The sequence below is a fragment of the Mustela erminea genome, chromosome 10 (assembly GCF_009829155.1).
Source record: "Mustela erminea isolate mMusErm1 chromosome 10, mMusErm1.Pri, whole genome shotgun sequence".
Classification (NCBI taxonomy): Eukaryota; Metazoa; Chordata; class Mammalia; order Carnivora; family Mustelidae; genus Mustela; species Mustela erminea.
Window position 1 is genome coordinate 13,064,392 of NC_045623.1, and position 132,764 is coordinate 13,197,155.

Below are 132,764 nucleotides of genomic sequence, written 5' to 3' on the forward strand. Positions count from 1 at the left end.
GGGAGCCCTACATTAATTACAGGAAGAATTGTTGATTATAGACCCCAAAAGAAGAATCAACAGGAAAGAATCATCAGTTACAGGTTCCAACAAGGAAGGGCATGCACTGCATCTCATTCAAAAAATCAAGTATCCCAGCAACCTAATTAATGAGAAAGTATCATCACCCTGAACTCTTGCTTTCCTTCAATGGACATTCATTCAAACCAACCCCTCCCAACCTTTTTCTCCATAAAATAAGGCTCCTCTCTTTTGTTTGCTGGACTTTCCTATGGTTTTGCCATAGCTTGTGTGTCTCAAATTGCAATTCTCCCTTATTCCCAAATAAACCCATTTTGCTGGTAAAAAAACTAAGTTTAGTCTTAAGGTTAACAAACAGCTTTCCATACCATTATTTTTAACAGAGACTATGAGGCTACAGCTAAAATGATCATATTTTACAAACTGAAAATTTTCTTAACTTTATAATCTAAGGAGGAAAGGACTTCTGTGAGAAGATACATAAAATCTGGACTTACCCTGAAAATTTAGGACACATATGGTTGCCACAACTGAAACACATGGGCAAATGCATGGACATGTAATTACCTTAATACTCTTGAAAGAGTAATTATTTTAGGCCTTTCCTCTCTTAAATGTTAAAAGGTAAGGTTTAAATCAGGGGAAGGGCCAAGCTGGCTACTTTTTCAGTTCTGGGTGGTTTTTAGAAGCAGTTTGAGAATCTACAGTGGGATCCATACGGAGCCATGGGAGTGAGAGAGTTTCTGTTACTTTTTTCCTCTTGCTTTTTAATCATTAAAAATTCTTCAAGAGGTTATTTGCCGAGTACAGACCAACCCTGCTGAAAGTTGTTGCCAGCTTTTCCTAGACCTAAATGACCAACTGTTGAACATAGTATCTTCTGACTCTCTAAATATCAAAGACGAATATGCAAGATATTCTGAGGTGAAGTCACGTCCATGCTCTTGAAGGAGGCCAGCAAAGGTGGACAAAGACGTCTGCTTTAAGGGTGAAGGCCATAGTCCACTCTCAAATGTTTCTATTGTTTCAGCCTAGTGAACTTTTACCCACAAAAGTCTTTCTTTGAACAGTCTGATCAAAAACAAGGTCTTTAATTTTTCTTGTTGTTTGTTTACTTACAGCCAAACCTTTAGACAGAAGGCCAACTCTCAGTGGTCAGTTTCCAACAGGTTAACTTTGGCCTCCCTCAAGAGATTTTTAAAAATTCCACAATTTTCTGACAGATATGTGAATGATGCCAGTATGCTTAACTTTATCTGCTCTTCCCAAGTGTTTCCTCCCTCCCAGGGCACACCTGAGGGGAGTGGTATGGATTTAAGAGAACAACTTTAATGGACAATCTCTGTCCAGTCCTGTAAGGAGGAGTACAGTTGGTTAAGAGATGACCCATAGATCTGGGTTGGCATGGTTAGGTCTGCAGGTAGGAGAGAGAGGATAAGGAACATTAGTGCAGCCATATTAAGTGTTCTTGTTTTCAACCCTCCTTGTGTATCTCCCATGCATGTTTATCTACTGACTTTTCACATACGACAAAGAGTAAAGTTACAAGGGAAAAGCAATTGTGGACTTAAAAGTCTCAATTTTGTGCTTTAGGAATGTTACCCTCTGGGACTCCTGGGTGGTTCTGTCAGTAAAGTGTCTGCCTTTGGCTCAGGTCATGATCCCAGTGTCCTGGGATGAGCCCCACATCAGGCTCCTTGCTCAGCAGGGAGCCTGCTTCTCCCTCTGCCTGCCCCCTCCCTGCTCATGCTCTCTCTCTCTGACAAATAAATAAAAATCTAAAGAGAAAAAAAGAAAAGAAGCAGAATGTTACCCTCTTCGACTTCCCTGAGCAAATGAGTAACATTCAGATGTATATTTTGTCCAACTATTTCAGTACTTGAAGAACTGTAAGAAAATAATAAGCATTTTTTTTTTAAACAAAATGGATAATAGAACAAAGAGAAGAGTCTTTGTAAAACTGTGTTTGAAAACAGTCATTTAAACTTCCAATTCCTGGGCAACCTCCTCCAGTCCCCTCCCTCCTTGGAGTTTTGTTCTGTCATGTTGCTATCCCCCAATAAACCTTGCTTTTCTGCCCTCCAACCCCCCCCCCCCAAAAAACCCCAACTTCAAACTGCTAGTTAAGTATGCAGATTAATTGACTGATTCTTGCAATGCCACACTTACAGGTAGGTAATGTTTCTAAAATTCTCAAGTATTTGGAATATAGTCCAGGGACTAGATCTCACTGAGTAAACAGCCATCAAAAAGTACATGCATTTTGTTTCTTCAGGAGTTTAAGTGCCCTCACACAGGCATTCAATTGTGTATAAAATAAAGAGATCAAGTACACTGACCAGAGATTCTGAGAGCAGACAGCAGAGTCCATTCAGATGATGTAGAAGACAGAGCAACTTACTAGAGCTGTTTAGCCCAGAAAATAACTCTGGGCGTTATTAACAATGATGATAAAATAGCTACCATTTACTGAGTGTTTATCATAGTCTATTGGGCACTATTCTATGTAGTAGGTACTTATTATCCCCAATTTACAGGTGAGAAAACTTAGACATGGATTAAATAACTTGATGTGCTACAATGGACAGAGGTAAGTTCAAAGCTACCCATGTCAAACTTCAAAACTTAAGTCCTACTTATTTTATTTTACTGGTCTATATTCCAATCCCAACTCTTTCTTAATATATTTTCAAAGGAAGACATCTATATTCCATATCATCTGATAAAAAACACAGGGAACTATGTATTTTAAGACATTTAAAATCTTTTTTTAAAGACTTTATTTATTTATTTGACAAAGAGAGAGAGCACAAACAGGGAGAGCAGCAGAGGGAGAGGGAGAAGCAGGCTCCCTGACGAGCGGGGAGCCCAATGTGGGACTCTATCCCAGGACCCTGGGATTATGACCTAAGCAGAAGGCAGAGGCTTAACCATCTGAGCCACCCAGGCGCCCAAGACATTTAAAATCTAATACATATAAATTTGTTGGTATTTAAAGAGTAAACCTTTAAGTATCTGCAAAACTCAGGGCACCTGGGTGGCTCAGGTGTCAGTTACACATCTGCCTTGGGCTTAGATCATGATCCCAGGGTCCCTGCTCCTCGGGGAGTCAGCTTCTCCCTCTGCCCTTCCCCCTGCTCATTATCTCAATTTCTCTCTGAAATAAATAAAATCTTTAAAAAAATAAGTAAATAAATATTTGGAAAATTCATTTATATGGAAAACAAATGACAATGCCCTCGTTAATTCATGTGTTGATTCGATGAAGGCTTGTTTGTGTATCTTTTATATGTGTTTCAACAAGACTTAAACGATTTTCTTTAACCAAAATTCCTTCAGCTCTGTGATGAATTTGCCGTGGTTTGCATGGGACTTTTTATACTTTTAGCAACCTAAATCCCACACTCCAAGAAACCCCTCAGTCCTGGGAAAATCAGGACAGTTGGTGGCTCTAGCTTTACAACACATAAGGGTGCTTTAAAGTTGCTTTTGGATGATGGTGCTGAGTATTAATAGGATCTTTATCCTTTATCCTGTTAGAGAGGCTTACATCCTCTCTTAGGGAGGGAGAAGTAGTTCAGTTTCTGTTTCTGTAGGAGCACCTCAAGTGATGGGGAAACTTTCCTGAAACCTCATTTCATTTTTAACTTTTGTGTCAAAATTTTATACACTTCTCTTGCATTCTGAACTAAAAGCTATCTCAATGAAGCTTCTACCCACTTTTCTTATCCCATTCGTTGCTACCATATGAAATGAACTGAATCTTTTCCCTGTGTGATTGCACTTTAAATATTTATTTATTTATTTATTTATTTATTTATTATTTTTAGACTTTATTTATTTATTTATTTGACAGAGAGAGAGAGAAAGCATAAGCAGAGCAAACAGGAGAGAGAGAAATAGTCTCCCCCACAGAGCAGGGAGCCTGATGTGGGGCTGGATTCCAGGACCCTGGGATCATGACCTGAGCCAAAAGTAGAGGCTTAACCAACTGAGCCACCAGGTACCCCCTGACCCAAGCATTTTTTAAAAGTTTTTATTTATTTATTTTAATAGTCTCTATACCAACTATGGGGCTTGAACCCACAACTCAAGAGTCACATGCTGTTCTGACTGGGTCAGCCCAGATGCCTGCCCCCCAAGCATTTTTCTTCTAACATCTGTTAAGCTATATTGTTTATATTCTGTACATGCAGTTATTTTTTTCTAGCTTGAAGTACAGGATCTTACATTTAGCTCTGTTAAACTTAATTTTTAATTGTCCTCCTTTAAAAAAAAACCCCCACTCATTCTCAGCTTTGTTTGATGAGCATATTTTCATGTAAATGACAGAACTGTTAAAAAGACAAGGCCTTCATTGGCCAACTTTCTTTATGTTTGTATCAGTCTGCTAACTAGTTACAATAATTCAATCCATTTGTAGCTAATCCAGTTTACAAATAATAATACATAATTCTTACTTCATCCTGTACAAAACCAATGTGATAGGATAGAGAAGTCAGCCATGATAGAAAATGCCTTTTGTGACAAAGAGATATTTGCTACTTCTGTGGAATTGCTCTCTTAGCCACAGGCTTTAGGCCAAAGATAGCCGTGTCCCACTGTAATTCTCCGTCTCACTTACTGGGCTTGGCTCTGAATAAGTTTTGGTTATTAAGGAAGATCAAATCTTCTCTTAAAGAACAAAGATTTGGGGTGCCTGGATGGCTCTGTCAGTCAAGCATCTGACTCTGGATTTCGGCTTGGGTCATGATCTCAGGGTCGTAAGACTGACCCAAACGCTAGGTTCTATGCTGGGCGTGGAGCCTGCTTAAGATTATCTCTCTCTCAGGGCACCTGAGTGGCTCAGTGGGTTAAAGCCTCTGCCTTCGGCTCAGGTCATGATCCCAGGGTCTTGGGATCGAGCCCCACATCGGGCTCTCTGCTCAGCAAGGAAATCTGCTTCCCTTTCTCTCTCTCTCTGCCTGCCTCTCTGCCTACCTGTGATCTCTCTGTCAAATAAATAAACAAAATCTTAAAAAAAAAAAAATTCTCTCTCTCCCTTTCCCTCAGCTTACCCATACCTCATTAAAAAAAAAAAAAAAAAAGAAAAGAACAGAGTTCAGAAGAGGAGTCCTGAATGGGCTTAAGAATAAATATACAGTCTTCCAAATTTATTCCTTTGAAGGAGACAATACTTTTTGGAAGTTCAAGGTTTGCTGTATTTATTAAATCAACAGAGACAGTTTAAGCTAATAGTTAAAGGCATTAGCTTTGGCCTGGTTCAACTCCTAATTCTAGCACTTGCCAACTGTTTTGCTTTGGGTAAATATATTAATGTTCAGCAGTGTGCCTAGCATTGAGTGAGAGCTCTAAAGACAAGAGTAACTGCTATTTATTAAGCAACATTTTATGTTAGGTATTACGTAGGAGCCTAGTATTCATACAGCGCATAACATGCTGCCTCATTGTCTCCTAAAAATTCCATGAAGTAGACACTTCTGTTATGCCCAAATCACAGATGAGAAAATTGAGGCACAGAAAGATTTTGCTATTTGTTTAAGTTAAAAGTGAAAGAAAGGATATACACCAAGTCTATCTGACTTCAGACCAGGATCCGAAACAATTCTATCATGCTAGTCACTGAATGTAGACAAAACCTGGATAACTTGGCAATCTGAATAGTAAGGATACTGACCACTGGCCAGTCAGGGAGTTTCCAGGAACCTCAAAAGGTCCTCCATGGTATGGTCTTATCTTTCATCAGAGTGAGGTTCTGGTCCTCAGCCCTATAGGCTTAGAAATCCAATCTGTTAATACACAGATTGTGAATTCTTCTCCCAAAGCATTCATGTTCCCAGACCCTGGTATTCTAATCCAGAACACCAGTGTACTCATAATGAAAATTATGAATATAAATAGAAAGAAATATAATAGCTAAGGCCCAAAACATTCATGTCCTGGGGCGCCTGGCTGGCTCCATCCCTAGAGCATGTAACTCTTGATCTTAGGGTAGTGAGTTGAAGCCCCATGTTGGGATAACTTAAAAAAAAAAAAAATTCATATCCTGTGACCAACACTTGGGAATCAGATTTTAAGAGCAGGCTGCTTATGGAGCATGGAACTAGAAATAAGGATGTCTGTTTTATGTGTGAATGATTGACAGAAAAAAATCCACCCAACTCCAAAGCAGCAATTTACCTGCTTCCAAAACTGAACAGATCATTGTAACCTTTTACCTAAAAACACTTGGATAAACATCACCAGGATTTGCCTCCTAGATCGTCTTTCTAAGTTTTCAGGGCCGACCCGTGCTGACTCTATGTTCTTTCTTGAATTTAGGTTAATTTTTTTCAGGTTACAGCATAATTTTTTTTTGCTAAGATTCTGAACAGCTATGCTTTGATGCATGATGCATTGATTTGAAGGTTTAAATCTAAAAGGGCAGCTTCATTTGGTGGGAAGTCCTCTCACTGAGGCCACAAAGTACTCATAGCAGCAATAAAAGACAGACCCCTTCGATGGAAGCTGCATTCTCCTCTATGGAACTTTTGCTGGCTGGCTCTCCAGCTTCAGAAACAGAGACTGTTGTCAGCAATTTTCACCCACCTACTACAATCTCAAAGGTAACACTGTTTCCGTAACTAGTGAAAGAAACGGGCTGGTTGAAGATTTACATGGCTCTGTCGATGGCCTGGCTATGCCAACTTTGAGGGAATTCAGTGTACAGGGTGTGAAATGATTTTCTTCTTGGCTCTTTGCTGCAGGTCCAGGCAGCTAAGGCAACAGCAGCCGTTGTTTCTCTCAAGCAGAGCTTCCAGAATGCCTAGGAGTCTCCTGCTGATAACAGTATGGAATGCCTGGAACCAAACAGGTTGGAAGCCCTACCAGCTACAACAGCCAAGACTTAAAAGAAGGGCAGTTACCCCAGAACCTTCGGGCTAAGGGTAACTTCAGAACCGCAAGGCAAGGAATGGATGCCTCACTGTGTATGCGTGCCACACAGCAGTCACGCACAGCCGATCATTAGGAAAAAATAGTGTGGACAAACTCCTCTCCTCTCCTTCCGCAGGTGAGGTGTATGTCTCTTTGGACTCAAAGCAAAGGCAGAGCACCGGGGTAGGAAGCAGGGAGCAGGGTGCAGGATTTGGGTGGGGTTGGGATTTTCCCAGCATTACTGGAAGGTACAAGAACTGAAGCCCTTGGGTTTCAGGGCCTACCATTCCTGGTTCCCTTCTATAGCATGTTAAGAATCCCAGGGAGCCCCAGAGTTTCCAGAGCCTGGACACAAAACACTGGATGGAGTTGATGACTCCACAGCCTCTTCCTGAAAAGCTTTCTAGATGATGCTGGGAGAGAGGAGTAGGGCTGATCAGGGAAGTCAAGATAGTTACTAAGTCTCTTCTCTGAAAGCCAACCAGGAAACTAGACTATCAAGTCTACTCACTCAAGATACCATGATTTCTTACCATAGCCCACCTCTCCCCAGTATTCATACATTAAAATGAAGTTCCCATCAGTGTTTAGGGGTTAACTGAGTAGGACGACTTGGCCCCTTTATGACTCCAGATTCTTGCAAGAAGTTTGTTTTCTGAACATTCTTCTCTGTGCACTCCCTTCTTGTCTTAATTGGCCCTACCCATTGAGGTAGATTCCACATCTTTCTCCTGTATCTTTGGATTGGCTCAAGCCTCTGACCCCTCCACTGCAGAGACTAAAAGCAGGGAGATGGCCAAAATAGGCAGTCAGGGAAGAACACAGACATTCCTATCGCATCTGCTCAGTCTCTCAGCAATCTTTGTGTCAGGGAGTCTCTCCAGTTTACAGGCTGGGGCCACAGAGAGTCTCCACTTTCTCACTCACTGTGTAACACATAAAGCAAGGTCTCTCAGAAGGCTGCCTGCTGAGTACCGAAAGTCAAGAGATGCTGTTGTTGAATGTGGGTGTTTCCCAGCAGCTCTGTTCTGGATGTAATTCCTCGGAGCTGCTCCCTAGCTCTGCGTGAGCTGGGTTCCAGATGACTCCCAGCATGACTCCTTCCCATTCTCTTGTTGTCACTGGCTGTCAGGAGAATTGCTGTTCGTGGCTGCCACAGGTAACTCCTACGATAGTTGCTGTTGGTGTTGTGATTTTTAATACTTAGAGAGCTGGCGCACACAGCTGAAAGACTTCCACAAAGCCAGGCAACAGGCTGCCACTTTAGCAAGGCTTGCTTGAGGGATCGATTCAAAGGCATCTGTTGAACACTGGCAAGTGCAGTGCACCACCTGATGATGTGAAGGGGAGCAGAGATGAATGAGGAAGGGCTTTTCTCCTCAAAGAAGACCACACTATAACAGAGACAGGTGTACCCAGAAATCACTGCAATAAAAGGCGAGCATGTAAGGACAAGTCACTGTTGTACTCTCCACACCTGGAAAAGTTAAAGGTGAGAACTCTCACCTACCAGGCCACTAGCCTTATGCCTATTGATCGGCTGAGGGAGTCTGAATCTCTTATGGCCTCAGAAGCCAACACCAAGATGAACTGTAACATGTTAGACAGCATAAGAAAATATTTTGTAATGACCTATGTGCATGTAACAGGAGCTCAGTGTGTTAACACTTTCCCTTAAAGGGATCTCTTTTAATTTCATGAAGTGGGTTGACTGCCATTCACTTCTCCTTAATAGCAAGAGAAACAGAAGTTGAACTTCTCTTCCCTGTTCCTCAGGGCAACTAACAAGAGAACAAACAGGGTTCAGTACCAGGAATAAAGTTGACTCATACTCTTAGGCTTTCTCTCCTTTTAGAACACATTGATTGAAGACTTGGAATGGGATAACATTCATTCGCATAGAGAAACAGATGAGGTCGCCAAGGGAGGGTAGGGAGGGGACAGGGAAAATGAGGTGAAGGAATAGGGACAGTGGCTGTTGCACTACCTTTGACAAAGTCTCTTCACCTCAGAAGAAAAGACTGTTTCAGGAAGACTGTATTCTAGGCAGAATGATGAGGATACGTAGAAATCATATATATATATCCTGGCCCACCACCCTAAGAGAAGAGAGTAACTCTTGTGGCAATATGAATAAATATATTTTTGTGGCATAATACCAGTCTAAGGTCCCCAGATCTATAAACTTAAAACCAGACCAAAAGAGTAGGCATACTTGACTGGTTCAGTCAGTACAGCATGTGACTCTTGACCTGAGAGTAATGAGCTCAAGTCCCATGTTGGGCATAGAGTTTATGCAGAAAAAAACCAAAAAGAGTCTATGCTCTAACATATAGGATTAGTAGCAGAGAGGAGGTGAAGCTTTCCCAAGGCAAAAATCTCAAAGGTGCCACTGAGCAACCTCAGGTCAAAAGGTAAGAATCTAAAATCCAGGAGGCATCCCCCAGTACACATAAGATTTGTAGGGGACAGAGTGCGTGAGTGGCTCAGTTGGTTAAATGTCCAACTCTTGATTTTGGCTCAAGTTATGATCTCAGAGTTGTGAGATGGAGCCTGCTTAAGATTCTCTCCCTCTGCCTCCCCTCTGCACATGCTCTCTGTCATGCTCTAAAAGAAAGAAAGAAAGAAAGAAAAAAAGAAAAAGAGAAAGAAAGATTTGTAGGGGACAAGGACACCAGATCTTTTCCATAAATGTACTTCAAAACAGTGACACAAAAAAGAACAGGACATGAGGAGTTCCTACACTGGGTTCTTAGCTTTCTAGATAGAAGGGGCAGAAATCGTGCCTCATCTTGCAGTGAATTCTTTGCCATTTTTTTCCCTGCATTTCCCTGCAAAGGATTGCCTTTGCTCTCCCTCCTACTGCTCATAACCGTCACATAGCCTTTACTTGGTATTTAAATGTTCATGATTGTTTTATATATACTGTAAACTACCTGAGGGCAGTGATCATATCTTTATACCTTCGATGACAACTAGCTCAGGGCCTGTTCTCAGTAGGTCATTAAGAACTGTTGTTTGATTTGATGTTATAGGAGAATTGGGGTCAACAGCTGCAAGGGCTGGAATCCATAGGTTTCTGGCCAAGAATTTCCATGAGGCAAGGCAACTTTTGGCAATTACAAGGGCATTCCAGTGAAGTGAAGAGGAGTGTCAGATTTTGCAATAGTTCTGCAAATAAGATAGATTTTCTGGAGTGGTTGGGTTCATGGAAAAACATGTGCTGAATGGCAAAAAGTTATCTGGGTTCTCACCTTTATAGCAATCATAGCAAGATATAATCTCCGCTAGATTCAAATAGGAAAGGGTGACATTAATAAGTTTTCTTAGCAATACATAGCATTATGTCAGGTATTGTACATAGAGTTTTAAAATTTTTTTTAAGATTTTATTTATTCATTTGACAGAGATCACAAGTAGGCAGAGAGGCAGGCAGATAGAGAGGAAGGGAAGCAGGCTCCTCGCTGAGCAGAGAGCCCAACGCGGGGCTCGATCCCAGGACCCTGAGATCATGACCTGAGCTGAAGGCAGAGGCTTAACCCACTGAGCCACCCAGGCGCCCTTAGAGAGTATTTTTTTAATACTATTACTGACCTCAAGATTAAAATCCTGGGGTGTCTGGGTGGCTCAGTCATTAGGCATCTGCCTTTGGCTTGGGTCATGATCTCAAGGTCCTGGGATCGAGCCCTCCATCGGGCTCCCTGCTCTGTGGAAAGCCTGCTTCTCCCTTTCCCACTCCCCCTACTTGTGTTTCCTCTCTTGCTGTCTCTGTCAAATAAATAAATAAAATCTTTTCTTAAAAAAAGAAATTATTAAAATCCTAATGGGAATTCAACATATGCATTCCCAAACTAGTCAGAGAATAATATGAGTATTACAGTGAATTACAAATTAAACATTATAGCATTGCTGTTGGAGGTGTCCTAGAGAAGATAGTCTTGAGATGGGTCTTGGAAGTTCCCTAATTTTTGTAGGTCTTTGCTCCTTTGTGTCTTCACAAAGTTCTCTATCTTGTGGATATTTGAAACATACAAAAGTTTATTGCTAAAGCACCCTCCTCTGTCTCATCTCCCCCATTAGGATTTCAAGATAGCATTTCACATAGATGGTGTAGCAATGTGTTTTGTTCATATCCTCTGGCCTTTGAGCGTGAATCTATCATCCTAACCTGTAGATTAAGCTTTGCTCCGGTTCAAGTATCCCAATTCTTCCTGCTAGAAGAACATGAAGGGAATGGATCATTAGTTCAAAGAGTCAGTCTCAAAGGTAATCGGGTTTTGGGGAGATTCCTACCTTCTATCTCTATTCCTCAGTACTAAATTTCTTGCTAGTAACTTTCCTTCCCCAAAATAGAGTTACAGCCCCACAAACTATCTCCTTGTCACTGGGGCCTCTGGTTTCTATGGCCATGTTTTCTGGATGTCAACCTTCCATGCACCTGAATCTGAAAATTGCCTAATGCCTGTTTAGATCCACACCCTGGATCTGATTCATTTTGGAATTTTTACCATCAATTAAAAACTTTCTGTATGGCCCTCTGGGGCTAGTTTTGGCACCAGAGTCACAAAGATGGTACGCTGGTAGCCCAAGGGTCTCTTATTTCAAATGTTTCTGGGCTACAAAGCAGAAACAAGTGAGAGGCTACAGCTGTGCAAAGGGCTCTTGGTCGCCTACTAGTTTTTGATCCAAAGATTTCAGCTTTAAAGTATGAGGCAATGAAAGGGGTATTTTATTAATATAGCAAGCATTACATGGATTAGACACCAAGGCGACTGTCAAGACACTACATGCCTTAACATTCACGCCAGATCAAATGAAATAAGGATGCAAAGTACCCAGCACAGTCCCTGGCACTCCCTCCCTTGGCATGTGGATTTCACAGTTTACAACCTGCTTTTGTTTACATTAAATCCCCCCTAAAACCTCGTGAACTAGTTATTGCTCCCAGAGCAGTACCTTGACCCCCAAAGTGGCACATTTGAAAAATTGCAGGGCTGAGAGTCAGACTCAGGTCTTCAGACCCCAAAGCCTGTTTTGTTTGCCCTGCACCCAGCCTCTTCTTACTGCACTGTGCTAGACTAAAGGTTGTGAAGGCCTGGATCAGAGTGCTAATAATGAGGTGGAGATCAAAGAATGATCTATGAGCTCCTGCATAGCTGATACTAGGAATATAGATATGATATAAAGATATTCTATATCTTTATTTGTAAAGAAAAAACCTCAAATCCAGTATTTTAGTTATTCCAAGATACATGTATTTTCACTTTTTAACATCTCAGAAAAAAAAATTTTTTTTTAAAAGATTTATTTATTTATTTATATGACAGACAGAGATCACAAGTAGGCAGAGAGGCAGGCAGAGAGAGTGGAGGAAGCAGGCTCCCCGCTGAGCAGGGAGCCCGATGCGGGGCTCTATCCCAGGACACTGAGTTCATGACCTGAGCAGAGGGCAGAGGCTTTAACCCACTGAGCCACCCAGGCACCCCAGAAAAAAGATTTTATTTGAGGGGTACCTGGGTGGCTCAGTGGGTTAAAGCCTCTGCCTTCAGCTCAGGTCACGATCCCAGGGTTCTGGGATTGAGCCCCACATCGGGCTCTCTGCTCAGGAGCCTGCTTCCCCCTCTCTCTGTCTCTGCCTGCCTCTCTGCCCACTTGTGATCTGTCTGTCAAATAAATAAATTAAAAAAAAAAAAGATTTTATTTGAGAGCGAGCGAAAGGGAGAAAGATTATTGGCGGGGAAGAAGCAGACCCACTACTGAGTGGAGACCCCAATGAGGGGCTAGATCCTAGGACCCTGAAATCCTGACCTGAGCTACAGGCAGAAGTTTAACTGACTGAGCCACCCAGACACCCCTAACATCTCTGTAATTGAGGCAACTGACGGTTTTCAGCTGTTTCTGCTGCTTAGCACTTTTGAAGTCGTTTTTGTCTGCTTACCTACAAACTTGGTTGTTACTCCTGGTGGAATGACTGGACAACTGAAACCCAAGGACACTTCAGTCAATCACTGAAGCAACATTTGCACAAGAAATACGAATCCTTGTTGGCTGAAAACCTTACACTGACACCTTCCTGTAAGTACAACAGTGTCAACATCAAAATTTGCAGAATCGATGTCAGAAGGCTAGAAGAAAATCTCAAAAGAAAAGGGAGCCCTGCCTCAGCACTGCTGCACTGCCACTGCTAGCCAGCTATCTATCTATCAATCTATCTATTTATAGGCAGCGCAAGTAGGGCAAGGGCAGAGGGAGAGAAAGAGAGAGACAGAATCTCAAGCAGACTCTGAACTGAGCCAGAACCAAGAGTCAGACATTTACCGGACTGAGCCACCAGGCACCCCTGCAAACTCCTTTTTGATGGCACGAGGGTAATGCTGTACTGAAAAACACAGTACATCAACTTTTCAGAATTGAAAAGTGATTCAGAAGACAGACTCTGAATATGAAGACATTTTGGGCTACCTTAGCTGAATTGTTTCCCTTCAATGCAAAGCTTTTATATATGATAAAAAAATGTTTAAATAAATCTAAAAAAGCCCTTTAATGAGGGCTGAGTGATAAGAAAGTATTGTGCCACAGGTTAATTTGTTTCATTAGTTTTTTTCTCAGTGGAATAAAAAATAATGGTGAACCCTACAATCTGTGGTGTCTTAGATTCAATGAGAATGGTCATATTATATTTGTATAAGTGCTTCATGGCTTACCTATTAACTCATTTTGGTCATCATAATAACCTTGTAGTATCAAGAGCAGAGTATTAGCCCCAGTTTTATCTATGGGAAAAATAAGACAGATGAAATAACCTACTCAAACAGCCACAGAATCAGCATAAGGGTTCACCCTAATTCAGACCTCTAGAATAAGCCAAAAATCCTTTTTTCCCCTCTAAAATTACAAGGTTGATATCAATCTTAAAAAAAAAAAAAAGCAGCTTTGATGAGAATGAATACAGTAGTTCAGGATAAATACTGAATATATCTCCCTTTTGGCAAGGAAAGTGAATTGTTTAACAATAATAAATCACTATTACAAACAGCCTAGTAATGCGCCTAGCACATAAAACATGTTAAATAAGTAATACGGGTTGTGTTACTCAGGATAGTTAAATGCTGGCCGTCCCAGAGGTCAAACCCTGAATCCTTAGTGGCTTAACCAATGAAAGTTTCTATCTCATGCATGTCCTATCTCTAGCACAGGGTGGCAGGCGGTGAAGGCCGTGTGCGGTTCCACTCCACTCAGTAGCCAACGGGACTCAGATTCTCCCGTCATATAGCTATACCATGTGCAGTATGTAACCTCCAAGCTTGTGACAGGGTAAAAAGGGTTAGGGGAGGCATATCAGCTTATAACTTGTTCAGTCTGAAAGTGATACAAATCACTTCGTTCACAGGTCATCAGCCAGAAGTAATCACAGGACCCCAACCTACCTGAAGGGAGGCTAGGAAAAGCAGAGCAGCAACGGAATATTTGCTAACTACTGTCCATACCACAATAGTCCTATAATTATTTCTTGAGAGCAATAATCTGTTTTATTTACTGATATTCCCAAATATCTAGAATCGTGTCTGGCTTGCAGTGTTCACTACCAATTATTAAATGAGTAAGTCAGTGAATAAATGGAATCTGAAGCTGTTTTTCCTCATTTCAACTACGAATCTGAAAAGCTTTCAGAAAAAATGAAGATATTCAAGTTCAGGTTAACATTTCAGAAACACCTAGTGTTGATAAGAAGACATTTTGATAAGAATTTATTTGAAGTTGGCAAACTCATTCTCAAATGTAATTACAAATATTATAAGAAATCTTTTCTCTGGGAGCTTAATGATTCTTTAAATTGACTAAAATATGAGGAAATACAACACTCGACTCTAAAAGCCAGTTTGGATGGTTAGTTTCATTTAAAAAATGAACACAGACTGCAATCTTCCTAGAAATGATCGCTTAGGGAGTTGGGAACAATTTGCCATCATGATAAGAATTCAGATTGTGGTGATATGAGAAGGCAAACAGCAGTCAGGCATGGGGAAAGCACAATAAGTAGCTGCCTTTTGGCTCTAATTCAACACCCCTTCTTAACATTACCTGCCGCCCTTTTGGCTCTAATTCAACACACCCGTTCCTAACGTTATCTGCATGATAGGACAGCACAAAAAGTTCAATATTTGGTTTTCACAAAGGAGTCTCAAAGTTATTATAAGATGTAATTCATAATTTATTTAACAAATGTTTATTAAGCACCAAATATGTGCATGCACAATGCTTGGTGCGGGAGATTCAGGTGCAAAAGACTGATACTGAGTCCTACCCCAATGGGACTTTGAGTCTAATAGGGAAAACAGCCACTGAACTATTGTAATAAGCATGACATAGGTTGCAAAAGGGTAAGTCACAGATGCTATGGAGTGAACTGGAAAATTTCTTCGTTTTCAGCAGTACCAACAGGAAGAAAGTAGGGTCTAAGGCAAGATCTCAAGAAACCGATGTTTCGATTTCAATCCAGGGCAGAAGGAGAATTTGGCATGGAAAAGCGAAGGAAAGAATTCCAGATGGAGGGAATAGCTTCTCTTCACAACCCCACTAGGAAATCTCAATAGGATTACATGCTTAATCACATAACCAGAGAAGTGGTAGAAGAAAGTGACTTGTTCAAAGGATGCTGTTTAACAAGCCCCTTAGTTAGGACCTTAAGTCATATCCTTTACCTTACAGAGCATGGCACACAATTGTCTCTCTAAGGCAGATTCTTTCCTGACCCAAACATAGCTGACTGAGCCAGTCACTCCCATAGTCCGTCAGGTACATCAATCAGCAATGAACCTGACTGATGTAACAGATATAAATTTTCAGCCTGTTTCACAGCACACAGGATAAGAACTAAAGAGCCCTAAATGGCTTTTATGCAGGAAGAGGGTGGGGTATAGCGGCAGAGGGGGAAGCTTCCTCAGTGAGAGCCAAGCGCTAAAAGCAGCTGCGTGTGACATTTCCATCAACAGCCCTCCCTCCCTCATTGTGTATGAGACACACATCAGATGTTCTGGTTTATGATTTCAGCTTCAGAGTACATACCCTTCGAGGTCCAAGCTCATGTATCTCTTCCTGGCATGGTGCCTGCTCATTAACTGGACTCGAAAGTTCATCTGTGACGGACAACCAAATGCTCAGACTATGGGGATACCTTCCTCCTACCCTCAAGGAGGCCTGGAATCTCATGGTGCCCAGCCTCTGTACTTGCTAGAAAGTGACAAAGCACAGGCTACCAAAAAGAGTCTGTCCAGATGCCAGGACCATATCAGAACACAAGGTCACTTATAGCTGCTGTCTTCCCCTGTTTCTGTAAGCCCAGAGGACATCCATTCTCTTTCCTTTGGAGAACACAGTAGAGGCTAACTCTTGGAAGTCCCAGGTAAGTGCCACTTTATCCATTAGGTAGACCAGACCTTAGGAGAGCAAATGTCTTTGCCTTTCATTTTGTGTTTCCGTCCCCAGAGAAATTAAGGTAGAAAAATCTGTTATTTACAGGGGAGGTAACAGGAAAACCCTTATTAGCTTTGATTCTTTGATTCAAGAGCAGTTTCTAAAATGACGGAGATGTCAAGAAATGGTAAGTTTGCATACCAATTAATCTCCCAAAATGTAAAAGTTTCTGATATTCTGATCACTTAAAAATGTATTACTATTAAGAGATTACTACCTGAGATTTCTACTAAGTGTTGGTGTTGAAATCTGTTACTTGTTCTAAAAATGCTGGGTCATGTAATCTCCGATTACTTTCCCAAATATCTCATACAATTATGAAAACCACTGTAAAACAAATTTCAGAGGGTTTTCTTTTTAAAGAACAAAATCACAATAATAACAGTAATCTGTTCTAATCTAAATGACAGCAGTCTCTGAGCATCAAGGCTGCTTGTTTTATCACAGGGTGGCCACATTTGCAAGACTTTTTGTCAGAAATCTTTTCATAACCAGACATTAGGCCCAATTTGGAGTGATTTGAAAGACAAATTGGCTTGGGAAGAAGCATGCTAAACTTAGTAGTGAGTGAGTCCACATTATTCTTCAACTGCCACAAGTAATAATGCCTGAAGTAGTAATAAACTTCTTACTTTAGGGCAAAGTAACTTGTGGGAAATTAATTCATTTAGTCTATATTCAAAGAAAATCTATATTCATTGTACTGAGTAAGACATGATTGCTGACTTTTAATATATAATTTAGTAGAGACTATTATATACTAGACTGTATGCTCCAAGTCAGGTTTGGGGTCTGTTTCAAGTACCACTTTATATTCAAGTATAGCGGTGTCTGTCTCATGACAGGTACTCAATAAATATTGGTTGGATGTACAAATGTATGACAAGATATGTACATGATGTTCCTTTTCGAATATAAGTGTATACTATATTCTTTGACAAACACATTGTATGTGTTGTATGGGCTATTCTGAAGAAAAGTACAAAGTGTGTATTTTTTTTTCTTGGCAAATGTTAATTCGAAAATAGGAAGAAAAGCTATGCTACCATGTTATTTGACATATCCTTTCTCCTAATGTTTTTTCTCTTTATCCTAAAGTTTTTCCTTTTCTTTTTTTCAGACTTAAAAGACCATAGTTGACAAATACTGCTTTATAATACATAAGTAGAAAGGAAGAAAGATGAGATAAAGATTTTAGGAATAAGAAAATCCAACTATTGTTTGGATTCTAAACACTATCTTTGTGGTCTTGGGTAAGTTTGGACTTAACTTTTTCATCTTTAAAATAGAGGGAGTTGAGTTAAATTATTTCTAAAACATCCTCCAGTTTGAATTTTCTGTGATTTCATCTGACAAGCAAACTCTCCCTTTTGTCATCCTTGTTGTATGCGGAATGCTCAATTTTTTCAAGTTTGGTTTCTTTTTTTTAAATCACTTACCACAGATGCTTAAAATAAAAAGCTCTCTATATAGAATGTCTGCCTTTTTCTTTTCCCGAAGTAGTCATGGCACCACTTGAAGACTATAAAATATATCCAAATAAAGATAAAAAGAAAATAAATACTTCTCTATAACCCACTACTGACTTATAATCTTTTATTACTTCAGTGCCCATATTTTAATGCATATTTATTTATTTAAAAAATAAAATTGTGATCACTTTGTACTTAGTTTTTTAAAAATTAATATATAATTCAATATTTGTTTCAGGGGTACAGGTCTGTGAATCATCAGTCTTACACAATTCACAGCACTCACCATAGCAAATACCCTCCCCAGTGTCCATCACCCAGCCACCCTAATCCTCCCACCCTCCCTTAGTGTTTGGAAACCTGCTTTACCAATAATATCATAAAGATTTCCTCACATTCTTCTAAAGCATAATTTTTCTTCATGCTGCATTTGTAATCAACTATTAAATACTACAATTTAACTCATCTATTATCGTTAGACATCTAGGTTATTTCTAATCTGTGCTATAAATAACATTGAACAAATTTGTATAAGAATAAGTGGTTATTTCCTAAGAACAATTTTTCATAACTAGAGATATTCCTACTAGAAATTTATGAGTGCTGATTTTTCCAGACATCCTGGAGGTTGTAAAACACGTTTTATAATTTAAAGAAATCTTTGTGGGGCACCTGGATGACTCAGTAGTTTGGGTGTGTGCCTTCAGCTTGGGTCATGATCCCTAGGTTCTGGGATCAAGCTCCCTGTCATCAGGCTCCCTGCTCGCAGGGAGCCTGCTTTTCCCTCTCCCCTACCTACTGCTCCCCGCTTGTGCTCTCACTCTCTCCGTCAGGTAAATAAATAAAATCTTTAAATACTACTACTAATAGTAATAATAAAGAAATCTTTGGCACTATACCATGTGAAAAACCCTTGAGGTCGCAGGCTTTATAATTCAGTATCCATTATTTGAACGTCAATATCCATATCTAATTATTACTGAACATTTTTGTTCTGTTTTGGTCATTTGCATTTCTTTCTGTTGTTCTTGTTGTCTACTTCCATTACTTTATTCATTTTTCGACTTGTTCACTTTTTTGGGAGACACTTCAAGTTCCTCATTATTTTCGATGTTGCCCTGCAGATTCAGGGAGATTCAAAGTTGTTTTTGGAGATCATAATCGCACTATAATTTTTTTTTTTTTAAAGATTTTATTTATTTATTTGACAGAGAGAAATCACAAGTAGATGGAGAGGCAGGCAGAGAGAGAGAGAGAGAGAGGGAAGCAGGCTCCCTGCTGAGCAGAGAGCCCAATGTGGGACTCGATCCCAGGACCCCGAGATCATGACCTGAGCCAAAGGCAGTGGCTTAACCCACTGAGCCACCCAGGCGCCCAATCGCACTATAATTAAGGTCCCAGACCAAAACTTCAATTAATGTCCTTTCTTTTTCTTTCTTTCTTTTTTTTTAAAGGTTTTTATTTTATTTATTTGAGAGACAGTGAGAGAGAGCATGAGAGGAGAAGGTCAGAGGGAGAAGCAGACTCCCCATGGAGCTGGGAGCCTGATGTGGGACTTGAACCCTCGACTCCAGGATCACGACCTGAGCCGAAGGCAGCTGTTTAACCAGCTGTACCACCCAGTTGCCCTCTTCTTTTTTTTTCTTTTTACAGTTCTCCTCCTGCCTACCCACAAATCATTTTATGATTTTGTTTTGCTTTTTATTTTTTTAAGATTTTATTTATTTATTTGACAGAGATCCCAAGTAGGCAGAGAGGCAAGCAGAGAGAGAGGAGGAAGCAGGCTCCCCTCAGAGCAGACAGCCGGATGTGAGGCTCGATCCCACAACCCTGGGATAATGACCTGAGCCGAAGGCAGAGGCTTTAACCCATGGAGCCACCAGGCGCCCCTTGTTTTGCTTTTTAAATCCCACAGCACTTAGTCATTTTAGGGCGCTATTCTGGAGCACCTTCTCCAACAACATTTTAATAATGAAGTATTTTGAATAAAATACTAAGACTCATTACTTTTATGCACTGAAACATCAAATCTTAAAACACTGGCAGGGCAATACTGAATAAACTGGCAGAAAGTTAGCATTCTGCAGGTGTTCAATTTTAAATGTGCAACTTATTACAAAATATGTATCAAAATTATGGCAGCAAAGCAAAAGATTTACATTCATCACATTGGGTTGGGGGACTAGCTAGATAAATAAACAGGCAAACACCTTGGAAGTGGCTACCTTCACCACAACATTAAGAAAAACACAGAACAATGGCCTTCAGTGGCTGTAACAATTGTGGTACTCTTTAAAGAGGCTTTAGAAGAAATACTAAGCTAGAGACACAGGAAAGACACAGAACCCCCTTGCTGGGCTGACATACTGGCTGAGCAGGTTACTGTAGATAGCTGATCATTCAAAAGAACAACATGTAACTCATTGGCCAGGTTCAGAATAACAAAGCACATCTTCATGCAACTTGTCCCTTTACCATTTTCTGAGCCTGCATCTATACTTTTCTCAATATACGTTATTCTTTTTAAATTTCTCATGTTTTGGGTTATTTCATGTGTATAACTATTTTCAGAATTTGGTTTTTTTTTAGAAAAGACAAATCTTTGTGATAAATTTGATTTGTTACAAACACCGTTTTTAATGATTTTAAGGATATCACTTTAAGGTTTTTTGGGGGACATCCTGTTTTTTAACAATTTAATATTGAAATGTGTTGGTTGTGATACTGAAATTAATCTAATGTACCAAAAGACAATAAATCTCAGAATCTGTTAAGCGAAAAAAGAGGGACAGAACAGTATATGCCGTATACCATTATATATATATATATATTTTAAAAGTGTCTATTTTTATATACATAGAATATATGCAGGCTACAAAGTAACAAAATGCTACTATTAATACTGGCTTACTCTGAGGTGTGGTGAATGGCTAGGTAACAGGGGTACAAGATTTCTTTTTCACTATATATTCCTTGTACCTTAAAAATTTTATTCCATATACAGGAATTAACAATTTAAAAATAGAATTTAATAAGTGGTGCCTGGGTGGCTTAGTGGGTTGGGTGTCTGCCTTCAGCTCAGGTCATTGTCCCAGGGAGCTGGGATCAAGCCCTGCATCTGGCTCCAGCCCCGCATTGGACTCCCTGCTCAGGGGGAAGCCTGCTTCTCCCTCTCCCACTCCCCCTGCTTGTGTTCTCTCTTTCGCTGTTTCTCTCTCTGTCAAATAAAATCTTTAAAAATAAAATAATAAAAATAGAATGATAAAAATCCTATTACACATAATAGGTATTCAATAAACATGGAATAAAAAATAAATGAATGAATTGAGTAAAATGAATCTTAATGAATCTGAAACTTGCACTAAACTTAAACTTGCATTAAAGCCTTGCAGTGGTATTTGCCCAAACAGTAGCAAACTTTAAGGTTGTAAACGGTCAATATCTTTAAATCTTCAGAAATGACAGAATTGTGACATAGCCAAGAAAAGAGCTTTGGTTGATAGAAGAACAGCATTTTTATAAGTGGTTCTAGGTTAGTCCTTTAGAAATTCCTAAGTAAGTAAAACCAGATTATCCTCCATCCCCCAAATCTGTGAAAGAATTACCAGTCATGGGCAAAAACACCTCTTATGGTCTAGAAGAAAAGCACCAATTCTACTGCTAATGTCAGGTCCCAAACTAGTCTAGTGGCAGTTTTATCAACCTTCCTCTCACTGCTAAACAGTGAAATTTCATAATTGCATGAGATTAAATGGTATTTATCTATATTTTGGGGTGGGGAGAAGGGGATTATGGAGAGGGAGAATCTTTTCTTTTTTTTTTTTTTAAAGATTTTATTTATTTATTTGAGAGAGAGAGAGATCACAAGTAGGCAGAGGCAGACAGAGACAGGAGGAGCAGGCTCCCTGCTGAGCAGAGCTCAATCCCAGGACCCTGAGACCATGACCTGAGTTGAAGACAGGGCCTAACCTACTGAGCCACCCAGGTGCCCCTTGGAGAGGGAAAAATCTTAAGCAGGCTCCATGCCCAGCACAGAGACTGACACGGGGGCCAATCCCATGACCCCAAGACCAAGGCCTGAGCCAAAATCAAGTTGGAGACTTAACCGACTGAGCCACCCAGGTACCCTTACTAAATGACTTTTTTTTTTCTTTATTTATTTGAGATGGAGAGAGAGGAAGAAGCCGACTTCCAACTGAGTAGGGAGCCCAACATGGAGCCTAGATCCCAGGACGCTGGATCATGACCCAAGCCAAAGGCAGATGCTCAGCAAACTAAGCCACCCAGGCACCCCTAAATGGCTTTGTAAAACAGAAATGAAGGCTGAATTGGGCAAAAAGCTGTTGTCATTTTGTTATATCTCTAAATGGAACCAATTCGTTACTTTTTTTTTTTTTTAAGATTTTATTTATTTATTTGACAGACAGAGATCACAAGTAGGCAGAGAGGCAGGTAGAGAGAGAGGGGGAAGCAGGCTCCCTGCAGAGCGGAGAGCCTGATGCGGGGCTCGAGCCCAGGACTCTGGGATCATGACCTGAGCGGAAGGCAGAGGCTTTAACCCACTGAGCCACCCAGGCGCCCCTTCCGTTACTCTTTATTACAAGGAAGTTTCCTATACAGATAGTCCCCAACTTAGGATGATTCGACTTAGAATTTTTTGATTTCACCATGGTATAAAAGTGATACGTTCAGTAGAAACTGTACTTTGAGTTTTGATTTTTCCCACGGCCAGTGATATGCATGCAGTATGTGTCTCTTTTGTGATGCTGGGCAGGCGGAGTGAGCTGCAGCTCCATGTGATCACATGGTAGCCATGTGATCACAAAGGTAAACAACCCGACACTTACAATCATTCTGTACCTGCAGAGCCATTCTGTTTCTCACTTTCAGTACAGTATTCAATAAACTGCCTGAGATATGCAACACTTTATTACAAAACAGACTTGTGCTAGATGATTTTGTTCAACTATAGGCTAATATAAGCGTTCTGAGCACTTTTAAGGTAAGTTAGGAGTATTAAATGCATTTTTAAAAAAAGATTTTATTTATTTATTTGACGGAGAGAGGTATCACAAGTAGGCGGAGAGGCAGACACAGAGAGGGGGAAGCAGGCTCCCTGCCCAGCAGAGAGCCCAATGCGGGACTCGATTCCAGGACCCTGAGATCATGACCTGAGCCGAAGGCAGAGGCTTAACCCACTGAGCCGCCCAGGCACCCCGATTTATAATATTTTCAACTTACAATAGGTTTATTGGGATGTAACCTCATCATAAGTCCAGGCAGAACTGTGTCTCCCTACATTTGCAGAGGAAGCTGGTTCTGGTATTTTTCTGAAAAATAGTAAAAGGGAGGGCAAACAGACTTCAAATGAATAGATTTACTGTATCATCTATATCAGTGAAAATAACCAAGAGTTTATACTAAGTGAAAAGTTACTTGAGGCTTTGTTTACTATCTTATGTCCTAAGAGAAGCAAACCAGCAACCTATCACACTGCACAGTTAGGTCAAGCCTTAGGAACAAGCAAGCATGGATCTAAAAAATGACAGTTTATTGGAATCAAAATAATAAGGGGATGACACTGGAATTCTAGTTATTCTTTTTGAGGAGATGAAAGCAGAATTGTGGAATTCACTATAGTACACAGATTCTTAAAGAGTTTTGCCAAAAACTGAAGACAACTGGGTAAAAGTAGTTTTATGTTGAGCAGTTCTATGTAAAATGCTTACAACAGTGTCTGGCACAGGAGATTTGCTATGTAAATGTTAAATGCTATTTATTACCATTCTTATTATGACACTCACCACTTCAAAATAGCTGAAAGTTTTTATCAGCCATATTGTACCTTTATATAAAGTAATCTGTTGGATACCAAGAGGAGAAACCGTCCCTGTTTGTAAGAAGTTTATAGTGATTCATTTTGAAGGAGAATAGAAAGTTAAATCGTTAAAGAAAAAAATATTTAGTTTCTTTGAGGCAGCATCTTTTTTTTTTTTTTTTTTTTTTTTTTTTTTGAGGCAGCATCTTTTGATAGTTTAGCTAGTGTCCTGCATCAAAGGCTGAGAAAAGTTCACAGCTCCTTCATTCCAAACAAGTTAAAAACAGAGACCACTAATATTTAAAATAAAGTGAAACAAGTGTATTGCTTTTCAACAAATCTGGTGTCATAAAATCTATCTAAACCAAACTCCCCCTACATCTTGAATACAAGAATCAAAATTCTCAGGGAAGTAAGGCACTTGAGTGGGAGTCTATATAATTTTTTTTTTTTTTTCCTCCTGACAAGGGTAGAATGCCAAGAGGAAAAGGCCAGGAGGAAGACTGCCTAGAGACCTGGGTATGTGGAACTGTCCTTAGCCTTCATGTATGTATACCTCCACTTCTGAACACCTTTATTTTTGGATACCTTCCAGTCTATGAAAAGGGGAAGAAAAGACAAGAAAATTAAGAAAAAAAATAAAGGGGTGGGGAAGAGGAATAAAAGGAACTGTTCTACAGCTGTACTGGATAATCAAAAGGTGGGAAATGTTCTTCAGTGAATTAAAACTGTCTTACAATCTCTCTGAAAAGGAGAGGGCAAAAATCTTTTTGAAAAGAAAGCCTAATTTCTGGTAGAGATTGTCCTGGAAAGGTTAACTTTCCAAAGTGACAGGAAGGCGCACCAAACTCCAACACGTAATTTAAACTTCCTTCCGACATACAATAGAAAATCTACCCTTGAGACATTAGGCCTTTCTAATCTACCTTAAAATATACCCTGTCTCTCACTTCCCCCCAGCTTTCTCTTCTCAGGTGGAAATTAAGGAGAAATTTAACTTGCTTTGCTAACCTGAGGAAAAGTTTTCTACATGGAGAATGTATAAATTAGATCACAACATGTTTATATGGCTCTCTGATTCTGTTGAGATTATTTCTGAATTCTGCAACTTTTGCATTCTTAAGAGTGGACAATACATGGACTTTGGAATACCTGAATTTTAAAATACAAAGACCACATACATGTTTGCCTGAGGTCTTTAATACTTCAAAGGATCCACTAAGGGCTCCTCCCATGGATTGGTAACTTAGGAATATGTTTAAAAAAAGAGAGATCTAGGTCTTCCAGAGGGGAAAGAGCAAGACATGGAGTTTAATTCTCAAACCAATGCTTTTCCCAAAATAATCACATACCCCCATAGAGGAAATAGGAAATGAAACATTACATTCAATTTGGATTTGGAGATGGCCTTCCTAAGCAATTTATTCAAGTACAAACAATAATTATGTAGAAAGAACCTGGTTATAAATAAAATTATGAAACCTTATTAATTCACATTTATCAGTGGGGATCCTAAATTGCATTACGAAGAGTCTGAATTATACAACAGAATTATTAAAACTGCTCCTTTGTTAGTCTATTTGCCTCTCTTTCATCCCCAGGTTGTCAGGTACATGGTTTACTACGTAGAAGGATGAAGTGTTTCTAGGAAGAAGAAATAGCATATACAAACACTGAATGGTCAGGGTTAGGACTTTGAAACAACCCTGCATTTTCCACCTCTTATTATCCTCCTCATCACTATCTTCCCTATGACCTGAGGATTCTGAACAAAATAAAATGAAAACAGCCTCGCTTTAGCATAGGCTAAGTTAAGCAGACCTAGGTTTAAATCTCACCTCTAAAGTACTTATAAGCTAAAAATATTTCAGCGACATACCTATAAGTTTTAGAAGATGGGATTTCCCTAGGTTCTTGGTAGAAAAACCTTGGTTTAGGAGCATGGTTTGCAATGAATGAAGAGTTCTTGGATTCTCGGAATTCATCTCTATCTCATTCCACTGGATTCTGTAAGTGGGCTTGGTTGCCAACATAGCCTGAATCATGTACTCCCATGTTATGGTTGAAGCACATCTCAGCTGTTTCATGCATAATGTGTTCTCATACCTGGGTTGGTCAAAGGAATGACCAACAGCGGTTATACAAAATGGAGTTAGAAGGCTTCCAGATTAACTTCACTTTTCACTGGAAACAGGAGCAAAAAATTGTTTTCTAGCCTGTTTGGGTCTGATGGAACATGAGACAAAGGACAGGGTTTGTATGCAGCTTCTACTTGGATGGCTACCCCAATGAGTGTTACCTGTTTGTAATCTATGTCTTTGTGCCGCTTGTTAACTTCCTTTGGCATTTAACTTTTCCAGATTCTGGTTCCCACTGATGTGGCTATGGTAAGTATACATAAGACAAAATAATGAGGTGTGTATGCATGGTGGGGATGAGGGAGTGGTAAAAACAATGACTGTCTCAAAATTGTGTATTCTGAGCTTGGTGAGATTTACTCCACTTCTGGCCCTAAAGTACTGAGTAGACTAGCAGTCCTGGAGGCTGATAGGATAGTACAAAGGGTATTCCCCTATTATAAGATTTTCCAGTTTCTTTCTTGCTACAAGATTGGTGGTGGTAAACAGGGAAGGTGTATTTGTATACCTAGAAGACTTAAAGAGGGCTCTGCCAAAGCAGGATAGTTAGAGTCTCAGACTAAGACCATGAGTTTGAAGACACTAGAAAGAAAAGAACCTGTCTATAAGCAGTTGCTTGGAATCTGAAGCTGAAGGCTGTCCATTGCAGAGGATGTAGCTGTTTCAGTCACTGTGGCCAGGGTGACCAAAATGGGCCTGAAATAAAAAAATTGTAAATTGTGGAAGAAGTAGTCAGGAAGTCTACCGGGTCTCTAAACTGTAAATCCTGATCTGCCAAAGGTGACATTAAAAGAAGAATGTCTTTAAACAAACAAACAAAAAAAGAATCTTCACAGAGGGAGGAGACTGCCAAATGTTACTACGACTCCTGTTGTGACATTAAACTCTTCCTTGGGGAAATAACATAAATTATCACTGACACTATGAGGAAGACTAGGGGGTGGGTAGCACTTCACTTAAAAAAAAAAACCAACAACAAAAAACCACCAAAAAACTTTATTTATTTATTTTAGAGAGTAGATGGCCGAGGGGGGTGGGGCAAAGGGAGAGAATCTTCAGACTTCCCGTCAGTGCAGATGCCAAGGTGGGCTGGATCTCACAACCCTGAAATCACGACCTGAGCTAAAACCCAGAGTCAAATGCTTAACCAACTGAGCCACCCAGGTATCCTCCCCTTTTACCTGCTTCTTAAACAGCTTCACAGAATCCAAGCTGGAACAAACCAGCTGCTGCAATATGTATTTGGCACCCCGCCCTAACTGCGTGTCCATTCCTCATTTTCTAACCCCCACACAATTTTCTGTCCTTGTTTTTCCACTTTATGCTGATTAGAAACAAAGTATTAGGAGTTTAAAGAATTCTGCTTTCTTTTGTATTACTGAATAACGTATGATGTAGAAATGTCAAGCAAACATGTCCTGTAGTTAGTGCTATAAAGGGTTCATGAAGCGCATTTGAAACATCTGAAATACTGAGGTCTAGAAGGGTACGGACTCACTTTTACTATACTGCTCTACTCCTTTTATCTTATACTGGGCTGCTTACCTTTTCCTAGTCCTTGAAGATTCTCTGGTTCAAATCTGTGATTCAGATTAAACTTGACTAAAATTCAGGGAAAAGCAGAATGCTGCACCAAAAACAGACTTACAAAACAGAGTATTTACCTTCCCTTTTGGGTCTCCAGGAAAGCCTCTTGGCCTGGCTCCTACTAGGCAGCTCTGTGGCAAAGGCCATTTCCTTCATATCAGTAAGGAGGGCCCTCAACATTTTTTAACTCCTCTAAGTTCAAACCCTGAAAAGCTAAACCCACAAGTGCCACTTTCTACCTATTCTATGTTCCAAGTTTTTTGGTGTGAGGACCTTCTTCCTCTATGAATGACTGATAATGAGAATCTCTTATTTAAGGAAAACTCTCCACCCTACCCAACAGAGTATAACCTTATTCTATGGCCATAAAAATAATCCTATCAGAGTACAAGAGGCATAACATCTAAATTCATGGTTTATAGGAAAGGTAAGCTGGAGGGAGGGAGGAGGCTTCACTCTTTTAACACACAGCTCAGAAGGGGGATTGGTAGCCCCTGGTCTCACTTGGGTACAGGTGTCACCGATATTGTACGGCATGAGGCACTGTGGCAGATTACAGCTCTCAGAGGTCACCACAGACTGAGTTCATGCTTTATTTAAGGCCTATCTTGTTCACCAGTGCAGTAGCATCAAGGTCCAGTTAGAACACCCAGGTCTGGCTACCCAGGCAGGTGGATACATAAAGCCAGTCATTATGATCTAAGAGGCCTCCTTCACTGCATGCACCACTCTTCTGAGTCACATCAGGCCTGAGGTACAGCTGTTCAGGAGTTCCAACTGCCAGCTGCTGCTGTGGAGTAGGGGCCATAAGGTCCAAGTTCTGACAACGAAAGATCTCACAGCATGGAATATGGGCGCCAGGACACCCAGAACTTCCTGGAATACAGGTGATCTTAACATTAAGCTTTAAAAAACATGTCCCAATATTTCCATCCCCAACTTAGTGCCTAGAAGTGCCTTATGAACACAAGAAGTGAGCACAACTCTCCCAAATTCAGATAAGCAGGGAGTAGTTCTTCCCTACAGTGCATTTTCTGGTTTCGAAGGCAGATTTTGTGGCCAACAGCTTTTGTCAGGATTGTTTAGCCCTACAAGGGATATAAAGAAACTAGAACAGGATTTTCTCAAGTCAAGATGGCCTTCAAACTCTAGGGATTAACTCCTATGGTATTAATAGTTATAAATGACAATTTCTGCTCATGTATTTTTGGTGAGAACGAAATGAAGAATACTTCCTGATGATTCCAGAAAATATTGATTATGTGACCTTAAGTTACTTAACCTTTGTATCTGTATCTGTCTGTAAAATGGGATTACAACAGTACTTAGTTTATAGCATTTTTACGTGGAGAACACGAGTTAATATGCGTAAAGTGCTTAGATCAATGCCTGGCATATAGTAAGCACTTCGTAAGTCCTAGCTATCATCAATTTATCATTATTATTATTTCCAATGCCCCCCCCATCTGCCTAGAATACCAAAGATGGGCAAGTAAGGAGGAAGGAAGGAGGGAGAAAAAGTAAAAGGAAGGAGCTTAGGGTTAGCCAGGGTCAAGGAGGTAGGTCTGGAAAATATGTAGGACCATGCCTAGAAGGAATGCTTGCCAGTAAAGATCCTAAATAATGATATAGGTTACATAGGGCAGAGGCCAAAACTGTCTCTGTGCTGGCAGAAATAAGCAGGACATAAGCTTTTTCAGACCAGGAATGGAGTGATGATATGGGAACTGTACTGCCATATACAAATAGAGCCTTAGGCAATTTGCTTGAAACAAACTGAATTAGAGGATAAACAGGTCAAAAGGAATACTCTTGGTACTTTTTACTCACATGGATTGTTTTGCAACCTTTAAAGTCTTTAAGTCTCTTAAGACTTTAAAGTCTTTAAGTATTAGCATGAGTTTATCATAATTTTTTAGGTGTTCCCCCAAATTTGCAGGCTTTTTAATCTCAACTTCAGACAATTATTAAAAAAAATATAAATGTCCTTTACTATCAAAGCCATTGCAAATATTAAAAAATGTAGTAAACAATTAGTACACATAATTAGTACATGTGTAATTACAATTAGTACACGTGTAATTACAATTAGCATATGTGTACTAGTAAACGTAGGACAGTATGATTCCTGGAAAAACACATATTTTTTCACAAAAAAATTCTCGAAGACTTAAATAAGTAGAAAAGCAAATCTCTGGCCACCAAAACTACCACACATACAAAAAGTCAGCAGATGGATATAATCATTTTTGACCAATTTGGCATATTAAGTAAATTACTATTGGGAGTATTTTTGTTTTCTACTAAATTGCTGAGGCTCTCTTCATATGCAGCAGTTTGCTTTGACTGTTTTAACCAAATCATCTCTTGCCAGCAAAGAGCCAAAGAAGCTAACTGATTAGGATGCCAAACTGCAGGCTGTTGAGATACGTGAAGGGTCAAAACAGGGCAAGAAGGGCCAAGGGAAGATGGGGAAAGCTCAGGACAAGGCCTGAAATACATCTCACCAACACTGAGTTAGTCTTCCTTCAAAGGGTATCAAATTCATCTTAGATCTAGACTTGGCCCTTAGGATGCAGCAGGACTACACTGATAAAGGACATAAAATATGAGATATTCTGAATGAAAGAGTTCATTATTATTATTTTTAAAGATTATATTTTTTTAAAGATTATTTCTTTGAGAAAGAGAGCGCACAATTGCACGAGTGAGAGAGGGAGAGAGAATCTCAAACAGATGCCGTGCTGAGCATAGAGGCTAATGCAGGGCTTGATTTCATGACCCGAGCCAAAATCAAGAGTCAGACATTTAACTGACTGCACCGCCCAGGCACCCGGGATTTTATTTTTAAGTAATCTCTATGTCCTACATGGGGCCCAAACTCACAACCCGGAGATCCAGAGTCACATGCCCCATGGACTGACTGAGCCAGCCGGGTGGCCCAAGAGTTCCCTACTTTAATTTTAGCATTGACATTATCTTCTTTATGCTAGGTATCTGCTTAGCAAACTCTTTTTTTCATACATGGTACAAAAGCAAATTTCATTTTCCATATTCCCCTTTGAGATATTACAAATTATAAATGGGGAAGTATTCTTAATCAATTAAGTATTACTGTGTTTTTAAAAAACCTCTTCTTGCTTTGTTTGGTGTTAGTGAAATGAGGATAACAGCATCTTCCACCATAGAAATGGTGGAATAATTAAGAGAATGTAAGTGAAATATTTGAATTCCAGAGCAAATACACTCTAATTTTATTGTTTTTCTTTTCTAGATAAAGCAACTGGGTAACTCACTCAGCTTAAATAATAACTAATCGTTACAAATTTTCAAACTTTTTGCATTTGTATTTCTCATCCCATTACTAATTTCTGAGGTTAAAACTCTTACTTTAGAATCTTTAGAAGTTTTGCTCACTTTACAAGCTTGCCAAGAGCAGATTACCCATGGATCATTCAGTCTATCAGCCTTTAAAACAGGAAAGTGAATTTGGGGAATTTCATGCTAAAGCCGAAAGCCACTAAAGAGCATCATGCCTTCTCTGGTTTTGAGATAATGATTTTGAAAGACTCCGTGGTGAAACGCTTTTATCTTAAAAAACCGCACTTAGGGAGCGCCTGGGTGGCTCAGTTCGCTGAGTGACCAACTCTTGATTTCGCCTCAGGTCATGATCTCAGGGTCCTGGGATCCAGCCTGTGCCCTCATTGCAGAATTGCTTGTCCCTCTTCCTCTGCTCCTCCCACTCCTTTAATCTTGCCGGTGCTCTTTCTTAAATAAATAAATAAAATCTTAAGGGCAAAAAAGGGACAGCCTTTCAAAAAAAAAAAACCCAAAAGACAAACAAATAACAACACACTTGGTACAGTAGAAAACCTAGGGCCTGGAGAGCTGGTTCTTCTGATCATACCATTTATTAGACAAGTGGCCTCAGAATAATTAGCTCCTCTGGGCCTTAATTTCCATTCTGTTAAACTTCCTCTCAGCTCTAAATTTCGGATCCTGTGCTTACTAGTTTATTTCTTCAGTGTTTCATGAATTAATCAGGAAAAAATCTGGAGAAAACCAAGACTTCTACCTGTATCATTTCATCAGTTTTGCCAGCTCACCCATCCTATTTCTTTTTTTTTTTTTTTTAAAGATTTTATTTATTTGACAGACAGAGATCACAAGTAGGCAGACAACTAGGCAGAGAGAGAGAGAGGAGGAAGCAGGCTCCCCGCAGAGCAGAGAGCCCGATGTGGGACTCGATCCCAGGACCCTGAGATCATGACCTGAGCCGAAGGCAGCGGCTTAACCCACTGAGCCACCCAGGTGCCCTCTTTTTTTTTTTTTTTTAAGATTTTATTTATTTTTATTTATTTATTTGACAGACAGAGATCACAAGTAGGCAGAGAGGCAGGCAGAGAGAGAAAAGAGGAGGAAGCAGGCTCCCTGCTGAGCAGAGAGCCCATCTGGGGGCAGGGGGGTCGACCCCAGGACCCTGGGATCATGACCTGAACCGAAGGCAGAGGCTTTAACCCACTGAGCCATCCAGGCACCCCACCCATCCTATTTCTACTTTTAGGCTGAGAACCTTTCTCTTGCTTTTGATCTTTCCCTCTTATGCACTTTATGAACAAATTATATTATTAATCACAAACACCTGTAGAGTGCTTTCCAAGATTTACCAACCCCTTCTGCAAATACTCTTACTTGATTATTATCTTAACAGCTCAGGCTGGTAGCTATTATATTCAGTTTACCTGGCCTGCCCAGAAGAGTTCAATGAATGAATTGTCCAAAGTGACACAGATAGTAAGTTAAGGAAACAAACCTTCCGATTCCAAAGTCTATACTCTTTCCACAACGCTACCGTTCCTAGTAGGAGCAGATCCAGATTTTGTGGAGCCTGAAGTTTATACAATTTTGGTGGGCATTTTCAAGAAAAGGAATACAAAATTACAATAAAGCACTAACATAATCCTGGGAACACACTGTAAGGGTTCCTCTTAGGGCCCTGGAAGGGGGTCTATTCAAGTGAAGTGCTTTTAGGATTAATCTTAAGGATTGAGTTTCATGGTTTTCCATGACTATACAATTATTTAATGCTCACTATATGCCAGACACTTAAGTAAAATACTATTTTTGTTATCATAAAAACCCTATGAGGTAGGTATTATCCTTGTTTTACAGAGCACAGAATGAGACTTGGAGAGCAAAATAATTTGCCTAAGGATAAAGAGCTTGTAAGTGCAAAGTATCAAAACTGGAACTGAGACATGGGTTGATATTATAAATCTATGGTACTTTGTTCCTATAAAGGCCTTTTTTCCAGGTTTCCTGGGAATCAACTTATTCTACCACTTCCTACTACATTTTACAGTTCTGGGCCTCATAGGCCCAAGTCTGAACTAGTGCCATTTTGCCTCCCCAAACCCGTTCTCCTATCATCTACCATGAATGCTGTTACCACCCTAACAATCCTAAAGCCCTGCTGGAATCCTCTGCATTTATTAAAGGTGAAAAGCAGTTACTACTCCTATGCACTGCCTGGCGACAGATTCTGGACAGCCTTCTGAGGTGTTGAACTATTATGGAAAACGTTCTTTTGTGTGAACCAGGCACAGTGGGTGAAGGGAAAGCACACTTACATCTCAGAGCCTGATGCCTCAATCCCCACTCCTCAATCACAGTTCTTCATTTGCAACACAAAACCTTAAGGCCAACCTCACAGGGCAGTGAGAATTAAGGGCAGAGGGGGCAGGGTTGGGGCCAACAGTAAGTGGTCCTCAAATGTTGGTTGATTTCTTCTGCCTCACTCAATCCCTCCAAAGAACTTGTAAACTCCTTGAAGGCAGGAGCCTTCATACATTTTTGGTATTTCCCAAAAGCCAACATAAGAGACACCTCATGATTATTCAACCTGATCACCTAAACTGATAGACTCCAGTGTCTGGTCTTGCTCAAGAACCTACAATGGCTGTGAGAACAAAATCAGGCTCTGGAGTCTGACTTTGGATGTTGCTCACTTTCTCTGTGACCTCTGCAAAGTTACTTAACCTCTCTGAACCTCCAGCCCCTTATTTGTGAAATGTTAAGAATAGTTACCTACCTCATAAGGCTATGATGGTAATTCAGGTGAACTGCTAAGTACATAATCAGTTCCTCAAAACTGCTGGCTGTATTTATATCCTGTCCCCAACATTCTGTGTCCACAAAAACTTGGCCTCTGCATTCTCATTTCTCCGTGTTTCCAACATACGCCCCTCCCCGGGGACCCGTCTCACCACACTCTGACCTGCTCTGCTTTCCCGACTTCGGCGTTTAACGCCCAGCCTTCATCAAATGCCGCAGGGGACGCTCTGTATTAAGAAAGTTGCATCCGTTCTCTCCCCAAAACCACCAAAAGTGCCCAGGAGGTCGGTTCTACTACGGTTGCCTTTTTAGAGAACAGGAAACAGGCCCTGAGGGTTTGAGTGACTTCCCTGAGTTCCCCGAACTCTGCTGAGGCCGCAGCCCGCGCTCTCTCCGCCCGCCCCTTCGGCCTCTTCCCGGGCCCGAGGTGGCCACGCGTCCATTCACACTCTGCCCAGTCCCTCCACTTCCAGTCGCTTTCCCGCTCCTCCCCGCGCCGGTCGCCCCCCACACCTGAGTCAGGCCCCCGGGGGTACGCCCCATCCGTCCTTGGCGGCTTTTCCCTTTTCTCTGCCAGAGACTGAGGGGGAGGCCGACACCGAAGTCCCGCACGCGTGTAGGTCACCGCGAACTCCTTGGACTGAAGACCCGAGGGCCAAGGTCCGCAGAGGAGAGCAGCAGCCCTATCGGACGCCGCAGAGGTGGGGGCGCGAGGCGCGGGTCCTGCCGGGCCGCCGGTCACGTGGCGGGGAGGGGGCGCCGGCGCGCGCCAGAGGAAGGGCTGGCGCGCGCGCTAGAGAGCGTGTGGAGGCGCGAGTCGCTGTTCGGGCGTATGTATGCGGGGGGAGGGGGCGGCGGCCGGGAGGGCCGACTCCGCCCCCTGTGCGCATGCTCGGGCCCCGGCGGATTATAAGGCAGCCCCGCGGGCCCGGCCCGACAAAGTGCTGGCGAGCTGCGACGTGACCTGCCGGCCGCGTGGGTGCCCGAGCGAGCGAACGAGGTAGCTGGCGAAGGACGCGACCTGAACCCTGGGCCCTGCGGGACTCCAGCCGTGTCACGTACACGCTTGGCGGCGCGAACCGCGCATAACGGTTAGTTGGGTAACGGCCCGCGGCGGCGCTGGGCGCGGACCCCGCGGTGCCTCTGCCGCCCTGGCGGGTGGGAGGGGGCCTCGGGACTGGGTCGCAGACCTGGGTCTCGGGGGAGGGAGGCGGCCCGGCGGGGGCACCGTGGCCGCGGGCAGCCGCGTAGCACCGGAACGCGGCGTTGGGGAAGGAGACCTTGAGGCGATGGGTACAGCGCCTTCCCTCGCCCGGAGGGGCTGCGGCCCCGTAGTCAGGTGCGGGCCACCGGCCTGGCCGGGGAGTTGGGTTTGGATGCCGGTGACCTTGGGGAAGTAGCTTTTCCCCTAGCGTTCAGGAGTCTCCTCAAGAGATGCTTTTGATTTGGAAAAGGGACGACGTGGGGCTGGCTCACGTGGTGCCTCCCCGCTCTCCTGGCCGCGTTCTGCTCGGAGGGAAGGGACGCGGGGCGGGAGTTATTTTGGACTCGTGGCATGCCCGCCCCAACCTCGGCCAGCCAATCCTTGCCCCACCTGGTGACTTGCGAGGGTGGTTTGGGGAGCCGCAGTCCCCGCAGCCAAGACGTGACTGCAGGGTTCGCGTGGACTTTGCGGAGGGAATAGTGCAGCTGGCCGACGCGGGGACTGGTGCTGACGGGGACTCTTTGTCATTCAACCTGTGGCTGCAGAATCTCGACTGGAGCGCCCTCGCGCTCCTGGTCTTGAAGGCGGCCCTGTTGGGAGGGATCTGAAGGATAGCGTTACACTTGGTCAGATGCACGCGTTTTGTTCCAAGTACATCCTTTTCTTCCACGTGCATTTTAGCATTTCATTTCTTTGTCACGACTTACTTGGTGTGACGAGCACTGGCCGAAACCACTTTGTAATTATTTTCAACCAAGAAACAAACGGATTTCTGCTTGAGCCGGTTTGCACCATTTGCTTACGAGCTAGACGCCTACTGATAACAGTAGAATGTTTACAGAGCTACTCTTTACCATAGCTAGTTTTGAAATGTTTTTTATTATTTCCTAAAAGTTATTCCGGTTTCGAAATAAAATGCGCACATATCAGTGCCTGATAAAACAAATGTGGGCTTAGTAACTAGTGGAATGTCGTGATAGGGTGAACTCAGTATTGTGTGCAAGTTTGGAAGAGTATGACTAGGAATTAGGCATTAATAAACAATGTCAGTGTCGTTTACCAGAACTGTGAGTGAATTAGAGACTGCGTATCTTCAGCTTTTTAGTATGGCGTTAAGTAGAGCCCATATGAGTCCAAGTCTTATGCTGTGGAGTACAACTTTGCCTTAAAATTGCCATAGGAAATATCAGGAATTCAAGATATCTAGGCTTTAATACAGGTAATGGGTAAGTTTTATTTCAGAATTTAACATACTTGAGTAATTTAGGGTTTAGATAAATGCTGTTTTTTAATCGTATTGCAGTTTCTCTTATTAAATATGTAAGTCAATGGTCTGGAGAGATTTTGTGAGATTTTTATAGCTGAATAGATTTAAAGGTTTGGTTGTAAGCTTAACATAATAGGCTATAACATCCCTAAACAGATTTTTTAAAAAGGATAAAAAGGTCATAGGATGAAACCATTTGATAGTGTTTGAATAGTTTTACATGTCTTTTTGTCTTCTAAATATTAATGCATATAAATAACATTAATCCTGGAAAAGATCTTAATGACTCGCTAGTCAGATTCCCTTATTTTACAGATTAGGAAATTGAAATTGGAGAAGTTAAGTGACTTAACATCTTAGATGAAAACTTGTTGTTTGTGTGGGAATTAATGTCTTTTGACTCCTGTTAATCAGATCAGCACTCTTGAGCTTTCTGTAAAATTGTTAACATGGATGTAAATTATTTTATACTAAAAATAGATATTGGAGTAGCTTTTGCCCAATTTATGTCCTTCATTCCCATTGTGTTTTCAGTCCACTTTATAATGCATCCCTATGTCGGATTTAGGTCCTTGTAAATGCCTATATGGTCAGTCTGTTTTTGAGCAGATGAAGATGGAACTTGGATGTGAGAAAAACACACTAGAGAGTTGTGGGTATTTATGTATTCAGCAATTTGTTATTAGCTGCTAGGCACTAAGAGACTTAGGTTTCAGCAATAAACAGGTTCTGGCCCTGTTCCTCTTGGAGTTTGTAGTTTAACTGAAGACCAGATAGACTGGTAACAGTGGTTACTACAACTACTCTTTATAAAGAAATACTGAGTGTTATGATAGAGAAAGTACAGATTCCTGGGGAACGAAATGGTGTATTCTATACTTATGCAAAGACACCCAACCTAGTATAGAAGCAATCTGGGTAGGCTTCTGTGAGGAAATGCTACTTAACTTTTTAGACTTGATGGTTAGGAGCTAACTAAGCCAGGAAGTGATGGTGGAAAAAGCATTCCAGCAATGAATGCTGAAGCTCCAGAGTACAGGGTACGTTGGAAAAACTGCATGAATTTACCAAAGCTAAAGCATAAGAGGGAGAAGGGAAATTTGGGAGAGATGGAAGTTGGAGAGAGAGATAATATCAGATAATGGAAAGCCTTATAAGTCATTTTAAAGAATTAAGGAAGGTACTATCTTAAAAATTTAAGGAAGCACTCTTGCCTTGTAGCTAATCAAAAGCAGTTTAAGGGTTTGAAGTGGAGTTGAGGATCGTATTTTGCTTTTTAGGAACTTCATTCTGTATACAATGTGGGAAACAGGCTGAGGGAGGCTTTTGGGAGTGTGTGAGACCACAGTGATGGACAGTAGTGGGAGGACATGAGAGGGGGGAACACACAGATGTGGGAAACTAGGGCAGCCAGAGTTAAAAGTATCTCCAAGCTTTCTAGCTTGACCAAATACGATTTTGTTGGGTTTACTGGATAGGATTTGTTTCCATTTAACCAGTGGGGGCAATTAAGACATTGTATGATTAACCCAGGGCTGCTCAGGTTGTCAGTCTTGGAAATAAAACAAATCCATTCCTGTCCTCTTTGTAGTTCTGTTGGTGTTATTGATAGTGATTTTTTTTTCTTATTTATTCCCCTCTAAACAAACTTCTATCAAAAAATTTCAAACGCAGTTGAGAGCCAGTGTTTTATCTATCCCTTTTCTACTCCCCTACACCTGCTGGGTTATTCAGAAGCAAATCATATGTGTATAATTAATTTGTCTATGAATATTTAAGTATATCTCTAAAAGATAGGATTCCAGGAAATCATAACCACATACTGTTGTCTCATATGTAAAAATGAACATAACCAAATAACCAGGCAGTATTCAAATTTTCCTCAGTTGGCTTTTTTTGTTTTTTGTTTCTGTGTTTGTGTTTTTTTAAGTAAGCTCTACACCCAACACAGGGCTTGAGCTCAAGACCCCAAGATCAAGAGTCACTTGCTCTATTGACTGAGCCAGCCAGGCATTGTACCCCTAGGGTTTTTTGTTTGTTTGTTTGTTTTTTAATTTTTTAAGATCTAAATGTTTATTTGAGAGAGAGAAAGAAACCATGTAGAGAGGGGGCAGAGAGAGAAGTCAGGCAGACTTCATGCTGAGTGTGGACAATGGAGCCTGACTCGGACTCCGTCTTACTACCCTGATATGGTGACCTGAGCCAAAACCAAGAAAGAGTTGGGTGTTCAGGCAACTGTGCCACCCAGGCACCACTCCACTCCAGGTTGCTTTTAAGTAATTGGTTTGTTTGATTTGGAATCCAAACACAGTCACACATTACATTTGGTTGCTATATCTTTTAATCTGCAGTTTCCCCCTTTGTCATTTCTTTTCATTAATTTGCTGAAGGAACCGGCTTATTTTTCCTGGTTTCCCTTATTTTGGATTTTGTTGAATATGTCCCTCTGGAATAGTTTTAACATGTTTTAGTTCAGCATATCCCTGGCTTCCCTGTATTTCGTATAAATTAGTAGCTAGTTTGAAGACTTCAGGCATGCTTAGATCAGTTCAGGTTTGATTTCTGAGAGTAGGAACAGTGTGGAGGAGAGAACAGATAAAATTCACAGGTGATGATGTATATTTCCATCAGGAGGGCTTTGGTTATCACTGACTCTGCTAAATTAATGGTGTGGCTCCATTTCTTCACTAGTGGCTTGCAAATGGCCTTTCTCTCATATTCCTCTTTTTTTTTTTAGGTTTTTATTTATTTTGGGATGCCTAGGTGGCTCAGTCGGTTAAACATCCTTTGACTCAGGTTGTGATCCCAGGGTCATGGGATTAAGTTCCACATGTGGCTCCCTGCTCAGTGGAGAGAGCCTGTTTCTCATTCTGCCTGCTGCTCCTCCTGCTTGTTTTCTCTCTCTCAGATAAATAAAATCTTTTTATTTATTTATTTTTTTAAAGATTTTATTTATTTGACACAGAGAGAGGGAACACAAGCAGGGGGAGAAGGAGAGGCAGGCTTCCCGCAGAGCAGGGAGCCCGATACGGGGCTGATCCCAGGACTCTGGTATCAGGATCAGAGCCGAAGGCAGGGAAGGCAGGCGCTTAACTGACTGAGCCAACCAAGCACCCCTCTCTAACATTCCTTCCTAATTGATTAACTGGAATACCTCTGTAGAAAATAGGGTTTTTTCCCCCAGTTTTATTTTGAGATATAATTGACATTACTGTGTAAGTTTAAGATACATAGCATGATGGCTTGACTAACATATATTATGAAATGATTGCCACAAATAAGTTTAGTTATCCATCAGCTCATCAGATAAAAAGAGCAAAAAAAATTTTTTCCTTTCAAAGAGAACTCAGAATTTACTCTCTTAACCTTCCTATATATAATATAATAGTGTTAACTATAGTCATCATGTTTTACCTTAACATATCTAGTACTTATGACTGGGAGTTTGTTACCTTTTAACTACCTTCCTCTAAGTGGTTTTTGAATAGTAAGGGCAAGTTAAAGTTTGTGTGTGTTTTGTTTTTGTTTTTGTTTTTTTGACAGAGAGAGAGAGAGACAGAGAGAAGGGAACACAAGCAGGGGGAGGGGAAGGGGGAGAAGGAGGCTCCCTGCCTAGCAGGGAACCCAGGGAACCCAGTGGGGGACTCCATCCCAGGACCCTGGGATCATGACCTGAGCCGAAGGCAGATGGTTAATGACTGAGCCACCCAGGTGCCCCAAAGTTTGTGTGATTTAATAGAATATCATATGTATTGAGGCCTGTATGTATGTATTTTTAAAGATTTTATTTACTTATTTGACAGAGCACACAAGTTGAGTGAGTGACAGGCAGAGGGAGGGGGGAAGCAGGCTTCCCGCGGAGCGGAGCCATGAGCCTGACGTGGGGATGTGGTACTCCATCCCAGGGATCCTGACCTGAGCCTAAGGCAGATGCTTAACCCCGCTGAGCCACCCAAGTGCCCCTGGAGAAATGTATTTAAATGTATCAAGATATAGCCTCTTTAAAAGTTGGTATTTTGTTAAAATGTTTTTAGCACTCGATATGAGCATTTCAAATGGTTTTTAGTATTTGGAATATTTAGAATTTCTATTCTTACATTGATAGGGTCTCTTTTGGTCTTCTCTGCTCTTTCAGTTTATTTGTTCCCATAGCTTTTGTGGAATTTCTGGTAGAATCACTACCAAATCTAAATCTCAAGCTGTAACTGGAATATAGAATTAAAATTCCTTAAATATAGAGATTGATTACTCTTATCTGTGATCTGCTTTTGTAGTTATCTCTTGGGCATTTCATACTTAAAATGTTACCTGAGGTTCATTATTTCTGCCTGTTCTCAACTTCCCTTCATCCCCCAAACCTAGTCTTTTCTTCTGAGTACATTATTTCAGGTAGTTAGGCTTAAAACCTCTGAGTCATCTTAACACTTCCCTAGTGGGCCCCCTGCTCTCCCAAATGCAACTATGTGCCAGAGTTTCTCTTCTTATCTCTTGTGTCCATTCTCTCCCTCCACCAACCCCGCTTTTCATTTTATCATTACTCCCTAGTTTTGGCTGCTGCTATGATTTTTGCTGTGGCCTTGTACCTCTGATCATTGCCGTCCCCCTTCTCCAGTCTGTTCTATGGTGTTCTACCAGTTCCTTTTTTAAGATTTAATTTAATTTTATTTTTGTGTGTGTGTGTTCCAAAATTCATTGTTTATGCACCACACCCAGTACTCTATGCAGTACATGCTCTCCTTAATACCCACCACCAGCCTCACCCATGCCCACCCTTCTCCCCTCCAAAACCCTTAATTTGTTTCTCAGAGTCCACAGTCTCTCATGGTTTGTCTCCCCCTCCAGTTTCCCCCAGCTCACTTCTCTCTTTTTTTAATATTTTTAAAGATTTTATTTATTTATTTGACAGACAGAGATCACAAGTAGGCAGAAAGGCAGGCAGAGATAGAGGAAGGGAAGCAGGCTCCCTCCTGAGCAGAGAGCCTGATATGGGGCTTGATCCCAGGGCCCTGAGATCATGACCTGAGCTGAAGGCAGAGGCTTTAACCCACTGAGCCACCCAGGCGCCCCAAGTATTCATCCTTTTTGATGGAGGCATAATACTCCATAGTATATATGGACCACATCTTTATCCATTCGTCTGTTGAAGGGCATCTTGGTTTTGTCCACGGTTTGGCAACTATGGCCATTGCTGCTATGAACATTGGGGTACAGATAGCCCTTCACTACATCTGTATCTTTGGGGTAAATACCCAGTATTGCAATTGCAGGGTCATAGGGTAGCTCTATTTTTAGTTTCTTAAGGAATCTCCACACTGTTTTCCGAAGTGGCTGCACCAACTTGCATTCCCACCAACAGTGTAAGAGGGTTCCCCTTTCTCCACATCCTCTCCAACACTCGTTTTTTACTGTCTTGTTAATTTCGGCCATTCTAAGTGGTGTAAGGTGGTATCTCAGTGTGGTTTTGATTTGAATCTCCCTGATGGCTAATGATGATGAACATTTTTTCATGTATCTGTTAGCCATTTGTATGTCTTTCTTGAAGAAGTGTCTGCTCATGTCTTCTGCCCATTTTTTGATGTGATTATCTGTTTTTTGAGGGTTGAGTTTGAGGAGTTCTTTATATATTCTGGATATCAGACCATTTGTCTGTAGTGTCATTTGCATATGTCTTCTCCCATTCTCTGGGTTGCCTCTTTGTTTTGTTGGCTGTTTCCTTTGCTGTGCAGAAACTTTTGATCTTGATGAAGTCCCAAAAGTTCATTTTCGCTTTTGTTTCCTTTGCCTTTGGAGACGTGACTTGAAAAAAGTTGCTGTGGCCGATGTTGAAGAGGTTACTGCCTATGATCTCTAGGATTTTGATAGATTCCTGCCTCATGTTGAGGTCTTTTATCCATTTTGAGTGTATCTTTGTGTATGGTGTAAGAGAATGGTCGAGTTTCATTCTTCCATACATAGCTGTCCAATTTTCCCAGCACCATTTATTAAAGAGTGTGTCTTTTTTCCACTGTATATTTTTTCCTGCTTTTTTGAAGATTATTCGACCATAACTGATGTCCTACCAGTTCTGATCATGTCATTTCTATAATCAAAATTTTCTCATGGTTTTCTAATGCCTACCAAATTTAATACTTGTCTGGATGAAGTTTTCAGTATATGACTGCCAGGTTACCCTTCTGAGTTGTATGTTATTCTTCCTTTAACTTGCACTGACAAACTGAAATTTTTCTCCATGCTTTTTTCCCTGTAATTTTTTTTTTTCTCTTTGCCGGGTCATAGGATCCATTTTATAATGATCTATATGCCAAGTTTAGTATAGTTGAGATGTTTGAGCCCTTGTGTTTCCTATAAGGAAGTAATGAAACAGCAATGATGATTTTTTTTTTTTTTAAGATTTTACTTATTTATTTGCCTGGGGGTGTGGGGGGGCCGGGAGCAGGCTCCCTGTTGAGCAGAGAGCCCGATGCTTTGTGGGGCTTGCGGGGCTTGAGGGGCTCCATCCCAGGACCCTGAGATCATGACCTGAGTCGAAGGCAGAGGCTTTAACCCCCTGAGCCACCCAGGGGCCCCCCAGCAATGCTGATCTTAAGGAAATGATGCTTTCTCTTCTGGGGTCACAGTGCACACAGTGACAGCAGGAGTTCACATCTACCAAAAGGGAGACTGGCTCAGCTGTTGAGGAGTATAACTGACGACTTAGGCAGAAGAAGCAGGGTCCAGCTCTGTTGGTTTTCCGTACTACTACTACTATGGTACTAATCACAGCTGATAGTATTGTTAAATCTAATCTGATGTGATTACAGTGACTTAGCCTTCATATAAAGGAGAAGTTTCTCAAAATGTACAAGCATTGTAAGCTACATACTTGATCATTTGTTGAAAAATATTTCTCCCCTTTGATTTTGCTCTTACTGTGTAAATCACCAAAATTATTGAGTGAATGAAAGCTTGAAAATACTGCTCTAGTGTGTTAAACTGTGTTGGATAGCAACAGGGCTTTTTTTTTTTTTTTAAGTTTTTATTTTAAATCTAATACATTTAACAGTGTTATGAGTTTCAGATATACAATATAGTGATTGAACAGTTCTGTACATTACTCAGTGTTCATCATGATAACTGTACTTCTAACAGGGCTTTTCAGAGTTGCCTTATATAGTTTTGAGACTCAGAGGTTTTACTTTATTAACTCTCTCTTCTCTTCCCCTATCAGCGGTTTTTAATCTGGATCTGCAGATTGGTCTTCCATGGTCAATGGAATGCAGGGGGTCTCTGAACTTGCTGAAGAAAAAAAGTTATATCTTCTCATTATCTTCTACATAAAATCTAGTTATTCCGACTATGAATGTAGGCAACAAGCAATGAGTAGTTTTGCAGCACCTGTGACTTTGTCATCATTTTCATGATACAGTGGTTGCAGCCAACTTGAAATTGTTTAAACTCATCATTACTTTAAAGTTACTGTGATTATTAGACCAACTACTAGATCTTATCTAACTTGTTATTTTTAAAAGCACATGTCAATTAAAAATATATTTTGACAATTGTATGTTTGTAAATGATGTTTTAAAAACATCATTCTGACAAGAATAATGACAGGTTTTACCGAATTGTCAAAGGAATCTGTGGCACCAAAGAGGCTAAAAACCTCTGCTCCTAACTCCTCCTAACTCTTTTATATGTCTTTTCTGATATAGGAATGGTTGGTCAGAAGCTGTGATGGAATATAGCATATAAATCATGATATCACAGGTTTATGTAAATTGTTTGGCCATTGACTGTTGTGTACTAAATCATAAATTTTGACCACACAAATGATAGGGAACAAAATGTTTGTGTATTTTAAGGGCTAGTAAGATGATTTCTATAAATTTTGGCAGAATAGTTTTCCTTTGTATTCAGGAAGTATATGTTTATATAACTTAAAATTATGGTTTCCAAAATTCTTTGTTTTTTTTTTTATTTTTAAAAACTTTCAAAAGTAAGCTCTAGACTTGAACTCAAAAGTTCAAGATCGAGAGTTGTACACTCCCCTGACTGAGCTAACCATGTGCCCCCCAAATTCTCTTAAATGCCATAAGTTAAATGAAATAGATGGTGTCTTTATTTTTTTTATTTTTTATTTTTTTTAAAGATTTTATTTATTTTTGACAGAGAGAGATCACCAGCAGGCAGAGAGGCAGGCAGAGAGAGAGGAGGAAGCAGGCTCCCTGCTGAGCAGAGAGCCCAATGCGGGGCTCAATCCCAGGACCCTGAGATCATGACCTGAGCCGAAGGCAGTGGCTTAACCCACTGAGCCACCCAGGTGCCCCAGATGGTGTCTTTATTGACTTGGAGGACTTTCTTACAACTCTTTTGGATACAATCAGCAAAATACTTCACATTGCTTCCAATGTTATCTTTATCAGTTCACTCTATTAGATGCAGGCTTTTATTTTGCTCAGCTGAACGAATCCTTAATGGGGTTAGTGGAATTCAGGTTTGAAGTACCTGCTCTGGAGATTAGAAATACATATCCTTGGGGTGCCTGACTGGCTCATTGAGAAGAGTATGTGAGTCATGGGTGAATTTGAGCCCCATGTTGGGTGTAGAGATTACTTAAATAAAAATGAAAGAAAGACAAATCTTCTCTTTTTCTTTCTTTCTTTTTTCTTTCTTTCTCTTTTTTTTTTTTAAAGATTTTATTTATTTATTTTGAGAGAGAGGGAGTGTGTGAGAGAGCGCAAGCTGAATGGAGGGGAGGGACAGAGGGAGAGGGAGGAGCAGGCTCCCTGCAGGGCGCCTGATGTGGGACTTGATCTCAGCATCTGGTATCATAACCTGAGCTGAAGGCAGACAATCAGCTGAGCCACTAAGGTGCCCAAGACACGTCCTTTCTATTGTGACTGTGTAGTGATGTTTGTATTTGCTGCCATCTAGAATACTACTTGAGAAGTTAGTAGAGGGAAAACAGATGGTTTAACGATAACTATAGTTCCCAGGAAAATAAAAACACTCCTTTGAAAATTGAATATTTCTAATAAAGGAACTGATAATTATTTTAAAAGACAATATAGTCTTGTCAGCAATTAAGGCAGCTATTTAAGTTTTTTGTTTTTTTTTTTTTAAGATTTTATTTATTTATTTGAGAGAGAGAGAGCGTGCATGAGGGGGAAGGTTGGAGGGAGAAGCAGACTTCCTGCTGAGCAGGGAGTGCAGTGTGGGACTCCAGGATCATGACCTGAATGGAAAGGCAGTTGCCCAACCAGCTGAGCCACCTAGGCGCCCTGGTTGTTTTTGTTTTTTAAAGATTTTATATATTTGTCTGAGAGAAAGACAGGCAGGGGAGTGGCAGGCAGAGGGAGAGCAAGGAGCCCAATGTGGGACTCAATTCCAGGACTGGGATCGCAGCCTGAGCTGAAGGCAGATGCTTAACCGACTGAGCCAGCCAGGCATCCCATATTTAAGTTTAACCTAGTATATTTTGAGGTAATAATGCGGACTTATTTTTGCTACATCTTTAGCAGCTATGAATATCTTCTAAAAGTTTTCCATGTTTGCAATAGCCAAACTATGGAAAGAGCCCAGATGTCCATGGACAGATGAGTGGTTAAAGAAAATATGATATGTATACACAAAGGGAATATTAATTATTCAGCCATCAAAATAAAAGATATCTTGCAGTGACATGGATGGAACTAGAGGGTGTTATGCTAAGGGAAATAAGTCAGTCTGAGAAAAACAAATACCATATAATTTCATTCATGTGGAATTTAAGAAAACAGAAGAGCATAGAGGAAGGGAGGGAAAAATAACACAAGAGAGGGAATATAAGCAAGGGGAGTGTGAGAGGGAGAAGCAGGGAGCCCTATGCAGGCCTTGATCCCTGGACCCTGGGATCATGATCTGAGTTGAAGGGAGATTAAGAACTGAGCCACACACCCAGGCACCCAGAAGACTCTTAACCATAGGAAAGAAACTGAGGGTTGTTGGAGGGGAAGGTGGGATGGGGTAACAAGGTGATGGGCATTAAGGAGGGCATGTGATGTAATGAGCACTGGGTGTTATATAAAACTAATGAATTACTGAACTCTACCTATGAAATTGATAATATCCTATATGTTAATTAATTGACTTTAAATAAAATTAAATTTTAAAACTTCCCAGATAGGGACACCTGGGTGGCTCAGTTGGTTAAGCGGCTGCCTTTGGCTTGGGTCATGATCCCAGTGTCGTGGGATCGAGTCCTACATCAGGCTCCTTGCCGGGCGGGAAGCCTGCTTCTCCCTCTGCCTCTGCTGCCTCTCTGCCTGCCTGTGCTGCCTGCCTGCCTGTGCTCACTCTCTCTCTCTGGGAATAAATAAATAAAATCTTAAAACAAAAAACAAAAAAACTTCTCAGATATACATTGAAGAATGGTGGGTAATGATTTGACTCTAGACAATACTCAACTTTAATACTCTACTGTGGTTTGTCTGTTACTGATAAAACAAGAAAACAAAACAACTTAGTTTTTTGAGATAGGGTCAAAGGTAGCATAATAATGAAGTTCAGATTCATTGAAGGGATGTTTATTAAAGAATTACCATGTGTGGGGCGCCTGGGTGGCTCAGTGGGTTAAGGCCTCTGCCTTCGGCTCAGGTCGTGATCCCAGGAGCCCCAAGTCGGGCTCTCTGCTTGGCAGGGAGCCTGCTTCCTCCTCTCTCTCTGCCTGTCTGCCTCCTTGTGATCTCTGTCTGTCAAATAAATAAAATCTTTAAAAAAAAAAAAAGAAAGAAAAAAAAAAAGAATTACCATGTGTGGGGCACATGGGTGGCTCAGTGGGTTAAGCCTCTGCCTTGGCTCAGGTCATGATCTCAGGGTCCTGGGATCAAGTCCCAGCATGAGGCTCTCTGCTCAGCAGGGAGGTTGCTTCCCCCTCTCTCTCTGCCTGCCTGTCTGCCTAGTTGTGATTTCTCTCTGTGTCAAATAAATAAATAAAATCTTAAAAACAACAACAACAAAAGAATTACCATGTGTACAAGAAGTTACTAGAAAGGGATGAAGGAAAATATGGTTTGAGAACATTTAAAACGAGAATAAAGCTTGGAAATGAAATGTTAGCATATTACTACGTTGTCTCTGGTCCTCAAAACTTAAGCTATGTTTATGTGAAAGTAAGTATAATGTTAATTATTTGTCAGTGAACTCAGCCTTTTGCAAGAAAAAGAAAAGATTTCTTTATCTTTTAATGAATTGTAATCCACTTATGCTCCCCATTTGGGTTCAGAATCCTGGAAATGAAGTAAGATTCTAGTAGAAATACCACCTACTATATTCAAATACACATGTATATTCAAAGTAATAAATGACACAACCCTAACAGTACATATGTTTGTAATTTTAATCTAACCAGTACAGGGGTGCCTGGGTGGGCTCGGTGGGTTAAGCCTCTGCCTTGGGCTCAGGTCATGATCTCAGGGTCCTGGGATAGAGCCAGGCATCCCATTAGGCTCTCTGCTCACCAGGGAGCCTGCTCCTGCTCCCCTCTGCTTGCCTCTGGGCCTACTCGTGATCTCTGCCTGTCAAATAAAATAAATAAATAAATAAATTTTAAAAAAAATCTAACCAGTACGTTTTTTTAGATTCTTGAACAAGACAGGTCTTATATTAATAAATTGAAATGACCCATTTAGATCTTGATTTGATGAACATATTTTTGGGTTGCTGAAGAAAACCAGAACATACACAGGTATTCCAGAATATAACTTGAAATTGTGCCAAGCAGAACCTGCCATTGAAGGATAAAGTTTCCCAACTTCCCATGCTCTACTACTACTCAAATTCTTTATTTTATAAAATGTGAAATGGGTTTATATTTGGAAACTCTTGTCCAAGCAATAAATAAATTAGCATGTGAAAGGGAACAGGACTTGGCCTAAACATGGACATTAGCCAGTTTTTCAGTCTGTGAGAAACAGGCAAAAATGAAGCATTACAGAAGGCATGATCTGCTGGTGTAGTAATAACTTTGCAAGTGAGGCTGATTAAATTAAATTTTAGATGCCAGAAGTTGTCTTCAGTAATTTTTTTTCGTTATTTAAAAACAAACAAGGGGATCCTGGGTGGCTCAGTCAGTCAAATGTCCAACTCCTGATTTTGGCTTAGGTCATGATCTCAGAGTCCTGAGATCAAGCCTTTAAGATTTCTCTCTCCCTCTCTCCCCTACTCTCATGCCCATACTCTTCTTTAAAAAAATAAAATAAAAAATAAAAACAAAAAAGCTTTTCTGCCTCTTTGACTATATAGGGCACTAACTAGGTCCAGAAAGCATAACATCGTATTCCTGGAAGGTTTTGCCTGGTTGCATGTTTTTCTCTGCTTCTCAAAAACTGGGGAGATCAAATTCCTTGAAGTTCATCTAATGCTAACTTTTGGAGGTGGAAGTTAAATTTTTAAAAGTAGTAATAGCCTCTGTCCTTAATTCATGATCTAAAAGTACACACCTAAACTAATTAGGGAAATAGTTACTCAAAAAGAAAGAAATAGACATACAGTTTAGTATGTTAGAGTTTTCAGAATGCTACCTAAGATGTCATGGAGGAAGTTAACTCCATGTGACGTGATGTATTCAGAAAAACAGTAAAGATATTGGTGGGCTAGAGTAGATTTTTAGTATTAGATAAAATTAGAATTCTGGAAATTGTCAGTAAGTGAGAATTTCATTTTTATAAATTACTAAATGTTTTTATCACATCAACATGTGAATTTGGCATAAAACTGTACTCTTTTTGTCTTTGTTTCTGTTACGGTCTTTAAAGCAGTGCTGCCTCTTGAATTGTCTTTTTCTTCCTGGAGAATCATGGAGTTGACTTTCTCTTCCCTTTGCTCATTCACAACTGAGATTAGCTGAAGTGTGAATGCATCATGAATTCTAAATACATACTTCAAAAGTCCCTTACCAGGTGCTTGGGTGGCTCAGTCCTTAAGTGTCTGCTTTCTGCTCAGGTCATGATCCCAGGGTCTCCCACTCTCTGTGTTTGTGTTCCCTCTCTCGGCATGTGTCTCTGTCTGTCTCTCTCTCTCTGTCAAATAAATAAATAAAATCTTTAAAATAAAAAAAAAGTCCCTTACCTTTCCCTCCTCTACTTCCAACTCTTACATAGTAGCATTACCAGAATATCTCTTCTTTTTCCCTTTCCTTCTTTCCTCTCTGGTTTATGAGATTAAAAAAGCCTCAGTCTTTGCTAATAAGTGTGACAAGTGCTAATAATACAACAGTATGAAGGGAAAGGAAACTTTTAAGTATAAATTTAAATCGTGACTGATGTTAATAGAGAGTTGGTTCTACTAACTTCACTTAAAGCTTTGAAATAGCCATAGAAGTTACTTTCTCATTTCTGGACATCCTCATCTACCTCCTTATCCCCCCCAAGTAAGCCTCGCTATTAAAGAGAACTAAACTAATTTGATTTCATGGGTTTTGTCTTAGTTTATTATACTGTTCTTTCTTTCTTTCTTTTTTTTTAAGATTTTATTTATTTATTTGACAGAGAACGAGGGAGGGAATACAAGCAGGGAGACTGAGCAGGGAGCCCGAGGCAGGGCAGGATCCTGGCATCAGGACTAGAGTTCAAGGCAGACCCTTAACAACTGAGCCATCCAGGCACACCATTATACTGTTATTTTCTAATATTACAAATATACAATAATTTCTTTTTGGTGTAACTTTTAGGGGTAGCCTAGGTGGCTAACCATAGTGAAGTGGGAAAGTTCTCTTAAGTTAGGGGTTTGCAGTAAAAAGTAAAAATGAGTTGGCTGCTTGATTTGACTACGTGTCCAACTTTGGCCCAGAAATCTTAATTAATGCTGAGCCCTAAGTAATGCACAGATCTGTGATATTGAAGAGTTACCTGTTTTTTAATTCAGCTAATGTTATATAATCCATGAACTTTAAATGTAGAAAAAAATGAAGATGTCTGTTATTGTCTGTCTTAAACCTTAAACTTCCCAAAGTAGAAAGCCACACTGTTGAGAAATAATACTGTAGATCTGGACACATCCCGAAAAATATTTCTAATACTAAATGGAAAAAGCAGGCTATAAAAAAGCAGCATGAAATATAAGCCCATGTTTATATTACATATATGCTTGTGCATCACTATCCTAAAAAGAAGTTTAAGAGAATTTTCATCAGAATGTGAATAAGTGATATGAGGATGATAGAATGACAGGCAAGAATCTTCTTTTAAAGATTTACTTATTTATTTGAGAAAGAGAGCATGCAATTGGGTGAGAGGGGAGAAGGAGGGAGGGAGGGCGGGCCCTCATATCCTCAAGGGACTCCCCACTGAACACAGTTTGGTCCCTGAGATCATGACCTGAGCTGAAACCAAGAGTCAGCTGCTTAACAGACTAAGCCACCCAGGTGTCCCCAGGCGGACTTCATTTTCTATTTATATAGGTATATCTTTTAATTTCTCTGTAATGAGTATGTATAACTTGTATCTTTTATTACTTTGCTACTTTGTGGGTTGTTTTTTTTTTATCATGAATAAGGTGTGTTGGAACAAATCAAACAACACGGGTATATGGAAACCAGAAGATTATTATCTACCCTTCACAACCTGCAACCAATATAAAGTTGCAAATGCTTTACCTTTTTTTTCTTTCTTTCTTCCCTGAATCTAGACCCTTTGAGGGCAGGGACCATGTCTGTTTATTTACTGCTTTCGCTCCAAGCACTCAAATTTTATTAAATGAATGGCAGCAAAGTTTGGTGTATAACCTGATATAATTTTTTTAAATGATTATATAGTCCTGTTGTGTTTAAGCTTAAAAATCTGAATTGCAAAAACATTTATGAAATTTAGGACATAGGTAATTGATCCTCTTTGGATCTCATAATGCTAAAATCCTGCTTTTGTAATAATCTTTATTATTAACAAGGTATGCCCCTTTATTGGCATGAATAGAACTAACCCTTGTTCTTTGGGATTGCAGTGTTTGTTTATTTATTTAATTTATTTGTTAAAAGATTTTATTTATTTATTTAACAGAGATACACTGCGAGAGAAGGAACACAAGCAGGGGGAGTGGGAGAGAAAGAAGCAGGCTTCCCGCCAGAGCAGGGAGCCCGATGCTGGGCTTGATCCCAGGATCCTGAGATCATGACTTGAGCCAAAGGCAGATGCTTAATGACTGAGCCACTCAGGCACCCCATAAAGAAAGTTACACCACAGTTTGTGCTTGGGTAGTAGAAAGGAAGGATGAATTGCCCAAGGAATTCAGTATGGCACTTAGGAAATTGTTATATACAAGAATAAAGAATTAATCTGCTACTCTGAGGCTAGTCCTTCTGGAAGTACCTGGGTGGCTCAGTCAGTTAAGCAAGCAGCTAACTTTTGCTTTCAGCTCGGGTAATGGTCTCAGGGTCCTGAGATCAAGCTCCTCAGAAGTCCGCTTGAGATACTCTGCCTCTCCCTTTCCCTTTGCCCCTCCCTTAGCTCCCAGGCCTTCTCTCTCTCTCTCTGAAATAAATAAGTAAAATCTTTTTTAAAAAAAGATTTCAAGTTTTTATTTTAATGTAGTTAACATAACAGTGTTTTATTAGTTACAAGTGTACAGTATAATAATTCAGCACTTCCATACATCACTCTACTTACCACAAGTACACTCCTCGTTCCCCATAACCTGTTTCACCTATTCTCCTCCCACCCCCGCCCAGTAACCAACAGTTTATTCTAATTGTTTCTTGATTTGTCTCTCTGTCTCTCAGTTTTTAACCTTTGCTTGTTTCCTTAATTTTACAGACAAGTGAAATCATATGCTGTTTATTTTTCTCTGACTTACTTTATTAAGCATTATACTCTAGCTCCATCCATATCCTTTTAAATGGCAAGATTTCATTCTTTTTATGACTGTATGCCATTGTAGGTATATACATCACCTCTTTATCCATTCATCAATCGATGGACACTTGGACTGCTTCCATATCTTGGCTATTATAATTAATGCTGCAATTAACATAGGGGTACATGTATCCCTTTGAATTAGTGTTCTTGTCTTTTTTTGAGTAAATATCCAGAAATATGATTGTTGGATCATGAGGTAGTTCTGTTTTTAACTTTCTGAGGAACCTCCTTACTGTTTTCCACAGTGACTGCACCAGTTTGCATTCCCACCAACAGTGCATGAGGGCCCATTTTTTTCGCCATATCCTCACCATACCTGTTGTTTCTTGTGTTGTTAATTTTAGCCATTCTGAGAAGTGTGAGATGATACCTCATTGTAGTTTTAATTTGCATTTCCCTGATGAGTGTTGTTGAGCATCTTTTCATGTATCTGTTGGCCATCTATAGTTCTTCCTTGAGAAAATGTCTGTTCATGTCTTCTGCTCTTTTTTTGTTTTTTTTTAAAGATTTTATTTATTTGACAGAGAGAGATCACAAGTAGGCAGAGAGAGAGGAGGAAGCAGGCTCCCTGCCAAGCAGAGAGCCCAATGCGGGACTCGATCCGAGGACCCTGAGATCATGACCTGAGCCGAAGGCAGAGGCTTAACCCAGTGAGCCACCCAGGCGCCCTCTTCTGCTTATTTTTAATTGGATTATTTGGTTTTGCAGTTTTAAGTTTTTTAGGTTCTTTATAGATTTTGGATACTATCCCTTAATTGGATATGTCTTTTGCAGATATCTTTACCCATTCTGTAGGTTGCCTTTCAGTTTTGTTGATTGTTTCTTTTCACTGCACAGAAGCTTTTTATTTTGATGTTGTCCCAATAGTTTATTTTTGCTTTTGTTTCCCTTACGTCAGGAGACATATCTGGAAAGAAGTTGTTATGACCGATGTCAAAGAAGTTACTGCCTGTTTTGTCTCCTAAGATTTTTATGGTTTCAGGTCTCACATTTAGATTTTTAGATTTAGATCGGAGCCCTACATTGGGCTTTTTGCTTGGCAGGAAGCCTACTTCTCCCTCTCCACTGCCCTTCCCCCTGCTCATGCTCTCTCTCTCTCAAATGAATAAATAAAATCTTAAAAAAAAAAAGTTTTCCATATTAAAAAAAATTCTTTTTATAATAAACATTTTAACAATTTCAGAATTTTTTGTGTAATCTTGAGTTTTATAATAAATTATTAATGGGAGAGACTTTTTTTTAAAAGATTATTTATTTGAGAGAGGGAAAGAGAGCACACGTTCAGAGCAAGTGAGAAAGAACCTGAATAGGGGGGAGGCAAAGGGAGGAAGAAGCAAGGCTCCCCAACGAGCAGGGAGCCCGGTATGGCGCTCTATTCTAGGACCCTGGGATCATGACCGGAGTTGAAGGCAGACGCTTAATCAACTGAGCCACCCAGGTGCCCCAAAGGTTGAGATCTTTTTATTGGAATTAGTTTGATTATGCTTATAGTTTGCAAATCAGACTTTAAAAGTAAGTAGAAGTTTCTCTTTTCCTTATTTTAAAAATTCTTATTCTCAATTTAAAATGCATATTAATATATATCAGTATTATCTATTCTGTAAGTCTACAAGTAGATTGCTTACCTTTGAAAGAAATTGCACTGGTACAGGGAGAAGAGAGAAATAAAATACTAACATTAACCCTCAACAGAGAAACCAGAACCTGAATTGAAAATTTCTACACATATCGGGAACCATATTTCTTTCCCCTATCCACTTGCTTATAATTACGCTTATTCGGTTGAATGGATGCCAGAAATCATTGTCTTACAAGAATTAAAGAGCATTACAGATTCAGATTATTGAGTATGACATTGGCCGAGATTGACAAAAGAGGATTTAATAAGTAAATATGTGTATATTTACACACACACATATACACACACGTGCATATATGTATAGTCACTACCTTTAAGCTTGCATATTAGTTTGTTCATTTGCAGATAGGATCAATTTCATCAGTTCTCTGTAGTACTTATAAAACTTTAAATCCTCTACTTAATTTTTCAATTTTTTTTTCAAGATTTTATTTATTTATTTGACAGAGAGATCACAAGACGGCAGAGAGGCAGACAAAGTGAGGGGGAAAGCAGGCTCCCTGCTGAGTAGAGAGCCCGACTCGGGGTTTGATCCCAGGACCCTGAGACCATGACCTGAGCCGAAGGCAGGGGCTTAAACCACTTTAAAATATTTTATTTATTAAAAAAATATATTTTTTTAATTTATTTTTATTTTGAGAGAGAAGGAAAGAGCGAACAGGAGGAGGGGCAGAGGGAGAGGGAGAGAATCTCCTGCAAACTCCACACTGAGTGTAGAACCTGATGCGGAGCTTGATCTCTCGACTCCCAGATCATGACCTGAGCCACCCAGGCACCCCAGTCCTCTTTTTTTTTTTTTTTTTAAGATTTTATTTATTTATTCAACAGACAGAGATCACAGGTAGGCAGAGAGGCAGGCAGAGAGAGAGAGACGGGAGGAAGCAGGCTCCCCACGGAGCAGAGAGCCCGATGCGGGGCTCAATCCCAGGATCCTGGGATCATGACCTGAGCTGAAGGCAGAGGCTTTAACCCACTGAGCCACCCAAGCACCCCCCCCCCAGTCCTCTTTCTTAAAACAACTACAAGAAATTAGGATTGACATTTTAAAAATCTGGGTTGTTAGAGCAGCATCATAGAGTGTTGTAGAGCATTAAAGAACGTCAAGATAAATTTATTGGAGGTCTGCGTTATGTAGGCCCAGTCAAGCAGAAATAAGCAAAAGTTGGTTTTCATTTACTGTTAGTCTTGGGCATTCTGTAGTTTCTCATGGAATTTATTTTTTTTAGTTTTCATTTTTTTAAGTAGGCTCCATGCCCAGTATGGAGCCAACATGGAACTTGAGCTCACGATCCTCAGATCAAGACCTGAGTTGAGAATGAAGAGTTGATATTTAGGGACCCCTTGGTGGCTCAGTCAGTTAAGTATTGCCTCTTGATTTTTGACTTAGATCATGATGTCAGGGTCGTTAGATTGAGCCCATGTATTGTCAGAGAGGAATCTGCTTGAGATTCTCTGTTCCTCTGCCCCTTCCCCTCACCACGCACCTCTCTCCTACTCTCCTCCCTCTTTAAAATAAATAAATCTTAAAAAAATAAAAATGAGCCATGTGTTTAACCAACTGAGCCACCCAGGTGCCCCTGTTAGGCAGTTTGTAGTTGAAGTTGCAAATAGCCAAAATTTCCCCATGTTTGTCATTCATTGAATAGCTTGCCTGGCCTTATTGATGGTACAGCAAAAGTAGCTCTGTTACCATAATAGTGATATATTGGTATAAAAAGTGATATATATTGATTGCCAGGAAGCCTTGTAGGAAAACAAACCCATTTCATGAAATAAGCCAGGAATATTTACGATGCATGTCATTCAATGGTGGCACTAAATTCCATTCTCTGGAAGCCTTTCTCAGTACTGGGTCTTTATGTTCACATGTCTCTCTGTTATTGATAAATCTGTATTTCTGCCTTTTCAAAAAATTTTAGTCTTGAGGTTTCGCTCAACTGAGCAATAGGTAGTTGACTAGTATTTAAGGAAGATCATTCATAACACAGAAAAGTGTTATGCTTGAACAATCTGTACATAAGGCAGTGGGCAAGAGAGGTGGCTGAAGGGCTGGAAATTAAGGGTATTGGTTGTTTATGTTTGAGAAGCCCTTGTCCCTTACTTCTGACACACCCTTCAGTCTTACATTAGGTGGTGAAAGGCCCTTAGTTCAAACACCCTTAATTTCATCACATACCCTTTGACACATGATACATTACTTGAAATAGCAGCCCTTTTCTAGATGACAGAAGTAATAGAGTCAGTTACAGATGCTAGGTTTCATGTGTTTCATGGTGCTCTGGGTCCTGACAGGTATATATTGTGAGCTTTCTGTTGGGAAAAGCTTTGAACAGATTGGTGGTTTGGGTAGAAAATACTCTCCAAGGATACATATGGTATTTGGGACAACCAGAAAAATGTGAGGAGGGGGTTCCTGGGTGGTACATTCAGTTGACTCTTGGTTTCTTGGTACATTCAGACTGACTCTTGGTTGAGTGGTGAACTCAGGGTCATGAGATCAAACCCACCTCTACCATCTCAACACAAAATGTGCTTAAGACTCTGTCTTTCCCTCTCCTGCTAGCCTTCCCCCCGCCACCAAACACACGTGCACACGTGTTCTCTCTCTCCCTCTCTCAAATAAATCATTAAAAAAAAAAAATGTGAGGAGGATGACAGGGAATACCTAATAAGTCAAAGAACTCTTAAAGGAAAGGAAATTATTATTTTGTTTTATAATAGAATTACCACAATTGTTTTCTTTTCAACTGGCTAAATAAAAAGAACAAAGATTTGACATCCTTATTCAAAGTTATTTTAATAAGTGAGAGGACTTAAAATGAAAGATAATCCATGGGGCGCCTGGGTGGCTCAGTGGGTTAAGCTGCTGCCTTCGGCTCAGGTCATGATCTCAGGGTCCTGGGATCGAGTCCCACATCGGGCTCTCTGCTCAGGAGGGAGCCTGCTTCCCTCTCTCTCTCTCTCTGCCAGCCTCTCTACCTACCTGTGATCTCTCTCTGTCAAATAAATAAATAAAATCTTTAAAAAAAAAAAAAAAAAAAAGAAAGAAAGAGAATCCATTATGCATCATCTCCTACCATCCTTTCCTATGTACATATGCATCAGCTTTTTTGTGTAATTAAATACGTTCAGGTTATACATCATTATTTACTAAAGCACTTCAAAAATACGGCCTAGCAGAGAGATTCTGATTTAGTTGAATGCACCAAGATGAGATAAAATCTGAATAAACCAAAAACGAATAGGTATCAATTTAGTTATTTTTGCAATCAAATAGAGTTAGTTATTTGAAACAACAGCCATTCTCAGAGTGTGGTTTACGGGCTCCTCAAGGACAGCAAGATTCAAGGTTGGAATCCTTAGATTGCACATTGTAACTAATCATTAAGAGATGATAGTTTATTGAGTTTTGGTGTAGTATCAAGGTAAAATATCCACGGTTATCTGAAAAGACTATTAAAATACTCCCTTGTACAACTATGTATCTGCTTAAGGTTGCTTTAGACCAAAAACTTTGAGATCTGTTATATTTAAAAAAGGAATCTATTTTATATCTATGGGTAGGATAGGCTAACCATGTAAATAATAAAAAATCTGGAAAGTAATTAAACATTGCTATTTTTAGAGATTATAAATATGAGCTAAGTGAAAGTAAGATCTACAGTTACTTTTCCTGTATTATGAAGGACAAACCCAAAATCTTTCTTTAAGATAAACAATTAGCAAAATGTTAATTTTTCTTCAAGAGTAGTGTATTTAACTCTTTGTAATGCTGGTCAGATTGGCCTTCAGTGGTAAGGGAGATACAAACAGTTGGAAGTTTGCAGAGCCAGGTTTGTATTTTTCTAGGTTTTTTATATTGAGTTTGGTCAAAACCATTCATTTCAAACTGTTGAGTATTTGGCTACCTAACAATAGTATTCTTATATTTCTCCTTTTACCAGCACTTGCTTTATTTATTTATTTGCTTACTGTTCTGTTCACAGTCTTTTTTCTTTCTTTCTCTTCTGTTTCAAGTAGGAAAGAAGGTAAAAAAAAGATGAGATTTCCTAAACCTTGAATCTTGGGATTTACCTTGAGGCAGGTAGTTCTGTAAACCAGGAAACTGGACTAGAGCTGGTTGTAAAGAGTAGTAGCTTAACCACATTAACAGCAACAGCTTCAGTAAATCAGCCTTCTGGATTTTCTATGTGAATGTTTCCATGTGAATTTGAAACCTAAAACTAGTCTACACTTAGTAACAAATTCTTTTAAGATTATTGATTTTAGATACTTTCTGCCTCTTTTAAGTTCACAAACTGGCCATTGTCATTTTAGGAAATCAAAATGGCTTTGTTTTAAATGTCGATGGAGAAAGTGTAGGGAACATAATGAGTAGTACTATTTCCAAGGGTTTTTGTAACTCTTCTCTTCTGGAGTGGGGTCAGAACATGGTGGGTATGGGGCACAATTTCAGCTTTCCAGATTAGTTTACTTGCACAATTCCTGAGAGTCATGGGACTCTCAGAAGTGATAAAAAAAAAAAAATCAGAAGGTGATAGAGGAGAAATTGGGTGATTCTTGCACCATGGTCATCGCCAGGATGTTTCCCATTGTCCTTTACAAGGAAAACTGACAATGAACTTTCTCATCACCAAATCACTTTTTTTTTAATCTCTCCATCATTGTCAGGGAACTGCAAGAGAGTCATCAAATAATAGCTAAGCTAACAGGAAGGCTACTGTGCACACTGGAAGGATTAAAATCTTAAACTTTAATCCCTTTTAGCCTCTGGACTTGAGTACTTCTCAACAGGGCTCTGAATACTAATGTGGGGGAGCTTGCTTTCATAATTTTCTTGTATGAACCCTTTTGTTAGTAGCTGAGATGTGGTCTGTTAAAGGAAATAATATATTTAGATAATGATATTACACAGTTTTTTAAACCATGTGCCATCAGAATTTTTTAAGTTAATAAGGAGAGCCACATTGTGTTGAATCCGTATCTGTTTTTTTGAAGTGTTGTTTTCAAAATTTTGTATTCTCTTATACTTCTGGCTTCCTTCTGAATCTTTTTAAAGCTTTTCAAGTTTTAAATCTAATTTTGACACTATGGAGTAAGATATTACTAACTTGATGAGGCAAGTCTTAGTGACTAAAAATTGTAACTGCTTTAACCAACCGGGACAAATCATAGCTGGCAGCTAAGCTCAAAGTTTCATCACGTCCAGCACGTATTAGCTGTTCGAGTTAGAGCTTGATGCATTAAATAGTTCCGCTGTCTGTGTGGGTATCTCTCTATGTGTGTAAACAATCTGGGGCAGTGTTCTTTGAAAAATCTCAAGTGCTTTTCTCTTTTTTCATACTAAGATGAAGGAAAAACTCATAAAATTAATGCCTGGAGCAGTTCTGTTTAACATAATTTTAGAATCGAGACTGTTTCTTTTAGAACAAAGTAGTTACATAGCTTCCTGTATTCATTCCAATAGGAATTTTAGGAAGCTTCAACTTGTAAATAATTTAATCCCTGCTGAACCGTAGGTAGGTGAAATACCCTACCTTAAGTCTTTAAACTGGGTTATATTTTTAAGGGAATTATTCTTCAGATTTTCAGATTCAAAATACTCTGAACTAAAAATCATCTCTCCTGAAAATGGATGTCTGCGGTCTTTTCCTTCCTTTTTCAGTTTGTTTTCTTCAAAAGCCCTTAACCCCATTATGAAAGAAAGGTGTATCTCTCGCTTATCCTAATTCTGATTATGATTCATTGCCCCCATACTATCAAAATCTCTTGGGCTCCCCAAACAAGAGAAAATTGCAGAATGCATTGTCCCACAGAGTGTCCTATGACAGAAATCCAAAGAGGGGTTAGGTCAGAAATATTGGGGGAGGCAGGACTTTATTCCTTCAGGACAACAAACTCCTTTTTTTTTCTGTATTCTAAGTTAGAGTTAGATGTTAAAAGTGAGATGGTTACCACAAGGATGGTGTAAATACATTTATTTCAGACTTTGACAGAAATCTGGCCAATTAGACTAGATGGTATTTTCTATAAATTGGGCTAAAATTTTAGCACCAAAGTTGTGACAAATATGTTTAAAGCACATAGAATACAACATATAATATGCCAGAAGTTCTATTCCATGTAACTATTAAGCTTAATAACAAATTTTAGATGTAAAGTTAATATATAAGACAGATTTTTTCCCTTTTTTTTGTCTATACAAAATCCTGCACGTGGAAGTTACAGCAGCTTTATTCATAATTGCCACAACTCGGCAGCAACCAAGATTCCTTCAGAGGGTGAAAAGATAAACTGTGCTACATGTAGACAATGGAATATTATTATATAGCACCAAAAAGAAATATGCTATGAAGCCCTGAAAAGACCTAAAGTGAACTTAAATGCATATTACTAAGTGAAAGAAGCCAGTTTGAAAAGGTTGCATACTGTATGATTCCAACTCTGTGGCATTCTGGGAAAGGCAAAGCTATAGAGATGGTAAAAAGATCAGTGGTTGCCAGGGATTAAAGAGGAGGAAGGGATGAATATTGGAAGCACAAAGGATTTTTAGAGCCATGAAACTACTTATTAAATACTGTAATGGTGGATACATATCATTATAAACTGTCCAGATGTAGATTGTATAACATTAAGAGTAAACCTTAAGGCAAACTATGGAGTCTCGGGTAATGATATGTCATAATTAATGTACATACTGAGTAAAACAAGACTAGAGTTCCTAGGAAAAGAATATTATTTTAGGATGGTGACACTGTTTTCACATAGAGAACAAGTTTGAGATCCTCAGATAGGCCAAGTGCCTGAAATCAGGATAAGCCTGCAGTTCTGGCTGTGCAAAGAGTATTCTTTGACAATGGAGAATTATGCTTCAGGAGCTTAAGACCTATCTGCAACTCAGTGAGGTTGCGACTATCTCAGAAATGTCTCCACACACTGTTTGGACTTCTATAAAGGAAATGGATGGTATGTTCTGTTTCTCCAGGCACTTCACCTTTTCATCAGCCATGTTTGTTCCACCAATGAGCAAGAATAGGTTGAAAATTATGTTATGACACAATTTCATCCATCCTGACAAGTTAATGAAGGGGAACTTCTGATAGGAACAAATTTATAATTGTTGTGGTGGCTTCCAGTCTATATCTGATCACATCAGTCTTGGCTAGTACTTCCTCTTGGGAAGTTCCAGTACCGGGAGGATATGGAGGAGATTCCCTTTCCTAACATTCTTGAGCATCTTTTCTCAGACAGTTCTGAAGGAGCACTACCAAGTATGGCCCAAGGGATCAGGGCTGGTCTATTGTGTATTTCCAGTCCATGATGAGATAAGTACAGACATTAATGTTAGTGCTAAGCATTTAGAAACTTCTATAGCAAATTTTTTTCAATTTTGTATATGTTTGTATGTGATAGTATCAATATATACTCTTTAAAAAGACTCTGATGTAGAGATACAGATATATACACATAAATAGTTTTACATGAATAACACTGTGTATGTCTAAGGTGTATTTTGAAAATGGTGTTCAGCATCCATTAAACATCCTCTTCTAGGGCGCCTGGGTGGCTCAGTGGGTTAAGCCGCTGCCTTCAGCTCAGGTCATGATCTCAGGGTCCTGGGATCGAGTCCCGCATCGGGCTCTCTGCTCGGCAGGGAGCCTGCTTCCCTCTCTCTCTCTCTCTGCCTGCCTCTCCATCTACTTGTGAGTTCTCTCTGTCAAATAAATAAATAAAATCTTTTAAAAAAAATAAAAATAAAAATAAAAAAATAAACATCCTCTTCTAGTGTACATTATTGTGTTGCAGAGGCTTTAAAGCTAAGCTTCATTTCTCAGGCTTCCTTGTAACTATATTCCTGAATTTGATTTAAATTCTGCCAGTCACACGTATTCGTGTGACATTTGTAAGGCAGAATGAGAACAAAGGTCTTGCTGTCTACTCACTAGCTTTGAGGTTTTGAGAAGCAGGGCATATGGGATCCATCTTGAAGATGTTACCAGAGGAGGCACATATGGTTCTGGAGCAAACTTAGAAATTAACAACCTTTGATTTCAACTTCTGATTTTGACGATTACTTGATTTTAGCAGCTTTTTTATATTGCTGGCTTCCTAGTTGTGCCAGTAGTGATACGATTATGGAGTCCCAAGGCTTTTTGGTTATAGGAGGAGGAGCCTCCTCCTGGGCCTGGATAGTGCCTTGGAAAGCTTCATGGATCCAAGGGAACAAATGTTGAGAGTCTAGGGCCCGTCAAGTATAAGAGCTCTGGTAAATCCTATTCTTTTTTGAGTTGGGATCCTAAAGAGCTGTGCCATAGGAATAAGGGTACATTGGAGGTAAAACAGTCCTCAAATGATTGCAGCCTGCAGCCTACACGTCATCTGTATGAACAAAACATATTGGTCCTTGAACTATTCTTGAAGAGATTCTAGGTTTATATAGCCCTAGGTAAATGAAAATCACTCTGGAGGAAGATACTATCCTAAACCTCAAATTTTCAGTACAGATGGAACTATACTAAGGATGGGAAACGCAGAAGAGAAAGAGAATAGATACCATGGGAAGGTTCAACCCACATCTAATTGGGGTCTCAGGGGAGAGGTAAAAGGGAAGGAGGAAGAAGGAATATTTGAAGACATAGTGGCTGAGAGTTTTTCAAAATTGATGAGAATTCTGTTTTGTCAAGTTTGATTATCTTGTAATCTGTATTTCCTGATAATCTGTATTTTCTCAAAAATTTTTAAAGGTTTTCCTCTTTATCTTATTGGGTTTCTTCAAACTGTAGGTTCATATTATTAATCAAATCTGGAGTAGCCATAGCCATTAACCCCCGAAAATTGCCTCTGTCCCATTCTTTCCATTCTCTTCCCAAGTCCGTTTAGAAGTATGCCAGATGCTCCCATTCTCAACTCCTGTGTTTGTAAATCTTTCTCTCTCAGCTCCAGAATAAAGCTCTCCCCTGAATTCTGTTTTCTTCAAACCTATCCTTTAGATTTATGTTCTCTCTTTTCTAGCTATATTCAGTCTGCTGGTTAACCTATTATTTCGTTGAGTATACTTTTTATTTCTGGAAGTTCTGTTTCAGGTCAGCTGGTCTTTTAATACTATTTAATGTGTTGTTTTTTATTTAGTGGTCTTAATTTTTTATCTCATGCTTTTAATAATTTTAAATATTCACATGCAATGTTTGTAGTGCTTGTGTCTAATCCAGCAATATTGAATTGGCTTTACTTCATCCATGGTTAATTGATTCTTGATGTGTTTTGAAATTTTAGATTGTCGGGGCACCTGAGTGACTCAGTCAGTTGAGCATCTGACTCTTGATCCTGAGCTCTGGTCTTGATCTCTGGGTTGTGAGTTCAGGCCCTGGGCTGGGCTCCATGCTGGGCATGGAGCCTACTTTAAATGAATGAATGAATGAATGAGAATTTATAGTTTGTCAGCTTATGTTTGACAGGGCTTTATCTGTGGGAACTCTTTGCTAGCAAAGTCAAGCGTAGTATATATCTAAATGAACAACAGAGGTTTCCCACAGACATTGCCCTGCCAAGCATAAGCTCACCCAGACCTGTAATTGTGAATTCTCAGAAGAGTATCTCCTCTTCCTAGTTTCCTTTTCTTTCTTTTAATCACCAGATAGCCAAGAGAATTTGCCTGCCATCACCTTTTGCTTCTGTATTATCTCCATATGCTACTGAACAGATTTTATTCTCCTTGTCACTGTCTTTGAACTATGTTTTTGATCACTTTTGTTGAGGTATTATTTTTTTAAGATTTTTATTTATTTATTTGAGAGAGTGAGAGTGAGAGAGCACTGCAGGGGGAGTGGCAGAGGGACAGGGAGAAACAGGCTTCTGCTGAGCAAGAAGCCTGAAGAATGGGGCTTGATCCCAGGACCCTGGGATCATGACCTGAGCTGAAGGCAGACTCTTAACCCTCTGAGCCACCCAGATGCCCCTGAGGTATTATTTACATACACTAAATACAATTTAATGTGTAACTTCTGCCACAATCATAACAGAACATTTCCATGGGCCAGAGAAATTCTCTCAGGCCCCTTTGCAGTCAGCCTCATCTCTCCAATCCCTCATCTGTTTTCTATTACTGGAGTTTGGCCTTTTCTTTCTTTCTTTCTTTTTTTTTTTTAGATTATTTATTTATTTATTTGACAGAGAGATCACAAGAAGCAGAGAGCCCGATGCAGGGCTCAATCCCAGAACCCTGAGATCATGACCTGAGCCGAAGGCAGAGGCTTAACCCACTGAGCCACGCAGGCGCCTTTGACCTTTTCTAGAGCATGATATAAATGTAACCATACAGAATATAGTCTTAGGTCTAGTCTTTTTTCACTTAACATAATGCTTTTATGATTCATCCATATTCTTACATGCATCAATAGTTTGTTTAAGTCTGTTGTTCCAATATATGGATATACCATGATTTGTTTTTCCATTCACTGTTGAAGGACATTTGGGTTGTTTCCAGTTTGGGGCTGTTACGAATAAAACTATTAGGGAATTCTCACATAAGTCTTTGTGAAGATGTATGTTTTCATTTACCAAGTGATATAATGACTAAATCATATGTTTATATCTTTAACTTCTTAAGACACTTCCAAAATGTTTTTCAACCTGGCTCTACTGTTTTGCTTTACCACCAACAACAGCATTCTGTTTGCTCCATATCCTCACCAACTCTTGGTATTATCGGTCTAAATTTTAGTCATTCTAATAGATAGGTATTAGTATCTCTTGATTACAATTTGCGTTTTACAAATGGCTAACAATTTTGAGCATTTTTTCATGTACTTCTTTTTCATCTGTGTATCTTCTTTGATAAATTATCTCTCCATTTCTGTTGTCCATTTTTTTTTTTTTTTTCTGTTGTCCATTTTTAATTGAGTTGTCTTTACTACTGACTCATTAAAGATCTTTTTATGTTTTGGACCTGTCTTTTGTTGGTTACTTTTTGTATTTATTTTCTCCCAACCTGTAGCTTAAAAGCAGTTTATACACTTTGTAGTAAATGTGCTGTTGCGTGCCTTTAGAAATATTTGCTCAATTTAAATATTGAGTCTCTCAAACCATGAGAATGGATTACCTTTTGTTTTTTAATTAGTGATATCTTGTAGTTTTCATTGTATATATCTTACACATTATATATCCCTGTTCAATAGTTTTTTGATGTTTTTCTAAATGGTATTACTTAAAATTGCAAATTCTGATACTGGTTTATATATAAGGACAGATAATACCTGTTTATTACTGTTATATCCTGAAACCTAGTTAAATTCATTTTTAGTTCAGGAACGTTTTTAAAATATTCTTTAGCATTGCCTACATAGATGATTATATTATCTGTGACTAAAGACAACTTTTTCCTTCCTAGTCTTTTTACCTTTTATTTCTTTTTCTTATCTGCATACACTAGAGGCTAGAACCTCTAGTATAATGTCGTGTAGAAGTGTTGAAACCTATACTGTTGCTTTTAGGGAAACTTCCCTTATGAGCTATTTTTTTTTTCTACCCCTGCAACATTCATTATCTTAAATCATATTTGAAGTGTTCAAATGGGTTGGAAGAAACAATGTTTAGCAGTTGACTACTATACTACTACTATATTTTAAGCTAGGATATTTATTGCTGTAATAAATCTGAGTGGTGATCATTTGAAATGGACATGCTAACATAGTATTGCAGGATGAGTTGTAAGGTAGAAGTTAGCTTCAAATAAATAAAAGGAGAGCTTCATGAGAAAACAGGCAAGACTACCATCACACATTCACTCTATCATCTTGTTCACACTTTTAACAGGAAGTTACATTTTCTAGCCATGCTGTACATTAGTACTAGACGACTTCAAGAAAAAGGGAGTTTTTGATTTGAAGTACCATCTTTATTTTTTTTTTAAGATTTTTTATTTGTTTATTTGACAGACAGAGATCACAAGCAGGCAGAGAGGCAGGCAGAGAGAGAGAGAGAGAGAGAGAGAAAGAGAGGAGGAAGCAGGCTCCCTGCAGAACAGAGAGCCCGATGCGGGGCTCGATCCCAAAGGCAGAGGCTTTAACCCACTGAGCCACCCAGGCGCCCCTGAAGTACCATCTTTTGACAGCATAGTTCATTTTGTGAGTTTATATTGACTAGCTGGTGTTTAGGGTCTTTTCTTATATAATGGAAAAAAAAATACCTTGAATCAAAACAATTAGATAAAAGGAAACTTTTCTGAGAGAATTTTCTAGCCCACGGAATGATCTGTTTTGTAAATTGCTACGTATCTAGTGACTCGGGTACCTACTTCCTAATATTTTGTCAGCAAATAAATAAGAGAAAGTAAAGGTAGGATTGAAGAATCAATTTTGGGAAAGGGGGAAAACTTACAGAGACTTTTTTCAAGGCTGAAACTTGCATATGGCATGTGTTACGTGAATTTTGCAAGCGGATAAGTCAAATGACACTGTTAGTTATGGTAATTTGAGGAGTTCTACTAACTGCTGAAACAAGTAGGCTTATTTGAAATACAAAGACTGTATTGAACAGGATATATTTCAGTTATGGCTCCTTAAATGGTATGGAGCTATTTTCCTTTATGCTATTCTTGGCAATACCATATCTCTGAGACTCTTTTCCTTTCTTTATTTTTTCTTTTCTAAAGATTTTACTTATTTATTGGAGAGAGTGAGTGAGAGAGAGCACAAGAGGGGGGAGGTCAGAGAGAGAAGCAGCCTCCCAGCTGAGCAGGGAGGCTGATGCAGGATTCTGTCCTGGGACTCTGGGATCATGACCTGAGCCTAAGGCAGTTACCCAACCAACTGAGCCACCCAGGTGCCCCATCTAAGACTCTTTTTCTTTCTTTTCTTTTTTTTTTTTAAATTAAGACTTTATGTATTTATGTATTTTGGCAGAGAGGGAGAGTCAGGGAAAGAGAGGGAACACAAGCAGGAGTCTGTGAGAGGGAGAAGCAGGCTTCCTGCTGAGCAGGGAGCCCGATGCAGGGTTCCATCCCAGGACCCTGGGATCGTGACCTTAACTAAAGGCAGATGCTTAACAACTAAGCCACCCAGGGACCCCTAAGACTTTTTTTCTGATAATGTCCTTAGAAGATCATCTCTATTGCTAAAGTAATATTGGGAAACAATTCCAGTTACTTGAGAGCTGGTTATAAAGGGTAGAAGTGCTTTTACTGGTGGAAGTGTTTTATTACTGACATGGTATTTTAATTTTATGTCCTTCAGATACTTGGATTTGAACTGCATTTTGGAATTCATCTACACTTAAAATGCCACCAGCAGTTGGAGGTCCAGTTGGATACACTCCCCCAGATGGAGGCTGGGGGTGGGCAGTAGTAGTTGGAGCTTTCATTTCCATCGGCTTCTCTTATGCATTTCCCAAATCCATTACTGTGTTCTTCAAAGAAATTGAAGGCATATTCAATGCCACCACAAGTGAAGTATCATGGATATCCTCAATCATGTTGGCTGTCATGTATGGTGGAGGTAAGTACCTGTGAGGACCTGTGATTTGGTTCAACTCAGTATCATTTAAAAGCTCTCAGAAAAATAATGTGCAGAGCTGATTTTTCTTAATGCTCTCTGCTAGATTCTTAAGATGTAAACACAAATAAAGATTTTTCTTTTTCTTTTTTTAAAGATTTTATTCAATTTTTTGTCAGAGAGCTCACAAGCAAGGGGAATGGCAGGCAGAGGGAGAAGAAGGCTCCCCACTGAGCAAGGAGTCCGATGCAGGACTTGATCCCAGGATCGTGGGATCATGACCTGAGCTGAATGCAGATGCTTAACTGAGCTACCCGGGCATCCCACAGATAAAGATTTTTCTTAAATTGATGTTGGGAGAATTAAAGTAAATCAGGCTCACCTTAATAGCATAGTTCAAAGTCTCAGGTAAAATCTTTTCATGGTGTTAGATTTAAAGAACTGAATAAAATCTTCCCATTCTTCCTTGTGATGTTATTCATCCTAAAAGCATTTCAGCTGAACCTTAAACTTAAGTTTCATCATTTTTTTTCCCTTCTGTTTTCCTTGACATGTTATAAAAGAAATGTGAAGAGTAAGTTGCATAACTAACATCACTTAAAATACTCTGTTTCCCCTTGGAACATCAAATTACAATGTAAAATGTAAAACTCAAAACCTTCCATAGTGCTTAAAATATAGTTGCTTAGTGAGATTCTAAAGCCAAGTATATTTACTGAGATTGACAGTGTCTCATGTTGCTTAGTTAGCCATACTTTCACCTCTGTTAATACTACTTTTTGGTGGCAGTTTAGTATCTCAGATTATTTTCACATGTAGCTCCTTAATAGCCAATACGAAGATTCTGTATGTTGAGTGTAAAACTTTAGAATTGGAATTCTTGGAATTCCAATAACCTGGTGGCAGAGTCAACCAATGTTTAGCGGTATGCACATATTTCATACTAGGCTAGATATTGTGAGTGATAGAGAACACTTGGTCCTGATCCCTGCTTTTGGTGAGTTTATATCCTATTGAGACAATACCATAAACTCATGAAACAAGAATAGTTAAAGTCATAATTTAACTAAATATATAATTTCATCGCATACAAAAAACAGGTAATCTGGTTGCCTTAGAGGTGAATTCGGTGACTGGGAACAGAAGTGGGAAGACTTAAGTTTTTTCACTGTATATCTTTTTATTTTATGCCTTTTGAATTTTGAAGGTATGCCTATTCTGTCAAGTACTTTTAAGAGAATATAAGTGCTGGGGCGCCTGGGTGGCTCAGTGGGTTAAGCCGCTGCCTTCTGCTTGGGTCATGATCTTAGGGTCCTGGGATCGAGCCTCGCATCGGGCTCTCTGCACAGCAGGGAGCCTGCTTCCTGCCCTCTCTGCCTGTCTCTCTGCCTACTTGTGATCCCTGTCCAATAAATAAATTTTTTAAAAAATCTTTAGAAAAAAAGGAGAATATAAGTGCTAAATTATAGTACTTACTTTCTTTTTATAAGTTCAGAGAAGTCAAAAGGGACTTTGGATACTATCTAGCTTCTGAGAGCCAGTAGTTTTGGAGGCTTTGTACTCTCATCTGCCAAGATTTTCTAATCAGGTTTTAACTATGATGACTGGAAGAAACTGGTATAAATATTATCCAGACATAATCCAGGTGCTCGGTATATCTTTAAGCTGACTATAAATCAGAGGTTCACATGTACAATTTGGAGCTGCCAAAGAGCTTGAGAGCCACTTGCATTTTGCATCAAAAGTAAGTGATGTCAGTTGTACTAATGGCACATGACAGTTTCTTCTGGGAAAACAGGTCCTTCTTTGTCCTCACCCAGAGATAACTAGCACATTTCTCTGAATTTGTGTCATAAGAGGCCTACGAACTGTACTCCTCTCTATTTTTAATGATAGCTAATTGGGGTCATCCTTCCTGAAATAACTCCTAAAGACAAATTGCGTATCGAGAGCCTGGTGGCAGAATTTTTACTAAATGGGTTAGTTTGTTTTGATTGGCTCCTAGGTGGCGTATCCCCTAAGAGTTATCATCAGTTTTACAACTGCCACAATTCTTTAACTTAAAGTATTTGGCCCACACCCTCAATGCTGATGTTTTGAACTATGAGTGGTTTAGCATTTTTTTATTTTTTAGTACTTTGGTTCAGAGATATGTGCTGATCCTTGTTAGAGTGTAAGTATTTTTACGGAGGAGATTTTAGTTGCCTACTTTTTAATTTATTTGAGTTTTTCTTAATTTTTTTTTTAAGGGAAGTGTAAATTTGCCTGTTTTCAGTTTCACACTAATGTCCTTAACATTTCCTAGTTTAATATTGCAGATGTTACAGGGGCGCCTGGGTGGCTCAGTAGGTTAAAGCCTCTGCCTTCAGCTCAGGTCGTGGTCCCAGGACCACCCCCCCCCACACCCCCCCCCCCCACATCAGGCTCTCTGCTCAGCAGGGAGCCTGCTTCCTCCTCTCTCTCTGCCTGCCTCTCTGCCTACTTGTGATCTCTGTCTGTCAAATAAATAAATAAAATCTTTAAAAAAAATATTGCAGATGTTGCAGAATTTTTTTTTTTAAGATTTTATTTATTTATTTGACAGAGTTACACAGCTAGAGAGGGAACACAAGCAGGGAGAGTGGGAGAGGGAGAACAGACCTCCCGCTGAGCAGGGAGCCCAATGTGGGGCTCTATCCTAGGATCCTGAGATCATGACCTGAGCGGAAGGCAGACCAGACCCTTAACCATCTGAGCCACCCAAGCACCCCTACAGATGTTACAGTATTAACTTCTTGTGTGTGGCAGGATTTTGATCTTTGTAATTCTTACTGTACCAAAATCTGTTTCATGACCAAATTATATGGAAATATTTCATGAATATTCTTTCAGTATTTAATTCTTTTTATCTTAATACAAGCTGCAAATTCAGGCTATTTCCAAACCAGCCATGGTCTGATATTTTCATGAAGTGACTTAGAAATTCAATGAAAACTTCTTTATACATATCCTTGGTTGGGCCGGAAGTCTTTCCTGGCAGCCAGTTCTTGATCTGACCCTTAAAGAGACTTAGTCTTCTGAAACACTAGGATATCAAAAAATTTGAGGGGCGCCTGGGTGGCTCAGTGGGTTAAAGCCTCTGCCTTCAGCTCAGGTCATGATCCCAGGGTCCTGAGATTGAGCCCCGCATTGGGCTCTCTGCTTGGCGGGGAGCCTGCTTCCCTTCCTCTTTCTCTGCCTGCCTCTTTGCCTACTTGTGATCTCTGTCTATGAATAAATAAATAAAATCTTAAAAAAAAAAAAAGTTTGATTCTGCGGCACCTGTGTAGCTCAGACTGTAAGGCACCTGCCTTCAGCTGGGTCATGATCCTGGTGTCCTGGGGTCAAGCCCTGAGTCAGGCTCCCTGCTCAATGGGGAGCCTACTTTTTCCTCTCCCTCTGCCAGTCCCCCTGCTTGTGCTCTCACTCGTGCTCTCTCTCTCTCTCTGACAAGTAAATAAATAAAATCTTTAAAAAGAAAAAAAATGGGGCACCTGCATGGCTCAGTTGATTAAGCAGCTGCCTTTGGTTCAAGTGATGATTCCAGGGTTCTGGGATCCAGCCCTGCATCAGGCTCCCTGCTTAGTGGAGAGCCTGCTTCTCCCCCTCCTTCTTGCATGCTTATATACACCATAATTTGAATCTGGGTTCCCACCCTAATTGCATCATACTGCAACTTGGAGTTACTAGAATATAAGTAACTGTAGAATTTCCCATAGTGTTTATGGAAATAGAATATTTCCAGTAATAAATTCTGAATACATACATTCTATATTTTTTTTAAAAATGAACTTACTGTCTTCTAAGGAATTAATTATAGAATAAACAGAATAAAGTCCAAATTTACTGTGCTAATAGAAGAAAAATAAAATTTTTATGTCTTCTGCTTTATAGCTTAGTTCCAAATATATGGAGTATACATAATAGAGAGGAAAGGGGCTGGATTTGAAACTTGGTCCTCGGTAGCTTTGTGACTTTGCAAAGTTCAAACATCAGTTCATTTCCTTGTGTGCCCTTCCCCACTGATGCATTGCACTGATCCTGTCTGTTTGCAGTCATCTACCTTAAACAGGCAGATGAGGTATGGTGTCATGTAAAGAAAGTTGCCATTCCCGCAAGTCCATATCCATGCAGTACAGACATAGGTATATTCTTCTATAAAGAAATAAAATGCAATGAATGTCATTCAGGGTAATCAGAAAATATTGTTAGTCTACTTAAGAGTTGTGTTACAGCTCTTATTATTTTTTTTTTTTAACGATTTATTTGAGAGAGTGAGCAAGTGCATGCGGTGGTGGGGAAGGGGCAGAGGGATAGAATCTGCCAACTGACTCCCTGAGGAGTGTGGAGTCCCATGCAGGGCTCAATTTCACCACCCCAGATCATGACCCCAGCCAAAACCAAGAGCTGGAGGCTCAGCTGACTGAGCCACCCCCAGGCACCCCATGTTATAATAAACACTTGAGGGCGCCTGGGTGGCTCAGTGGGTTAAGCCGCTGCCTTCGGCTCAGGTCATGATCTCAGGGTCCTGGGATCGAGTCCCGCATCGGGCTCTCTGCTCAGCAGGGAGCCTGCTTCCTCCTCTCTCTCTCTCTGCCTGCCTCTCTTCCTACTTGTGATCTCTCTCTGTCAAATAAATAAATAAAATCTTTAAAAAAAAAAAAAACACTTGAAAATTTGGGAAGGGGAATAAGGGAATTACAGATTATATGTTTGTAGCAAGTAAGGAGAGCCCATTTGATACTCATATTTGAAAACTGATATATTAAATGCATCAAGTCTTTTTCTTCCTGATCCTTATGATACTTCACGTTTTATTTGGGTCCCTCTCTCACACTGAAGGAAAACTGGTATTTGGTATGGATCTATTTGATTATCAGAGGAAATTTAATTTGATTATTTTAGATAATACTCCATTTCCCATCTTCTTGAGTTGTTAGACCCAAGATATTTTGACCATTATTTGACTTAATCTCCTGCAAGCTTTTTTTTTTTTTTTTTTTTTTTTTACAGTATTGCTACCATGAAACCGTAATTTAGGCATGGAAGCAAGTTAACTCGAAAAGAAATACTCAGTTTGGTACCTGATACATCTAGGTGTAACTGGGAACAGTTTTTGTTTTCAATTTAGATTTCCTAATTACTAAGCTACTTAAATTTGAAAAAAATAATTACATATTTTTCAGGGAATTTTTTTCTTTTTTAAAAATATGACACAAACTACATTTATGGTAATGTGTAAATAATGCTCTGATATGATATCATATCATAGTGCCTGTCCAGAAATTAAAAGAGAGCAAACTTAACTAAATATGTTTGTCATATCTTAGATCAACAAGCCTATGAACATCCATTAACAAGTGTTTTCAGCCAGTTATGCCTTATAACAGAAGATAAGGAGAGAACCAGAGTCTGATATTTTAGTAAAATTCCATCCAATATTCATAAAGAAGATACACAATGATGGTCTTTATCATCTTTATTTTCTAATACACATTCGGTATTCTTACTGTTGTCTTTGTTTTTAATCTGTTTATCTTAAAGGACTTGTAATTTAGCATCAATGCCTTGTATAGATATGAGGGAGTTTGTTCCTTTCCTCTCTGCTACTAAATTTCTGGTTCTCTTCTAGGTCCGATCAGCAGTATTCTGGTGAATAAATATGGCAGCCGTCCAATCATGATTGTTGGTGGCTGCTTGTCAGGCTGTGGCTTGATTGCAGCTTCATTCTGTAATACTGTTAAGGAACTTTACTTGAGTGTTGGAGTCATTGGAGGTGAGTTACTGTTCATTCATTTTCAAGCATTAATTTATTGCTGGCTATTTGGTATTCATTTAATGTTGATCTTTCAGATCTTTTGAGTGAAAGTCTTACCTTAAAGAAATTACTTTTGATTATCATTATGAAGAGCTGTAAATACATTAATGGGTATAAGAAAAACAAACTTCTAAAGAAATTCTTGTTATATAGTGGGTGTTCATTGTTGAATGAATGAATAATGAAAAAGATGTGGCACCTGGGTGGCTCAGTCATTAAGCAGCTGCCTTTGGCTCAGGTCATGATCCCAGGATTCTGGGATCAAGCTCTGCAACCATCCATCTGGCTCCCTGTTCAGCCAGAAGTCTGTTTCTCCTTCTCCCACCCCACCTGCTTGTGTTCCCTCTTTTGCTGTGTGTCTCTCAGTTAATTTTTTTTCTGTTGAATTTTGTTTGAAAGCAAATTTTTTAGTTTAGTCTTATTCCACCTTTTCCCCTTTTCATCTACAATTTCAGGTATTCAAAACTCGCAATATTTTATGATTTTTGTCTAGTATATCATTATTACAAAGTTGTTCTCCATGCCAAGATTATGAATGTATTTGCCTACTTTTTAAAAATTGTGTTTAATTCCAGTGTAGCTGGCATACTGTTACATTAGTTTCAGGTGTACAATCTGGTGATCCAACGATTCCATATATTACTCCGTGCTCATCCAGATCAGTGTACTCTTCATCTCCTTCACCTATTTTACCCATCCCTCTAACCCTTCTCCCCTTGTTCTCTATAGTTAGGAGTCTGGGGTTTGGGCTTTGTTTTGGTTTGGTTTGGTATGTTTCCTCCCTGCCCCTTGGTTCATTTGTTTCATTTCTTAAATTCTACACATGAGTGAAATCATATGCTCTTTGTATTCTTTTGCTGAATTATTTAATATAACATTATACTCTCTACATCCATCCATGTTGTTGCAAATGGCAGGATTTCATTCTTTTTATGGCTAAATAATATTCCATTATATAGGGGTGCCTGGGTGGCTCAGTGCATTGAGTGGTTGAGCATCTGACTCTTGGTTTCAGCTCAGGTCATGATCTCAGAATCCTGGGATTGAGCCCTGGGCTTTGTTTTCAGTGGGGAGTTGGGGAGTCTTTCTGAGATCTCTTCCTCTCCCTTTGCCCCTCCCCACTCTCGCATGCATGCATGCACACTCTTTTTCTCAAATAAATAAATCCTTAACAAAAATAATATTCGTATGTTTGTGTGTGTATGACATCTTCTTTATCCATTCACCAATCAGTGGACACTTGTGTTGCTTCCATAACTGGCTATTGTAAATAACGCTACAGTAAACATCAAGGTGCATATATCCCTTCAAATCGGCGTTTTCATCTTCTTTGGGTAAATATACAGTAGTGGAATTACTGGATCATACGGTAAGTTTACTTTTAATTTTTTGAGGAACATTCCTACTGTCTTCCACAGAGGCTCTACCAACTTGCATTCCCAACAGTAGTGCACAGGGGTTCCTTTTCCTCTACATCGTCCCCAACATTTGCCATTTCTTGAGCTTTTGATTTTGGCCATTCTGACACATATGAGGTGTTATCTCGTCATAGTGTTAATAGGCATTTCCCTGGTGATGAGTGATGTTGAGCGTCTTTTCATGTGTCTGTTGGCCATCTGTATGTCTTCTTTGGGGAAATGTCTAATATCTTCTGCTCATTATTTAATTGAATTATTGGGGGGGGTGGAGGGGTTTGTGTGTGTGTGTTATATAAATTACTTATATATTTTGGCTACTAGCCCTTTATCAGATACGTCATTTGCAAATATCTGTTCCCATTCACTAGGTTGTCTTTTTGTTTTGTTGACTGTTTCTTTTGTGGTGCTGGAGATTTTGTGGTTTGTTTGGTTTTTTTTTTTAAAGATTTTATTTATTTATTTGACAGAGATCACAAGTAGGCAGAGAGGCAGGCAGAAAGAGAGAGAGGAGGAAGCAGGCTCCCCGTGGAGGAGAGAGCCTGATGTGGGGCTCGATCCCAGGACCCTGGGATCATGACCTGAGCCAAAGGCAGAGGCTTTAACCCACTGAGCCACCCAGGCGCCCCTGGAGATTTTGTTTTGATGCAGTCCCAGTAGTTTATTTTTACTTTTGTTTCCCCTGGCTCAGGAGACATATGAGAAAGATATTATGCTGATGTTAGAGAAATCACTGCCTCTGCTCTATTCTAGGATTTTTATGGTTTCAGGTCTCACATTTAGGTCCTTACTCCATTTTAGTTTATGATTGTAGATGGTGTAAGAAAGTGGTCCAGTGTCATTCTTTTGCATACAGCTGTCCAGTTTTCCCACCACCGTTTGTTAAAGATACTCTTTTCTTCCCATTGCATATTCTTGCCTCCTTTGTCAATGATTAATTTAACTGACCATATAATCGTGGGTTTATTTCTGGGCTTTCTATTCTGTTCCATTGATCTATGTGTCTGTTTTTGTGCTTGTACCATACTGTTTTGATTACTACAGTTTTATAATATACTTGAAATCTGGACTTGTGATACCTGCAGCTTTGTTTTTCTTTTTCAAGATTGCTTTGGCTATTTGGGAGTCTTTTGTAATTCCATACAAATTTTAGGGTTATTTGTTCTAGTTCTGTGAAAAATGCTGTTGGTAGTTTGATAAGGATTGCATTTAATCTTTCCCCCCTCCTTTTTTTACATTTAAAATTTCTGATTGGAAGAAAACATTTTACATAAAATGAGAAGAAATATGAAACTCTCTTTGTTCCCATATGGTTAGTCAGTTTGTTCGTTTGCTCTTTTATTTCCTCAAATATTTATTGAGTAACAACCATGTGTGTGTCAAGCAATATTCTAGATTTTGTTGGGAATAGAGCAACAACTAGGGCTAAATCATACCCTTTAATGAGGGGACAGACTGTATTACTTACAAATGTATGTGTAAGTAGGAAGAATATCAGGTAGAGATAATGCTGTACAAAGCCTCAAAACAAAATGTTCTGACAGGGAAGGACTGGTGGTAGATTGGTAGTCTACAAAGGTAGGTCACTCTGAAGAGATGACCTTAACCAAGAGATATGAGTAGCAACAGGAAAACTTTGTGAAAATTTGGGGCAACCTAAGCCCCAGGTCAACAGTATGCTTATTGGCACAGGTGAGAATGGTCTGGTATGAGATGAGGAAGGGAGGTAAAGGCCAAGGTAAACGTTATGGATGGGAAGCCATTAGCAAGCCTGAACTAAGAGAGTGGTCTGCCCTGGTGTATTGGTTTAAGCCTCTGTGAATACCTTAAACATAAATGGTAGGGAGCTGGAGCAAGTTGGGGCCAGGGAGAGCATCTAAAAGTTATTTGAATATTTACTTTTACTAGCACTGTTTATTGAATAATTCTATAGTAATTTAAATTTTCATTTTTACATTAAATCACATATATATGTTAATTTTTTACATTTTACATTTTATATATATTATATATATATTTTTATATTTTATATTATATATATTAAATCATTTACATTTATGGGTCGCCTGGGTGGCTCAGTGGGTTAAAGCCTCAGCCTTCCGCTCAGGTCATGATCCCAGGGTCCTGGGATCGAGCCCCACATCAGGCTCTCTGCTCAGCAGGGTGCCTGCTCCCCCTCCCCCCTGCTTGCCTCTCTGCCTACTTGTGATCTTTGTCAAATAAATAAATAAAATCTTTTTAAAAAAACCATTTACATTTATATATGGATATCTGTCTATCTATCTACAAAATCAGGTATGTTCCTGGACTTTCTGACCACTTTAACCGATAAGTGTTTACCTGAGTCAGAGCCACACTGTTGTAATAATTGTAGCTTTTAGAAGAGCACTTAACTATCTGTTAAAGTTTGTCCCACTCCTCCTGTACCACCAGAAATTTCCTGGTTGACTCCTGTGCATTCTTCTAAGTGTGTTTTAGAGTCATTTTACCTATTCCAAATGAAATGCACTGACATTTCATTTGGAATAACATTAAATTAATGCATTCATTTGGGAAGTACTGACACCTTGATAATGTTGTGTTTTATTATCCGAAAACTGTGTGTATGTGTGTGTGTTGTTTTTAAATTCATTGACTCTTTAGGAAAGTTACACAATTGTAGTGAGCATATTTTTGTAGTGAATATACATTACATGTTTGATGTTTTTTTTTTTACTTTTTGATACTACTGTAAAAGGAATAATTTTGTATGGCATTTTCTGTTGTAAAACTTTTGTCTCTAGTTGTAACTATCTACTTAATGATTGTCTATTGTTACAGTGACTCCTCAGATGATTCTGTAAGACTAGACAAATAGTTATTCACCTTCAAGTAATATAAGCAACAATAATAAAAATAACATTTATTGAGTGCTTTCTATATGCCAGGCACTCTACTAAATGTTTTACTCACAGTAGTATTGTATGCCATTTTTACGTATCAGGAAACACTCATGTATCTGATCTTACCAGCCAGTAAATAGTGATGCTGAGGTTTGAACCCACTTAGATCTCACACTTTAAACCATTATGCAGTATGTCCTGAACTGGTGAGGATTTTTGTCTCTTTTGTATTAATTATACTTCTCGTCTTAATTTCTTTGTCTGGCTAAGTAATTCCTAATATGTTTGTGACATTTATGTTGTTCTTTTCCCTCCTTTTTCCAGGTCTTGGGCTTGCCTTCAACTTGAATCCCGCTCTGACCATGATTGGCAAGTATTTCTATAAGAGGCGACCGCTGGCAAATGGACTGGCCATGGCTGGCAGCCCTGTGTTCCTCTCCACCCTGGCCCCCCTCAATCAGGCTTTCTTTGGTATCTTTGGCTGGAGAGGGAGCTTCCTAATTCTCGGGGGCCTCCTCCTAAACTGCTGTGTGGCTGGAGCCCTGATGCGACCAATAGGGCCCCCAGCAACAAGTGCGGGGAAAAGGTCCAAAGAATCCCTTCAGGAACCTGGGAAATCTGAAGAGAAAAAGGGGTCAAGTGATGCAAATACAGATCTTATTGGAGGAAACCACAAAGAAGAGAAACGGTCAGTTTTCCAAACAGTTAATAAATTCCTGGATTTATCTCTGTTCACACACAGAGGCTTTTTGCTATACCTATCCGGAAATGTGCTCATGTTTTTTGGACTGTTTACCCCTTTGGTCTTTCTTAGTAATTATGGCAAGAGTCAACATTACTCTAGTGAGAAGTCTGCCTTCCTTCTTTCCATTCTGGCTTTTGTTGACATGGTAGCTAGACCTTCTATGGGACTTGTAGCCAACACCAAGTGGATAAGACCTCGAGTTCAGTATTTTTTTGCGGCTTCTATTGTTGCAAACGGAGTGTGTCATCTGCTAGCACCTTTATCCTCCAGCTACATTGGGTTCTGTATCTATGCTGGATTCTTTGGATTTGCATTTGGGTGGCTCAGCTCCGTGTTATTTGAAACCCTGATGGACCTCGTCGGACCCCAGAGGTTCTCCAGCGCCGTGGGATTGGTGACCATTGTGGAATGCTGTCCTGTCCTTCTGGGGCCACCACTTTTAGGTATAGTATGCCCTACTCCCTCTTTGGTTCTATTAACATGAAGCAGGCATAGGAGATGGAAGGGTGCTAGAAAGCCAAGATTAGTAAGCTGCCTGGTGGCAGAAGGTACTTCCATTTCCTCTAGCCTCAGTGCTGGCACAGTGCTTGGCACAGCAGAACTGCTCTGATTCTTACGGAAGTGAATTACACTCAACCATCCACCTGAAAGGGGAGTCAAATATTTTTATAAATGGCATTCTTTTTTGAAGTATGTTTTCTCTTCAAAAAACTTATGTGCTTGTTGTAGAAAACATGTAAAATACAACTCCATCTCTGATAATAGCTACCGTGTAAGCTCATGGTTTACCAAGGACTGTTCTAACCATTTTCTATATTCTCTTCTATCTCACAAGCCTATGAAATAGAACTGTTGTAGTTCCTACTTCATAAGAAATAGAAACTTTGAAAGGTTAAATAATTTGCCTGTATCACATAGCTAGTAAGTGAAGATATGATTTGGGAACTGTTTCCTAAGGATATTAAATACTTCATCTTTTAAATTAATAGCTCATTAGGTAATATTAGTGAAAATACAATTTGGCCCTCCTTTTAGGTGTATACTTCTTGAAAGTATTTGGCTAGTGAGTGAGAATACATCAAAGAAGTCCTACAGCTATCTTTTCACATTGTTCTTTTCCACTACATATCCAGTGATTGCCAAGACTTGTCAATTTTCACCTCCTAAGTCTCTTTCTAATCAGCCCATTTTTCTGTCACACCACCCTATTCACAGCTCCTGTCTCCCATCTGGGCTGCTGCTTCCCATAGCCTCCTGGCTGGTCTACCCAGATCCACTCTATCCCACCTTCAATCTGTTTTCTACTCTGCAGACAAAATTTATCTGTGCAAATACAAACCTGATAGCCCAGCTGATTAGATCTCTCCAGTTGCTTCCCATTGTTCTCAGGGTGGAGATCAGATTCCCTCCCATGGCCTGCAAGGTTTCCCCCAGCCTGGCCACCAATCTCTGCAGCCTCATTTCCTGTCACTCACCTTTTGTTCTCTCTGTTCCAGCAACCCCGCCCTTCCTCCTTCCCCCTCACCTCACAGCTTCCTCCCACCTGCCTTTGCACTTGCTGTTCCCTGGCCCCAGCCTTCTCCCATGCTCTCCTCTTGGATAACTCCCATCCCCCTCTAGGTCTCTGCCTCATTTACACTTGAAGAGAAGCCTTCCAGACCCGCTTGCTGCTGCCAACCCCCTATTTTCTACTTGCAAACCCCCCTTGTCATGGTTTGTGTAATTATTTGATTAACATTTCTCTTGTCCACTGAACTGTGGAGGTTTTCTCCTCTGTTCTCCCTTATCCTGAGGGCCAGCAGCCCAGTGCCTGGGACAAGTATAGGCACAATAAGTATTGCTGGATGGCCAGTGCCCTGAGTTAGAAAAACACATGGAATGGTGTTTGAATTGGTTCTATTCGGTCCTTCTCTGAAGGATAGAGTAGGGTTCTCCAGAGTTTATTCCTTAACATACCAATTGGATGAGATGCTAATAAATTCTATTATCATAAGGATTTCATGGCCAAAAGAAAATGTTGGGAACACTAAGTTTGATAGATGTCTGTACTAGAGGACCTTGCAAAATCTTTAATATGCTAATGCACATGGTGACCCTTCACTGGAGAAGCATATGCTGAGCCATTTCCTAGGTCTGACTCTGGAAACACTTGGAAGGTTGTAAATCAGGCTTCAGAGTCAGACCTCCTGGGTTTCAAGCCAGGCCACTTCACTTACTAGCTCTGTGACCTTGGAAAAGTTACCCAAGGTTTCTAACTTCAGTCAGCAGATTATACAGCAAGTGTGATGACAGACGCTGCCTGTTGTGAGGGTTAAGCACTTAGGATGTTGGAAAGGTGTTGCTGTTAGCTAATTCTGTAGCACAGGACAAGTGTCCCTAGGACTGCTCTTCGGGAATGCTGATGTCAGCAAAAGAGCATTGGGTGGGATGCTGCAGTTAGGTCTGGAGCCTGGGGGCAAGACTCCCACATCTCTTCTGAGCCACACATTTTTCCATTGTGAAGGGGAGACTTGATTGTACGTATCTCTAGGCCTTCCCCATTCCAGTTGGCTAAGATTTCATTACTTTCAAGTTGCTAAAAGTAACGGGATAAGCAAGGCCATCTAAAATCAAGTGTGATGTCATAAAAGATAAGATCATTGTTAGCAGTCCCTTTTTAGAAGCATTTGTTATTTGTGGGCTCCTTTGAGGATTGGCTGACATCTTTCTGAGTGGATCCTTCAGCTCTCTTTGGGGGAAGGTGTACGTGTTTACGTCTGTCCACATAACTTTGTTTTGGGTATCTTCAGGTCGTCTGAATGACATCTACGGAGACTACAAATACACCTATTGGTCATGTGGTGTGATCCTTATTGTAGCAGGCATCTATCTCTTCATTGGCATGGGCATCAATTACCGACTTGTGGCGAAAGAGCAGAAAGCAGAGGAGCAGCAGAAAAAGGAAAGCAAAGAGGAGGAGACAAGTGTCGATGCTGCTGAGAAGACAAAAGAATATGCAGCAGAATCTGCAGAGCAGAAGGACACAGAAGGAAGTCCCAAAGAGGAGGAGAGTCCCGTCTAAACCTGTGCGGCCCAAGGGTCAATGAAGTAGCTGTGACCCAAGATATCTGAAAATATCTATTGGCCTGTATTCCAGCAGTGGTGCTCAATGACGATAGTGGGCATGTGTGTGCGAATCATACCAGCTGTTCATGGATGGAATTTTTGTTTCACTCCTTACCAGTAGCCTGAATTAAAAATGCCATACCTTTGGGGAGGGAGTGGTTGGCAAAGAATGAGAGAAGGCAGTAGTGTGGTGGTTTTTTGTTTGTTTGTTTGTTTGTTTGTTTAAATCCTAGCTTTTAACAGTGTCCAGAAGATTATAATATGTGCCTTAAGTTTTACTCTTAAGAACTCTTTAGGGAGCCTTAACTTTTTAAACCATTCTGCTGAATTCATCTATTTTAAGTGTTACATTAGAAGGAAGAATAACAACTAACTTGTTTGAGACAAATCTAAAATTTAAAATTAATCTTGCTTCATTGTTATTTGTAATATACTGTCAGACATCATCACTGGAAGATTTATGAATAGAAATATTGGTTGGAAGTTGGGATATTATAAAATCCTGACTAAAATATTTTCCCCGTATCAGTAGTTGCCTGGTATAGTGCCTGCTAGCTATATATTTAGGAAATTTAAAGCATACAACTTTGGAAACAAGTTGGCAGTTCTAGGTACATTGTACTCAACAGCATCCCTCTGGAATCTTTTCTTAGGATGCTAATATTATTAGTGCTTGAGAATTTATTTCATTAAATTACTGTTTTCCCTTTTCAAAGACACATTTTGAATGGTTATAGACCATTGCCCCCTTTGAAATTACTTAGTACTTTGCACTCTAAAAGTTAATTTTTAAATATGCAAAACTATGTATTTGTGCCTCCTTAGTAAACACAACACATCTAATTAAATGTAGACAGATACTTCAAACAGCAGCAGAATTCAGCTTCAGTTTTACCAAAACCTTAGTTAAACTGTGAGGCTTGGAATTTTTGTTGGTGGTGGTGTTCCTGGAATTTCCCCCCATTGATTCGTAGTGGTTCCGTTTATATCTGCGTCTAGCTCAGAGCTGTGTGTGAGATACTCAGTCTTTGTGTGTTTAGGTTTTTGGTTTTTTTTTATATTTGCTAATTAAAGCCAGAGTGATTTGGCCCCAGGCAAACCAGTAAGAGTAAGATTGGGAGAGAAGTTGCTCCGTTTCTTTTACTGAGAAGGCCTGAAAAAAAAATTATGTTTTGCTTATAATTATTAGACATAGTCTTACTACTTCACAGAAACCTAAAAATATTGTGACCCTTTTTACTTACTTGAAAAGTAGAGAAATGAGTTTAGCATAAGGATTGGGAGGATGGACCAGAATGAAATGTGTAAATATTTTTTTAACCTAATATCTTCTAAAATGCACAAGAAGATAATGATAGACACTCAATAAATCCTATCTAGTGCATTTTAAAGTATCATTGTAATTGACACAGTGAAAGTATAGGTACAAAACTTTTTGTGTAAGAGGCTGGCTTTTCCAAATAAACTTTTTTTCTCTTTTTTTAAGAAATCTTTCTCCCTGTAAATGTTTATTTTCTTGAGAAAGTATTACTGTGTCTTCATTTTCATTATCAAGATCCAGTTTGGCCCTTACTAATATTAAATCATCAGCTTATATGCTGTGGAGCAGTGTATATGGCTTATTTTTGTTTTTCTTCTTTCCTCCTTTTCTTTAAGGCAGGGAAGAGGGGAATTTTGAAATCACCTCTCTGTAAGCATCCAAAGCAGTTAACCTTAAGGACACAATGAAAATTCCCTTTCTATGCCTGAGTGTCATGGCAGATGGAGAAGGAATTTTAGGGGAGAAGCCTGCTGTGATTGTTGGCAGGCTTGGCTCCAGTTGGGACTCTGCTGTTTTCCATAGACCTGAATCCATAATCTCTATGTGCCTCTTTCCCCTTCCATAAAAATGAGGATCATTGTCCATGAGAAGGAAGTGGGAAGGGGTGGGGTGGAAGAGGAGGAGTATAGAATTATTTTCTCCTCTAAGGAAGAAAACTGCCCTTCTTTCTAAGTTCTTTGAATGGCCTAATAATTGAGATAAGATAGAAAATTTTAATTTCATACATACAGGAACTTCACATAGACATGAGAGGGTCAAAAACAATTATACAGGGGCACCTGGGTGGCCCAGTGGGTTAAGCCTCTGCCTTCGGCTCAGGTCATGATCTCAGGGTCCTGGAATTGAGCCCCGCATTGGGCTCTTTGCTCAGCAGGGAGCCTGCTTCCTCCTCTCTCTCTCTCTGCCTCCCTCTCTGCCTACTTGTGATCTCTGTCTGTTAAATAAATAAATAAAATCTTTTAAAAAACAAAACAATCAGACAGCTGAGACTTATAAGCCGTCCAAAGCCAAGGAGGGGTGGGTAGGGGTCTGTAGCTTCAAAAGGAATGAAGACTATTTACACGAAGATGGGAAGAGCACATGTTTGGTAGACCATGCCAATATAGAGAAGTCTTGCATTTAAAAAAAAAAAAATGGTAATACTTCTCTTCCTGGTACAGGCTCCCTATCTAAATTATTTTAGGCAGTTACAGGGGAGGTAAAAAGCTCCTCTTGAGTCTGCTAGGCATTGACTGCCTTCAGCTCAAATACTCCACATTCCAAAGTGGCACATTTTGGGGCAACCTTGTCCTGAACCCCATCACTCCCATCCTAATGGTTGAGCTATGTCCATACTTAAGACCCTGCTTAGTCTTTGTTCAGTAGTTGAATCTTGTTAGTAAAGGGTTAAAAACTGGCTCAAAGTTGGAATTAAACCTTCTATTGCCCAGTCCAACCCAGACTTTTTTCCCCAGAAATTAAGGTATTTATTCAAGATTAGTTGTGGTATCAGCCCACACTAAAACCCGGTACAGGCCTACTCTGTGCCATCTATTCCTTGTTGTCAGTCAGCAGATCCTGTCTGTGTTGCAGGTTGTGTTCCAACGCTGAGAAGCAGCTGGGGTTTCTGAGCCAAGCTATTTGTCCTTTACTCCACGTGAGGACAGTTTTCTTCCAATTCACACAGTTTCTGTGGCTGCTTTGGAAACATAAATGTATGCAAAGACCACCCGCCCATCTTCATTTCCTCTCTGTCCCACACCTTCCGTAAGTCTCAGAACATGTACAGCTCTTTGGTAGTCGTAGGCCCTAAAAACGCTTGGCACTGTTTAAGAGCTTACTCTGTAACAAGCTGCTAAGCCAAAGCTGGAGTATTACTTAAACTGATAGTTAGCAATTATAGATGATCATGGTGACAAGACTGTATTAGCCTGCACACTCCCATCTGTTGAGAATTTAAATTATCTTAACTAGTTAGGATAAATGAATAATTTCTATAAAATACTCAGGAGAGCATGATGGTAAAAGCAAATTATGGAAACTTCAGAGGTGTTTTATCCCTGATAATCACATTGAAGACTAATCGTCTGAATTCTTGAGTTGTCTAAATTTTGTTTGTACGATAGATACATATGTCAATATTAAATCCTGTATTTTAAGAAAAAAAAGTGTTAAGAGCCATTTAATATTTTTGTACGAGCCAGTGTTTGACTGTATTAATTTCAAAATGAAATGGGTATCAGTTTTTTTGAAAAACCTAAATGTCTGGGTTTTACCTAGCAAATGGTTCACAGTATAACAAACCTAATAATCAGGTATGTATCCCTCCCCTCCCTGTTTTGCTCGGAAAGATGAGGGAAGGTGAACAGTAAATTTCCACTTTTGCAACATGGCCTGTCTTAATAATCAGGTCAGGCATTTGCCTCGAAGACATGAAGAAAGAGGTTAATGACAGACTTGTGTCAATATGAAAATTCTTTCGGTTCTTGACAGGAAGCGACAGCCCAAGCTTGCTTGGCTTGTCCAGATGTGGGCAATTAAGCCAAGTTACTTCAAAGTTTAGAAGCATTTAGAGAGTTTCAAGTACATCACTTCTGAACTGTTTTCTAGCTCTAGCATTTTAGATTCAGTCTCCCCTTTTCCCCCCAGTTCAGTCTGGGCCATAGTGACAAAATCATTCAAATGACAGCGATTGGGAAAAGTACCATGTGTAATGTGTAGATTATCTTTTCCTTGAGCGGAACAGCATCGTTAGCATTTTGCTAACTTTTACCCTCACCAGAGGAGACTGGGATAGCTAGTAGTGGAATTGCCTAACAGTATAAGCTACCTGGGTTCAAATTGAGGCTGGGTGACCTCAACCTAGTTACCTAGCCTCCATAAGCATAAGGTTTTTTTTCTTCTGTAAGTTGTTAATCATAATTCGTACCAACCCCCTGCCATGGTTATCAGAAAAGTTAGTTGATATGTAACAGCTTATGTTAAATAAGGGCTTCTTGAGCATAAATATCTGACTATTAAAAAAAAATTAATTCTTGGGGAAAAATTGCTCAATTCCCAAGATGGATCATTACTTAGGACAGTTTGGAAGTAACTTTTAAAGATAATATTAAGCTGGGGCACCTGGGTGGCCCAGTCAGTTAAGCAGCTGCCTTCAGCTCGGGTCATGATCCCAACATCCTGGGATCGAGCCCCACATTGGGCTCCCTGCTCGGCAGAGAGCCTGCTTCTTCCTCTCCCTCTGCCTGCTGCTCTGCCTACTTGTGCTCTATCTCTCTGTCGAATAAAATCTTTTTTTAAAAAATGATATTATTAGCTAAATTGGGGGTGCCTGGCTGATTCAGTCAATAGAGCATGCAACTCTCCATCTCAGGGTTGTGAGTTCAAGCCCCATGCTGGGTGAAGAGCATACTTCAAAAATAAAGAATATTAGCTAAATTATCAAATTTTCCTTTTGATCAGATCTCCTTTTATTCTTTTTTCCCCCTCCTTTTATTCTTACAAATGTAATGGTCTTTCTTTGGTAAATGAATGGATGAAATGACCAGTTCATGAGGCTGATGCATACATGCCCAGCTCTTTGAGCAAGAGGGGTGTGAGTCCTAAAACCCTTGCTCCTGATGCTCTAACGGTACATCGTTTCCAAGAAAGAGAGGCCCACCTAGCAGCAGATAAACATTTCCTCTCAATGTCTGTGATGATTCTAAAAGAATAAGTAACTAGTAACCACTCATGGTTAAAGTTGTCTGTCCCAGCAATGTTCTTAAATGCAAATTGAAGACTTGAGGTTTTAATTTTTCCATACTATACTGATAACCTGATTTAAATTATAAATTAACACTTTGTAACCAATTAAATTGGTATTTAACATATTGGCAACAATTTCATGATAGGTGTCAAGTGCCATGAGTTCACATCTAAGAATTCCAGATTTGGAATTTATATAAGAAAAAGGTCTGTCTTTGAAATTTGTAAGTTTCTCTGAAAAATCCTGAAGGTGTATATCAGTAACTATTTAAATGGATGGTTATGATGTCCTTGTAGTGTAAACATGACATGATGTTAAACAAAAAGGCAAAACACAAGGTATGCCTGGGTTGCTCCGCTGGTTAAGTGTCTGCCTTTGGCTTAGGTCACGAGGTCCTGGGATGGAGCCCCGCGTGGGGCTTCCTGCTTGGCGGGGAGCCTGCTGCTCCCTCTGCCTGCTGCTCCCTCTGCTTGTGCTCTCGCTATCTCTCTCTGACAAATAAATAAAATTTTTATTTAAAAAAAAGACCGATCATGATACATGTCACACACACACAATGCATATATACACATGCATGGCAGGAGAAAGAATATACACAAGTAGGCTAATCATTTTGTGACTGGTGAGATTAGAGGTGACTTTCTGAATTTTTTTCATACTCTAAATTTTCTTAATGCGATGGTAACTTTTACACTAAAAAAATATTTAATGTAGCACATAATTCTGGTTTGCAGAGAGGGGAAAGAATAGTATAATTGATCTAGAAGGGTTCTGGCAAGAAACAGGATTCCTAAGAACATGAAGCTGATTATTACAAGCAGGTTATTTTTTTCCTGCTGCTTCAAGAGCTGCATCTGGTGAAAGGGTGGTGTATGAGACCCAGGACTCAAGAGCCCAGTGGTCTCAAGTCATGGTCTTGCTGGTGCTGGACCAGGGCCATGGAGCAAGAGTCCATGGCCCACACCTGCACCAGCCTGCAGTGCCGTCTTCCCTGAGACCATGCTCTCAGGGACAGCATTCCTGTGGTTCCCTCTCTGATCATCATCTTGCTGCAAGTGAATGTTTAACTCAGAAAGCCAGAGCATTCAGCACTTACCCACATCAGAGTGTTGCAGTCTCAAAGCGTTATCTTACTGGAATCAGCGTCAGAAAAAAAGTGCACTGATGTCACAAAAAGGAGAATTTGCTTGTCCACATAGCTGTCCTTTATTTACCAGCAAGTATTTATTGGACTGTTACTGTGTCCCAAGCATCGTTCTAGGCTTTGAGAATCCAGCCAGGCACAGTAGGTCTTCCATACAGCTTACATTCTAGGAGCAGAAGACAGACAGTGAACCTATGTTGTAAAGGAAAAAGTATTAGGCAGGTTGGCTTTGTTTTGTTTCTCTAGCATCTTCTATGTACTCATTTGCTGAATAGAGAGAACTGTGACCAAAATTTTGTTCCTGGCACCCACAGCTTCCAGTATAATGGGGAGAACTCTGTAGTAAGTGTTGTGGTGGGAAGACATGGAGAATTCTTTAACCCAATCTCAAGAGGGCCCTAAAAAGGACAAAAAGTATATTCTTGAGCAAGTTAGTTTCTCTGAGCCTCTGGTAAAGTAAACAATGAAATTGTGAGGATTAAGTGTGAAAGTACCCAGTCTTCTGTTGAGTATATACTAGCATTACATTGAGCTCATAGTGTTAAAAATTAAACAGCAGAGCACCTGGGTGGCTCAGTTGAATATCTGACTCTTGATTTTGGCTCAGGTCATGATCTCAGGGTCATGAGATGGAGCCCCACGAAGGGCTCTGCACTCAGCCAGCAGTCCAGTAAGGAGTCTCCCTCTCTCTCTGCCCCTCCCCCGTGGTCTCTCTCTCCCTTTCTCAAATAAATAAATCTTAAAATATATAAATTAAATAGCAAGTGTCAAGTCATCAGTCAGAACAACAAGGAATACGGAACAGCTGATAACATTTGTATAGCTAATCGGTTTTCAAAGACCTTTTGAGTATATTCTGTCCTCAGATTCACAGAAAATCCTGGCGGGTGTCATGAAAAATATTGACCCTTTATTTGGGTCTTCATCTGAGCAGGGCATCTCCCCTGCTGCAGAACAGTGCAAAGCAGGACTGCAGACAGCTCAGTGCCTAGAGCTGAAGGCACCAGATGGACGTCTGAAGACCTACAAGAATGGGAGAGGCTGAATCCTGGGTAATCTTGGAACAAGGACCAAACCAATGACTTGGGCCCTGCACCAAAATGAGTAAAATAGTCCTGGCCCCAATGAACTCACAGTCTTTTCCCTTGGCGTCAGAATTCATAATGTGATCTCTTCATTTGTGGATTTCCTTTCCTAATATGCTTTACTAATTCCAGAATTAAAAGTTTGCATTTCCTGAGCTTACTCTGGCTGGATCCCAAGAGGAAGTGGCCCGCAGCCATTAAGAAGCCAGGAGGCGAACTGGGCTTGGATTAGAAATCACCTGGTGTGCTGACAATCTGTACATCGATAATTATCAAGAGAACGTTTCTAATGATTCTTGTCATTGTGATTTGTCTCTTTTCCTTTCTCATCGCCCCCCACCCCACCCTTGAAACCAAAAGAGAGGGGCCTGGGTGATTTTCCTCAGGCCCTGTTTATTTATATATATACGCTTCTCAATAGGAGAGCTTTACTTTTGATGATCAACCCTTCACCTTTTAAATTCCAAGTACCATCTTCTCCAATGCTAAGAGTGAGCAAGAACCGGCCTGCACTAGGGGTCAGTGAGCCAGGCACTTGGCAGGGCGTCTAAAATTCCACCCCTGCCCCAGCGTCTCCCTCTGTCTCTCCGATCCTTACCCCACGTGCCCAAAAGCGTTTCTGTTTCTCCTTTCAACCCCTCCTTTTGTTCCCGGCTTGGCTTTTCAACAGCCTCCCCACCTAGGTTCCTGCCACTTCCAATCCAACCTCAACACTGCTGTCAAAATGATTTCTCTAAAAAGACCAAGTGTCTCAGTGGCTTTTATAACTTCAAATAAAAGCAATAAAGATAAAACCCATCGAATCATGTCACTCCTCTGCTGAAAATTCTATAGTTTGAGGATAAAGTCCAATCTCTGCTTGACCCCCAGGAGCCCTTCTCAATCAGCAATCAGCACCTTCGTACTGCTGCAGTCTTATCTCCGGCCAGTCCTCCATGGCCGCACCCTGCTCTCCCGCCCAGCAGAATATCTGAGTACAGCAGGCCCTGATTTCCGACCGCCCTGCCTTCCTACGCGCTCGCCCTTGCCTGGTAACCCCTCTGTACTAACTCCTCGTCATCTTTTGAAACTCGGTTTGTCTCCTCTTCCAGGAGGCCCTTACTGATTCTATCCCCAGTTTTTGTGTGTGTGTGTATTTTGTTGTGTTGTGTTTTCTTTTAAGATTTTATTTATTTGAGAGAGAGCGCGCACAGGAGCAGGGAGGAGAGGGAGAAGCAGGCTCCCTGCCAAGCAGGGAACCTGAGGCGGGCTCGATCCCAGCACCCTGGGATCACGACCTGAACCAAAAGCAGACACCCAACAGACTGAGCCAACCAGGCGCCCCCCCCATTCATTTTTAATGGTCTTTAGGTGTACAGCACAGAGTATGAATCTGTGTCAAATCCCAGGTGTTGGGTACAAGTTCCAAACAGGCTGCTTACTGATTCTGAGTCCTTAAGTTATTTAACTTCTAGGCCACAGTTTGTACAACCATAAAATGGGACTGAACAGAACTTATAGTGTTGCCAAGATGGTTAAATATGGTAATGTCTATAAGACCCTTAGCATAATGCCTGAATATATGCTCAGCAGGAATTATCACTACCTCTGTCCTAGATCTTCCCACTGACAAAGAATATTTTTCAAAATGGTAAAATCACAGGGCACCTGGGTGGCTCAGTTTGAAGTATCGGACTCTTGATTTTGGCAAGGGTCATGATCTCAGGGTCGTGATATTGAGCCCCAGGTCAGGTTCTGCACTCAGCAGGGAATCTACTTGAGATTCTCTCCCTCTCTCTCTCTGCCCTCCCCCCCTTACATTTCCTCCCACTTCAAATAAATAAATCTTTCTTTAAAATGGTAAAATCAGGGCACCTGGGTGGCTCAGTCAGTTAAGCATCTGCCTCTGGCTCAGGTCATGAACCCAGGGTCGTGGGATCAAGCCCCACACTGGGCTTCCTGCTCATCGGTGAGCCTGCTTCTCCCTCTCCCTCTGCTGCTCCCCCTGCTTGTGCTCTCTCACTCACCTCTATCTCTCAATTAGAGAAAATCTTTAACAAAATTATTTTTAAAAAATGGTAAAGTTAGGGACACCTAGGTGGCTCAGTCAGTTAAAACGTTCTGCTCTTGCCCTTCGCCCAGGTCATGATATCAGGGCTGTGAGACTGAACCCCACGTCGGGCCCTGTGCTCAGCATAGAATCTGCTCCTCTCCCAGCTTGTTCTCCCTCTCTCTGTCTATATCTCTCTTTCTCTCAAATAGATAAATCTTTAAAAAATGGTAAAATCATAGCTTTCATACAGATATAAAATGTACATGTTTATATAACTCATTAAGGAGGGAACCAGTAAGATTTTGCAACTGTGGATTTATGGAGATTTCTCTACTGGACAAAACACATTTGCACTGCCATGAACAGGAGTAATTCGCATCGCCCATCAGAGGGAGAGCATCTGCACCACTGTCAGCCCTCCACAGGTTAGCTCCCATCTCCACCAAGCTGTAATGCAGCCCAGCAGAAGACAGATGCAGAGCTCCCTACAGAACCAGATAGCCCAGAACCCCAGACAACTCACAGCCTTCCACAGACAGAACACCCAGGAATCCTCTGCCCATTTGTAAAGTCTCACAATTTTGCCTTGCACCATAGTGCACAGCACTCATCAGTTTGCCTTTCTAGACACTACCAGCTAGGAGCTGCTTGAGATGAGAGGGAACCACACGCAAACTCATTGTTCCCTTTTGGTTTTAGGGGCTGGAGACGTTCCTGCAGGAGGTGACATTTCAGCCAGGTAGAAAAAGGGAAGGCCACGTTTCTCCTGGAGAAGAACATCCAAAGAGCTGTGTGGGGCCAGGGTAGAAGCAACTGGCAAGCTGGTGTTAAACACAGACTGTGGGCCAGGCTAGGAAGATAGAGGAATGAGGACTAACCTCAGCTTTCAAGAAGCACTAAGTCTGTTGTGGGAAATATGAGGAAATCAAGGCTTTCTTACAACATAGTGTGATGAGGGCCCTAAAAGTCCAGAAGCCAAACTTCAGAAAGTCAAGTGAACTACTGGCAGTGTTTCCCAAGCCCAGGTTTGATGAAAGGCCAAACACAGGAGAGCCCTGTGAGGCTCTGGGTGGCCTCAAAGAAATCAATGAAGAAGTACCTGTTCGACATCCATAGTCAGAGCCCCTCCTCTTCCAACATTGTGGCTGGACATTTGTTGCCAGATGGGTGGCCACGGAGAATTAGTGTCTGAGTTCCCTCAGATCTCTGGGAATGGAAGTCCTTATTATGGGCAGGGACAACCCTGAAGCATTCCCAAAGTCTGACTTAGGGAACCAGCTCACTTAAAGCCATCGCTGGGGCGACTGGGTGGCTCAGTGGAGTGTCTCTTGGTTTCAGCTTAGGTCATGATCTAAGGGTCCTGGGATCGAGCCCCGCATTGGGCTCCACACTCAGTGGGGACTCTGCTTGAGATTCCTTCCCTCTGCTGCTCCCAACACTGCTCACACATGCATGAACTCTCTCTCCTTCACTTTCAAATAAGTCAGTAAAATCTTTCACACAGATCACAAATAGGCAGAGAGGCAGGCAGAGGGAGAAGGAGAAGCAGGCTCCCTGCTGAGCAGAGAGCCCGATGTGAGGCTCAATCCCAGGACCCCGAGACCATTATCTGAGCCAAAAGCAGAGGCTTAACCCACTGAGCCACCCAGGTGCCCCTCAATAAAACCTTAAAAAAAAAAAAAAAAGTCATTGAAAGGAAAATGGCACTCACCTGTTGAAAGGAGGATAATCAACAAGGAAACAGGAAAATGTGTTCTCCCCTGGGATTTAAGCTCTGCGAGGCAGGGAGGCCCTGAATATGCTTATTATCTGATAGGCCTCATTTGTTGAATATATACAAAGAAAGGATGAATGAGTGAGGGCTCCAGAGAAGGATCTGTCCAGGGAGACGGATCTAGCTCCCCTGTGCAGTGCCCTCAGATGGAATCAAGCCTGGCCTCACTTAAATACTTGAAGCACCAACCAACCCCTTGGGTTTACTTTTCTCCTCACTAGAGGCTTTGGCTGCCTCTCTACTGCTAGCGGCCTAATAGGAGATGACAGACATAGCATATTGGCGGCAATGTTCCGTCTGAGTGCTGGCCATACTCTCCCTCCGAATTCTGGTATACCCCTGAGCCTCCGATGTCTGCCAGGCTCCCAGGCTCCCTTCAACCCTGGGCCACCAGCAAGGCCAAACTACTCTAGGTTCAGCAAGGCGCTGCCACCCAAGCAAGCCTCCTGCCCCATGGGCCTGGCGACACCCCCGCCACACAGACCCCCTCTATTGACTTTGCATCCATCACTGAAGTGTGTCTCCAAACACTACTGGTCTGGGGCACCTGGGTGGCTCAGTGGGTTAAAGCCTCTGCCTTCTGCTTGGGTCATAATCCCAGGGTCCTGGGATCAAGCCCTGCATCGAGCAGGGCCTTGGTGGCTGCCTCCAGTGGTGTGGAATTGCGCCCAGGACACCAGTGCAGGAAAAGACGCAGGTCTGCGTGACCCTGCCTGTCTGTCGGAAGGGAGCAGCCAAGCTCAGGAAGGCGGCCTCTGGCTCCCTTCCACCTGCGGAGTCCCAGGTGGGGGGCCGAGCGCTGGCTCACAGTGGGCATCCACGCTCTGGAAGGAGCGGTCTGGGAAATGTCGCTGTAGCCTTCTGCCTGCAAAGCACAGAAAATACGGGGGAGGGTGTCCTGGGTGCTCTTCAGCCACAAGAGGGTTACCTGCACCCCTGTTTGTGCCTGGAGAGCGCTCACCACCCCTCCCCCCCACCCTTCCACACACACCCCCCCCCCCGGGGCGGGGCACACAGCCCTTGCTGAATGAAGGTGCTTCTGGTAGAGGGTGGTGGGTGACTGGCAGCCAGGGCCAGGCCCCAGGAGATTCAGCAGCGGATAAGACAGAGCCCGACCCTAAAGAAGGGCTGACCCTCCAGGGCCCGCAGAGACTGGAATCATCAAGGAATGTGGTTGGTGTAACAGGGCGTCTGTCCTAAAAGCCTGGGCAGCACAGGGAGCTGAGAGCAGAGGGGGCGCACCTGAGCCAGTGTGGGGGGTTGGGGCACAGAATGGTAAGAGCCAGCTTTCCAGTAGTAGTAGAGTCTAATACAAGGCTGGAAGGGAAAACTACAAATTGACCACATTAAGCAGGAAGAAACAAACGGTGCCTGAGTGCGTCTGCACAACAATGCTAATTTCCACTTGAAGGGAGCATATGCATATACAAACCCCCAGAAGCTGTTTGGCAGTGACCACAAGTAGACAGCTGAGTCCACCAGTGCACAGAGTGGTGAGTCAGGATGGTGGACAAGAAATGAAGCTGGAGAGGAAAGCATGGGGATCCCAAGGGGCCTTCCACAGCTCAAAGAATCTGAGCTTTATCCTGTGGGCAGTGGCGAGCCATAGTAGGTATTTAAGCAGGGACAGGAGTCCCTGTGCTGCAGTTTGTGGAATAGGCTGGAGAGGGCTGGACTGCGGGTGAGGATGTCAGTGACGACGCTGAGGCAGTGTAGCCTGGAACTACTGCCTGCCTAGAAGAGGACAGGGAAAAGACAGAGCAGACTGCTGGGAGTTTAGGAGGAGGTGAGTGCACAGGAGGGGGTGGGAGAGGGAGCAGGGAGAAACCTGGGGTGGTTGCCAGGTTTCAGCACCACGTACACCTGGAAGGGTGGGGCCCCCACCAGCTCCTGGCACTGGATCCTGGGGTGGTACCCACCCACAGGCTTCCTGCCTCTGGACTGAGTTCACAAAAAGCCTCTTCCCTCCCGTGAACCTTATGGCCTACATGCAGTTCAATTCCACCAACATTTGTTGAGCAGCTCTCATTGGCCAGGAACCAGGGAAGCTTCTCCCTTTCTCACCTAAGGGAGTTGGAGCTGGATGACTGAGAGGCTCTGGAGCACGGATAGGGGGCTGAGGGTGGGCAGGGAGAGGCTGTGGACACAGAGCCTACATTCAGGCCTTCTCTCCTCCCCCTGTGGAGGAGGGTCTTGACCCATGACCTCTCACCCTCATGACTGAAAGGTACAAAGAACATCCAGCACAGCCTTAGACAAAGGCCCCGGGCCTCAGCCTCTGCTGGATCAGGCAGCCACCCCTGGTCCTTTCTACTTTGAGTTCTGCATTCCTTCTGCCCTGAGATACCAGATGAAAGGAGAGACCCACGTGCCTGTTCACCGCATTCACCCTGAGGACTGGTGGTCTGCCATCCCACAGATGCTCTGCTTGGAACCCAAGCATGTCCCCCCCGGGGCTGTCCACAGAAGACAGGAGCCCATTACTTACTCCTGGGCTGACGTCGGAACTTCTTACCAATTCATTCTCACAGTAGTGCAGGCCAATTAGAGGAGCCTAGAAGGGAGGCCTGCTTTTTGAAAAGGTGAGCGGCCAGGAGTCATCCCCTGGGGGGCTGGGCCCTGGAAAAGAATGCTGGTAAATAGCATTCACTGTTCCTGGAAACACTCTACATTCCTACTTTCTGAGTCTCCCTAACTCTGTAAGATCATTATTGTTGCCACTTCGCAGATGATGAAACTAAGGTTCAGTTAGGCCGAGAAGTTTGCTCATTTAGGGTCACACAGCTACTGGGGGGGCTGAACTAGACTTTTAACCAGCCCAGACCCCACACTAATGCCTTCTTCCAAGTAACTCTTAGTGACTACAGGGTAATTAAGCTTTGCTCCCTGGACCCCTGCTCTGGGCCAGGGCCTGCCAGTAGTCCTAGGAAGATGTTCTCTCACATCTTTCTCAGGTTGTTGGCCTAAACCTGTTCTTCTTCACCCCTCCCTGGCAGGGAGTCTCCCAGGCACCGTGAAGTCCTGCTTTTGTCCCAGCCTGTTTCCGGACCCTAAGGATTCCTGAGACTTGCTATTCCTTCTCTGGTTCCGGCTCCAAGAAGCCTCAGGACTTCCTCATCCTCTGGCTCTGGGACACTGTCCAGGGCGTCAGCCTACTGGCCTGAGCCTCCCACCCTGGGTTTAATTTCCACTAACCCTAATGCTCTCCAAATCCCCGGCTGAGACGCCAGACCCAAGTACAGCCTGTAGAGCTTATTCATGTGCAGTAGAAGCCCAGTGCCCGTGGTGGGAGAGGGGAGAAGCCTCTAGGCCCCTGGCAGCTGTGTCCTGTGGAGGGGAAGAAAAATAATTTCTCCTATACCCTTCTGAATTCGTGACTGAGGCCCCTGTAATAAAAAACAGATTAACATGAGAAAAACAAACAGAAGTTTATTTGTAGGTGTACCTCCTGTATATATCTGAGATAAGAGAAAAAGTCATTCGTCCCAGGGGGCCTAAGCCAGTAGCTTCAGCGACTTCAGCTAAAGACAAAAGAACAAAAGGTGAGGATGGTGGGGGGAGGTCTGTATGGGAGGTTACCTGGAAAAGCAGGGTAAACAAGGGGAAAGCTTCTTAGGCAGATTTAAATCACTGCTGTCCCCATTGGGTAAGCGTCTCTGGTGACTGAGGGTCACCTTCTCTTCCTACTACGGAGAGTGAGACACCCTTACAAAAGAGTATTTTCCTTTGCAAATATAAGTTTCCCTTTCAAAAGGGTAACTTCTACTGTTTTCCTTATTTGGTAAAATAACCAGCTCAAAATAAGCCTTATGACCAAGAGGCAAATTTGGGGGTGACATATTCCGCCATCCTTCTCACTCCCCCTTCCAAACCCGGGCTCCCTGCCACGGCCCGAGGCAGCTTTCAGGAGGAAAAAAGAATGTTCTGGTCCAAGTGAGACCAGTGGTGTTTCTTAGGTCACAAGACCTCTGCTGGACTATGCCCCTGGACACATCTTAGTGGCACCAGGTCCCTGAGCGGCAGGAGCCGACAGCCGCGGGAGATCAAAGACTTTGCGGGGCGATGAGAAGACCAGGGCGGGGCGGGTTGCAGGCCCCTAGGGAAGCTCTCCCTCTCCATCCCGCGGCGCCGAGCAAAGGGGACGCCGAGCACCTTCCGCCAGCCGCGGGCATGAGAGCAGAGGCTGCGCTCTCGGCGGTCAGACCCTCCGCGGACTCGGACGGGAGGAGTCGCCCAGGCCACTTGGGCGGCTCCTCGCTTCAGATTCCGCTCCTCGAGGCCGCCCCCGGCAGGCCGGAACTGCCCCGCCCCACGCCCCCGCCCACCCTCCACGCCATCCCAGGGGAAACCTCCACACCCACACCCCTACCTACAGCTCACACCCCGAGAAACAAACATTCCCCTCCCCCACGCAGGCAGCCCCGACACATGCGCACCAACTCCTCAGGCCTGGAAGCTGGTGCCCAGAGTCCAGTTGCCAGGGGGACCTTACACTGACCTTCTTCAAGGGTGACCCCACGAGGGACCCGGAGAGGGCATCGGTCTGGGGTCAGACAGGACTCTCTCCCTCCCCGACTGCCCGCTGCCCCTCACCTCGCAGAAGGCCCCCGGTACCCCTCGAGTCCAGAGCCGCAGGCTGGACGCGGCGGCGCGGGGCGCCCTCGTGTGGCCGGAGGCGGCGCTGCACTCCCCGCCGCCGTCGTGCTCCCGCGCCCCGGAGCTGCTGGCTGAGGAGCTGCCCACTCAGGGTCCCCGCTGCGTCCCCGCTGCGCCCCCGCCCGCGGTCACTGCTCCCCCGGGCTGGCGCCCAAGCTACAGGCCCTCCTCCTTTCACCTCCGAAGATTTTCTCCCTGAATCTTCCAAGTAAATATTCCTGCATATCAAAAGACAATGTAACAAAATGGTAGTTATAAAACAATACAGTGATTATCCGGGTGCCTGCCACCTGGGAAGAGAGCTGAATCATCACTTAGTAAGTTGCAGCTTCCTTTGTGTTCCTCTTACTGACCCTAATTTCATGGTTTCTCTTGCTTTTTGTTTCCATTTTTTTTTTATTGTGACCAAAATACATATAAAATGTGATGTACGGCTCTGAAGTATTAAATACGTTTAGAAGGCTGCACAGGCATCACCACCATCCATCTCCAGAACTTCTTTCCCTCTTGGGAGACTGAAACCCTGTACCAATTACATAACAACTCCCCATTCTCCCCTCCCCCCGCCGTGGGCAGCCACCATTGTATTTTCTGTCTCTGTGCATTTGATGAAGTATTTTAGGTCAGTGAAATCACGCAGTTTGTGTCTGTTGGTGACTGTATCACTTAGCATAATTATCTTTAAGGTTCATCCATGCTGGAGCCTGTGTCAGAACATCCTTCCTTTTTAAGGCTGAATAATATTCCATTGTGTGTGTACTACATTATACATTTTGCTTATCCATTTGTCCACCCATGGAGACTTGGGCTGCTTCTGCATTTTAGCTATTACGAATAATGTTTCTATGAACACGCAGATACAAATATTTCTTTGAAACTATGCTTTCGATTTTTCTGGGTATATACCCAGAAGCAGAATAGTTGGGTCATACTGTAATTATATATATATATATATATATATATATATATATATATATATATATTTTTTTTTTTTTTAAGATTTTATTTATTTGACAAAGAGACACAGTGAGAGGGAGAACAAGCAGGGGGACTGGGAGAGGAAGAAGCAGGCTCCCCACTGAGCAGGGAGGCATGCTGGGCTGGATCCCAGGACCCCAAGATCATGACCTGAGTGGAAAGCAGACACTTAATCCTCTGAGCCACCCAGGTGCCCCTCATTTTTTAAAGTAACCTCTATGCCCTGCGTGAGACTTGAACTCACTACCCCAAGATCAAGAGTGCCAGCCAGGTGCGCCAAGGGTTCTAACTTCACATCCTCTCCAACTCCGGTTGTTTTGGTTTTTGTGTCTGTTTTTTGTCTTTATAATAATCATCCTAATGGGTGTGAGTGGTCTCTCATTGCCGTTTTGGTTTACATTTCCCTCATGATGAGTGATGTTGAGCATCTCTTAATATGTTTATTGATCATCTGTATGTCTTCTTTAGAGAAATGCCAATTCAAGTCCTTTGCCCATTTTTGAATCAGCTTATTTATCATAGAGTTTTATGAGTTCTCTGTATATTCTGGGTAGCATTCCTTTTTCTATTATATAATTTGTAAATATTTTCTCCCATTCTGTGGGCTGCCTTTTTACTCCGTGGAGAGTATCTTTATTTTTTTTTTTTTCCTAAGATTTTATTTATTTGAGAGAGAGTGAAATTGAGAGAGATTACAGAAGGAGAAGAAGAAGCAGACTCCCCACTGGGCAGAGACCCCCCCCCCCCCCACACACACCCCAGCCCCATGCAGGGCTCCATCCTAGGACCCTGAGATCATAACCTGAGCGGAAGACAGATGCTTATCAGACTGAGCCACCCAGGAGCCCTGAAAGTATCTTTTTTAAAAAAAAATTTTATTTATTTATTTGAAAGACAGAGATCACAAGTAGTCAGAGAGGCAAGCAGAGAGAGAGGAGGAAGCAGGCTCCCTGCTGAGCAGAGAGCCTGACGTGGGGCTCGATCCCAAGACCCTGACATCATGACCCGAGCTGAAGGAATAGGCTTTAACGAACTGAGCCACCCAGGCACCCCTGAAAGTATCTTTTTATGCACAAAATTTAAAAACTTCCATGAAGTCAAATTTGTCTTTTTTTTCTTACTTGTGCCTTCAATGTTGTGAAATTTTGTCCTGTGTCTTCTTCTAAGAGTTTTATTGTTTCATTTCTTACATTTAGGTCTTTTATGCATTTTGAGTTAATTTTTGTATGTGGTGTTAGGCAGAGGTCCGACTACATTACATTCTTTCACATGTGGACATCCAGTTTTCCCAGCACCGTTCCTTGAAAAGACTGTCCTTTCCCCCACTAAATGGTTCTGGCAGCCTTTTACAAATTGTTTCACCATCTTTGTGAGTGTTTTTATCTGGGGTGTCTATTCTACTCCATTTGTCTATATGTCTGTCTTTTTGTCAGTACTACTGTTCTGACTGTTGTAGCTTTGTAGTAAGTTTTAAAGTCAGGAAGTATAACTCCTCTAGTTTTGTTCTTTTCCAAGATTGTTTTGGCTGTTGAGGGTCCCTTGGATTCCATGTGAATTTGGAGATGGATTTTTCTGTTACAGCAAAAAAACAAAAAACAAAAAACATTGGGATTTTGCCAGGGATTGCATTGCATCTACTTATTGCTTTGAGTACTATTGACATTACATTTTATGTATTTATGTATTTTAGAGGGACAGAGAATCTCATGCAGACTTGGCTCTGAGCACAGAGCCTGATGCCAGGCTCGATCTCACGACCCTGAGATCACAACCTGAGCTGAAACCAAGAGTCAGATGTTTAACAGCCATGCAGATGCTCCATGTGGACCTTTTAACAGTATTAAGTCTTCTAATCCATAAATATGGGGCATGTTTCTATTTATTTATGCCTTTAATTTCTTTTAGAAATGTGTTATAGTTTTCATTGTATAAATCCTTCATCTTCTTGGTTCTTAAGGATTTTATTCTTTTTGATGCAGTTGTAAATGAAATTGTTTTCATAATTTCTTCTTTAGATTGGTTATTGTTAGTGTAGAGAAACACAGCTAATTTTTGTGTGTTGACTTGGTAATCTGCCACTTTGCTGAATTCATTACTTCTAATCAGTGTCTGTGCATGTGTGTGTGTCTAGAATCTTAAGGGCTTTCTATATATAAGATGATATCATGCGCAAACAGAGATAATTTTACTTCTTCCTTTCCAACTTGGACGTCTTTTATTTATTTATTTTCCTTGACTAATTGCTCTGGCTGGAAATCTCCAGTGCTATGTTGAATAGAAGTGACGAAAGCAGACATCCTTGCGTTGTTCCTGTCTTAAAGGAAAAGCATTTAGTCTTCTATCATTATGATGTTCATTGTGGATTTTTTATATGTGGCTTTTTAATGTTGATTTGGTTTCTTTCTATTCCTGGTTTTTTAGTGTGTGTGTATGTTTAAACGTGAAAGCATTTCAAATTTTGTCAAGTGTATCAATTGAGATTATTGTGTGTTTTTTTCCTTACATTCTGTTAATCTGATATATTCCTCTGACTGATTTTTCTTATGTTTAACTATTCTTTCATTCCAGGAATAAAATCCACTTGGTCATGGTGTATAATTCTTTGAGCATGCTGTTGAATTTGGTTTGCTTGTATTTTGTTGAGGATTTTTACATCAATGTTCAGAAGGAATATCAGTCTATAGTTTTCTTTTCTTTTTAAAGATTTTATTTATTTATTCGACAGACAGAGATCAGAAGCAGGCAGAGAGGCAGGCAGAGAGAGAGGAGGAAGCAGGCTCCCTGCTGAGCAGAGAGCCTGATGCGGGGCTTGATCCCATGACCCTGGGATCATGACCTGAGCCGAAGGCAAGACATTAACCCACTGAGCCACCCAGGCACCCCATATAGTTTTTATTTTCTTGTAGTGTTTTTTTTCTGGCATTGGTACAGGGTAATACTGGTCTCACAGAGAGAGTTAGGAAGTGTTCCTTCCACTTAAAGTTTTTGGAAAAGTTTGAGAAGTGTTACTGTGTGTGTGTGTGTGTGTGTGTGTGTGTACATACATAAAGACAAATCTTAATGTTGATAGAATTCACCAGTGAAGCCATCTTGTCCAGGGATTTTGTCAGATTTTTTTTTTTTTTAAGATTTTATTTATTTGGCAGAGAGAGACACGGCGAAAGAGGGAACACAGGCAAGGGGAGTGGCAGAGGGAGAAGCAGGCTCCCTGACAAGCAGGGAGCCCGATGTGGGGCTCGATCCCAGGACCCTGGAATCACAACCTGAGCTGAAGGCAGAGGCTTTAACCCAATGAGCCACCCAAACACCCCCTACTTATGTGAAGGTTTTTATTGTTACATCTTCTTGCTATATTGAAACTTTCATAAATGTATAATGTTCTTTTTTGTCTCTTAAAAACTTCTTTGATTTAAAGTCTATTTTGTATGACATTCTATAGCCATTCCTGATCTCTTTGAATACCTCTTTCATGGACTATCTTTTTCCACTCTTTCAATTTCAATCTACTCGTGTCTTTGGCTCTTGAGTCTCTTGGTAGGTAGCATATGGACATGTGCTTTTCTCCATTCTGTGGATCTAGGTCATTGATTGCCAAATTTAATATATTTATTTATTAAAAAATTTTTTTTTTATTTTTTATAAACATATAATATATTTTTATCACCAGGGGTACAGGTCTGTGAATCGCCAGGTTTACACACTTTACAGCACTCACCAAAGCACATACCCTCCCCAATGTCCATAACCCCACCCCCCTAATATATTTATATTTAATGTAATTACTGATGAGAGACTTCTGTCATTGTGTTATTTGTTTTCTATATGCCTTATATCTTTGTTTGTCCCTCATTTCCTGCATTACTGTGTTTAATTGATTTTTTTTAAAGAAGTATTTATTTATTTTGAGGGAGAGAGAGAGTGCATCAATCAGCTGGGGGAGGGGTAGAGGGAGAGAATCTCCATCAGACTCCCCACTAAATGTGGAGTCTGCCTCAGGGGTCAATCTTATGACCCTGAGATCATGACCTGAGCCAAAATCAAGAGTTAGACATTCAACCAACTGAGCTACCCAGGTACCCCAAGTTGATCTTTTTCTAGTGAATGCTTAAATTTCCTTCTCATTTCCTTCCATGTATATTCTACAGCTGTTTTCTTTGTGGTTGCCATGGGGATTACATTTAACACCCTAAAGTTAATGACACTCTAATTTGAATTATTGCCAGCTTAACTTTAATAACATAAAAACTCTGCCTCTTTATAATAACTACATCCCTACTCCTTTTAGTTCTTGGTGTCCCCAAACTACATTTTTATGCATTGTGTGACCCAAAACCTAAACTAATGTTTTTTTAATGCATTACTCTTTCAAATTATATAGAAAACAAGATTTGGAGTTACAAACCAAAAAACAATACCAACTTTTATGCTAGTAATTGTTTTTTTTTCTTCTTTATATAGTCTCTTAAATCATGTAGAAACAAAAAGTGTAGTTGTAAACCATTGTTACAATAAAACTAGCTTTCATAAGTGCCTATGGGCAATTTACCTTCATTGAAATCTTTATTTCTCCATATAGCTTCAAGTTACTGTTTATTGTCCTTTCATTTTACCTTACAGCATTTCTTTAGCATTTCTTGCAGGCAGCATTAGTGGTAATGAACTCTTCCAGCTTTTATCTGGGAATGTTTTTTTTAAATATTTTGTTTATTTAGAGAGCGGGGGAGGGGCAACCAACTGAGCCACCCAGGCATCCCTATCTGGGAATGTCTTAATTTCTCCCTCACTTTTGAAGGACAGTTTTGCGAGGTGTAGGATTCCTGGTTGACAGTTCTTTTTTCCTTTTGGCACTTCTTATACATTGGCCCACTGCCTCTGGCCTCCAAAGTTTTTGACTAGAAAGCCGCTCTATTAAGGATATCTTGTACACAATAATTTGCTCCTCACTGCTTTCAAGATTCTTCTTGTCTTTGTCCTTGAAAGTTTGATTATAATATGTCTCAGTGTGGTTCTCTTTGAGGTTATCTTGCTTGGAGTTTACTGAACCTCTTGGATGTATTAATGTCTTTCATTAAATTTGGGAATTCTTCTGCCATTATTTCCTCAAATAATGTCTCACCACTTTCTATTCTCCTTCTGGGACTCCCATGAGTTCTCCCATCTTATTTCTTTCTGCTCCTCAGACTCCATACTCTCCATTATCCTAGCTTCAAGTTCGTAATTCTTCAATCCTTTCTTCTGCCTGCTAAAGTCAGCCTTTGAATCTCTCTAGTGAATTTTTGATTTCAGTTTTTTTTTTAAGATTTTATTTTATTTATTTGACAGAGAGAGAAATCACAAGTAGGCAGAGAGGCAGGCAGAGAGGGAGATGCAGGCTCCCTGCTGAGCAGAGAGCCCGATGTGGGGCTTGATCCCAGGACCCTGAGATCATGACCTGAGCCGAAGGCAGAGGCTTAATCCACTGAGCCACCCAGGCACCCCCTTTTTTTTTTTTTAAGATTTTATTTTTAAGTAATCTCCACACCCAACATGGGGCTCAAATTCACAACCCCAAGATCAAGAGTTGCACATTCCACCAACTGAGCCAGCCAGGTGCCCCATTTCATTTATACTTTTAAGCCCCAGGATTTCTTTTTGGTTTCTTTTTAAGGTCTCTATCACATTTCTCTATCTATTTCTATTGAAGGTCTCTTTCACATTTCTCAACATATTTATTTAATTCTCTGAGGCAAAATTTTTTTAAAGATTTATTAGAGAGAGAGAAAGAGAGAAAGCATGAGCCGAGGGAGGGGAAGAGAGAGAGGGAGAAGAGAATCTCCAGCAGACTCCCTGCTGAGCGTGGAACCCAACATTGGGCTCCATCTCACAAAGATGAGATCATTACCTGAGCTGAAATCAAGAGGAAGACGTTTAACTGACTGAGCCACCCAGGTGCCCCAAGACATTTGTTTTGAAGTCTTTGCCTAGCATAAATGTATCTGTCATCAGGTCTTTCTCAGGAACAGTTTCTGTCATTTTTTCCTTTGAGTGGGTCATACATTCCTGTTTCTTTGTATGCCTTTTGATTTGTTGTTGTTGTTGTTGTTGAAAACTGGACATTTTAATCTAGTAATGTGGTAGCTCTGGAAATCAGATTCTTCTCTTTCATTGGGATTGTTATTTATTGTTATCATTATTATTTGGATTGGTGTAGGATGTCTCGTGCCAAGGAGTTACCTGAGGTATAAATTTAAAGTCTTCTCAGAGGTCTTTTCTGAGACTTCCCTGGGTGTGCATAGTCACTTTCTGATACCCCCCATATATGCAGTTGTTTCTGAACGTCCCAGTTTTATTTTTTTAAAGGTTTATTTATTTATTTGAGAGAGAGAGAGGGAGTGAGCGAGCATGGTGTTGGGGAGGGGCAAAGAGAGGGTGGGGAGAGAGGAATTTAAGCAGACTCTGCACTGAGTAGGTCCTGACAGGGAGCTCAGTCTCACGACCCTGAAATGATGACTCGAGCAGAAACCAAGAGTCAGACACTTAACCATCCGAGCCACCCAGGCATCCCTGAGCTTTTTAGAAATATGTTTGATGCAGTCTTCTGATTTGTTCAATAATGCCAGAAGTATTTACTGTTTGTCCTGCTTGATACCTGTCAAGATGTTTGAAAGGATTTAATAACTCCATGATTAGAAATTTGGCCAATTAGAGGCTGGTATTCAGAGTCTGGTAGGAATTTTTTTTTAGATCTCCTCCTCTTAGCTAAATGCACTCAGAGGGAAAAGCCCTTGTAAAAGGATGTATGGGAGATCAAACTATGATGTTGTTTAAATTACAGCCCAATTCCTAGAGGAATTGAAAGCAGTTCTCCTTATAGGAAGCCAGTCTGGTTTTCTGGAGGGTAAGAGGTGGGGGGGGGGGGGGCCCAGTGGGATTTCCCAGAGTTAAGAAAGTGAAGAACTTGAGCTACAGAAGATACGGAAAGAAATCTAACCTGAATTTCCCTTATCTGACTTATCTTGGCTTCCTGGAAGCACCATTAACTCATCCTCCAAGGAGATTTCCTGTGAGTTCAGCTGCCATGGAGACAAACTGACCATTTCCATTAGCATCAAACAGCCTAATAGAAACTTCCATATTTCTCACTGAAGCCCTAATAACCCCGCTTTTGTTAAGTTTATATATATATATATATATATATATAAAATTTTATTTCTGGGAGCTCCTGTGCACATATAAAAAACCTTATCTTTTCTCCTATTAATCTGGATATTGTCAGGTAATTTACAAGTCCTGAACCACTGGACCCAAGCTGGAGGAGGAAGAATTTTCCTCACCTCAGAAAGAGTTTCCTTTCCTATGTGAAAGAAAATAGAGCAGCTTCAAAATACAGCCAATCCCAGGGCTCCAGAACTGTGGGTGAAACTGTCTTGGATCTTCCAATCCAGCTAACAGCTGAGTGTAGTCACATTAAAGCCCAGTCAATGCACAGAATTTTAAGAAAAAATAAATATCTGTTGTTTCAAACCTCTAAGTTTTGGGGTGGCCTATTACATAGCATTAAATAGCTAATAAATTCATAGTCCCACTTCCTATACACACACTGTACTTACCTCCTTCTGTTTCCTGTTTGAAATGCCCCATCATTGCTCTGTTTTCTAAGATTTTTTTGCTTGACCACACTTTAGTCAGGCTACTGAGCCTTCTCCTAGGCCCATCTGTACATGTGCTTATAAAATCCAGTTTTAGCAAGAGCCCTACAAAGGCAAGTTCCTCATCCTCCCCCCTCCCCTGGGTGATGTCTGAGCACTGTAGCCCGTCTTCAGCAAGGATCCTGTTAGGTCTGTTTAGCCAGAAGCCCCCTCACCTTTAATGTTTCCAATTAGTAATTTTGTTTCCTCCTTTGTTGACATCCTCCCCATCCAGGGATCTCTACCTTGTTCTTCGGCTGTAAATTTAGTCTTTTCAGAGGTCTTGCCTATCCTGTTTTCAGAGTGGAGTCCTATGTTTTTCCCCCATGCAAATACCCACTGCAGTGGTCCCCATTTCTCTGATAATGGTCTGGAATGAAATCTGCCCCACCATGCTTTAAACAATTGTCATTGCAGAATTTTTTCTTTGACAATTCACACCTATACCTCAAAGCCCAGATCGAAGAACCCCACCTCTGGTCAGCAATCCCTGACTCCTCCCATCAGAAGAGCTATCATCTGTTCCCTGATTTCATCTTTTTTTTTTTTTTTTAAAGATTTTATTTATTTATTTGACAGAGAGAAATCACAAGTAGACTGAGAGGCAGGCAGAGAGGGAGAGAGAGGGGTAAGCAGGCTCCCTGACGAGCAGAGAGCCCGATGCGGGACTCGATCCCAGGACCCTGAGATCATGACCTGAGCGAAGGCAGCGGCTTAACCCACTGAGCCACCCAGGCGCCCCCCTGATTTCATCTTTACCCCCCTTATCATGTCAGTGCCCTTCTGCAGGTGTTCATGGGTTGTCTGATTTCATTGCTGGATGGTGGACTCCTTCAGGGTGGAGTCTCTGTTCATTCCTGAGCTCCTTCTATGGGCCTGGCCCAGTTCTAGTCATTGCCTATACAGTAACAAACAATGGATAAGTCCCTGACCCCCATGGAATGACATTTTCCTTTGGGAAGACAGGTAGTAGATACATAAATAATATAATAATATAATATTATAATATAAGAAATAATCAGATGGGACCAAGTGCTCTGCTAAGCCTTAAAACAGAGTGATGTTATTTCAAATGACTAAGTAGATTCTTAAATTGGATGCTTAGAGGAAGCATCTCTGGGGAGGTGACATTTAAGCTGAAATCCAAAAGTCAGAGAAATGGCTGGGTGCACATTTGGAGTAAGAGCATTCCAAGCAAAGTGAACAGCTAGAGCCAAGGGATGGAAAGAAGTAAGGGGAAACGAATACCTTAAACTTATACAATGTTATATTTCAAATATATTTCAATTAAAAAAAAAAAGCAGTTAAGGGGAATGTGGAAGACAAGGGAATTGGCCCTAAAGCTAATGAAGTGTAAGCCTCCAGGGACCCTCATAGATGTCCCCAAAGCTCTGTATTGACTTTTCATTTTATCTTATTTTTTCCAATCTTTCTCCCCCATTGTCCACAGCTTATATAAGCTTCAGGTTTTCCCACCCTCCCTGCCCCAAACCTGGGTCTTCTCCTGGGCCGGAGCATAGAGGAAGCTAGAAGTAGAGGATGTGTTCAGAGATGAATGATGGGACCGGGCCTGAGTACTTGGTGAGCAAGGAAGCCTAAAGAGTTTGGATTTTATTCTAAGTATAATTGGGATGCATTAAAGAACTTATAACTGAAGTGAGATACAACTGAGTGAAATTTTCCAAATTTGATTCTGGCCGTTCTGCAGAAATGGATCATAGCGAAGCAAGAGGGCAAGCAAGGAGAACTGTAGAGGCTACTGGGAAGGATGATGGGGGCTTGGAAGCATTGAAAATAAGGGAGGGGCGCCTGGGTGGCTCAGTGGGTTAAGCCTCTGCCTTCAGCTCAGGTCATGCTCCCAGGGTCCTGGGATGGAGCCCCGCATCGGGCTCTCTGCTCAGCGGGGAGCCTGCTTCCCGCCCCGCTCCCCACCTCCCTGCCTGCCTCTCTGCCTACTTGTGATCCCTTCTGTCAAATAAATAAATAAATAATAATAATGAAAAAGAAAATAATGGAAAGTGGTCAGAAGCAAAAGGAAAACCTATGTCCATACAAAACCTTTTACATGAATGCTTTTCTAAGGACTATATTTGTAATTTCACAACTGGAAACAACCCACATCTCCCTCAACTGGGAAATGGATAAACAAGTTGTGATATACCCATTCAATGCTTTACTGCTTAGCACTGAATCCTCACACAAGGTGTGCTTGGTGATAGAGTAACGTGTTCTCCTTTCAGGGGGAATCTGCGTTTTTATAGAGAGAAACACATCTGTGAAGTGAAACAGGACTTTTTTGATAGGAAATGGGAAGATTTCTTGAAATCTCCCACTTGGTGGTTTGCCAGCTGCCTAAGATGACTGTGAGTGGTAAGGCTTTCTCCCTCCCCCTGGGAGCCGGCGCCTGGCAGCCGTCTTAGAGCCAAGAGGCAGCTGAGTAAAGCAAAGATTAAGGAAAGAAGATTGCAGCTGAGAGAGCTGCTAACCAGAGAAAGTGAATCCATCTCTTAGCTCTGAGATCAGAACGGAACTGCCTGGAGCTGAGAGGGAAGGGAACCCACGGTGGAAGCACTTGGGCGGCCTGGGCTGATGAAGGGATGGGAGGAGGCAGCGGAAGCCCTTATTCCTTAAGAATTCGGATGAGAAACCATTTAAGCGTTCAGCTGGGCTTGGACATAAAGGAGATGTGTGCGTCTTGGGATCACTCTGCCCATATCCATTTTCGGTCCAGGCAGGGGAGAATACAGGGAAGTCCAGAATGGAGCTAACATGGTCTTTCCTTTCAAAATCTAATCTAAGATTGGATTCTCATGGTACTGTACCTGGACTGGGAAACTCCAGAGATCTGGGAAATAGGAGAAGAGGATTTGGGGCCATGAGTGATGGGGAGCCTACCCTAGGCAATTCAATTGTCTGGGGAGCTGCCGATCAGGGCCAGTACTACCTTGAGGCAAGGAGGCACAGGATTTAAGGAGACGCTCACTCAAGATCATACAAATGTAGAGTTGGTTTCTGCGGGTGAGTGGCTCCTTCAGTTTTGTGCTCAGGGTGGCTCACTTGCATCACTATAGCCCCAACCCTGATCACTACAACAACTCATTTTTTATTCTAATCACATCCCAAAAATGAACCGAAGAGGATACACTGGACTACAGGGCTGGACTGCTGAGTCTGGGACACTGCTCCCTTTGGCCTGTGCTCTCAAACATCAGTTGGGTCTGCCCTGGAAGCAAGCGAAACTCTCTCTGCTCCTCAAGCAGAAAGACCCATATTCACTCAATCCTGACAACTCACCCTTGAAATTTCCCCGGGCTCTCCTGCTGTCCACCAGGACCACAGCTCCTCAGACGTGATTTATGGACAGGTCAGCCATCTCTATAATGAGCTGAACCTTCCCAAACCTCCGGTTGTCCACAGCTTCCTGGGTAGGACGGAATGCTTGGTGGTTTGAGCCCCTCTCCCAGCTATGTTCCCATAGATCCCTCCACTCTCATGGCTCCTTTTATGACCTCAAGAGACTGGGAAGTTTTTAAATGCTAGCAGTTGTGGACTGGAGAAGACCATGTGAGTCTTTCAGCAGAGCCAGTGTCAGGCTAGGGACAGGACCCAGAAGTCCCAGATCCGAAAGCCGGGCTCTGGCCATTCCTTCTGTGACCTTGTCCTGTAGCGCACAGGTACTCCCCCGCACCCCCCGCCCCAGTATGGGGTGGCACCTCCATTTGGCGCTTCTCTCGGAACTTAGTTTGTGCTCCACTCCAGCCTGTGCGACAAGATGGGGAAACCTGAACCCAACGCTGGATTAGATGAGAGGCCCGGCGACCATTTACACTGAAATGCATTTTTAGCTCTGAATTATTCATGACAGGTGATTAGAGTGGAACAACTGTCATGATTTATTAATGGTTGATTACCCATCATGCGTACTAATACACCTGTCAGCCAGAAGGATTTTAGCTGCACGGGACAAGTCTAATGTGGCCAAGGGGTACTACCCAACTGTACTTTGATTTTTGAAAAACGTGTCCCAGGGTCTCATCATGAGAGCCTTTCAACCACCATTTGGTGAGGAAGGGAGGGCCACAGTCGTACTCCAGGAGCAACCAGGCTGTTTTCCTCCAGCAGATGTTGATTTCTGACACCTACATTGGATCTTGACCTTTTCGTAGTTTGTCATCATGGACAATATTAACCTACTGTTAAGGAAATTAGGAAACTATTAAACATGTATTTTGAGAGTAATATAATACAAAACCAGGCGCCTGGGTGGCTCAGTCGTTGGGCTTCTGCCTTCGGCTCAGGTCATGATCCCAGGGTCCTGGGATCGAGGCCCACATCGGGCTCCCTGCTTAGCAGGAGGCCTGCTTCTCCCTCTCCCACTTCCCCTGCTTGTCTTCCCCTCTCCCTGTGTCTCTCTCTATCAAATAAATAAAATATTAAAAAAAAAAATACAAAACCTACTCTATTCTGCATTTTTTTTTTCATTCATTAATTTCTGGCTCTTCAGGCCTATTTTGTATCCACTTGAGCTGTTCCCGCCTGAGGTGAGCTTACCTATCTCACCCTAGCTTAATTAGCATTGGGCACTTTCATTAAACGTTTTTTCTAAGTTTTTTATAATTAAGAGACATTTTCTTTTCTTTTTCTTTTTTAAGATTTTATTTATTTATTTGAGAGAGAAAGAGAGATCACAAGGAGGCAGAGGGGCAGAGGGAGAGGGAGAAGCAGGCTCCCTGCCAAGCAGGGAGCCTGACACTGGACTTGATTCCAGGACCCCGAGATCATGACCTGAGCAGAAGGCAGAGGCTTAACCAACTGAGCCACCCAGGCACCCCTGCTTTCTTTCTTTCTTTCATTAAATGCCATCCATCACACGCAAAGAAAAAAAATTCTTGAAGAGTAACATTTGCACTTCCATCTGTGTATAGTATTTTCTTCTTTTGTTTTCTGTTTGTAAGTTGTGTCTTCCTACTCACTGCCTTTTTACTGAGGGCCTATTTTATTATTTTTAAAGTTTGATTTATTTATTTATAAGGATTCATTTGTTTATTTAAGAGAGGGAGAGTGTAGGGCATGAGTGGGGGGAGGGGCAGAGGGAGAGAAACTTCAGTCCACTCCCCGCTGAGAGTGGAGCCTGCTGACAGCCCGTCTCATCTCACCCGTCATGACATCGCCGCCTGAGCCAAAAGCAAGAGTCAGACAGCTCTGAGCCACCCAGGCCACCACTTATTTATTTATTTTTAAGAGGCTCCATGCCCCACGTGGGGCTTGAACTCAGAACTCTACGATAAAGAGTCACATGCTCTAGTGGCTGAGCCAGCCAGGTGCCCTGAGGGCCTATTGTAATCATAACTCTAAGTCAGATGTGCATGTAGCATAGATTTTTAACCCTTTGGGACCTCTTAATAATAAAAGTATTATTTCAGGGACGCCTGGGTGGCTCAGTTGGTTAAGCTCAGGTCATGATCCCAGCGTCCTGGGATCGAGCCCCACATCGGGCTCCTTGCTTGGCAGGGAGCCTGCTTCTCCCTCTGTACTTGATCTTAGCCAAAAGGCCGAGAAGCCATCTGCTTCTCCCTCTGCCTCTGCCTGCCACTCTGTCTGCCTGTGCTCCCTCTCGCTTCTCTCTCTATGACAAATAAATAAATAAAATCTTGAAAAAAAAAAGTATTATTTCATATGCTTTCCCCAAAAGGCCCTTCCTTTTTATGTCTTCCACTTGTATAGGACTCTAAGCCTGTATATCTATCTCCTATGGAAATAGCATATATGTAATATATAACCCCATGTAAATAATATGTTATCAATAACAGCTATCAGCTGAGCCCTTATTCTGTGCCAGACAGCAGGTTATTGATGTACATCTCCTTCAGCCTTTTAAATAATTCACTTTATGAAATAAGAAACCGTCTCTGAAAAGTTTAATTCACCCATGACTCTTTCTAATACTCCTTTAATTACTTGTTTCCTTTAATTACTTTTTTTGTCAAGGTTTTTTTCTGCATTTGACCTGGTCATATGATTCCTATACTCTGTGAAGGTGGTAAGTTACACTGATTTTTAAGATAATTTGATTTTTTAAAAAATATTTTATTTATTTATGACAGTGAGAGAGAGAGAAAGATCACAAGTAGGCAGAGAGAGGGGGAAACAGGGAGCTTTTCTCTGCTCAGCAGGGAGCCTGATGCAGGGCTTGATCCCAGAACCCTGAGATCATGACCCGAGCCAAAGACAGAGACCCCACCTACTGAGCCACCCTTGGCGCCCCAACAATTTGATTTTTTATATTAATATTTTAAAAAGATTTATAGTGAATATGAATATGATAGAAAAGGAAATTACAAAATAAAGTTAGAAGTCTATTATGATTTAATCAGCCTAATGGGCAATGCTGCAGAAGGAAGTATATAACAAAATTTTAATGACTTATCGAAAACAAAATTTAAATTCTTTGATGTAGTTTAGTGGGGGCTCTTCTCCATCCAGTGATTCATGGTATTCTTTTTTTTTTTCAAGATTTTATTTATTTGACAGAGAGATTGATCACAAGTAGACAGAACAGAGAGCAGAGAGAGGGGGGGAAGCAGGCTCCCTGCTGAGCAGAGAGCCCGATGTGGGGCTTGATCCCAGAACCCTGAGATCATGAACCAAGCCGAAGGCAGAGGCTTAACCCACTGAGCCACCCAGGCGTCCCCTATTGTACTTTCAATCTTTCTCTTATTCTTTCTTCCTTCCTGATGCTGAAGATTTCTCCTTTCATCATTTTCTTTCGGTTTAGAGAATTCCGTTAGCCATTCTTTTACGGTAGGTCTGCTGGGCAATTTCTCTTAATTTTCCTTCCTCTGGGAATATCTTTTTTTTTTAATGATTTTATTTATTTATTTGATGGAGAGAGACACAGTGAGAGAGGGAACACAAGCAGGGGGAGTGGGACAGGGAGGAGCAGGCTTCCCGCCAAGCAGGGAGCCCAGTGTGGGGCTCAATGTGGAGCTTGATCCCCTGACCCTGGGATCATGACCTGAGCTGAAGGCTCAGCTCACGCTTGACGACTGAGCCACCCAAGTGCCCCTTCTCTGGGAATGTCTTCAGTTCTTCTTCATTCCTGAAGGATATGTTTGTTTGCTAGATATAGGCCACCGGGGTGACTGACAGTTCTATTCTTCCAGCATTTGGAAAATACTATACCACTTCCTTCTGGCCTCCATAGGTTTTAATGAGAAAATCTTTTGTTATCCAAGTTATTTATTCCCTAGGGATGATGCATCTTTTCTGTTTTTGCTCCTTTTAAGATTTTTGTCTTTGTTTTTAGTTTTCAGAAGTTTGACTGTGATGTATCATGTATGGATTTCTTTGGGGTTATATTATTCAAGATGCGCTCAGTTTCTTGAATTTGTAAGTTTATGCCTTTTGAAAGATTTTCAGGAAATTTAGGAAGAGTTTCAGCCATTACATCTCTGAATACTTTTTCATCTTTGCCCTCTTTCTTGTTTTTTCCAACACTCCAGTGACACAATTATTTGATCTTTCGTTATAGCTCTACAAGTTCCTGATTCTGTGTTCATTTTTTCCCCCCTCCATTTTCTCTTTTGCTTAAACTGGGCAATTTCTATTCTGTTATCTTCAAGTTAAAGGATTCTTTCTCTGCCCACTCAATTCTGTTGTTAAGCTCATCCATTAAATTTTTACTTTGGTTATTGTATTTTTAAGTTCTAATATTCCATTTGCTCTTACTTGTCTTCAATCTCCTTACTGAGACTTTCTATGTTTGGATTGGTTTCAGGCATGTTCGTAATTGCTCCCCGAAATGTCATGATGGCTGCTTAAAAACTCTCTGTCGGGGGCGGGGGGGTGCGCCTGGGTGGCTCAGTTAAGCATCCGCCTTTGGCTGGGGTCGTGATCCCAGGGTCCTGTGATGGAGTCCCACATTAGGTTTTCTGCTCCATGGGGAGCCTGCTTCCCCCTCTGCCTCTCTCTTTTTCATTCTCTCTGTCTTTCATAAATAAATAAAATCTTAAAAAGGTGAATTTTATTGTATGTAAATTATGTACCAATTTTTAAATGTTTAGTGAGAAGTTGGAGATCTGACAATAAGACTTTTCCCGTTCAAAGTTTTTCTTGCATCCTAAGTCCCCTACTTCTAGTCTAAGGCCATTAACAAAAGGTCATATCTGCCTCCAAGTTTGTTCCTGAGTGCTCTCTACAGGTATTAAGGAGCCGATCCCTGCCATCTTCTCTGGACTCACCCTTCCTTTGTTTGCAGGACTGAATTCGAGTTCAGTCTGTTCTCACAGGAAAAGCTTTGGGGATAGCTTCCAAAAGATCTTGTGCAATATCTCCCGGTTTTCAAACCCCTCTGTTTTTCTATACACGTTCCGGTCACTTAGGTTACCCTCAGGGTCTTCTCGCTCTGCCTTTCCCATCCGGTAATTTTGCATGTGGAGTGCATACGAACACACTCGAACCAACTGATACAGATCTGGTGTCTTGGATTATATGTTCCTGGAACACTTCTAAATTCCTTGGTAAATTCTGTGTACTTTCTCTAGGCTCTGGAAAGTCCTTGGCGGTGATTCTCACTGTGTTTGTAATTCATCCCTTAACTTTCGTTTTGTAAGATTCGCCAAGAGAAGAGGCCAAACAGAATCCAGATGGAGCTTTTCCCAAAGCTTCTGGGCGGCAAGTGGATGGAAGTGGTGGGGAGAGTGGACGAAGAGATGCTGCGGTTTGCCTCTGAGCCCCTCTTCTCCAGAACTGCCATGCTCCTTTGCCCAGCTGCAGAATGAGCTCAAGGCTGACAGATGACAAGGATGTCCCTCTCTGGGATTTGCCCTCGGCTGAAGACGGCTACCTCTCCTGATGACAACGTCCCTCTTGGGGGCAGCCTGCACCACCGCTGGAAGAGTATAAAGCCCCACTAGCCTCATTCTGGGACGTTTCCAACAGTCGGACTCCAGAGTTCACCAAGGGGTTAGCTGAGGCCTTTGGAGTGCTCTGCAGTTCGGCTTCCCCGCTGCCCAGCACTGTCCTTTCCACTTCCCACAGGCATTGTCCCTGAGAGAGTACTCCCCAGTAAACTCCCTGCGCGCAGATGTCCATCTCGGGGTCCGCTGTTCCGAGGAAGCGAACCCAGAAAGAGGCAAACATGAACTTGGAATGGGGAGGAGGACATTAGGCACCATTAACACACTGACCTTCCTGTTTATCGCATTGCTCCCACCTGTTGGTTTTCCTTCCCCTCAAGGACTCTGCAGGCCTCATCTGGGAGAACGATAAAGAACAAAAACTCGTGCTTGCTATGTGTGGTGCGCTAATCCAAGTTCTTCAGATAAAATCACTCGCTACTCACCACGACCCTCCTAGTTCGTTACTGCTATTGTTGCGCGGAAAGGACACTAAAGCACAGAATGGTTAAGTGATTTGCCAGGGGAAGGGGAAGTTTAGATCCAAACTGACTCCACTTGTTTCCTTAAGCAGCCCTCAAGACTGCTAGAACCGAAGTCTGGGGAGAGGGGAGCAGCAGAAGGGGAAGTTCGAGTGGACAGGCTATGGCTCAACTTGGTGGCTAACTGAAGCTCGACTTGTAGCTAACTGAAGGCAACAAATAGGAAAGGAAAGGTGGAATTCATCTCTTAGCCAGTCAGGTTTGCTGATTTTTTTAAGTCTAATTAAAGGTTTGCCTGCCCCTCACCTCTGGATGGTCTTTGGGGCTTTTAGTGTGTGTGTAGGTGGATGTGATGGTCAGAGGTAAACACTGTGTAGGGCCATGAACTTAGAAGCCATCTCTGTCACTTTTTCAAAACTACCTTTTAAAACTCATGGTAGAGGGGCACCTGGGGGGCTTAGTCGGGCATCTGCCTTCGGCTCCGGTCATGATCTCAGGGTCCTGGGATCGAGACCCTCATCCGGCTCTCTGCTCGGCAGGGATCCCGCTTCCCTCCCCCTCTCTGCCTACTTGTGATCTCTCCCTCTGTGTCAAATAAATAAATAAAATCTTGAAAAAACAAAACTCGGGGCACCTGGGTGGCTCAGTGGGTTAAAGCCTCTGCCTTCGGCTCAGGTCATGATCCCAGGGTCCTGGGATCGAGCCCCGCATCGGGCTCTCTGCTCAGCAGGGAGCCTGCTTCCTCCTCTCTCTCTGCCTGCCTCTCTGCCTACTTGTGATCTCTCTCTGTCAAATAAATAAATAAAATCTTTAAAAAAAAAAAAATTAAAAAAAAAAAAAGAAAAAACAAAACTCATGGTGGAATATACATAACATAAAATCTACCCCTTTGACCACTTTTTATTTAATTCAGCAGCATTTGGTACATCCACAAAGTTGTGTAACTATGACCACGGTCCCTTTCCAGAACTCGTTCATCATCCCAAATAGAAAGTCTCCTCGTTCACTGATAATCCTTCATTCTTTCCTTCTCCCAGCTCCCGGTAACCTCCACTCTACTTTCTCTCTCTATGAGGTTGCCTATTCTTCACATAAATGGACTCCAAGGGACATGCTCTGGCAAGAGTATGTGACAGGCTGCCATCTAAGGTGCACGGGTCACAGGTAATGTTAGGACCCGTGAGTTAAGACCAGGCACTGTCATCAAATGCCCTGAACTGGAATCCTAACTGCGCTGCTTTTTTTCCTTAAAATTTTTTTTTTTTAAATTATGGTAACATGCACATAACATTAAATTCACCATCTTAGTCATTTTTAAGTGTCCGCCTCAGTAGTGTTAAGTACATTTACAGTGTTGGGCAAACAGTCTCCAAAAGTTCATCTTACAAAACCAAAACTCTATACCAATGAAACAATTTCCCACCTCCAAGTTCCCCTGGCTCCTGGAAACCACTCTACTACTTTCTCTCTATATAAATTTGACTACTCTGGGTACCTCGTAGAGGTGTAATCCTGTTGTGACTGGCTTATTTCCCTTAGCCTAATAACCCATGATTAGCAGGTGTCAGAATTTCATTCCAGGCATCTGGCTGGCTCAATGGGTAGAGCATGTGACCCTTGATCTCAGGGTCGTGAGTTCAAGTCCCGTGTTTGGGGTAGAGTTTACTTTAAAAAAAAAAAAAAAAAAAAAAGAATGTCTTCCTTTTTGAGGCTGAGTAATATTCCATTTATGTACATACCACATTTTATTAATCCCTTGATCTGTCAGTGGACATTTGGGTTGTTTCCACCTCTTGGCTATCGTGAATAATGCTGCTATGGACATAGTTGTACAAATATCTCAGTCCCTGCTTTTGGTTATTTTAGGTATATACTAGCAAGGAGATTGCTGAGTCATGTGGTCATTTAGTTTGACTTTGTAAGGAAGTGTGGAACTGTTTTTGCATTTTTCGTTTCCACCAGTCATGTATGAGAGTTCTCATTTTTCCACACTCTTACCAGCACTTATGATTTTCTTTCTGTTTTTGTTTTGATAATAGACATCCTAATGGTGTGGGCCATGTGAAGTGGTATTTCATTGTGGTTTTGATTTGCAGTGTTCTAATGGCTAGCAATATGGAACATCTTTTCATGAGCTTATTGGCCATTTGCGTGTCTTGCTTGAAGAAATGTCAAGTCCTTTTCTCATTTTTGAATTGGGTTGTTTTTTTTTGTTGAGTTGTAGGAGTTCCTTATACATGATATGATTTACCTTTAACACTGTCACTCAGGCTCCCTGGTCTAAAATAGAATGTGGGAGAGGAAGAGAAAAAGCAGGTAGACCAATTAGGAGTGAACTCAAATAATCCGAAGGAGAGATAATGGTGGTTTAGGCCAGGCTATTAGCAGTGGAAATGTCAATGGTCAGATTTTTAATCTAGTTTGATGGTACAATAGATAGGATTTGCTGATAACAAAATGTAGGGTTTGAAATAAAGAGCGGACTAAAGGATGGTTCTAGGTTTGGGGGCTGAACAACTGAAAGAATTAAACTGTCATTCATTTACTGAGAGAAGAAGGAAAGATTTCAGAAATGGGAAGATCAAGAGCTCAGTTTTAGACGCGTTAAATTTGAGATATTTGTCACATTTCCAAGGAGACAGCTGAATATACCATTTTGAGTTCAGAGGCGAAGAGTGGGCTGGCGACACAAAATTCAGGAGTCATCAGCATATAAATGGCATCACAGTTCGGTTCTTCCGGAAACACATTCTGAGGCCCACTTTAGTGTTTCGGCTGTTTAATAGAGAATGAATGCCCTCATGATCAACATCTCCGGAAGGCAAGTAGAGGAAGCAGAATGTGGCAGAGGCAGTTGAGCTACAGTGCGGGCCTGACAGCCTCAGCTGATAGCATAGGCAGCTCTGGAGCTGAAACGGCCTGTCAGTGTTGTCCTATGTGAGGCTGAAATGAGAAGTCCTCTTGCCTCAACTAGTTATTGAATTTTAACCATGCCCAGAAAGACATGGCCTTATGCAAGGTGGCTCTCTGCAGGTAATCCCTGAAGGGCCAACAGCTGAAGGCTGTCCACTGACCATACCATTAGCAGCAGGGCAAGAGGCCATCCTTGAAGGGGTATCTGGGTGGTATATCATAGTGTCCACCGCTGACGGTATTTAACACCACGAGACTGGATGAGCTCACTGAGAGAGCGATATAGTTAAAGAAGAGGTACAATGACAGGGACCTGGGGCACCTTTAAAGATAAGGGGAATGAGAAGGAACCAGCAAGGGAGTAGAAGAAGATAGTGAAGTAAGAGAAAAGACAAGTGAGTGTGGGATCCTCTAAGTCTAGTCAAGAAAATATAAAACAACAACAACAACAGCTGTTCTTAGAACAATTTAATCCTGACCACACTATGAAGTGGATTTTATTATTATCACCATCCCCACGTTATATATGACAAGCTTGAAGTACAGAGTTTAAGAGTCCTTCTCAAGGCTACACAGCTGCTGCTGGTGGTGGACCTGGGATTTGGACTTCTTCTGGCTCAAGAGTCCACACTCTTGACTGTGTCACGTGGGTTCAAAGAACTGTGTAAAATGCTGCCAACTGGTGAAGTAAAAAGACTAAGAGCTGACCATCACATTGGACAATGTGAACTTAGCAAAGCTAGTTTTACTGAAAGATAGGTGTGAGAACCTGCAAAGAGTCAGTTCAGACATAGTACTTACCACAGGGTATTGAAATGATACACTTACTTCTTTATCTCCCTGCATGCACTGGAAGCATACTGAGGAGAAACACTGGCTTTGTCTGCTTATTTATGGTGGCCGGCACATAGTAGGTGCTTAGGAGAGAGATGTTGAATGAACACAGGTTTATTTGTTCACTCTTTTATTCAATGACAAAATCCCTTTGCCTTCATTCTACTCTTTGTCTTTCTGATAAGAGTCCAATACTATACATACTTGTGGAATCTCTAATATGAGGATAGAAGGATGCCCAAATCTGTGTGTGTGTGTGCGCGCGTGCATGTGTGCGTGCACAGGTCTGCTGGTGAAGAGTGTATTTGGAGGTGGAGTGACGACCTATTCCAGGCCTCTTTAGTAGACACTGTTCTGTTCCTTCCATCTTGGGATTTAAGAAAGCAGCGTGGAAGGCCAGGTGTTAACATGTTGGGTGTGTTTCCCTTTTTTCAATCTTCTAGTCATTAACTCTCTAAAGAAATAAACCAAACAGAGGCGCCTGGGTGGCTCAGTGGGTTAAAGCCTCTGTCTTCAGCTCAGGTCATGATCCCAGGGTTCTGGGTTCAAGCCCTGCATTGGGTTCTCTGCTCAGCGGGGAGCCTGCTTCCTCCTCTCTCTGCCTGCCTCTCTGCCTACTTGTGATCTGTCTGTCAAATAAATAAATAAAATCTTTAAAGAAAGAAAGAAAGAAAGAAAGAAACCAAACAATCACGTCTGCCTCTTTACTTCGTTGTGGTTTTTTTTAAAGATTTTTATTAATTTATTTGACAGACATTGCAAGTAGGCAGAGAGGCAGGAGGGGGGGATGGGGGGAAGCAGGCTCCCTGCTGAGCAGAGAGCCCCATGCAGGGCTCCATCTGAGTCGAAGGCAGAGGCTCTAACCCACTGAGCCACCCAGGTGCCCCTGCCTCTTTACTTCTGAAGCAGGACTTCCCCCAAGGCTTGAGTTGGAAAACGACCTTTATTTAGACAAGTTTAATGTAACTGCTGCCCACTGGTGGAAGCTGCAGGTCCTCTGTGGTCCTGAAGCAGATGCTGTAGGAAGCCTCCCCTGGGCTGCACAAGGGGCTGAATAGGGGTTCAGCAACGCCTTTCTCTTCAGATATGTTCTCCTGCTATTTGGGCAGCAGTAATTTCCAGTGACTAAGGAAGTGAATGGCTAAAGCCTATTTTTCAGTCACAACTCACTTCATTCTAGCAAGTAACAGAGGGAACCAGGGGAGGGAGGAAAAGAACAGAGTGATCAAGCTCATTGAAGTACCAAGTTTCTTCTCTGCAGAAAATCCCATCGCTGGACACAGGGTAATGCCTTTTCCCTTTGAGCTCAAATTGGTTCGCGGTTTTTCCGTTACACGAGCTAGCCAGGAAATAGAAAAATGAGCCTGCTGGACACCAGCTGGGATGGGCCTGACGGGCTTGGTTTTACAACCTGGCCGTGACACTTACCGACTCACTTTAGACCAGCTGTGTAACCTCCCGAACCTGGGGCTCCATGCACACAGAAGGAAGGCAGGTGGAGTTACAAACCCTCTGTAAAATTTGAATAGCGATCGGACAGTAATGTATGTGATGTCTTTGCAAGCCTAGCAGTGCGGTAAAGAGCTACCTCTGACGTTCGCTTCTGCTTTGCGGGCTGAGCGTCCAGTGACGTCCGTGGGAGCAGGTGCAGCGGACACGTGACCTGCATATGCTAGGGGGAGGGTGAGCGGCGGGACGGTGGGTGTGTGGGGTGCTCCTGGGTGTCAGGGGAGCCCTGGGAGTCCCCGTGGCCGTGATCTCTCTGAAGCTGAAGAAGTCCAAGTGCCTCCTTTTTGTGGAGGTCTGCAGACCAGCGTGGGAGGAAAGCACGAAGGGGCTCCTCAAGCAAGGGTCGTCCTTGGACTGTGGTGTGTGGGACGCCTTTCCTTGCCGCAGGAACAGTTCTCGGACCGGTGACACACCTCCATCAGTTCCCGGTGACTTGTGAAAAGACGGGCCATATGGCACAGTTGGTTGAGCCTCTGACTCTTGGTTCCAGCTCAGGATGGTGAGGCTAGCAACCCCTGCCCCCAGCCCTGGGTTCAGTAGAGTCTGCTTGGGACTCGCTCTTCCTCTCCCTCTGCCCCTTTGCTGAGCTGCTAGGCACTCTCCTTCTCTCTGAAATAATTAAACACTTTTGTTTTATTTATTTTATTTTATTTTTTTATTTTATTTTATTTTATGATTTTATTATTTGACACAGAGAGACACGGCCAGAGAGGGAACACAAGCAGGGGGAGTAGAAGAGGGAGAAGCAGGCTCCCTGTTGAGCAGGGAGCCAGAGGCAGGGATCTATCCCAGGACCCTGGGGTCATGACCTTAGCTGAAGGCAGCCGCTTAATGACTGAGTCTCCCAGGTGCGTCAATCAACACATCTTTTATTTATTTATTTGTTTGTTTATTTAAAAAAAATTTTTTTTTAAAGATTTTATTTATTTGACAGAGAGAGATCACAAGTAGGCAGAGAGAGAGAGAGAAGCAGCCTCCCTACTGAGCAGAGAGCCCGATGTGGGGCTCGATCCCAGGACCCTGAGATCATGACCCCAACCGAAAGCAGAGGCCCAACTCACTGAACCACCAAGGCGCCCCATCAACACATCTTTTAAAACAAAAACAAGAAAAGAAGAAACTTCAGAAACCTCACTTACTTTTCACATTTCAAAAATCTTGATGACATGACCCTAAAGAACATGTCTGTGAATGTCAGTCTCTCGACAGGGAAAGGACAGCAGAAGACACAGAAGTGTCGGGTGTCAGCCAGGTCAGCAGGAAGAAAGGTACATGTTCTCCCTGAAATTCTGCAAAACAGCCTCAAAGATGTACCTGCCTGCTACAGGTCTGCGTGAGGACACAGGAGGAACCATAAAACCACACGAGTAAGTAGAGGGAGAAGGCGTCCATGGAGGTGGGAGATGTAACAGGCACTGTGATAACGGGGTGCTGCTGGAGGGTAGCTGGACAGGCTCTCACTCTGTCTTTCTTCCTGCTCTGTCCACCCCGGTCACTTGTCTCTAAACTCCTGGTTCTAACAGGACACACAAGAAACATATGTATGATAAGGGATATCGAGGAATATTATCTCATTTAATTCTCACAATATCCACACGAGGTAGGGGGTTACGTAGGTAGGTACTTAGGTGCTATTATCTCTATTTTTAGATGAAGAAATGGAGAATCAAAGACATCACACAGCTAGCTGTAGGTGCTGGAGTCTGGGTTGACTCTCTGTCTCCTGACAGTGGCCTAGACTACTGCTATCCCTTAGCCTCGAGAGTTTGGGTTGTTGCTATCAAAGTGATTCAACCACTGTCATGTCCTTCTGATTGTCAAAGACATCCATGCCTACCAGAAGACAAAAGGAAATACAGAAAGCTATGAGAAAAATAATCGTGGAACATAGTGATGCCTGTTTTCTTTTTATATTTTTTCTATGACTTTGAGAATAAGGGGGGAACGTTTGATAGAAATAAACCAGATTATTGGGGTGCCTGGGTGGCTCAGTGGGTTAAAGCCTCTGCCTTCGGCTCAGGTTATGATCTCAGGGTCCTGGGATCCAGCCCCTCATTGGACTTTCTGCTCAGTGGGGAGCCTGCTTCCTCCTCTCTCTCTGCCTACTTGTGATCTCTGTCTGTCAAAGAAATAAATAAAATCTTTAAAAAAAATAATAAACCAAATTATCCTGCCTCCTAGCAGCTCCCGCCAGTCTCCCCTTCCCTGCCCCTCTGAACAGGCTCTTGATGAATTTCAACCAGAGAGGAATTGAATTGTGTACACTTGGCTTCCCTGTGCTGGGAAGTCTTGCCCCTCAGAGGGGTGGGGTCTTTCATCGCTTCCTACCCAGAGCAAAGACCGTCCGTGTTGATGACAAGGTAGGGGCGGGTCCACAGAAGTCTCCAGAAGGAAGGTGGAGGAGGACAGGACTCACTAAAAATGGATAGATATTAAGTCCCGCTTTTAGGTGCTCATACACCACGTGAGGCCATGCAGGCAGGGGAAAACACGCTCTGGAGGCAGCAGGAGTAATACGTTGCCAAGTTACAGTACATGAACACTTCTCAGATAAGCTTGAGCCAAAGGGAGATTTATTGACCCTGCACTCAAAAAGCCCAAAGGCACCTTAACTTCAGGCAGATCAGTATCAGGGACTCAAAGCGTGTCATCCTATCTCTCTCTCCCTCCACGTCTCTTCTCTGATTTTCTCTGAACTGGCTTCCTTCTCACTCTGGCCATGTAGGGGCAAGTTGGCGGCAGCAGTTTTGGATTAATATCTTTTCACTTTCAAATCTAGAGACCCAGAGCTTTCTTATTCCAGCAGTCCAGTTTATGTCCTAAAGTTGAGTCTCATGGGCTCTCACTGGTCTAACGTGAGTCCCATGCCCCCATCCTGAAACCAGTCAGTGTAGCCCAGGAGAAATTTTGTTAGTTACAGATGGTTTCAACTGCCAACCACAGAAAGAACTTGGTAAAGGAAAATGAAGATCACATCCCTTATTGACAGAGACTCCTGGAATGCATAGCACCTGCTGACGATTCTGTGGTTGAACATGTTCGATAGTTCTTTGGCTTTTTCTTCACTATTGTAAGGTGGCTGATGCAGCCTCCCCCCACCCCCCACCCACCAGTAGGACATCCAGGTTTGCGGGCAGCAGAAAGACATTGAGGGCAGCAAATGTTCCCCTTTGAGGAAAGCAAACCTTTTCCCCAAAGCACCCAGCAAACTTCTGCTCACAACTCCCGGGCGGCAACTGGGTCACAAGGCTGCCTCTGCATCTGAGGGAGGTTGGGCAGCCAACTTCTTTGCTCTTCCAGACTTCAGCTGATTGAGGCTGGGAAGAGGGGGTTTGGGGATGGGAATTGGGTTAGACAATCAGTGGGCACTGCCGCAGACACTGTGCTCTGATTGGCCAGGCCTGACTCACACGCTGACCTCTGAAGCTGGGGTGGACACTTCTCCCCCAGGACCAATGAACTGAACACAATAGAGGAAAGTTGGATGCTGTAAGCATAAAAGGAGTAATACATGCTAGACAAGTCAAAGCTGTCCATTATTACTTATGTTTGAGATTGCTTTGGGACCTGGTCTCCCCAGAACGGCCCAGGGTCTAACACTAGATATGAGAAAGCATTGTCTTAGGTGATGCTTCAGGTCCCTCTCTACTCTAAAAGGTAAGATAATAAGAGCAATTATTACCTGAACCCCTCCCAGTTTATTTGAGGACGGCCCACTCAGAAACTTCCTGTCTCTTTCATCCGTCTATCCCTCAAGAGCATCTGTTGGTGTGTTAAAGCATATTTGTTTTATTTAGTGATTATTCACAGATTAAGGAAGAGACACCAAAAATTTATGTTAGGTGCTTTTGCATGGATTATTTCATGAAGTTATTACCACAGCAATCCATTTACTGATGAGGAAGTTAAGGTTCGGTGATTTGTTCGAGGTCACTTGGTAGTAGGTCGTAAGCTTCTCCTTACTCAGAAAATAGTATTCTTCTTGCTATACCGCACTGAAGCACCCTCCCTCAGAGCAGACTGGGCCCATTCAAATGAAAGCACGTCATTTCTTGAGTAGTCCAGAAACTTTCTTTTCCTCCTTGTAGCCGTGAAAGAAATGGGACATCTGGGTAGTTCAGACTCAGCCTTCGGCTCAGGTTATGATCCCAGGGTCCTGGGATCGAGTCCTGTCAGCTCCCTGCTCAGTGGGGAGTCTGCTTCTCCCTCTACCCCTCTCCTCTCTCGTGCCCTCTCTCTTTCTAAAAAATAATTTTTTTTAATATTTTATTTATTTATTTGACAGAGATCACAAGTAGGCAGAGAGAGAGGGAGAAGCAGGCTCCCCGCTGAGCAGGGAGCCTAATGCGGGGCTCGATCCCAGGACCCTGAGATCTTGACCTGAGCCGAAGGCAGAGGCTTAACCCACTGAGCCACCCAGGCGCCCCTCTCAAAAATAAATTTTAAAAAATCATAAAAATTAAAAAGAAGTGAATGAAATGCCAATTACTCTTGGACCAAAGGCTCTGATCTTCTTCAAGCCCTTCTGCCTTAATTAAGTGTGGTTATGTAAGATGCCCTTGCGTGGGTTTTGTGACTTTTTTCAGCTGAATGCTCCGATGGGTTCCAAATGGAGCCTTGTGCTCTGAGGGAACCAAGCTGGTCTGATAGCCAAGGCACCGGCTCCCCAGGCCACTGACAATCCTCCGGGTGGCTGTGCCCTCTGCTATGTGCAGAGCAGTGGAGCTGGCTTACTGCCACCAAGCTGACACCAGCTGAGCAGGGTGTTCCTAGGGAGGAATTCGCAAGGCTCATCTGTCAAGCCTGTCGGGCCTGGCTGCCAGGGGCTCCCTCCACATTCCCAAGCGTGGAGTTTTGGTCATTTGCATGTTTTTGAACTCCTCCCTTGGCACAAACACAGATCTCTGAATACAGCTTCTGCCATTGCTGTGCACTCCATATGAACTTTTTAATGTGTGGTACACTAGGAAGGTGTTAACTCTTTTTAAAAAAATTTTTTTTGCATTTTTTTTTTAAGGGAGAGAGGGTGCACGTGAGCTGTGCAGGTAGGGGCAGAGGGAGAGAGAGAATCTCAAGCAGACACTGCTGACCGGAAAACCCTTACCCAGGGTTCCATCTCAAGACCAACTGTGAGATCACAACCTGAGGTCGGATGCTTAACCAACTGACTTACCCAGGCACATCAGGTGTTAACTCTTTTTAAAAAAAATCCAGATTACAGGGGCACCTGAGTGGCTCAGTGGGTTAAGCTTCTGCCTTTGGCTCACTCAGGTCATGATCTCAGGGTCCTGGGATCGAGCCCTGCATCGGGCTCTCTACTTGACAGGGAGCCTGCTTCCTCATCTCCCTCTGCCTGCCTACTTGTAGCCTCTCTCTCTTTCTGTCAAATAAATGAATAAAATCTTTAAAAAATAAATCCAGGTTACAGGGGCACCTGTGTGGCTCTGTTGGTTAAGTGTCTGCCTTCGGCTCAGGTGGTGATCCTGGAATGCACAGACCGAGCCCCGAGTTGGGCTCCCTGCTCAACGGGAAGTCTGCTTCTGCCCCGGCCCCTCACTCTGCTCATGCTCACTGTTGCTCATTCTCTCTCAACCCAGGTTACAAAACTGTATTGGTGAGTAGGTAACAATAGCATACTGAATAAAATGCACAAGGTTCACCTATTTGGAGCAAATTTTCTTTACATTGCATTGATCAGTTGTATAGTAACCAATGAACACTTAAAGACACTTACCATTTATTGTCTGTTGGAGTAACTTATATCTATTACATATATGAAAAGGAATCTGAACTCTTATTAGATACTACTTCTATATCAACTTAGGAAGAAAAATCTCTACTACACTTTCTTCACACTTTGGAATTAATGTAATTGAAGAGTGACCTAAATTACAAGGTGAGCTGTTTAAAAGTGGGCAACCATGTGTGACTACTTATTTTGGTCTTCAACCAGCCATCATTTCAATACTAAAGCAAACAAAAGAAAATGTGGAAATAAATCATGACACAACATGCCAATTTCAAAATTTTCTGTTTATAATGATCAAAAGTTTGCTCTGGTAAAGTCATTGACCTTAGCTTATATTAATAAGCTAACATTACCAATTATGCCCCATAAAATATATTCATTCCAAAGGTGAAGCTATGGATACAGTACAAAGATCAACGGTTGCAGGGGATTGCTGGGGGTGGGAGAGAAGGTGAGTAGGCAGAGCACAGCAGATGGTGAAAATAAGGCAGTGACAAGACTCTATATGATTCTATAAGGATGGAAACATGTCATACATTTGTCCAAATCTATAGAACGCATAGCACCAACAGTGAACCTTTGGGTCACTCTGGACTTCGGATGATGATGATTTGTCAAGGCAGGTTCACCCTTGGTAACAAACATACCACTCCAGTGAGTGATGATAGTGGAGGAAACGATGCATGCGTGGGAAGGGGTATATGGGAAATCTCGGTACCTTCCTATCAATTTTACTGTCTACCTGAAACTGTTCTAAACAACGGAGTCTTGGGGAAAAAATGTAGTATGTTCATATAATGAAATACTACCAGCAATCAAAAGAAACAAACTACTGAAACTAACAACAACAAATAAATAAAATCTTAGAAATAAGCTAAGCGAAAGGCCCCATACACAAAATAGTATGCAATTCCATTTATGTGAAGTCCAAGACCAGGCTAATCTACGAGGACAAAAATCATAACCGTGGTTCCTTGGGGCAAGTGGCTGGCTCAGTCAGTAGACCATGCAACTCTTGATCTCGGGGTTGTGAGTTTGAGCCCCACTTTGGGTATAAGGATTCTTTAAAAAGAAAATTTTTTTTTCTTAAACTTCTTTTGTTAGGTCTGTTATTAAATGAAATGAGACTGAGACAAGTGAAAGTTATTTAAAGCTTTATTCTATGCCAAGCATTAGAAGTAAACAAAGTTGAAGTTATGCAAAGCTTTAGACTATGCCAAGCATTAGAAATCAGACTGACTGGCCAGGGCCACCTCCGAAGAGGGTGACCCTTCCCAGCCTTACAGACTAATTTTAATAGAGCAAAAACCTGGCAACATATAGGTAGCCAATGAAATTGTAACATTGTATAGTCATGTTAGGCCATGTGCAGGTGGCCAATTGAATTACAATTTACCCTATAGTAGCTGTTTGACCTAACCTATTACTCTGGTCAGAATTGGTGCTTAAGGTTGGCACCCAAACGGAGGGGTTTACATTCTTTGGTGGTTAGGGAAAGAGTATGTGTGTTTCTTACTGATTGGATGTCTCCACCTGGCTCGACTCATCCTTGTATTCTGGGCTCTGTTATCAGAAACTGGCTGACCATATTTTACTGGCTTCCCAGACTTGCTTCTAAGTAAGTTTCTCTGGATGGGGGACAGGGTCAGTTTAAGTTTTACTGCACAAACAATAAAATGGCTTTTAACCAAGATGGAGTCGCTCTGGCTAAATAGGCCCTTACACTTTCTTTTCTTTCTTTCTTGTTTTTTTTTTTTTTAAGATTTTATGTATTCATCTGACAGGGAGAGGCACAGAAGCAGGGGGTGTCGGAGAGGGAGAAGCAGGCTTCACACTAAGCAGAGAGCCTGGTGGCAGGGCTCGATCCCAGGACCCTGGGAACATGACCTGAGCTAAAGGCAGACGCTTAACAACTGAGCCACCCAGGTGCCCCAAAAATAAAATCCTAAAAGAAAAGTAACTGTGGTTCCCTAGGAAGAAGGGGAACAGACAGGGAAGGGCATGAAGAAACTTCCTAGAGTGACAGAATGTTTTCTTTTTTTTTTTTGGCAGTGGTTAGAGAAGTATATACAATTGTCAAAACTCACTGAGTTGATGACTAAAGATCTAACGTGTAATTTCATGTTTAATATCACAATTTGAAACGGAAAGATTAGGAGAGGGAAAGAAGGAGGAGGAAAGAAATGTGATTACTGGACACAGCAGCTCCTGCCTTCAGCCCCATTTCTACCCTCTCTTTAGTAGCTTCAACTGCTGCCTCATTTTTTATTTTTTTAATTTAGGGGTAGAGGGGAAAGGAGAGAAAATGCATGTTTTTATTAGATGTGGAGGCTGGCTATGGGAGTACATGTTTATGTGACCAGTGATTGCTGTGGAAGTATTGTTTGAAATGGTCTGTATTACTGACAACTGCAAATGAGTATTTGAAAGACTCTGGTGATAAGGGTAAGGCTGATGAGTCTTCTTCCAGAAACAAATTTCAGTTCTAAAAGTTTTTCCAAGCAATTTTCAGAGTTGGTGTAGCATAGGTATATATTCAAAATTATCCTTAGATCTGAAATATGAAAAACTCATGGGCTTTTCTGAGTTATTTCTTATATAACTTGACAATATTTTCAAATATTCTGATGAAATAATCACTATCTCTTAGAGCACACATATAATGAATCAATACCACAAAGTAAAAAGCTGAGTACTTAGTGTGGTACTGGCACAAAAATAGACACATAGATCAATGGGACAGAATAGAGAGCCTAGAAATAAACCCATGATATATGGTCAATTAATCTTCGACAAAAGAGGCAAGAATACGCAATGGGGAAAAGATGGTCTCTTCAACAAATGGTGTTGGGAAAACCAGGTACCTACACGCAAAAGAAAGAAACTGGACCACTTTTTTTTTTTTATAACACACACACACACTCACACACACTACATGGATTGAAGGCCTAAATGTGAGACCTGAAACCATTAAATTCCTAGAAGAAAACATAGATAGTAATTATGTTGACATTAGCTGTAGAAACATTTTTCCAGATACATCTCCTCAGGCAAGGGAAACAAAAGCAAAATTAGACTATTAGGACAACACCAAAATAAAAAGCTTTTGCAATGCACAGATTTGATGCAATCCCTGTCAAAATGTCAACAGCATTTTTCACAGAACTAGAACAAGTAATCCTAAAATTTATTTGTAGCCACAAAAGACTCTGAGTGGCCAAAGCGATCTTGAAAAAGAAGAACAAAACTGCAGGTATCACAATCCCAGATTTCAAGATACACTACAAAGCTGAAGTAATCAAAACAGTGTGGTCCTGGCACAAAAGTAGACACATAGATCAAGGGTACAGAAAAGAGAGCCCAGAAATAAACCCATGATTATATAATCAATTAATCTTTAACAAAAGAGGCAAGAATATGCAATGGGAAATACTCTCTCCAACAAACAGTGTTAGGAAAACTGGGCAGCCACAAAAGAATGAAACTAGACTACTTTCTCACACCATATACAAAAATAAACTCAAAATGGATTAAGGACTTAATGTGAGACCTGAAACCATAAAAATCCTAGAAGGGAACACAGGCAGTAATTCCTCTGATATTGGCTGTTGCAACATTTTTTAGGTATGTCTCCTAAGCCAAGAGAAACAAAAGCAAAAGTGAACTATTGCGACATCAAAATCGAAAGCTTCTACCCAGCAAAAGAAACAATCAACCTAATAAAAAGACAACCTTCTGAATGGGAGAAGATATTTGTAAGTGACATATCCAATAAAGGGTCAGTGTCCAAAATATATAAAGAACTTATACACTTCAACACCAAAAAAACCCCAAATAATCCAACTGAAAAATGGACAGAAGACATGAACAGACATTTCTCCAAAGACAGACAGCGGGCCAATAGACACATGAAACTATGCTCATCATCCAAGAAATGCGAATCAAAACCACAATGAGATATCACCTCACACCTGTCAGAGTGCTATAATCAAAAACACAGAAACAAGTGTTGATGAGGATTTGAAGGAAAAAAGAACCCTTGCTCACCGTTGGAAATGCAAATTGATGTAGCCACCCTAAAGACAGTATGGAGGTTCCTCAAAAAATTAAAAATAGAATTACCATATGATCCAGTAATTGAACTACTGGGGATTTACCCAAAGAATACAAGAATACGAGTTCAAAAAGATATACACACCCCTATGTTTATTGCAGCATTATATACAATAGCCAAATGATGGAAGCAGCCCAAGTGTCCACTGGTAGATGAGTACACAAAGAAGATGTGTGTTTCATATATGTGTATATATGTATACACACGTATATACATATACACATACACACATATATGAGATGCACGTCTTCTTTGTGTATACACACACACAGTGGAATATTACTCAGCCATAACAAGAATGAAATCTTTCCATCTGTAACAACATGGATTGATCTAGAGGGTATTATGCTAAGTGAAATAAATCAGAGAAAGACAAATACCATATGATTTCACTCATATGTGGAATTTAAGAAAAAAAAAGAAGAAATAAAGAAAAAAGAGACCAACAGCAACAGAAAAGCCTCTTAAGTTCAGAGAAACAACTGGTGGATGACAGAGGGAGGCGGGTGAGGGGATGGATGGGTGAGACAGGTGAAGCGGATTAAAAAAATACACTTACCGTAATGAGCATTGAGTACTGTATAGAAATGTTGAATCATTATATTGCACACCTGAAACTAATATAGCACTGTATGTTAATTATACTTAAGTTTAAAAAACCAAAAAAAATTATATATATATTTTGCCAAAATAAACAGGTTTAAAGGTATTCTCATATAGTATTGATATTGCCTTATTCTTTTGCTTTTGTTGTTCACAAATTTCATAACAAGCTGATATGCTGATTTCTCATCTCTTTTCATTATATCCTTTTAGAACTTGCAAAAACAATAACAATGAAAACAGTCATATAAATCTCAATTTTTTATTGAACTTGTCTGGGCCTGAATTCTAAAGAATATAAAATATTTAAATGTGACATTTTTGGACCTGTGTTGGTTTTGTTTTTTCACAATATATCACAACTTATTAAGTATGGCCATAGGCAGTTCATTTTTCAGATTATTTACCCGAAACAACAAAATGATACAGTGCTTTCTAATCATGTCCTTGGAAAGAAGTTTCTGCAGTTAATTAAATTTTAGTTAATAATACACTTATGCGGTTGGATACGTTGTTGGAATTTATAGTTGTAACTAATGTCTAACATTTCAGTGCTTGCCCAAATTCTAGTATTCTACTGAGCTAAAATATAGAAAGAAAACTTTGCTAATTCGAACTGTATAAAAAGGGAAGCAAGACAAGGATTTTATATGCGTTCATTTATCTTTATCAAATAACAGTAAAGACTGTCAGCTTTACCAGAAGCAGCACAAGACGAGGAGGGGAAGAGGAGAAAAAGGAAGGAAAAAGAGAAAGGAAGGAGGAAGAGCAAAACAGGAAGGGGACGGGGAGGAAAGAGGGCGGGGAGAGGCAGAGGGAGGAGGAGGAGGAGGTAGGAAAAGAAATGGAAGGTGCAAGAGGAAGAAAATGATGAATGAAAAGAGTCAGAGAGAAAGTGACAAACAGAAGGTCCAAAGTAGAAAACCTGAAAGGGGCTTTTAAGTGTAGGGATTAGGTAAAAGCACAAATGATGTAAGAACCTAGGTGATGGGTCCCTGGGAGTCTATTACACTGTTCTATTTACTCTGTATGTATTTGAAATTTCCATAATAAAAAGGTATTATTATTATTATTTTTAAGGATTTTATTTATTTATCTGACAGACAGAGATCACAAGTAGGCAGAGAGGCAGGCAGAGAGAGAGAGGAGGAAGCAGGCTCCCTGCTGAGCAGAGAGCCTGATGCGGGGCTCGATCCCAGGACCCTGAGATCATGACCTGAGCCGAAGGCAGAGGCTTAACCCACTGAGCCACCCAGGCGCCCCTATTTTTTATTTTTTTAAAAAAAATTATTTATTTGACACAGAGAGAAAGACAGTGCGAGAGGGAACACCAGCAGGGAGAGTGCGGGTGGAAGAGGGGGTGGGAAAGGGGAAGGGAGAAGCAGACTTCCCACTGAGCAGGGCCTAGGTCCCGGGGTCCTCGGATCAGGACCTGAGCTGAAAGAGATGCTTAATGACTGAGCCACCCAGGTGACCCTAAAAATGGATTTTTAAAAAACAAGTCAATGTCAGTCATCACATTAACAGAATTTAGGAGGAAAAAAAACATGTAATTACCTCAATAGATACAGAGAATGAGTTCATAAAAGTTAACACCTGTTCATGATAAAAACTCTTTGCAAACTGAAAATTGAAAGGAGCATCATTAATCTGTTAAGCTTGTCTGTAAAATCCTGTGGTTGACATCAAACTTGATGGTGGGGGGCGCCTGGGTGGCTCAGTGGGTTAAGCCTCTGCCTTCGGCTCAGGTCATGATCTCAGGGTCCTGGAATCGAGTCCCACATCGGGCTCCCTGCTCAGCAGGGAGCCTGCTTCCTCCTCTCTCTCTGCCTGCCTCTCTGCCTACTTGTGATCTCTGTCTGTCAAATAAATAAATAAAATCTTTAAAAAAAAAAAAAACTTGATGGTGGAATTACTGAACACTTTCCTCGAAGTTGAAGTCAAGCGAAGATGTCCATTCTTATCACTACTATTCAAGATTGTGCTGGTGGTTTTAGTCAGGGCAGCAAGGCAAGACAAAGAAAAAACTCTGTTTTTTATTTTTTTAATTTTTTTAAAAGAATTTATTTATTATTTTGACAGATCAGAAGCAAGCAGAGAGAGAGGGAGGAAGCAGGCTCCCCGCTGAGCAGAGAGCCCAACGCGGGGCTCGATCCCAGGACCCTGAGATCATGACCTGAGCCGAAGGCAGAGGCTTAACCCACTGAGCCACCCAGGCGCCCCAAAACTTTGTTTTTTAAAAGGGAAGTTTTAAACTTCCCTTTCTACAGGTGACATGACTACATATGTAGAAA

General features: G+C 41.4%; 2 protein-coding genes and 2 long non-coding RNA genes across 12 annotated transcripts; 3 read left to right on the top strand and 1 right to left on the bottom strand.

Annotated features, from left to right (window-relative positions):
* Window positions 1-6,899: 6,899 nt before the first annotated feature.
* On the top strand, window positions 6,900-24,225 carry LOC116566857. Of its 3 annotated transcripts, none has more exons than XR_004276031.1 (4): window positions 6,900-7,072; window positions 15,988-16,339; window positions 17,531-17,663; window positions 24,169-24,221. It is a non-coding gene; the product is annotated as an uncharacterized LOC116566857 (long non-coding RNA). The 3 variants fall into 3 exon arrangements; XR_004276032.1 differs by lacking the exon at window positions 6,900-7,072 and adding an exon at window positions 12,633-13,011 and having other exon boundaries at window positions 24,174-24,225; XR_004276030.1 differs by lacking the exon at window positions 6,900-7,072 and adding an exon at window positions 12,633-13,011.
* Window positions 24,226-25,810: 1,585 nt separating this feature from the next.
* SLC16A1 (solute carrier family 16 member 1) lies at window positions 25,811-82,193 on the top strand. 4 transcript variants are annotated; one of them, XM_032301452.1, is made up of 7 exons: window positions 25,811-28,312; window positions 34,117-34,240; window positions 34,454-34,630; window positions 66,745-67,005; window positions 72,653-72,796; window positions 77,460-78,323; window positions 80,670-82,193. In XM_032301452.1, exons 4-7 carry the CDS (start codon window positions 66,789-66,791, stop codon window positions 80,939-80,941), a joined length of 1,497 nt encoding a protein of 498 aa, XP_032157343.1. In that variant the 5' UTR covers window positions 25,811-28,312; window positions 34,117-34,240; window positions 34,454-34,630; window positions 66,745-66,788; the 3' UTR covers window positions 80,942-82,193. The 4 variants fall into 4 exon arrangements, with proteins under 4 accessions (XP_032157343.1, XP_032157346.1, XP_032157345.1 ...); XM_032301453.1 differs by lacking the exon at window positions 25,811-28,312 and having other exon boundaries at window positions 34,154-34,240; window positions 34,458-34,630; XM_032301455.1 differs by lacking the exons at window positions 34,117-34,240; window positions 34,454-34,630.
* A 4,869-nt stretch (window positions 82,194-87,062) lies between these two features.
* LOC116567795 lies at window positions 87,063-95,346 on the bottom strand. The gene is made up of 3 exons (XR_004276334.1): window positions 95,264-95,346; window positions 94,557-94,687; window positions 87,063-87,369 (listed from the first exon to the last, which is right to left on the bottom strand). It is a non-coding gene; the product is annotated as an uncharacterized LOC116567795 (long non-coding RNA).
* LOC116567794 lies at window positions 92,068-114,662 on the top strand. Of its 4 annotated transcripts, none has more exons than XM_032303113.1 (2): window positions 92,068-95,610; window positions 113,982-114,662. In XM_032303113.1, the coding sequence occupies exon 1, from the start codon at window positions 92,357-92,359 to the stop codon at window positions 93,266-93,268; it is 912 nt and encodes a 303-aa protein (XP_032159004.1). In that variant the 5' UTR covers window positions 92,068-92,356; the 3' UTR covers window positions 93,269-95,610; window positions 113,982-114,662. The 4 variants fall into 4 exon arrangements, with proteins under 4 accessions (XP_032159004.1, XP_032159008.1, XP_032159005.1 ...); XM_032303117.1 differs by having other exon boundaries at window positions 92,068-93,854; XM_032303114.1 differs by lacking the exon at window positions 113,982-114,662 and having other exon boundaries at window positions 92,068-93,854; window positions 94,296-94,575.
* Window positions 114,663-132,764: the final 18,102 nt, after the last annotated feature.

What these genes read in the sequence shown, in the direction of transcription:
- SLC16A1 (XM_032301452.1), top strand. Translation starts at nt 66,789, where the DNA reads ATGCCACCAGCAGTTGGAGGTCCAGTTGGATACACTCCCCCAGATGGA. An exon ending in GAGTGTTGGAGTCATTGGAG is followed by an intron (nt 72,797 to 77,459) that starts GTGAGTTACTGT and finishes TCCTTTTTCCAG; the next exon opens with GTCTTGGGCTTGCCTTCAAC. An exon ending in TCTGGGGCCACCACTTTTAG is followed by an intron (nt 78,324 to 80,669) that starts GTATAGTATGCC and finishes GGGTATCTTCAG; the next exon opens with GTCGTCTGAATGACATCTAC.
- LOC116567794 (XM_032303113.1), top strand. Translation starts at nt 92,357, where the DNA reads ATGTTCCGTCTGAGTGCTGGCCATACTCTCCCTCCGAATTCTGGTATA.